General features: G+C 48.8%; 3 protein-coding genes and 1 pseudogene across 3 annotated transcripts; 2 read left to right on the top strand and 2 right to left on the bottom strand.

Annotated features, from left to right (window-relative positions):
- Positions 1-6,589: 6,589 nt before the first annotated feature.
- On the bottom strand, positions 6,590-9,238 carry LOC147711780 (uncharacterized). The gene has a single exon (XM_086919534.1). The coding sequence runs from the start codon at positions 9,236-9,238 to the stop codon at positions 6,590-6,592; it is 2,649 nt and encodes an 882-aa protein (XP_086775660.1).
- Positions 9,239-53,177: 43,939 nt separating this feature from the next.
- Positions 53,178-60,403, top strand: LOC147711779 (zinc finger BED domain-containing protein 5-like). The gene is made up of 4 exons (XM_086919533.1): positions 53,178-53,279; positions 56,321-56,395; positions 56,739-58,160; positions 60,347-60,403. The coding sequence occupies exons 1-4, from the start codon at positions 53,178-53,180 to the stop codon at positions 60,401-60,403; spliced, it is 1,656 nt and encodes a 551-aa protein (XP_086775659.1).
- An 8,972-nt stretch (positions 60,404-69,375) lies between these two features.
- Positions 69,376-115,679, top strand: LOC147711778 (uncharacterized). The gene is made up of 3 exons (XM_086919532.1): positions 69,376-69,502; positions 111,431-111,999; positions 115,578-115,679. The coding sequence occupies exons 1-3, from the start codon at positions 69,376-69,378 to the stop codon at positions 115,677-115,679; spliced, it is 798 nt and encodes a 265-aa protein (XP_086775658.1).
- Positions 115,680-116,702: 1,023 nt separating this feature from the next.
- LOC147711777 (histone H2A.Z pseudogene) lies at positions 116,703-117,122 on the bottom strand (annotated as a pseudogene).
- Positions 117,123-144,179: the final 27,057 nt, after the last annotated feature.

Raw genomic sequence — 144,179 nt, 5'->3', positions numbered from 1 at the left:
CTTACGTCCCTCCTGCGGTGCCCCTGAATCCCTTGCCCATCATAGGTAAACCGCTTGATCGCTTGGGAATGGATCTTATCGGGCCCTTGCCTAAGTCAGGTCGGGGACACCAATACGCCCTAGTGTTGGTTGATTATGCCACTCGTTACCCGGAGGCTTTTCCCCTCCGGGCAGCCACCTCCTCCGTTACAGCCTAAAGATGAATAGAGGTGTTTTCACTCATGGGATTCCCCAGGGAGATCATTACTGATCAAGGCACGCCTTTCGTGTCTCGTTTGACGAGGCAAGTGTGTAAGCAACTGCGGATTAAACATATAAGAACCTCTGTTTACCATCTCCAGACAGATGGTCTGGTCGAGCGATACAGTGGTACCCTAAGGTTCACCTTAAAAAAACTTTTGTCTGGGGATGGTAAAAACTGGGACCAACTATTGCCGCTGGCCCTTTTTGTTCTCCGTAGTCAAACCCAAGCCAGCTTGGGAACCTCACCTTTCGAGCTGCTGTTTGGTCGGAGCCCTAGGACTTTGTTGGAAATCACAAAGGATAGTTGGGAAAAAGAGGGGGTGCAGGAATCCGAGGCTTTATTAGACTATACCCCTCAGTTACAAACAAGGTTCCATTAACTTAGAACCATGGCCCATGACCATCTGGCCATAGCACAGGCAAAACAGAAGGCGTTCTACAATAGAGGAAAGAAGTGGAGGGAGTTAAACATCGGTGACCGGGTCTTGGTACTGTTGCCCACCTCCACCCACAAATTAAAACAAGCATTTGCAATGCAATAGGTCTCGCAGCATTACAGTTTGAGTTACTGGCATTGTAAATGTCAATGCTTTGCATATTTTTTTTTTAATTTGCAATTGGTATATAAACATTGTTTGTGAATGGTTAGTTGTTGCTTATGCTAAGCTAAGTTGGCAGTAATATAGAGTGCTAGTCTTGCTTGTTATAAGCATGCTGATTTAAAGCGCTCTGATACCTGCGGGTAAAGTTTGCGCTATATAAAAGTGAAAACTAATAAATAAATAAACAAGCCGGTACTAAGGGTGAACTAACAAGCCTATTTACAAATCACAAGCCATAATTTATAAAGGACAATGAAACAGGCCAATAACAAATATGGGCAGAGTGGGCGGGGCTTCAAGTACATACTCCAATACAGCATGCCTCGCAGAGCAGCGCATGCGCTGCCCAGGCTGGACCTAAAAAATTGTAGAAAAAGAATGGTGCGGCAGTACCAGTGACTGACAGTGCCCACACTCAGAACAGCAATGGTACTAGGGACTGTCGGGGTGCATGATAACTGGACACTGCCTGCAGCCTTCAGCACCTGGCCATCCCTGCATCCCTCCGCATGCTGGCCAATCCTGCCTGCCTCCTGGGCCAGTATGTCAAGGCCTGAGAGCCTCAGGTAGCAGATCATTCCTGCCAACCTAAACATGCTGGACATCGCTACCTGCCTCCAGTACCTGGTCATTAATCCCTACCTGCCTCCAGTACCCGGTAATTAATCCGTACCTGCGTCCAGTACCTGGCAATCCATCCATCCCTGCCTGTCTCAAGTACCTGTTGTTCATATTGCCTGCCTTCAGTACCGGTCATCAATTCCTGCCTGCCTTTAGTACTTCAGAAAAGGGGGTGGTGATGAACAGAGTGTCTGAATTAAGCAGACCACTCTTACCCAGTCCAAAGATCAGGGCTTGATCCATCACCGTTATTTAGCTCACTGCACCATCCCAGCTCAGAACCTGGCTATATGCAAATCAGTCTGTCCCTGGCCCAGTGCATCATGGGAACAGGGCAGACTAAACTACCAAGCCAATTCTTCACCAGAAAGGAGACAAGCTTCCGGGGACCGGTTTCTGGCATTTCAGCCGTCGTCGGCCCGGCTTGCTTGAATCCTGATGGTGCAGTGAGCAAGGGACTCATGTCTGAGTATACCCTGCCACACCTATAGTGTCCAAAAACGATTCAGAAAAGGGGGTGGTGATGAACAGAGTGTCTGAATTAAGCAGACCACTCTCATTTTGTCCACTATAAGCGTGGAAGGGTATACTCAGATGTGAGTCCCTTGCTCATTGCACCATCAGGATTCAAGCAAGCCGGGCCGACGACGGCTGAAATGCCAGAAACCTGTCCCCGGTAGCTTGTTTCCTTCCCAGTATAAGAATTGGCTTGGTAATTTGGTTTGCCCTGTTCCCATCATGCACTGGGACAGGAACAGACTAATTTGCATGTAGCCAGGTTCTGAGCTGGGATGGTGCAGTGAGCTAAAAAACGGTGATGGATCAAGCCCTGATCTTTGGACTGGGTATGACTGGTCTGCTTAATTCAGACACTCTGTTCATCACCACCCCCTTTTCTGAATCATGCCTTTAGTACTTGTCATCCATTCCTGCCTCCCTTCAGTACCTGTCATCCATTCCTGTCTGCCTCCAGAACCTGTTCATCCATTCCTATCAGCCTCCAGTACCAGGTCACCCATCCCTGTCTGAGTGGCCCATGTTTTGCGTTGGATTCGAGGCTGGTGCTGTCCAATGCCATGGTTGTGGAACTTGATTCTAAAATCAAAATAAACTCAATTGGGAGTCTTATTCGGATTATCGCACTCCAGTGTATCAACAAGATATCACATGTGAAGAAAAATCGTTAAAATAGAGTAAATCAATGGAAGGAGAAAGATACACCATGCCCCGCTGACCTGGCTCCAGCGAAACCGTGGTCACAATGAACGCATCCTGCAATGGTTTTTTGCCCTGCAGCCCTACCAAATAGAAGTTTGTCATCGGTAAGGCTTGGATCAGGGGAATGCGGACTTCCTTTCTCGATTTTCGCTTTCCCCTGATCGGGGAAATCCCGGGGGAGGAATGTGTCACGGGGGCTCTGCCGAGGACGGGCGGGATGAGGACTTTAATGGGTGTTCGTTTCCACCCTGTCCACAGGACCCGTACGGCCCCTTTAATGCGGCTTGGACTTCCCCAGAGGAGGGGACCTCAGTCCTGACGTCATCCTCAGTGAAGCTGTCAGACCCGGAAGAGGCGGATACAGCTGTGCCAGCGGAAGCGCGAAAGCCGGAGGACGAGTTGGCGTTGGGAAGCAGAAGCTGGAGCAGGATACGAGCGAGACGGGAAGGAGAGCGGACGAAACCGGAGACATTGGAGCCAGAATGACCGGAGAGCCAGGAGGCCAAGGTACGAAAGCGTATACTGCGCTTTACATTTCCACGGGGAGGGACAGGGTAGAAGACGTCTGGGGAGGTCACGGGGCTGTATTCTTTTCGTTTGCACACCCTCCTTATTCATGCTATTTTTGTTTTTGGATAAGAAATTGGTGGTAACCCCTGGTGATCCCTCACACCCTCCCCCCCCCCCCTTCTTACAACTCGTGTCTTGTGGCTCCCGAGCCTAAAACTCTATGGTCTCTTTTCTTTCTCGCATTGGAGATAAGATGAAGACCCCTGTTCCTGGACCGCCGAAGCCTCGTCAAGAGCCAAGACCCAGGAATCATCAACTCCCCCGAAGCAAGCCAGATATCGCTCTAACAAACATCGGATGGATGTTACATTACCTTGAGTTCTTTAATAAATAACATAAAGACTACAGTGTTCCGTCAGTCATTCTGTCGCCGCCTCGACCCCACCCCCTACATCCCGGCGACAAGCTCTCACCAAAAACTACACCTCACTCCCAATCTTCTCACTCAGAGCCATAGAGAGAGAGAAGACATCCAGATCCCAGCCATCTCAACCTTGTGATCTGGCACCTGAAATCTTAGAGTTTGGCTACCTTAATCTTCCGTCAGACTGCATGAATATTATCAAAGAGGCTAGACGTCCTACCACAATGTGGGCATACTGTGCGGCAAAGTGGAAGCGATTTGTAATATACTGCAATAACAATCACATAGATCCGCATTTATGGTGGGACGAATCATTCCTCCAAGACTTCCACCTGCTCCAGTGTGGAATCTTAACCTTGTCCAGGCTAATGGGTCCACCCTTTGAGCCATTGCATAGATGTGAAATACAATTTCTCATTTGGAAGGTAGCTTTTTTTCATAGCGATCACATCTCTGAGGAGAGTGGGTGAGCTTCAGGCACTAACCATAGAAGAACCATTCTTACAAATACATCAAAACAAAGTGGTTCTTCGGACCAACCCTGCATTTCTACCAAATGTCACTTCTGCCTTTCATATCAACAAATCTGAGTTGCCTGTGTTCTTCCCGCAACCAGATTGTGTGGCAGAATGTACGTTACACCTTTTAGATGTGAAAATAGCAATTCTTTGCTATATAGAAAGGACGAAACCTTTCCACAAAACAACTATTTGTGACTTTTGCTCCATCACATAAAAGCAATCCTATATCAAAAACCGGCATTGCAAGGTGGATACTCCAGTGCATTTGAATATGCAATGCAAAAGTGAAAAGAAAACTAACAATTCACCCTAGAGCACACTCCACACCAACCTGGGGACTTCTATGGCTTTCTTAGGGAATATACCTATAGATGATATCTGCAAAGCTGCAACATGGTCTGCACCTCACACATTCACAAAACACTATTGAGCAGATGTGTTAGCAAGATCGCAATCTAGTGTGTGGGCCAAGCAGTTTTACGTACACTATTTCAGACAACTGCAACAGCTACAGGTTAGCTATCACTTTGGGAAATAACTGCTTTATAATCTATGCACAGCATGTAATCTACAGCTCGCATGCCTTGAATGGAAAATGCTACTTACCCAGTATGCATCTGTTCTTGGCATGTAGAGTCACATGTGCCCACAGTGTACCTATACCTGTTGCAGTTATATCTTACTTAGATGTATATATACATGACTACTCCATTATCACCCTTTGCGGCAAACAATCTAACAATGGAGTTGATGCCCATGTGCACTATCACCAATAGGAGGAGTCACCTACCTTGTGACCGGAGAAGACTTCTTCAAACAAAAACAAAGATGGCAAGCTATCACAGCATTTGACTCTGCAGCTCTACATGCCAAAAACAGATGCATACTGCATAAGTAGCATTTTTCTTTTGTGTCTTGCATGGAAGAGGACAACATACATAAAGAGATGGCTACCAGGAATATCATTACCCATCATACTCCTCATCCACTCAACACTCTCGCCCCCAATACCAGCAGACGAACCCACCAATTCTCATATCGGACCCCTTCCAAGGGGTAAATCAGGATGTCGGGTGACAGAGGGTGAGTAGAGAGGCCCTTTCGAGCCCCTTAGGGTGTGGCCACACTCAACTGTGGTTAGGAGAATCGTTTCAATAACGCACTGCGAAAGAAGAAACAATAACATGAAATGACGACTTTTCAAGTTGGAGTGGCACGTTTATTTCTAAACACACATATATCAATGAGGCATATTGCTAAAGAACACTCTTTAAGAAAACCTGGCTTCACTCTGCCAGAAACTATGCAAGATATCAATTGTTTATAAAATGCTGCAAAGTGAACAGAAGTGGCTAACTACTAACATATAAGTTTCAGTGTGAAATGGAGGCTTCAAGAAGGCATTAAATCCTGTTCAAGAAAATACTTCGGCTACTCTCCTGAGGAGAAACATTATTGCAGGTTTAAGTACTTTAGTAAGAATAAAATATCAGATGCTAAGATTAAAAAGGCACAGTTGAATATTTAGCTGGATTATACAGAGTACATTTCTATCAGGCCTAGTGCCTTGAAGCACTTATCTAGGGAGAAGAACCCTATAGGATCTTATGCTAAAATGATACCTATAATGCAAGGAATTGGGTATGGATGAAAAAGCACCTGGCTAGCTAAGATTATTAAGAAGATTGAAAAGCTATTTTATTCAGGAAGGCATCGCCTGGTAGAGTAGGTTCTGGCAGTCCCAAATCAGATAGTCAGTCGACCGGAGAACCGCCCAAAAAGTCAGCTTGAAAAGTTCTGCTTTCTAATTGTGATGGTGGATCTTTTATACCTAAAATCACAGAACTAACACTGTCCTGACGTATTTTCTGACGCAGGTGGCTTGACCGCATTGTCCTAGGACAGTGGGGGCGTTCAGGTGTCCTAACGGTTGGTTGGCCATGCTTGACCGCAGAACATAAACAAAGACTTCTTGTCCTGTACATATTTCTAAAAATATATGTGAGAGCGGAACTTACGATAGGTACTGCTATTGCGAGAGGTTGCGGCTTTTACTTTGTGCAAGCAATGTTTCAAAATAATGTTTCAGTGGAAAGTCTCGATGTGTCAACCTTCCAAGATGTGTCAACCTGCACCAGCTGGGTCTTGTGTACGTGTGAGAGGGCGTTGGTCTTAATGCTGTGGAAAATTACTGTACTTCACGTCAGGCCAATTTACCACGTTGTTTTTCAGTGCAACAGAAATGCATGTTTAACATCAGTGTGGGCCTAGTTCATTTTGTTACCCTAAGACATGTCTTTTTGGCCTTTGACTTGGGTCTATAACCCCAGGATTCAGGGAGTTTGTGGGATTTCATTTGCTGATCATGCATAGCAAAATTGAGGGTTTTAAGCATATTTCAGGTTCTCTCTGGTAGGGCCATATGTGACAAGAATTGCTCTTTTTGGTGATCAGATGGTAGAGCGTGATTTTAACCCTTCATCATCTCCCCCGTCTTGTTCATTTATGAACACGCTCCTAACTGAGTATTTCGGTGACCCTTCAGCCAGGGGGGGTATCCAGGGCATGTCGTTAACATAACACTTAAAGCTGCTTTGGAACTGCTCTTTTATCTTTGCTCTAGCTCCATCTGGCCTAGCAATTATGTCGGCATATTCGGCACCTGATTCTTTAAGCAGACGTTCGTATTGGGCTGCTGTAGGGCTTGTGCTCAGGGTGTCCCTACCTGGGGGGAGTGGGGGAGCCGTTGGCACTCCATAGTGGGGGCCAGGTACAGCTATCTCGCTCATCTCTAATTGTACTCCAGTCCCATCCCCGGGAAGTCGATCCATGTCTTCATACTTGGCTATCTGGTAGATCCCTGTGCTAGCATAATTCATCCCTACTGCCTCGGTACTTAATCTTTTAATGCAATGGCTCCCTATCTGAAAGTCGCAACACTGAATTATAAGAATGCCAACAATGGGTATCATTAATTTCAAGATTGCTGTGAGCCATGAAGGCATCCAGTCAAGATTGAACCAGTCTGTTGGAATAATGTCTGCAGGGGCACCTCCTTCGTCGGTCATTTCTTTTCCCAAGTTAGTCAACTCCTCAATGGCTCTTGCTATCGAGCCGTTGTCCTCGTCATCTCCCGGTATGAATGTGCAGCAGGATTTTCCGATTTGATGACACAAACCACCATCTTTGGCCGTCAGCATGTCGAGGAAGTAGCGATGTTCCAGAACCATTAGTCTTAATGGGCGCAGTTCTTCCCTTATTGCATTTAGGCCGTCTCTGGTGCTGTTGATGGCTTTCATGACCTCATAGCGTGTTACTTCCAGCCAACGGGCATTAGCCTGAGTTTGAAACATTGGGAATGCCCCTCCGAAGAAAAGCTGGGCCTCGTTGAAGAGGCGGAATTCTTCTGGGACCTTACCACGGGCTTCTGCTGCTAAATACTCTGCTGCTCGCCGGTGTCTGTGGAGGAATGTCATGTCACCTGTCATTGGATGTGACAGTATGTGGGAAGCATTTGATGCCGGCACAACCAGATGTATTTCATACAAAGTCACCAAAGAACACAGTCCGAGCCACTGAGGAGGTAGTTGGAGATAGAGGTGTTCTCCGCAAGCCCAATAGTAGTCCATAAGGGTGGAGGTGCCGAACTGCATATCGAAATTGAAGATAGTTGTGTTGCAGTCTGTGTTACGCCCAACAGAGACGGACCCATTACCTATGAAACAAAGAGATGGGTTTTTTAGTTTGAATCCTTTTTTATGTTCAGACATTCCTTCCCCACCCCAGGTGTTTCTGCTTCCTGCTTCATTCCAAATTTGTTCACAGTTATCCTCAACATCCCAGTCAATGTCTTCTTCCCATTCTGTTTCACCAGCCCAAGGGGGACCTAAGGAGGCTGCTCTACATACTAGGCAATCCACAGGGATCCATCTGCCCTTCGTGTACACCTGAGAGGATAATTTCAGTACCGTCCTATTGTGGATTGGACATGTGCGGTGGTCATGTGGTAGTGAATCATCGCAAGATGTTACGGGCACTGATACTGTAAACCATCCTTGTTTCAGGATGGCTGGTTCATGAATGTCCATGTTTCTATATCCCCCTTTCCGCATTATTTTTATCGCCTCTGTCAAGGCGGCTACCTCTGTGATAACCTTGTATAAAATGGGTGTATAGTTCCATGTTGTGGTATTCGCAAATACTGTATCTAATTCAACGTTACTGATCTGTGTCTGTCCTTGTATGTGGCAAAGGTATAGATGCAGAAGGCACATAGCCGTTGGAGGTGGGACTTCTTTAGGGAAAATTAGTCTGTCTGCTCCTACTGCATGAGGGACGTAGGAGCACACATAGCAGGATTCATTCGTCATTGTTTTCCCTACTGCTGTCATGTCCCTGTACCACGAGTTCTCTCCTAGGGAGGAGTGGACTGAGTGATCTCTTATTGATTGTTGTAGGTGTAGCATGGGCCCTAGGCCTTCTTGGATTTGTACAAGATGTTGGAATGTTTTGGATGGGTATCCTTTTGGCTTGTGTCTACTCCCTATATGGGTCCCAGGGACGAATGGGGAAGGGATACGGGGTTTTGACTTTGTTAAGTAGGGGGGGATGGCGAAGGCGAATCTACGTGTTCTATGGTGGCGGGAAGGGCGTTGATGGGATGCTCGTTCTGTGGCGTTGGTAGCTATATTCCATGAACTATTCCTTTTCTCTGGGGTAAAGGGTGAGATTTCAAGGTGCTCACTAATGGGTGTGTTGCTAGCAGTGCTATTTTCTGGGAGTTCAGGACCTAGTGTGCTGTGTGTTGCTTTCTGCTGTTTGAGTGTGACCGCTGGTACAGTGGATGGAACAGTGGACAGTGAGGCATCTTGGCTGCTTCTATCATTATAACTTTTTACAGCAAGAAAATAGATACACCAATTAAGAGTTATTAGTGCCACTCCAACAATGATACAGAACATAAATGTGATAAAAGTACATAACTTCGCATCACGGCTGCTGCATTCCTGGATCAGCACGGGGGTGTCATCTTCTTCATCTTCTTCTTCCTCGACAGTGGATGGGAAACCGCTGTCCTCGTTCAGGTGGACCATGGGCATGTCGCTTTCCTCTCTTAGTCCATTGTTTGTTGCTGCGGAGGCGCAGGGTCGATGCGGACGTCCCGTCTGTGGATCCATGCCTTGCGCTCAGCTATCCGGACGGCAGTTGGAGATGAATCAGTCACTGCAAAGGGGCCGTCGAATTTGGGGTCTTTTCACTTCCTGACGTGCCTCCGGACGAAGATCAGAGTTCCAGGACGGATAGGTGGCAGCTCTGGATCGTTGGAGCTCTTCTCCTTCCTGTTGGACACCTGGGCAGAAAGGAACTGCGTAGCGCGGGTTAGTGTGGACACAAATTCGCAAAGCTCAGCTTTAACTATCTCTGACGATGACTCAGTCAGTTTTGGGCCTGGTGGAGGGGATAGTTACATTTATGGATCGTCCGGTGAAAAGTTGGTGGGGCGTGAGGTGGTGATCCGAGCTTGGGGAGTTTCTCAGGGCCAGATGTAGGTAAATTTTATTTACCGACCTCTTAAATACCGAGTCATACCGACTCGGTATTACCGAGTAGGAAAATGAGATGTAGGTAATGAAGGCGGTAACAAATACCGACTCGGAACCAGTCGGTAATCGGAAACGGTATTTACCGTCTCGGAATATACCTACACGGTAAAATCCGAGACGGAAAAACCCAAACCGATCCACCGGTGCCACGGCCCATAGGAATGAATGGCAACTTCCGACCCGGTAAATACCGAGTAGGTAAACACCGACCCGGTATTTACCGTGTCGGAACTATCCGCCGAAGAGTTTGAAACTGACAAACATGTGCGCCTGTGAACCAATCAGGTACTTCAACCACACCCAAATTCCAAGCCACAGGGGAACTAACCAATCAGATCCAACCACCACACCCCAGTACTTGGGACAGGCCACGCCCATGCAGGTGCAGAAACAAACAGTCAGGAGAGCAGGAGGACAGAGTGTGGAGCAGCCTTACCTGAGACAAACATTACACTGCAAGATGGAGAGCCAGGAGGCACAGAGAGAAGCTGCAGAGCGCAAAAGGAAGCAGAAGTTCAGCCAGGAGGAACTGCAGGTGCTGATTTCGGAGGTTGTCAGACATCATGGCAGAATTCTAGGAAAGCAAACTCTGCATGTTGCAGAATCCATCAAACGCAGCACCTGGTTGGACATACAAGGCAAGGTAAATGCCATTGGTGTCACCCACCGTGACCTAGAAGACCTTAAAAAACGGTGGTATGACATCCGCATTATCACCAAAAAAAAGCTTGCTGCCCACCGCAAGGAATGTGATGCTACAGGCGGAGGAAGTAACAGAGCCCCCAGACTCACCGACATCGAGGAGATGGTTGCATCCACCCTTGAGAAGGAATGCATACACGGAATAGGAGACGCAGACAGCTCAGCAAGAGGAGCCAAGAAACCAGGTAAGATGCAAAAACACTATAATTTACCCTTTTACCAATTCCCCTCACAGGACAAATCAGACTCCACAACAGGTTTAACTAATGTCCTGCAATGCATCCTGTGAAATGTAGTCACGTGTAGATACCTCAGAGCAGTCAGCGTGCATTGCAGCAAGGGGAGCAACAGACAAGTAGCATAGGCAAATGAGAGACAGGCTAAAGTGCAATAGAAGTGTATTTTATCACATGACACAGGTGATCAACATAACTGACACAATGTCCATGTCTGTCCACAGGAGAGTCAAAGCGCAGCACAGCTGAGGTCAGAGAGAAGAGGAGGGAAGGAGCCGGACCTAGCACATCTCACGCAGGGCAGGACCAAGAGCAGGCAGCCCCGATACCTGAGGAGGCAACTGCTGAAAATCCACAATCCCCTCTCCTATTCGGTAGTCAGGACACAGGAGCGGCAGAACTATCACCCACCCCCACATCACCATCCCCAGTGCTGGGAAGAGTCAGGAGCCATGATGTGCCCCCTCGCAGAATACTGCAAACATCATCGGAGGAGGAGGAGGAGGAGGGTGGCACACAGGACAGAGGCAATACCGAGCAGCAGCCCACTCCCAGAGTCACGCGGGCCAGTGTCCGAGGGCGACGTCCACGGGAGGAAGAGGATGTGCGGCAAGTCGAAGGTGTCTTCTGCGGACTGGAGGCCACCATGGTGAAGGTGCAGCGCCTGCAGGCGAAAGCAATGATGGGGGTTCAGAGGCACGCACGCACAACAAATGAGAAACTGGATGCAGTAGGCAAGGGCATAGGGGAAATGGCAGAGAGCATGCAATCCATGGCGACAGGAATATCGGATATCACACAGTGCATGACTGTCCTGTGTGACAAATTGGACAGGGACCATTTGGCGAGACGCAAGGCCCGTGTGGATGCGCGCAAGCAAACCACGGCCCTGAACACGTTTGCTACTGCCATAGTGCAGTGCTGCAACAATTTAAGTGAAGGCATGGCCAGGATGACCTCTGCAATGGAGCTGGTGCTCGCGCAACAGACTGGCACTGGAGGCGACACTTGTGCTGCCGAAAGCGAGGGGTCCGCCAGCAGGAGTGGTGCAGGCACTCCTGTGCATGAGTTACGGAGGAGTGGCAGGCGTGGTGGAAGTGTGACAGGCCAGCGTGAGGACATAGATTCACAGCCACAGCAGCCCCGCCCTGTGGCCCGTGCCCACAAACAATGACTTAGCACTCCAACCAAGGCTGTAGTCACGGTGGTGTTAACCGTGACATCACACTCATGGTGTGTTTGTATTAGTGAGCCCAATGTGAGCTAACAATGCTGTGGCGTAGTGATTATTAAACTACTTCAACAAAGTTACATTCATGCCTGTGTCTCTTTACTCACTCAGAAATATTGTTGTGTAACCTCTGCCCGTCTCAGTCTCCCATCTGTAGCTGCTGCTGCCACTGTAGCTTGGGGCTCTGCCACCTCTGGGTCGTCATCAATGTTCTCATGATATGTGAGCTCCACCTCAGTGCCTTGCTTGGTGGCGAGATTATGCAACATTGCACAGGTCGCTATTATTTTGCAGCAGATGATTGGGGTGTACTGCCGTGCACCTCCACTCTTGTGGAGGCAGCGAAACCTGCTCTTTAGGAGCCCAAATGTGCGCTCAACTACGTTTCGTGTGGATCTGTGAGCCACGTTGTATCGCCTTTCACTCCTGGTGGATGGGTTGAGGTAGGGAGTGAGCACGAAGGACCGCAGGGCATATGCACTGTCGCCTAGGGGGAGAAAGATAGACATTAATTGCAAGTACATGAGACGTAGATCTAATGTGAGTGTCAGGGTGTGTCAATGTGATTTACCTAGCAGGTATCCATTTCCAAATTCTCCGGCAAGTAGGCACGTGTATATTCCACTGTTCTGGAAGATGAATGAATCATGGCTACTTCCGGGGAACTTGGCTACGATGTCAGTGATGAGGTTACCTGCATTACATATGACCTGGACGTTGATGGAGTGCGTCGATTTGCGATTCCGGTATATGTGCTCTGTGGCTGCAGGTGGACAGAGTGGGACGTGGGTGCCATCGATGCAGCCGATCACGTGAGGGAAGTGTGCCAGGTGATAAAAGTCAGTCTTGGTTTTGGCTAATTCTGCCGGTGTAACAGGGAATGAAATATAATGCCCCATCCTCTGCATCATGGCGTCAATAAACCGCCTGAAGAAGCGGGACAGGCAGCCCTGGGACACGCCACCCACTGCAGCTATCACACTCTGGTAGCTCCCTGAGGCCAGCAGGTGTAAGCTACATAGCACCTGGACATGAGGTGGGATCGCATGGGCCCTGGGTGTTGGGTGGTCCAGGAGAGGGTGTAGGTCCCTGATCAATAGCTTGATGGTGTCTGGGTGTAGCCTGTACCTCTGCAGTATTTCAGGCTCTGTCAATTGGAACAGTGTTATCCTCTGCCTGTACACTTGTTCCTCCCTTAGCCATTCTCTCTGTCCTGCTGCCTGTAGTCTCTGCCGTCTTGCTATGATGTAAAGAGCCGCCATCATGGGTCCTGAGGTGCATTTTGGGACTTTTTTTATAGCCCTCCCTTGGTTACCACCTGCTTTCAATGCATGGTAAATACCGACTAATTAATACCGTTTTTCGGCAGAATCGGTAATTTTCTGCTTACCTACATCTCCATGGCTAATTTTTACCGTTCCTGATTTACCGAGTCGGAGAATACCAACTCGGTATTTATGTATACGGTATATTCCGACACGGTAATTTTACCGGGTCATTCTTACCGAGTCGGTATGTTTCCGACTCGGTTTTTCACAAGTCGGTAATTCATGGCCTCCTACATCTCATTTCCTCGGTAACGGCCGATTTTACCGATTTTCAGCCGTTACCACCCGGTAAAAGCCTACCTACATCTGGCCCTCAGTGAGTAGAGGGCAAGTGGAAGGCAGCAGAGCCATTTTTTACCGATGGTGGCGCTAATTTTGCTTATTTTGTTTTTGAGCAGGCCATTGAGGCGCTCACAAATGCCATTGCTTTAGGGGTGATAGGCTGATGTTAATTTGTGTCTGATGCCTAGCATTGTGGTCAGGGAGGAAAAGATGGCGTTTGAAAAATGGCTCCCGTTGTCAGTTCTGATGGCCTCGGGAATTCCAAAGCGTGAGATGACGTCACGCAGTAGGAATGTGGCTGCTGCTTTGGCATCGCGGTGGACGCATGGTCCAGCTTCGATCCATTGCGAAAATGGGCATACCACCACAATGAGATATCGGTAATTTTGGCACCTATGGATCATGTCAACATAGTCAAGGTGGAGTTCTTTGAAGGGGCCAGAGGGTTTGGGGATGGTGGAAGCAACTGTTTTGAGCGTTGGGTTTGGTGAGTACTGTTGGCAGATGAGGCAATTATTGACAAAAAGTTGCATTCGTTTGTGGGCATTGGGAATGAACCAATCTGTTTGCAGTGTTGTGGACATGTTATCTCGGGATACATGTGCGGGAAGGTGGAGTTGGTCCAGTGCCACCTGCAGTAAGGCTTGTGGCATGACAGGGTTCCCAGACATGGTCTGCCTGTAAATAAAATCAGCAGGGTCCTGCTGTACTCCCCTCTTCTTCCATAGCTCTTTCTCTTGTTGTGGTGCACTTTCTTGTATTAATCTGAGATGCAGTTGGGCAATGAAATCGTATTGTTGTGTGTTGTCGATCGGGCAGGAGGCATTTGGGTCAAGAGTGTCATTGCTGGTGTCCGTGTCATTGTTGTTGTCCGTGTGCTGTGCTAGAGCTATACTCTTTTCATTTGTTGTTGTCTGTTGTGCTGGTGCCACAGCTTGGGCAAGTAGTATTGGGGCGTTATATGGATCATGTTCAGCGGAATGTAAGGGGGGCCTGGCTGCATCTTTGGCTGCCCAGTCTGCCAGAGCGTTACCTCCGGAGACAAAGTCCTGTCCATTAGTGTGTGCTGCACATTTGACCACCGCTACCTCAGTTGGAAGTGTAAGGGCCTCAATCAAGTCTTCCAGTAATTGTTTGTGGCATACAGGTGTCCCACCTGATTTGAGAAAGCCGCGCCTTTTCCAGCGCTGGATGCTCGAGTGTGTCGTTGTTGTGACGTATGCAGAGTCTGAGTACACTGTGATGCGGTCATCAGCCCCGTGGTGCAAAGCGGCAGTTAGTGCCACCAATTCTGCAGCCTGGGCTGAATAGTGTGGAGGCAATGTAATTTGCTGTACAATGTCTAGGGAATCAGACAAGTCATTCTGTTGGGCCCTGACTACAGCGGCACCTGTGTACCTAATCCCTGTCTCTTGATCAATGGTGGAGGACCCATTAACAAAATATACAGTGCTGTCTGGCAGGGGGTCCTCTTTCGCTGCTCCTGATTCGTCAGGACAGTATGTGGCACAGTCATGGGTGTCGTCATCCGAGGCTGCAATGGGAATGGCAAAGAACGTGGCAGGGTTGACTGTGTGACATTTAGACTTTTAGAGAGGGCAATGACAGTATGACTTCGTAACCTGACACTCTCTGGGTGGTCAGTGTTGTCTTGGCTATCTGAATTATGGCAAAGACAGCATGCTCTGTGTACATGGTCAGTGAAAATCCCATGACAATGGGGGTGCTTTTATCTACAGCAAAGGCTGCCGCAGCAAGAGCTTGCTCGCAGAGGTAATGGCCCTTCATGACTGAATTTAGCATGCCGCTGAAGTAGGCAATGGGCTTGTGACCCATTGGGTATTTCTGAGTAAGGACGGCAGTCATGACCTGACCATTGCAGTGGGTGAACAGGCAGAATTCTTTTGTGGAGTCAGGTGTGCCTAACACTGGTGCGTTTGTTATGTCCTCTTTGAGCTGCTTAAAGGATGCTGTCATTTCAGGTGTCCAGTCTATTTTGTTGCGTTTATCCTTGGCTGCTTTGACTGCCTTCAGCAAGGGGGCAGTGATGGTGGAGAAGTCAAAGACCCATTGACGGACATAATTGATAAGGCCAAGGAATTTCTGCATTTCTTTCACAATTTGGGGCTCTGGGGTGTTTCGTATGGCCTCAACTCTGTCTGGTGTGACTCTTCTCCCTGGCCTAGGTAGTGTACCTCTGTTTGGCAGTACTGAAGCTTGTTCTTGTCTACTTTATACCCTCGGTGAGCTAGGGTGGTGAGCAGAGAGATGGTGTCTGTTCTGCACTGCTGTTCTGTGGTGCTGCAGAGCAAAATGTCATCGACATATTGCAGCAAGGTGCTGTCACATTGGAAATTCGCTAAATCTTCTTTGACAACTCTGTTGAAGACACTGGGAGACTCACAGTACCCCTGAGGTAATCTTCTGTAACTCATTTACACCCCTTTGTAGCAGAAAGCCAATAGGTATTGACTGTCTGGGTAAAGGGGGACGCTGAAAATTGCATTTTTCAGGTCAATCAATCAATCAAGGCATTTATATAGCGCACTACTCACCCGGAGGGTCTCAAGGCGCTAGGGGAGGGGGTCCGCTACTGCTCGAACAGCCAGGTCTTGAGCTGCTTCCTGAAGGCGAGGTGGTCCTGGGTCAGGCGGAGGTGGGTCGGGAGGGAGTTCCAAGTCTTGGCGGCGAGGTAGGAGAAGGACCTTCCCCCTGTGGTGGCTCTTCGGATGCGGGGGACGGCAGCGAGGGCGTGGCCGGTCGATCAAAGCTGGCGTTTGGGAGCGTAGAAGTTGAGGCGGCTGTTGAGGTATCCTGGGCCTTGGTTGTGTAGGGCTTTGTGAGCGTTGGTGAGGAGACGGAAGGTGATTCTCTTGTTGACCGGGAGCCAGTGCAGGTCTCTCAGGTGTCCGGAGATGTGGTTGCGACGGGGGATGTCCAGGATGAGTCGTGCTGAGGCGTTCTGGATCCGCTGGAGCCTCTTCTGGAGTTTGGCGGTGGTTCCGGCGTAGAGGGAGTTGCCATAGTCCTGACGGCTGGTGACGAGGGCCTGGGTGACCGTCTTCCTGGTCTCGGTGGGGATCCACCGGAAGATCTTTCGTAGCATGCGCAGGATGTTGAAGCACGTCGAGGAGACGGCGTTGACTTGTCTGGTCATGGAGAGGGAGGAGTCCAGGATGACGCCCAGGTTGCGTGCGTGGTCTGTTGGTTTGGGTGCGCTGCCTAGGGCGGGGGGCCACCAGGAGTCATCCCAGGCAGAAGGTGAAGATCCCAGGATGAGGACTTCCGTCTTGTCCGAGTTCAGTTTCAGACGGCTGTTCTTCATCCATTCGGCTACCTCGATCACGGAAAAGTATTGTGCATTCGGGGGAACATTGGTGAGGATGACAGAAGGGTCTGGGACGATGGGAAACTCGAGTACCACTATGTTATTAATGGAACGCAGGTCATGAATCAAACGCCATTGGTTGGTCTTGCCCTTACGAATAGGAAAAAGGCATGTGTTGCAAGGCGATACACGGGCGTATATGACCCCCTGGTCCAGCAGAGCCTGTATAGTAGGGGCAATGCCCTCCCCTGCTTCCTTAGATAGTGGGTACTGTTTAATTCTGGGTAGAATTGTGCCTAGTTTCAGTGTTATTTTAAATGGTGTGGCAGAACGAATGAGGCCTACGTCATTGGGACCGGTAGTACACAGGTGTGGCGGGACTTGAGTCAAGTCTGCTTCACGTACTGGGTCATATTTTTGTGGGGCAGTGGGCGTTCTCTTTTCCACTGTCACCGAGAGGGGTACCTCATACTGATAGACTATCTCTGTTATGGGATGGTCATCAGGATCACCAAAGAGCTGTTCGTCTGAAATGCTTCTCACTTGGTGTCCGGGCCTGATGAAAATTACACAGGCCCAGGAGCGCATATTGTCGTCTCCTGCTATGAATGCCCCGTATGTAGGTGTAATGTGAAGAGCGTGAATGCCTAGGATCATTGTCTTGTCCGATACTTGGTAGTGCTGGGACTGTGGGCGGAAGAGGAACTCTTTTGGGAGTTGGACAGTGCGGTTGTGCAGTTCTGGTGTGTTTGCTACAATGATGTGTACCGCAGCGCAGAATGCTTGCTCATCCACAGGGCGGGCCCTTACTTGATCCTTCAAGGAAGAGTCAACAGTTAGTGCCATCATCCTCGCTAGTGGTGGGCCTGGTATAGAACAAACCATTGTTCCGTTCTCATGGAAGTGAATTGTCATGTTCAGTTTTGCCATGAGGTCTCTCCCTAAAAGGTTGACTGGAGAATGTGGTGAATAAAGCAGTGGTTTCTCCAGCACCCGGTCTCCTATTTGCAGGGGTACCGGCTTGGTAAATGGGACCCTGGCTATTGCCCCAGAGAATTCCTGTGTGTCCGCTACTTGATCAGAAATAGGCAGATGTCCGCCTGTAATGCAGGAGTACGTGGCGCCTGTGTCAATGAGGAAGCTATATGTTTTGTTCTTTATCGTGACCAGGACGGTGGGGTCATCTTCACCGCTCATGATGCATGATAAAACTGGGCACACAAGAGTTGTCTGTGGGCTGTCCTAGCAAACGTATCCTCCATTTTGGTATTGTTGGATGGTGCCCTGTGTGAAAGGATTGTTGGGAGTAATCACCACTCCTCCTTGGGGTGTAGTGTTTTGGGCTTGGGACACCATTTGGTACGTGGATACCTGCCGTTTTGGCTGCATGGGAGCTTGCATTTGCAGGGACTGCATGGGGACTTGCATCTGCTGGGGCTGCATACTTTGCTGTGGGGCAGGTTGGGCATAGGCATACAATATCTGGGGCTGTGGTGTATACATCTGTCGTTGTTGTTGTTGGAGTTGTGGCGGTGCTTGCTGGATAGGGCCCATGAGTTGTTGGCCTTGCTCTCGAAGCCTAGTACGACATTCCCTTTGCATGTGGCCTTGTTTGTGGCAATAAAAGCAGGTGCGTGGGGCTCTTTGCTGTCCCATTCCATTTCCCCGTCCCTGCATCCCTGTGCCTCTGTAGGTATTATTCCTGTCATTGTTGTAGTGCTGCTGATCACTCCCGTAAGCAGGCATTGGTGTCATGTATTGGACAGGGGGCTGTTGTTGCACATACCGTACTCTAGGCTGTGGTTGGGCCTGTACATACTGCACTGCTTGTTGTGGTGGTGTCTGCACGTATTGTATGGCTGGCTGTGTTTGCTGTTGTGTCTGTGCCTGCACATATTGCATGGCAGGCTGCTGCATTTGTGGGGCAGACTAGGTATTGGTGGCAAGCGCGTTTTGAGCGGCCTGTGGGAAGGTGGTGACTGCCGTCATTTGGCTGACAGGTGCAGCTACCATGAGATTGTCCACTGTATCCTTTTTCTTATTAAGCTTCTGCTGTACTAATTATGCAGCTGCATTTTCAATAGCTAGCTGCCTACTTTTTTCCTGTTCTATTTTCTTTTTGCAGAAATGTATGATGTGGTCTTGTATTTCAGGCCACGGTCTTTCTTCCATGGCTACTACCCCATCTAAATTTTCCTGCACGTCTTCTGGCAGTCCTCTCTTCACCATGTGGTAAAAGAGCCTGCTGTTCACTCCAGTGGAATTCCAGGAGTCACCTAACTCCTGGTGCCATTTTCTTTCATTCTAGAAATAAAGTTAATAGGGTCCTCATTTTTTTGCATGGTCAGAAACATGAGAGACCCAATGTCCGGAACGTCAGGGTAATTTAACCGCTATTTAGTCCAGACTGCCGCCCTTATTTTATCGAATGGTTCTCCATCGTACGTGGTGTCGTTCATTGTTATTAACCCTCTACTGGTACTTGTGAAAATTTCTTTTGCTTCCCCTCCCATGAGGGAGATAAGCAAACTTTTCATGTCCCCAACCCCTGGTTTGGTCCCTGTAGTATTTTTTTCTAGGGCCACTATCCATTTGCTGGCACCCTCCGTGAGGGGTGGAAGGTTCTTTTTAATGGCTTCGTCTCTGCATAAGACCAGCAGTTATATATAGGAGGGTCCTTTGGTGTTTTGTATAATAGCGGCATCTGGCGGGTAATTCCTACACCTTGATGCTTCGGTCTTGTGGTGTCATATCGTATGGCATATTTCTGCCAAATTTTGAGACTGACTCGCATATAATCATAATCCCAATCCTCATCCCCTACACCCTCCAGGATGCATTCTACTGCTGTGGCCATATGCTGAGGTTCGGAAGACCCTTCTCTTGGCCAGGGGATCATCTGCGGGGCCAGGGATTCTGTCCATCCGGCCAGATCGTCTGCGAAGGGGTTGACAGCATAATCTGAATTCTCGCCTATGATCACTATTTGGTTGGGAGTTAGGCCATTGTCCCACAGGGCACATGGCCTGCTGAGGAACATGCCATTGCCTGTTCTAGCTCGAGTGTTTCGCATGGAGCCGGTGCCAGTGACCTTGTAATTGATGTGAGCGTCGGTGCCAGGGGCATCGTATACAATGTCCTCTGGTCGTCCGTGTGTTCCTAATACTGTGAGTCTTTCTACCTCTGTTGTCCTTTTCTTCCTTTTCCTCCCTGTGTCCCCTGTGTTTGGGAATTCCTGATTATCGTAGAATGGGTTTGTTGATTTTGTCAAATTTGTGGCGTGTGGCTGGCTGGAGGAATGTACCATGGCTGTGGCGGATGGTGGGGTGAACGGATCTGCTACAGGCACAGGATGCCGTGTTGGTATGTCAGGGGGTGTGGGGTGGACCTGTGTTGGCCCAGCAGTCGTGCATGTGTGGTCTGGCGCAGTTGTCTGGCGGCACGGGCAGGGGGACCTATGGTACTGTACTTCTGGTAGTCCTTCATAGTCTCTTATGTCCCGGGAGGGACACGTGGTTGGAAAGGGTGTGGCTGGGAAGCGGGCTGTCTGCTGCTGACTATGGCCTAGTTCCCCAGTCCCTTCCGTATTTTCAAAGGGGTCTGCCTGTGCAGTGAGTTGCCGTGAGGTGTTCTTTGTTTGTTGAGTATTTGGTGTGCTAGGGTGGGTAATCCTGAGAGTCTCAGATAATCTGTCACTGATTTGTTCTAACTTTAATGAGGCACATCGGACTACCTGAGATATGTGGTCGTGCTCGTAGTCGTGTGGCATTTCTCTGATGAACATGTCTGTTCGGGCCTCCCCATTGGGACTACAGTCAAGGCTTTTATTGAGTTCTGTGGCCAGTCTCCATGCGTCATAATGGACCAAATATGGTGCCGGCGGGCCCTGTAGCTCCCTTTCCTTACTCTGTTGGTGAACAGAGGAGAATGTGATCAGTGGTTCGCCTGTGTTTGTGCCGCAAAATGGCATGTGGTCTCTGGGGGTGGCCTCCTGCTCCTGGAGTTGTGGAGCATTGGCATCACGGAGGCTGTTGAGATCAGGGTAGTGCGGGAGTGCATGGCGAAGTGAGTGGTGAGATGACGTGTGTGAGTTATTTGATGGTGCTAGGGACACGTCTGCATTTTCCTCGTCCTCCTCAACAGGTAGAACTGCGATGGAAGTGGGGTTCAGTTGTAGCGAAAACTGCACATTTATTTGTCCTGGCAAGCCTGGCACCGTGGCGTGCAGTGTTGGACTACCACCGGCGACAGGAGTTGCAGGTAGGGGACTGACTGGGGCTGGCATTGTGACGGGATTGGTGGCTAGCAAAGTGTCGGGTATCAGTGGGCCACTGCTGGTGCCGGGTGGTGTAGATGGGGCAGTATCTTCAATGACAGGTTGAGGGTGTTCGGATGTGGCAAAGAGGTCACTTGGGAGTTGTCCGTATCCGACAGTTGGTAAGTTATTAGTTGTACACTGTAGGTCTAGTTCTTTATTTTCAGCGGATGCTATTGCGGTGTACATGCCAGAGGCCTGGTATGGTGGGGGCGCCGAAGGGGCAGTGGGCAGGGTGGCAGTGTGCTCTTTTGGGTTCTCTTTAAAGATGCGCCAGAGATCTAAGGTGGCTTTCCTTTTTTGTAATTTGGTGCCGGAATATTTGGTGTTTAGGAAAGTGGTGGCGTGTTCGAGAATATTTACATCAAAGCTCCCTTCGGACGGCCATGGATAATTCATATTCCTAGTTAATTTGTGAAGCTCCCTACAGTGTTTGAGTATGCGTTGTTCCTGTCCACTAAACATTTTCAGGACATGTTGGAGTGGTGTTGCCATGATGAGATATTTGTGTGGACTGAAGTCAGACTCTGCAATGAGGGATGGTGCGGTCTGTGTGGTCCTAGAGATCTAGTACAAGTTCACCTGCTACTGCCTCAAGGATGCGGTCATATATACTGTTTTGTAATTCAATATTTTGGGAGGGAGTACACCCGGGGAACAGAAGCTGTCCCCCAAAGCAGGCGTCAGCTACTTTAGACTGGAGTGGGTGCCTGGGAAAAACACTTGATAGGACTGTTGGTCCTCCCCTCCCCTCAAGGTCTAGGATAAAGTATATATAAAAGCCAGTAGGTGTTTGATATATAGTAGAACTCAGTATCCTGGGCTTGGGGATAATAACGTCTTGGTGATGCTGTATGTTCTGTGCAGAAGGGTGTGTGTGCCTCACCTATGTATTCTCCCCCTAGATGCTGGTAAAGTTTGGGAATTGATCTTTTATGAGCTCGTCTCCAATTTCACAGACGACAATGTGCATAAGTATTAGCCTCAAGTCCAATTCTTCGGGTCCCCGATATACACCTGTACCTGAGAAGTCAGGAAATTCAAGGTTGTAACGGGCAAGGGCCAAGATAATTTTGCTCTGTATAGGGTTTCGGGGCCAGGACGAAGTGTAGGTGGTGGGTATTTCTAAGCCTGGAGATACTAGGCGGACATGTATGTGAATCCACTGGGGTGTTTTGAGCGACGAGACGCTTATTATTCTTTTGTCAAATAGCGCCCTAAGTGCTTGCATTAGGTTTGGAATGAAATGAGTTGTGTCCTACGTGGGGGTGTGCTATTTGCGCCTATGTTTGGAGGTGTTTGGTGCCGGATCACTGGGGCACGAGAATGCAGGTGCGATGGATAGAGTAATTTGTGTGGGGTGGCTAACGTCAATGTTTAGTACTTGGAGGATTGTGAGAAGAACCGCGCTGGTGAGGGGTGACACGTGAAAAAAACAAGACGGATGTCCGTCCGAAATGCCCACGATGTTATTGTTGATTAGAAATATTGTGATATTGTCGCTAGTATTATGGTTCATTCCCCTACATAAAGTAGGAACAGTGGGGTAGGTTGTGGGAACAGTGGGGTAGGTTGTCGATGTTAGGTAGGGATGCAGGGCCTGAGTGGTCTTGCAGATAATCGGACAACAGTGCTCTTAACAGAGGTGCTGTATCGTCCTCAGATTGCGAGTAAGAAGAATTGGCGTCTGAGACTGAGGGCGCGGGGGAGTCAGGATCTTCACCTTCCAGGGGTGGGATGGACGCCGCTTCAGATGGGGCAACTGACTGTATGGAATCCACTGAGGACTCTTCGTCAGTGATAAAGATGGGTAAGTTTGCGGGATGGTGACGGTATCCTGGTTATTCACGGTGTAGGAAGGGGGGGCAGATAGGGTGGAGGAATTGGAGGCTTCCTCTGCGTATAGCAAGTCAGAGCGGATAGTGTCTGGGGATGGCGGGGTGAGAGATATATCATGGAGGGCGTTATATATGTTGTTCAAAGAAATCGCAGAAATGTGAACTTGGGTGTTTTGGGTGAAGTTGATGCCTAAGAGTGACTAGGTGGCGGTCAGTATGTCGTGACGCTCGACGTCAAGGAGGGCTATGTGGTCAGAGGTGGTATTATGAACAGCCTCAGGAATCCCGTTAACAAACTGGATATTACAATGGATGATGCGTGGTGGAGCGTTGGACATCACTGGTATAAGAGGAGGCAGAGCATGATGGTGTGGGAGGGCAGAAAGAAGGAGGCAAGGAGGTAGAACAAGATATAGTTATCCCCTCCTCTTTTGACAATCAATTGCACGAGCAAATGATGGGCAAAAGAATGTATTTGAATTGGGAAAGTGCGAGGCAACAATTTGTCAGTTTGTTAATGGGAGGCGATGCTATCTAGCAAGGGTGCAATGAAGGTAATGTCAGTGAGTGTGCACCCCAGACACCGGGGGGCTGGGAAGAAGGAGGTGGTACAAGGGGTCGACAATGGTGCAGATGCTATCAAAAAGCACAAGCAATGTTATCAAAAAGCACAAGCAATGAGACTGATGACATGAAGCACGACAGATGAACACAAGACAGGAAACAAAACAGCGAAAAATGCATTTTAAAACCAAATACAAATGGAGCAATAAATAGTGATCAGGTAAAAAGGGTGAATTTTTGAAAAAAAGGAGAGAGAGAGAGAGAGAGAGAAGGGAGGGACGTGATATGTGAAAGAGGAAACAGAACAAATGTAGATTATTTTTGTGAAGGAGCGGATGAGACAGGCCGGGTGTAGACCCCTGAAAAGGGAAGCAAGTCGTGAGGCACGTGTGCCGATGCAGAGTGGAGAGGTTGGGGTGGTGAAGAGAGAGAGAGAGAGAGAGAGAGAGAGAGTAGAGAGGGATGAAGAAGCAGCGAAGGAGTGTAGATAGGGGGTGGGGGGTGCGTGAGGCAGGTGCTCCAGAGCGTCTGTAGAAGAGGGAGGTGTGAAGTGCCGTGGAATGAAATGCAGGACGCTGGCACGGTGTGTTCTACAAATAGAACAAAGCACTTCCTCTTTCTGCGTGCGCAGAGGGCCAACTGTTAAAGGCAATCGGCGCTGCCTTCTGAGAAGGTGAACCGTAAGGGAAACAATAATACCCACTCCTTGCAAAACAATACCTAATCCCTGAAGACATAAATCGGGAGCAGTGAAGGGCGGAAAGGCAGCCCTCATAAATGAATTAACAGGGGCTAGAGGCTCTGAAGAGTAAGATGCAGAGTGAAGACAAATGTGAAATGAAAGTTCACGGCACAATTTTAAATCATGTTAAAACCAGTAAAGGACATCCATATATACCACAGCATAATGAAAAGAGTAAATGACATTGTTATGTAATATAAAACGGAAGCAAAACTAGAATGTAAGACAGAGAAATGCAGTGAGTACTACCCAAAATAAGAGACACACCACTGGTGTTATTGCAAAAGGAAACACTAGAGAAAAAATCACACTGAAGACAGGCACATCAAATTATCTGTCCAGGAATTAAAACCTGGACCCCATGCAAAACCTGAGCTGCTGAGGGAGTATAAATCTAGAATTTGTCGTGGAATAACACCTCGACGCCATGCATGCTTAGGACCCAAAACTAGATTTAGTCGGAAACCAAAACCGACCCCATGCAGTAACAGTAATGCTGAGGGAGCGTAAATATATCACCGTAGGAGTACACCACAAAATGTCTCACTCCCCTCCGGGCTTACAACCGGCAATGGCAGAACACAACAGGAGAAAGCTACAAAGTCACGGTATCTGAGGCCACATTTGAAGCCAAAGGAAGCTCTGAACCACATGCGAGAAACAGGTACTTTAAATTGCAACTGGCATCTGAGAAGAAAGTGACAACGTGTGACCACACAAAGAGAGAGAGATAGAGGGTACTAATCCTGGCCAGACAGACTGTTGACAGCAGGTCAAGAGCCAGCAGAGAGGCCTCAGAGAACCTGCCTCCAATCAGACATCAAGGGCAATGCAAGGAAAAAAATAAAAATCTCCTTGTCTTACCCCGTGGTCGGTAGCGGAGACCGGACCCTGTGGCACAATCTGTAGAGATATTCCAGACCCAACACCAGCAAGATTGTCTTTGCAGGACGGACGTGGTCGCCAGCTGACAGAGGGTGAGTAGAGAGGGCCTTTCGAGCCCCTTAGTGTGTGGCCACACTCAACTGTGGTTAGGAGAATCGTTTCAATAACGCACTGAGAAAGAAGAAACAATAACGTGAAATGACGACTTTTCAAGTTGGAGTGGCACGTTTATTTCTACACACACATATATCAATGAGGCATATTGCTAAAGAACACTCTTTAAGAAAACCTGGCTTCACTCTGCCAGAAACTATGCAAGATATCAATTGTTTATAAAATGCTGCAAAGTGAACAAAAGTGACTATCTACTAACATATAACTTTCAGTGTGAAATGGAGGCTTCAAGAAGGCATTAAATCCTGTTCAAGAAAATACTTTGACTACACACTACTCTCCTGATTATTGCAGGTTTAAGTACTTTAGTAAGAATAAAATATCAGATGCTAAGATTAAAAAGGCACCATTGAATTTTTAGCTGGATTATACAGAGTACATTTCTATCAGGCCTAGTGCCTTGAAGCACCTATCTAGGGAGAAGAACCCTATAGGATCTTATGCTAAAATGATACCTATAATGCAAGGAATTGGGTATGGATGAAAAAGCACCTGGCTAGCTAAGATTATTAAGAAGATTGAAAAGCTATCTTATTCAGGGAGGCATCACCTGGTAGAGTAGGTTCTGGCAGTCCCAAATCAGATAGAAGGCAGAACTTTCCAAGCTGACTTTTTGGGCGGTTCTCCGGTCGACTGACTAATTGTGATGGTGTATTTTTTACACCTAAAATCACAGAACTAACACTGTCCTGACGTATTTTCTGACACAGGTGGCTTGACCGCATTGTCCTAGGACAGTGGGGGCGGTCAGGTGTCCTAACGGTTGGTTGGCCATGCTTGACCGCAGAACATCAACAAAGACTTCTTGTCCTGTACATATTTCAAAAAATATATGTGAGAGCGGAACTTACGATAGGTCCTGCTATTGCGAGAGGTTGCGGCTTTTACTTCGTGCAAGCAATGTTTCAAAATAATGTTTCAGTGGAAAGTCTCGATTTTTTTTTTTTTTTTTGTAAGACGTTTATTAGTAACTTAGAGCAGTACACAATGCGGAGCCTACAACCCTTGGGGCCGGCTGCAACATTTCTATGCATATAAAATAAATAGAATGGGGGACTGAGAGAGTAGGAAAACGACACAATAGTAATTGCACATATCTCGTCAGCCCATAACATCAGGGTAATCAACATTGGTTGCGTTGCACGTTTCTTGTATGCCCACAGTACAATTTTACTCGCTAATTACGTCTTGTTTTATCTTTTTTACATTATAACAAAGGAAGTCAACTCTGTAAACCCAACAGCTCCTATCCAATTGTCTCTGAGAGTTCGCTATTTCGTTAGGGAGTCACACTGGTATCTGCTGGACGGAGAATCAAGGTTGTCATGGACAGACCCTGCGAGTGTGTCGTGTGGATGGAAGTCGTTGGTATGGTAGGTTACTTTAACCGTGCAGTGAGTCATGTCGCCAACCTAGAGCGAGGTTCTTCCGCTGGTGATCAATGCGCTAGTTAAGTCGTAACACACTCAAATAGTATAGCCTTTACCGCACTTTGAGTAGATCTAGGCTTATAGCCGGGTGTGTAGCAATGAGGCTTGCACAATGCATGCCGCGGAGATGTAGTATTGTGCCTGTCGTATGTACCCTCGTTCGTAGGTTGGCATGGTCTCAGGGGATTGTGTGTTGGTGTCCTATGGGAGGTGGCATGTAAGTGTGATCTTTACGTGTGTCCACCTCATGTCTGGTTGATATATCGTGTTAGTATGCTGCATGACGCATAGTCTGGGGTTTCTGGCAGGGTGTGCTTCTGAGCCCCTAGGCTGTTACATTTTATTCCTTATCTCGTAGAGCAGTTTTTTAACCTGACACAGCCATGTCGTAAACCAGCTCCGATCAGGAAGCAAAGTACCTGAGTGGCAATCAACTATTAAGTATCAATGCGGGCATGTCAGGTGTCTGCAGGTGTGTCCCAGGTGGAACGAACATGGGGGTAGTGCCTGCGGATACTTTGGAAGGAGACTCAAAAATAGGTGAGGGGATATTGTGTAAAAAAACAGGGGGGGGGGGGGGGAATGAGTGTGTCCGGGGGAGTGTGGTCGTGGGAAGCCTTGGGAGAACATTATGTTGTGTCGTGCTCTGTTGGGTCGTCGCGTGGGAGGGTGCCGAGACCTGTGGTCAGCATATGGGAAGATTGTTTCGGTCTACATGCAATGTGGCAGGGAGGGTCAAGCTCCTGCCGTTATGGAAGCACCGTGCCGCCAGTGCCTAGGTCAGGCGGGCATCGTGGGGGGGCATTGTTGTCTGGGGTCTTAGTGTCACCACGCCTACGCTACACGTGTCTCCCCTTATGTAGTAGTGTATTAAGTGAGCTTCCTGGTTGCGCCGTCCCACTGGAGAGAGCCCAATGTGTCATCCCAGAGTTGTGCAATTGGGAATTTTCTTAAGCCTGCGATTTCCTCCCGGTGTAGTGCTACGCTTTCCGCCCTGGCCCAGTTGGTAAAGGAAGTGTACCAGTGCTTAGGGTGTGGTGGTTCCTGCTTTTTCCAGTGCTTAGTGAGCAGTCGCTTGGCGGTGATTAGGCCTAAGTCCCAGAACCTGGCTTGTATTTTATTCAATTTGTTTCTTTTGTATAACCCTAGAATGCAAGCCTCCCATGTGTGTGGCACAGGGTCAGAGCTGATTTGCATAAAGCCATTATCTGACCCAGGGTGGTGTGGAGTGCAAAAAACGATGGATTTAGGCCCAGATCCTTGTACTGGGGTGAATGTAAGACATTGATCTACATTCTGTCCATCAAATTGTTTTTTGTAATTTTCTCCCTGAGTGTACTGGGGTAGCTCAGACGTGGGTCCCAGAGCCTCCACACCACTGGAGTCAAGCTAGCCGGGCTGATGAGAGGTGTTACCTCGAAACCGGTCCGGTCCTCGGATGCTTGATTCCGGTCTGGGAAAGATATGGCTGTTGTAGTTCGGACTGGACTGTTCCCATGGGGCACAGGGTCAGAGCTGATTTGCATAAAGCCATTATCTGACCCAGGGTGGTGTGGAGTGCAAAAAACAATGGATTTAGGCCCAGATCCTTGTACTGGGGTGAATGTAAGACATTGATCTACATTCTGTCTATCAAATTGTTTTTTGTAATTTTCTCCCTGAGTGTACTGGGGTAGCTCAGACGTGGGTCCCAGAGCCTCCACACCACTGGAGTCAAGCTAGCCGGGCTGATGAGAGGTGTTACCTCGAAACCGGTCTGGTCCTCGGATGCTTGATTCCGGTCTGGGAAAGATATGGCTGTTGTAGTTCAGACTGGACTGTTCCCATGGGGCACAGGGTCAGAGCTGATTTGCATAAAGCCATTATCTGACCCTGGGTGGTGTGGAGTGCAAAAAACGATGGATTTAGGCCCAGATCCTTGTACTGGGGTGAATGTAAGACATTGATCTACATTCTGTCCATCAAATTGTTTTTTGTAATTTTCTCCCTGAGTGTACTGGGGTAGCTCAGACGTGGGTCCCAGAGCCTCCACACCACTGGAGTCAAGCTAGCCGGGCTGATGAGAGGTGTTACCTCGAAACCGGTCCGGTCCTCGGATGCTTGATTCCGGTCTGGGAAAGATATGGCTGTTGTAGTTCGGACTGGACTGTGCCCATGGGGCACAGGGTCAGAGCTGATTTGCATAAAGCCATTATCTGACCCAGGGTGGTGTGGAGTGCAAAAAACGATGGATTTAGGCCCAGATCCTTGTACTGGGGTGAATGTAAGACATTGATCTACATTCTGTCCATCAAATTGTTTTTTGTAATTTTCTCCCTGAGTGTACTGGGGTAGCTCAGACGTGGGTCCCAGAGCCTCCACACCACTGGAGTCAAGCTAGCCGGGCTGATGAGAGGTGTTACCTCGAAACCGGTCCGGTCCTCGGATGCTTGATTCCGGTCTGGGAAAGAAATGGCTGTTGTAGTTCGGACTGGACTGTTCCCATGGGGCACAGGGTCAGAGCTGATTTGCATAAAGCCATTATCTGACCCAGGGTGGTGTGGAGTGCAAAAAACGATGGATTTAGGCCCAGATCCTTGTACTGGGGTGAATGTAAGACATTGATCTACATTCTGTCCATCAAATTGTTTTTTGTAATTTTCTCCCTGAGTGTACTGGGGTAGCTCAGACGTGGGTCCCAGAGCCTCCACACCACTGGAGTCAAGCTAGCCGGGCTGATGAGAGGTGTTACCTCGAAACCGGTCCGGTCCTCGGATGCTTGATTCCGGTCTGGGAAAGATATGGCTGTTGTAGTTCGGACTGGACTGTGCCCATGGGGCACAGGGTCAGAGCTGATTTGCATAAAGCCATTATCTGACCCAGGGTGGTGTGGAGTGCAAAAAACGATGGATTTAGGCCCAGATCCTTGTACTGGGGTGAATGTAAGACATTGATCTACATTCTGTCCATCAAATTGTTTTTTGTAATTTTCTCCCCATGTGTGTGGCAGGCCTGAACCAGGGCTGCGCGTCAAGAGAGTTGTCACCTCTTTCCAATATGTGGCAAGTGAGGGGCAGCGCCAGAGCATGTGCAAAATGTCCGCATCAAATAGTCCGCATCGGGGACAGGCAGTAGTGTTGACCTTGAAGTACCTATTGATCTTGTCTGGTGATAAATATGCCTGATGCAGTATGTAAAATTGTATGGTCTTGAATCGGGAGTTGTGTGGGATGTTCACTGGGCTGGCCAGGATCCTGGTCCACTCCTTGTCCGTCCAGTCCCTCCCTCGGAGGGCCGCCCATTTATCTCTCAGCGGCTGCGTGGGCCTTAGTGTGTGCATGAGGAGGGCCTGTGCCAGCCAGTGGATTATATGGGAACCGTTGCCCATTACATGCAGGTATTGCACTAGGTGGTGTGGTGGCAATTCCTCCTGCATGTCGCCCCAGGCCTCTGTGTACGCGTGCAGTATGGACGCATGGAGAAGGAACTGCCCGGCCGGCAGTCCCGTATCCTCTACCAGTTCTGCAAATGGGATTATAGTTCCGTCCGCGTAGAGGTCGCCCATGGTGTCCACCCCAGCCGTGGTCCAGTTCTCCAGGATGCGCAAGGTCACCATTCCGCTCCGTCGGGGGGTGCCCAACAGGGGAAGCACGGGGACGTAAGGTTTTGTGGCTTGGGTCAGTTTTAGGCTGCGAAGGAAGCATTTGCGGGCCACTGTCACATGCAATGGTAACGGGCGAGGTCTCTTAGTCAGGGGGTGGAACAGTGCACATATTTGCGTGTGGGTCCATATGTAGTCGTCAGTAGCTGTGTCGTCTAAGTGTGTGCCGTTCAGCCAGTACGTCACCATTGCAGCTGTGCCGCCAGGTAATCTAGCTCTAGGTTGGGGACTGCCAACCCTCCCTCTGCAGTTGGGGAATAGAGTTTCGTCAGTGCTACCCGTCGGCATCCCGTGTTCCAAATCAGGTTCCGTAGCAATGATTCTAGGTCACGGAATACTTTGGCAGGGACATATAGCGGGATGTTAGCGAAGTGATAGAGCAATCTCGGTAACACTATCATTTTGGAGAGCGCGATCCTACTGGGCACGTTCAGGGGTAGCGTCTTCCAGAAGGTCGCCTGAGCACACAGTGAGGAAATAGCATGCATCAGATTACCCTCCAGTATGATCTGTGTATCTCTATATATGTGCATCCCCAGATATTTAACCGTGGTGGGATACCAAGTAAGCCTGACACCTCCGAGGCGTACGTCCCATTCCTGCGTGTCCGAGCTGAACGAGTACACCCCGGATTTGGCCCAGTTGACTCTTAGTCCCGATACTTCTTCGAATCTCTGGAACATGGCCGACAACATGTCCGGTACTGCAGTAAGGTCCCGCACATATAGAAGCAGGTCGTCCGCATAGAGCGAGACCATGTGCATGCCATCAGCCAGTGGGATCCTCCACTCCCCTCGCCCGCAACAGCGCCGCCTGGGGCTCCATGGCCAGCGAGAAGAGAAGGGGCGACAGGGGGCAGCCCTGTCAGGTTTCTCTGCGCACCCGCACCGTCTCAGAGAGCAATCCGCCCGTCCGCACTCTCACACTGGGCCTTTGATAGAGTAGCCCAACCATATCAACATATGCATCTCCCAGGTCGAATTTTTCCAGTACCACTCTTAGGTAGGGCCATTCCACGGAGTCAAAGGCTTTCTCGAGGTCCAGAACCAGACATCCCGATCTCGGCCAATGCAGTGTGGCGGCATCCTGTATTCGAAAGAGGCAGCGGATGTTACGAGAGGTGCTTCGAGCGGGCATGAAGCCATTTTGGTCACTATGGACCAGAGTTGGGACCACTGCGGCCAAACGTCGGGCTAAGAGAGAGGTGAAGATTTTATAATCAGTGTTCAACATGGCTAATGGCCTGTAAGAGCCCATGCACGTTTCCTCCCTACCGGGTTTTAGGAGCGAGACCAGGGTGGCCTCATTGAGCGTGGCTGGGAGTGCCGAGTCTTCTATGGCAGCGTTGTACACCTTAAACAGTTCTGGGACGAGAGTTTCCGAACATGCTTTGAAGAATTCGGCGGGGAGGCCATCTGGGCCGGGCGATTTTCCGTTAGAGAGAGCAAAGATAGCTTCGCGCATCTCCTCCGGCGTGAGCGGCGCCTCTAAGTCCCCTTGTCGTGCATTCATAAGGGATGGCAGCTGAATATTCGTGAGATAATCCGCTATGGTTTCTGACGTGACCCCCAGCTGCGACCTATACAAGGCTTGGTAGTGTTGTACAAAGGCTTGGTGTATTTTGCTCTGCACATAAACTACCTCTCCCTCAGGTGTTCGTATGGCAGACACCGGTGCCGTCCGGGTCTCCTGCTTGACTAGCCAGGCCAATAATTTCCCGGGCTTGTCACTGTATTGATGTACTCGCGCCGAGTGAGCTGCGTAATTAAGGTGGCGTAAACGCTCCTGCAGTGTCGCGTGCTCCTCCCGGGCCCCACACAGCTGGTCATCCGCTCCTGTCTCTGCTTCCTGCTCTCGTCGGAGCAAGTCTGTCTCTACCCAGCGCAAGTCAGCCTCCAGCCGTCGCTGCATGTTCCCCTGTGTGCCCAGGCAATGTCCCCTAACCACAACCTTGAAAGCGTCCCATTCTATCTGTGGAGAGGACGCCGTATCTGAGTTATGTGTGAAGTATTGGGCTACGCAGGCTTGTAGGGAGTCTCTAAAGGGGGCATCCAGTAACAGGGCGGGCTGTAGACGCCATGTGGGGATGGGCGGGTGTGGGTGGTCCCAGGCTATATCCAGCGTGTGCGGATTGTGGTCTGAGTGCGTACGGCCAAGGTATTGAGTGTCTGTGACGTGTGTTAGTAGTTCTGATGTTACCATGTACCTGTCTAGGCGTATATGTAATGCGTGCGCTCCTGAATAATAGGAGTATACTTTGGTGTTGGGGTTATGGGCGCGCCATGCGTCTTGTAAGTCCCACTGTGCCGCCCACTGGGTGAGTGCCTTCACTGCTCCTAAGGACGCTGCATCAGGCCTAGGTGGGGCCGAACGGTCAAGTGTAACATCCAGTACGGTATTATAGTCACCCCCTAGGATCCAGGGAACCCCATGCCAAGGCGCTAGTTTCTCCGAAAGGTGTGCTAGGAAGCCCCCCTGATCTGTGTTGGGAGAGTAAACAGATGCCAAAACAACGGCCTGCCCGTCAATGCGGCCGTTCACCAGCACATACCTGCCCTCCGGGTCAGAGAGTGTGTGTGTCGCAGTGAAGGGGATGCCCGGTTTTACCCACAGTAGCGTCCCGCGGGCATAGGAGGAGTATTCGGTAGCATACAGTTGCCCCCTCCATCTGCGGCGCAGTGCGGCCACTTCCGCCTTATTCAAGTGCGTTTCCTGTAGGAGTGCAATTTGTATGTGGTGTCTTTTCAGGTATGTGAAAATTTATTTGATAACGGCGCGCTGGCGTGTGCATGCCCCTAATGTTCCAGGTGCAGATTTTTATCGCAGACATCCTATCGATTCCGGCGGCCTCCGTCCCCGCCCACATGCACTAGTCGGCCCCAGGTCCTCTGCAACTCCCCAGCGAATACGTCCATGACCATTCCCATTAACACTCTCAGCATATCCCAGGGATACATAAAAAGGGGGGAAAACAGTTAACAAAAAAATCCAACCGTGGGTGAACCATATTTGAATGCCAAAAGGGCAGTAGCGAAACGTGCCACCGTCCATACTCTCTATTGAGAGGGACAACTGTTCAAGTCTAGGGGGTACCGTGTGCTAGTCACAGTTCCGGCTGTCAACTTATTTAAGCAAAGGATGGAATCTTTGGCCCTCCCCGGGCCATATGGTATAAGCGTCCTACAGCCACGGTCATTGCGTGGGGGCTTGGTGTTGCTCTCTGATTCGGGGTCTCAGTCCGACCAGCCATGTAGCAGGGACGGTAAGGCAGACCGCAGCACCTAAGTCTCTGGCAAAGTTAGTCCCCAGTGTAATAGGGCCAGCGGGCAGAGGGGAGGAAGGGGGGAGGACTGCAGTGTGGCCCCGCCATTACAGTATCTGTTCAGCGTCTGTGTGTGATGGGGGTAGTACTCACTGTGACAATGTTCCTCCGTCCATCTTCGGGGCAAGGGGAGACGCCCAGGGCGTCGCCCGGTTCCTGCGACTCCGCAGCGTCCATCCGGTCCTCAATGCCGACCCCGCTGCTATGTTAGAGATCGCCATGAATGCTTGTGCATTTTCAGTGAGGCAGGTCAGCTGTCTGTGGTGTGATGTCGGGCAGGTTCACAGAGAGCTGGGAGTCCGGTAGTCCATAAATAGCTTCATCATCACTTGGGACCATCCGCGGGCTGGCGTCCTGCATGATGTCCGATGTCGGTGAGCTGCTCAGCTGTGAGAACCTCCGGAGTGCATCCCGTTGTTCCCGTAGAATTTGATCAGCTGGCGGGGAGCGGTGTGTCGATTCTGCTGGACAGCGGGCCTGCTGGTCTCTGTTTCTGCGACGGCGTCTCGGTCCGCGTGTTCGCGGTCTCGCCTCATAGCTCTGTGCCTGCCTGGGTGCTGTGTCTGTGCCGCTGTCAAGCCAATCGCTTACTTCCCCAGGATCATTAAAGAAATAAGTCTTGGCCTGCGCCACCACTCTTAGCTTCGCAGGGAAGAGGAGGGAATATTTGAGGCCTGCTGTGCGGAGCCTCAGTTTCACCTCCAAGAAAGAGTGCCGCTGGCGTTGCACTTGGATGGTGTAGTCTGGGAAGAACATCACAGTGGCATTGTCTATACGAATCTCCCCAAGTCTTCTAGCTTCCCTCAGGACTGTGTCCCTGTCTCAGTAGTTTAGTATCCTGAGGAGTAGCGGCCGTGGGTTAGAGCCTGTGGCGAGTGGTCTCATGGGTACGCGGTGCGCCCGTTCCACCACAAAGTGGGGCGAGAGTGTGTCTTCTGGTAGCAGGTCCCTCAGCCAGTCTTCCACACGTTGGGCAGGGTTGTTGCCCTCCCATTTTTCCGGGATCCCCACAAGCCTGATGTTGTTGCGTCGTGCCCGCCCTTCCGCATCCTCGGCGCGGTCTTCCAGGAACTCTACCCTGTTCAGGAGGTCCTGCATCTGTTTATCCGTTTGGGTAACTCTGGGTTCGAGGTCCGTCATAGTACCCTCTAGAGCCTTGGTTCGATCAGCCAGTTTCTTGTGGTCATCTCTCAGGTGGGTGAGATCAATGGCGACGCTGTCGATTTTGGATTCCAGCGAGGTTTTGGTTGATTGGAGCGATTGTTCCAGGCGCTCCATGGCAGCGAGCACGTTGTCTAGTCTTGTGGTCACCTGGTCGGCCGCCATCTTTTTGAGCGATTTATCAGACTTCCCTTTCGGCGGGGCACCTCCAGTTCCAGTGCGTGTCCTCACCCCTCCGGACATGTGCAAGGCTACCCGGTTATCAACTCAGTCGGGGTCGTAGGAGGAGAGGAGGCCTCTGGTTCACACACGCCGGCAGCGGCGTCCTTCTAAATAGGCAGGTGTGCCAGCATGAGGCAGCCGGCGCCAGTGTACAGTTCTGCAATTGGTATGTGTTTCCGGCAGGTAGCAGGTTGCACGGCAGCAGATAGTCCTATGTGTGCCAAGTGCCTCCGGTATATTCTCATCAAGGTGCCTCGGGGGGGAAGGGGGGCGGCCAGGCTCCCGTCCGTGTCAGTAATGGCGCCTTGGCGGCGTCGTTGTTGCTCCTGGCGGTACGTGTCCCGCTAGGTCTGATGCCCCCTTCCAGCGCCCCGCGTGGTCTCAGCGGCCTCAGTCTCTCAGTGAACGCTCACAGCAGTGGACGTCGCCGGCCGTCTCTGCCGGCGTGGTGGGCCTCCCTCTCCCGTAATGGCGCTTGTGTGGGCCTCCGGTGCCTTCCCAATGCGGGCAGTCGCGCCCGTCCCAGGTTTGTCACAGGGCCTCCAACATGTCGGTACTTGTTGCAGCCACTGCGGGCCCTCGCCGCGTGTTCGTTGCCGCTCGGCGGATCCCAGTGGCGCCCCTCTCCCTCGGTGTGGCCGTCCTACCCGCGCGTTCCTGGCGGTGTGCCGAGGGTGCCTCTCCGACTCCGGTCCCGGCAGGTATTGGTTGAGCTGCAGCCCCCCTGGCCGGATCTCCTACCTCCGTGCCGGGTGTCTGCTGCCAGTCCGGTCCGTGGTCCTCACTGCTGGTGTTCGCCCTTCCGTTGTTTCTCGGCGACACCGCCGGCACCGTCCCAGGGCAGCTGGCGGGTCTCCCGGCTCTGTGTGCAGCAAGCGCAGAGGCCGGGTTTGGCAGTCAGTAGGCCGCGCGTTTGGGCCCGTGCAGCAGTTCGGACCACGGCCTCGCGTAGTTGTCTCCGCCGGCCAGTCGTCTGGGAGCCCGGCCGGGGACTCTTGGGAAAGGCCGGTGCTGGTCGGTGCGGACTTTCCAAACAAAAGTTGGTCAGCGGGATGCTGGCAGCTGGGCAATGCTCCGCCTGCAATTTCGGGCGGCGTTCCAAAGAAATGACGGAGAATCAGCCCAGGGAAGGGGAGCTCGGCGCGGAGCTCTACTCTGGAGCGACTGCCGCCGTCGCGTGCCTAGCCACGCCACCTTCAGTGGAAAGTCTCGATGTGCCAACCTCCCAAGATGTCTCAACCTGCACCAGCTGGGTCTTGTGTACGTGTGAGAGGGCGTTGGTCTTAATGCTGTGGAAAATTACTGTACTTCACGTCAGGCCAATTTACCACATTGTTTTTCAGTGCAACAGAAATGCAGTTTAACATCAGTGTGGGCCTAGTGCATTTTGTTACCCTTAGACATGTCTTTTTGGCCTTTGCCTTGGGTCTATAACCCCAGGATTCAGGGAGTCTGTGGGATTTAATTTGCTGATCATGCATAGCAAAATTGAGGGTTTTAAGCATATTTCAGGTTCTCTCTGGTAGGGCCGTATGTGACATTTTTGCTATCAAGACAGATAAGAGGTGCTCTTTTTGGTGATCAGATGGTAGAGTGTGATTTTAACCCTTCATTTTTTTTTTTTTTTTTTAAATATATTTTTATTGCAGGAATCAGTCAAAATTACATATTAGATCAGAGACGTATCTGTAAAGGAAAACAGAAGCAATAGACCCCCCGTGGGGGAGCACCTCTCGTACACAGCCATTCAGCCCACAACCCGAAGGTCGGGCGGCGCATGCAATGAGTCCACACATGAGGGTCTGGTAGTCTGCTGGTGTCTATCTGAATAAATGAGCGGTCTTCGTCTGCTTTTCTAAATCATCCCAAAAACACCCCCTATTTCCCACCCAACCCAACTCCCCCCAGAGGACCGGGGACTAGTCACGCAGTGTGAAAAACCAAAATGATAATGAAAGTGTCCTACGCTCCCCTCTACCTCTATCCACCACCCCCCTCCCCTAGCCCCGCCATCAGTGTGCTGTGTGTGTGATAAGAGCTTGTGGGAGGAAACCTTTTCCTGCTGTATAGAAGATCAGTGCGATGTATGTCTAATGGGATTCAGGTTGTGCCACATCATCACTCTCAGAATCTCTGAAAGAGCTGTAATCGCGCAAGGCCTGCACTAATGTCTTCCATTCCTGTGCAGCTTCTAGCGCCTTCTCATTCTGCTGCCGCCTCACCAGTTGGTACCGCAGGGTGCTCTCCCCCATAGCCCATTTCAGGAGTTCATTGTGCCATTTACTGCCTGTTGGACCAACTCGTGCCTTCCAGTGCCTGGTTATCTCTCTCTTTGCCAGAATGAGCCCTAGGTCAATGAACTTACTGGAGATCTTGTGTTTAGGAGTATGAGGGAACCAGTGTAGGACCCCCACCGCCGCGTCGAAGATCAGGGACCTCCCAGTGACTCCATTAAGGGTGTCACCTATCAGCAGCCAGTATGAGGATAACGCTGGGCAGGACCACAGCATATGTATAAGATCCGCCGCAGGCGTTCGGCATCTGGGGCAAGCTGCTGTATCTGAGGCGAAATATTGTTGAATTTTCGCCGGAGTCAGGTAGGCCCGGTGGAGTATGTAAAAATGAACCAACTGAAGCCGGGCGTGGCGCGTTCCTTTCCAGGCACGACGCATTAGTTGTGCCCACGTGGTTTCCGGTATGACTTTCCCAATGTCGGCCTCCCACCGAGTCCGGAGTGTATCGAGCGGGGGCAGCCCTTCGTTGATCAATCTAGAATATAAATACGTTACCGCTTTGACCATCCCCGACGACATCATGGCATATTGGCACACCGGTGATGTTGGTGGCTCCTCCACACCCTTCTGCCAGTGCGTCTGGATCTCTCAAGTGACTGCTGTGTGGAGCAGGAAGTCGCCTCGGGGAATGTCAAAGCAGTCCAGAATCTCCTGGAAGGGCAGCAACATTCCATCCTCATAGAGGTCTCCTACTAGTTGTAGCCCTGCGTCTTCCCAGTGCCTTAAACGCGACCAGTCTCCCCCGTGGGGCAAGGCAGTGATCATTCCCAGCGGAATCTCCGGAGCATACGGGTGTTTCAGCTCCCCTCGGCCATGGGCAGGATTCCAGCATAAACGTATGGTGCGTTCTTCGAGCGTGAGGTCTTTCAGAGCTAACCGTTGACGCAATGCAATGTAGGATATAATATGTCTGGGCATACCTCTACTCCTCCTCTCTTCCGGGCCTCGGAACTCCCTCGCTACCTCCTGGGTAAAGGTTTGTAATTGAGCCGCTAAATAGTACTTTTCGAAATCTGGCACCGCTAGGCCCCCCTCCGGTTTCGGCCTCATCAGAGTCTTGAGCGCCACCCTTCGGCGGCCCGATCCCCAGAGTAACACCACCAACATGGAGTTCAGGAGCCGGAAGGTGGCCGGCGGGATCCAGATCGGAAGCGTCCGAAAGTAATATAACAGCCGAGGGAGTGCCACCATTTTCAGCAGTGCTATGCGTCCAGCCACCGATAGCGGCAAGGTGGCCCAAAAGTCCATACTGCCCCGTAGTGCGCGAATACATCGGGCTATATTGCCGTCTAGGAGATCGGCAGGGTCATGGTATACATATACTCCTAGATATTTGAGGCAGCTAGGTTCCCATCTGATCTCTCTGGCGGTGTCAGGTCTGGACTCCCCATTTCGAACCGGAAACAAGCAAGTTTTGGTCCAATTTACTTTGAGGCCCGAGATCTCTCCGAATGTCGTGAGGGCCGTATCGGCCCCAGACAGGGCACTGCCCGAATCCTTGAGGAAGAGCAGCAGATCATCGGCATAAAGGGAGAACTACGATAAGGTCTGTAGCCCACCGAAGTAGGCCCCAGTCCGAATCGACAATGCCAGCGGTTCTACCAAGAGCGCAAAGAGCATGGGGGATAACGAGCATCCCTGTCTCGTGCCTCGTTCCACTGGGTATTGCTGGGAGACCAGCGGGCCCATTCTCACTCTGGCCGCTGCCGAGGCATATAGTACCATGGTCCATCGAGTAAACCCCTCTCCCAGACCGAAATGCACTAACACCCTACGTAAATACTCCCATTCCAGGCTGTCGAAGGCCTTTTCCAGGTGGATCGAAAGGATTAAGGGGCACGGGGCCTCTGCGTGGGATTCCTCTAGTAAACGGAATAAACGACGGATATTCATAGTCGTATTGCGTTAAGGGATGAATCCCGCTTGATCCTCATGTACTAAGGAGCTCATGTGACCCAACAGTCTTGACGCTAATATGCTGCTCAGAATTTTATAATCAACCGTTAGCATCGATAGCGGTTGATAAGACGCCGGGTCATCGGCCTCCCTGCCAGGTTTGAGGAGGGGGACCACTAAGGCTTCGCACATCGAGCCGGGGAGGCGTCCTAGGCGTTTCGCTTCCCTATATACCACCAACAGTCGGGGAGCCAGGAGGTCCACGTAGGTGGAGTAAAATTCCACCGGGAGCCCGTCGAGGCCCGGAGTCTTGTTTCTCGCCATCCCCTTTATGGCGCTACGGATTTCTCCGAGCTCTATGTCTTTACCCAAGTCCTTCGCTATTTCAGGTTCCAGTGCGGGGATCTGCAAGTTCTGTAAGTAGTCATCAATCTGGGCAGTGTCCTGAGTTAGTCTACTACGATATAGCCTTTCATAATACCGCAGATAACAGTCGAGTATCTCTGGCTAGGTGTGTACCTCGGTTCCCTCCGCGGTGCGCATTGTCACCGTTGGGGTGGTTCGTCTCATGGGATTGGCTAGCCAGGCTAGGAGTGCGCCCAATTTATCCCCCTCTGTAAGTGACCTGGTGACATAGGCCTTATAGTCGAAACTACGCAATCGTTCGACTTCTACAGCTACCGCTTCCCTCGCTGCGGAAGTTCGTTCCTGAAGTTCCGGATGGCCGGGGCGGAGAAGCTCCATCTCGCGGAGTTTCCGGTCAGCGTTGGCCAGGTCATCAAGGATGACCCTTCGCATTCCCACCTTCTTAGTTATGCAGTAGCCTCTAACCACCACCTTAAAAGCATCCCACTCTGAGGCCCTCGACCCAGCTGTGCCCTCGTTCGTCACAAAATATTCAGTGATTTTGTCCTCTAGGTCCGTCTTGAACACTAGATCCTCTAATATCTCGGGGCGCAGCTTCCAAGTGGGTACGCTAGGGACACCCGGAAACCATCGAAAATCCGCTAACAGGGGGTTGTGGTCAGAGATGGTCCTGGTCAAGTATTCAGACGGCACGGTCGCGGACACTAGTTCCGCCGATCCCAACAGCCCATCTAGTCTCACATGCAGTTCATGCATACCAGAGAAGTATGAGTAGTCCTTGGTACATGGGTGCTGTGCTCACCAAATGTCCGTCAGCCCCCATTGCGTCTGCCACTCCCTCCTGCCTTTAGCCACCCGTCGGACTGGGGAGTCCGGGAGGGGGGGGTGTGATCGATCGATATCAACGTCCACCACCGAGTTAAAGTCTCCACCCATCAGGAGGGACCCCGACAGGAAATGGGCCAAGGAGCCCGATAGCGCGGTCAGGAAAGCGAGTTGGTCCACGTTAGGCGCATAAATGCAACAAATGTTCCCTACCCCCCAATGTGCCAGAAATCGCCACGTATCGTCCCTCTGGATCCACCACGGATGTGGTAACCTGCAGGGGTACCCCAGCTCGCACCTAGATCAACACCCCTCTCGCGTAAGCTGAGTATGTGGTGTAGTATACCTGCCCTCTCCACCTACGCTGTAGCGCCAACCCTTCTGCTTTAGTAAGGTCTGTTTCTTGTAGCAGCGCAATCTGCACCCCTCTGCGCACTAGGTAAGCGTGGATCTTGTGCCGTCTGGACATGGTGTGAAGGCCTCGCACATTCCAAGTGATACATTTCAGATTAGTGACATCAGCCATTGTCCCATAGTGTCTCATCTAGGTTCCTCCAGCAATGGTCAGTTATAGATAGCTTTACAGTCAATTCAACACCAATGGCGGTCTCCCCCCCCAATAACAACCGAACTTCCCCCTGCCGCAAACTCTCTTCCACCCTCCCCAGAACAGGTCCCAAATAGTACCATCTAGTTCCCATCCAAACCGTACCCTCAGAAAACCCCCCCTTTCCCAACTAACCCTACGGTAGCCACCACAGGTGTGCCTTAAGGGCCAAGTGGGGGTCGAGCGCCGATAAGGGGTCACCGAGTCTCAGGCTGCCGAGACCTGACCGAGCTCCAGATCATGAATATCGGGCATAAAAACTCACCCCAACCTATCCGGTGATCCATGGCCCAGCAGCGTCTTCCAGAGACCCTCCACCCTAGGCCATACTCCCCCTCCCAAATGGAATCAGCTCACCCGAGTTCATCCCTGCCCATCTAGTAGGCCTTCTGCCGAGTCCGGAGTAATCACGGGTAAGTTCACACTGTCAATCTCCGAGTCCTCCGTGTCCGATTGGCCCCCATCTCCGCCAGGTTCCGAGTCTTCCGTGATGGGTCCGCCCTGGGAGCCAGATAAGTTGGAAACCATCTCCAACACTCCTCGCCGCTCGGCTGCAGTCTCCACCTTCGAGGGTCTGCCCGGTTTACCGCGGCGGCTCCGAAGTCTTTTGGATCTCCGTTGTTGTCCAGCCTCCGACGTCGTTTGAAAGGAGGAACCGAAGCCATCTTTACCAGCCCTGTACAGTTCAAGCCAATTGCAGACGTCCTCCGGATTTTCAAAGAATTTGGTCGTGTCATCAAGGATGATGCGGAGTTTCGCTGGAAAGAGCAGGGAGTACTGAATGCCCTCTCTCCGCAACTCTCGTTTGACCGCTAGGAAAGAGGTCCGCTTACGCTGGGTCTCATAAGTGTAGTCAGGGAAAATGTTCACTTGACTGTTATCCACCTGGTACGGGCCCTTGTGTCTGGCGACATTGAGGAGAAGATCTCTGTCCCGGAAATGTAATAATCGCGCCACCACCGGGCGCGGGGAACGGCCTTGTTGTGGAGGCCTGGCCGGTACCCTGTGTGCCCGCTCCAGGATGTAAAAGGAGGAGAGCCCTTCAGGTGCCACTTCAGTCCGGAGCCAATTCTCCAAATAGGCCACCATGTCACCATTTTCAATCTTCTCCGGTAGGCCCACCACACGGATGTTATTCCTACTGTTGCGCCCTTCAGCGTCCTCCGCTCGTCTCTCCAAATCACCGATCCGGGTTAGGGCATCTTTTATCGTAGCGGCCAGGGTCTTTTGCGCTGGTTCCAAGACCCCCACGAGCTCTCCACTTCCTTGACCCTGTCCGAGAGCTTACCATGGTCCTCTCTGAGAAGGCCCAAACTCGTTGCGACTTGAGCAATGTCCTGTTGTAAGGCCGATCGTTTATCTGCGATCTCCTCTTGGATCCTATCAAATTGTCGCTGTAGGTGAGGGCCTCCGGATCTCTCCGGGTCGTGTCGGTCGTCTTTATCCGGAGCCTCCGTGTCCGAGATGGCTGGAGTACCACCGTTAGGTCCCCTTGGTTTCCCCATGGCGGCCGTGTTTTGTAGTAGGGGGCTCGACAAACGGTCAGCCAGGAGGGGGTCTCAGCTGATTGCCTTCCGGTGTACGGCCGTGGTGATATAGGCCTTCTACCGGTCCCAGCGTAGTGGTGCGAAGTTCCCCCACTAGTCAGCCCTCCTGTGGTGAGCCGCATCCGCGTCTCCGGGAGCAACAGAGGGGGGAAGAAGGAGCGATCACCGCCAGGCAACGTAGTCCCGCCGGACCAAGTTAGGCCTCGGTCTTCCGCCACCGATGTAGCCGAACCTCCGGCAGGTCATCCGAGTGTTGTATCGCCGCTTGCGATGTTCCTCAGGACCCGAGTGGGTCCGGACTCAATGGCGTCGAGCACCCTCGCCGTTAGTTTCAGGATCTAGACGGAGTAAGTTCGCCCGTTTCGGGCGGCTCAGCGCCTCCAGCCACGCCCTCCGGCAGCGAGGGCCTTCGCAACGCCGACAGATTGATCAGCGATCGTCCGGGAGGGTCTTCGGTGTCTGTAATCTCCCGGGCCGTCGGATGGACCGCTGCTTCTCCGAGGGAAGAGATGGAAAGAAGGCGAGCGCGAAGCCGGCGGTCTCTTCCTGGCTGAGATTCTCTCCAGTTCTATCAAGCTGGGATGGGCGCCATCTTGAGCTCCGCTCCGCTTCCTCCGCAACTTCGGTTTTCGTCAAGACCAGTCGGTTTCCGGGGTTCTTCAGGTGCCCCGCCAAGTCGGCCTCACTGCGCTCTTCAGTTTGAGGGGATCAGGGCGCTTAAGACCCTCGGGATTCAGGATAAATGTGGGCTCAGTCTCTGAGCCGAGCTCTCAGGCGACCACCGCCATCGGCGTCCAAACCACGCCCTCATTTTAACCCTTCATCACGGTGAAAGGACACTGGCTGATGTCAGTGATGTACCTTGGACTCTAGCTACTGCCTTCATTCTTGCCTCGGCGGCAGTGTTGCCAAATTCCTCCACTTATGGCAGGAAATTGCCAACGATCAGTGGGTCTTAAAACTTGTCCAATTCAGCCACACATTAGAATTCCTACAAAGACCACTCCCCAACTCCGCTCCAACCAACCTTTCACTAGCATCTACAACTTCTCAAATTGGAGGTAAAAGCCATGCTAAAAAAAGGGAGCTATAGAGAGATCCTATAGCCCACAGAAGAAAAGGTTTCTATTCCATAATCTTCTTAATCTGTAAGAAGTCAAAGCAGTGGCGACCCATTCTAGACCTCAGAAACCTCAGCGTCTTCAGGAAACAATCATTCTACATGGTAACACTGCAGGAAGTGCTACAACTCTTGAACCAGGTGGACTTTAACAACCCAAGAACTCAAAGATGCGTATTTTCACATACCCATCCAAAACATGACATTTCTAAGGTTCATGGAAGCCACTACCAGTCAAACGTGCTCCCTTTTAGCCTCAAATCTGCCCCTTACATCTTCAGAGTGCCTGACACTTAAAGCAGCTTTCTCAGACAATACCACTTTCTAGTCTTTCCTTCTCCAGATGACTGGCGGGTCACACTGCACGTGCTTCCACAATAACCTGCATGGATCTCTTCATACAGCTAGATCTCACTTTGAACCTAGAGAAATGAAATCCTCATCCATCAAACCATAAAACCTTTAGGGGCTACACCGGACACAACGCCCTCCAATGCGTATCCTACATAAGAGAGACAACTACAACTCATGAAGCTAGCACAGTCCTTCCAAAGAAAAAAAAGTTCCTTTCTAGGGATTATGTTCTCTTGCATAACAGTTTAATTTGATCTCATCCAGGTCACTACCAGCAATGGTCAGCGCCTTATCCTGGGGGGGTGAAGGAGCAACATGTTTCAGTTGAACTCTTTTCGCGCTCTAACTTCCCCTCCAGGCATCACTACTGCTTCTTCCCTGGAGGGATGAGTAGCTTACTTTCAAGATCTCCAAGTCAGTGGAAAATGGAAAGCAGCGCAACTTCACTTAAGCATCAATTTACTAGAATTGAAAACAGTGCATCTCTCCTTACAGGATTTTCTCCCCTGAATTCACAATTCTGTAGGTCTCGTCCGCATGGACAATACAACAGGGATGCACTACATCAACAAGCTGTGTGGCACAAGATCCCACCCATCCCAGGAAGCACAAAAAATATGGGAGTGGTCCAGCCATCACAAGGTGTGTCTGCGAGCAGAACATGTTCCCAGGAAGCAGAATGCTATAGCTGACACAGAGCCAGCTGACTGCATCATGCCACTAGTGGGAGCTGCACCGAAGGTCCCTGGACATCTTTATTCAGTGGGCAAGACAAATGTGGACTTCTTTGCTACCACCCAATCTGCAAATGCTGTTTTACACAAGCTGGCATCGGCAGGGAATGCATTTTCAATAGCATGATCTGACATCTTTGCCCATGCTTCCCCTCCGATTCCTGTGCTTCCCAAGAGTCCTAAGGAAAATGAAAGCAGAACCCTGCAAGCTAAATCGCCTCGATCCATCATGGCTGCACTAGCTCTGGTTTATGTAGTTGCTTCTCCTATCTCAGGGAACGTCAGTCAATTGAAGACTTTTCCTCCTCTTTCAATGGATCCGGGCCAAGTGCTCCATCCAAGTCTCATCATTTATCAGTATGGCTCTTGAGTTTCATGAATTCTAGCACATGAACACACCATCGAAATGTAGATAAATTTGAGCTAGGTCTTGTGCTGATAGTAATAATAAAACCTCAAATGGAAAGGTTTTTGCACCTGGTGTCATCGGGCTGATGTGCATCCTTTCTCCTCCTCTCCGGGAGAAATTCTCCCATATCTTCACCTCGCTAAGTCCGGTCTAGCTCATGCTCTGTCAAAGTCCACTAGGTAGCCATTTCCAGTTTCAGGCGAGCTCCCACATCTCAGTCTTCCAGGACCATTAAACAATTTCTCAAGGGCTTATTCCCAGCATTTCCTCCCACAAGGTCTCCTCTTCCACTTATGCAACTGAACACTGTATTGCCTCGGCTTATGAAAGATCTCTTCGAGCCCATCCACAAAGCAGAAAGAGCACTTTACTCTCAAGTCCAAGAGTCTTCTATCTGTGGGGCACGACCCCTAGGGTGGGCTTGGAGTTGTACAAAGGGGGTCGCGCATTCCTGGTCGGACTCCTGCTGGATCCAGAATCCAAAACGTTTGCTCTTTGTTTTGCATTCCGAATAGTGCATCTCAATATGCTCTCTGATTTGGGGACATCGTAAAGGAATATGTCATCCACAACTGTCCTCCATTCAGAAAGACTGCAGGATGCACACATGGAAATGTCGGGAACTGGGGCCATAAATATGCACCTGTGGAATGAACAAGGGTGCATCAATATTTTATTTCTCGCTGCCTTGCACCATGTCTCCTTTCTTGGACTTCCTCGTTGTTGTTGCTGCTGCTGTGTAGTTCCAACCGGTGCCATTTCTGTGCCTCTTCCTCTGGCTGCTCCTGGAATCCGATCGCCTTGCTGGTCACCAAGGCAACTGAAGCTTTGAAGAACAGGTAAGTGAGCTCTCTTCCGCCCCTCCCCTTTCCTCCCATCCACCAAGCCCTGCTTTTCACGACTCAGACACACACACTCCTTACCCTTTTTCTTTCAAACTATGCTATTTCCGAAACGTTGCTACATTACAAAAAAAATGTATGTTTATTTTCACTTTCACACTGACCGCATAAGCCTTTTCTCTCTCTTAATCTGCGTAGTCCCTTGATTTCTTCGTAATCTATATTTAACAGCATCATTCCGCTGCTACTAGGTGACATCAAACTACAGCAAAGGACTGAAATTATGTATGGGTTTTGAATACATGTGTGGGCCTATTTTCCATCAATCCATAAATCATGCATTAGAAATGGATTATGAGATCGCAGTGATCTGGGTCTGAAGGCTCAATGAACTTTTGTACATGCTCCAGGAGTTTTTCTTTGACCACATGGTCACAGGTTTGAATTCTGGCGAGTCCCCTCTGTCTTCCATCCTTACGAGGTCAATAAAATCATTACTATATGAAAGAAACACGTTAGTGTTAGATTCCTTACCTTAGAATATCCCCAGGCGTCAGTCTGGATCCGGATGGTTTTTGTCAGCAGTACTCCTGCGCGCCGGTAGGCGTCGTCTTGTGGCTCCGCGTCCGTCGTCGGCGTCGTTATCGCCGTAACGATGTCGCTGGAGTACTTAGACGCCACCCTCGCGCGCTGACGTCAGTTCTTCTTTTTTCCGCACCAGCAAGTGCAGATCTGGGAAGAGCATACCCGTAGTCATTTTTTGACTAAGTTTTTGAACATTTTTGTCTATCTTTTTCGAGTCGACTCCTGGTGCCAGTAGGTATGCCCGGTTTCAAGCCGTGTGACTCCTGTCACCGACTGATGTCGGTTACCGACACCCACACCCAGTGTCTGTACTGTTTGGGGGCCGACCACGATGACAAGTCGTGCCCTGACTGCCGGGCCTTGACGTCGAAGGCAAGGCGGGAGCGTTCCCGTAAGCTACTCGAGCTCCGGCAGTCAGCTCCGTGCTGCTCGAGGGACCGGTCGCGGAGACGCAGTCATCGATCGTCTCGATCCAAGTCCTCATGCTCGGATAAGTCGAGGCATGGCAAAAAGAAGTCAAAAAAGCATCGCTCTTCGCCTTCCCATCGCCGGTCGCGCGGCTCAGGTGGTGTTGCCCACGCGGCTCAGGTGGTGTTGCCCACGCGGCTCAGGTGGCATTGCCCACGCAGCTCAGGTGGCATTGCCCACGTGGCTTCGGCGGAGCCCACGCAGTCTCATCCGGTCCCACACCCTCTGGTCCCTGGACTCAAATCGACTCGGGAGCAGATCAGAGACGTCCTCGTGGCCATGAGGACTCTCTTTCCGCCGTTGAGAACCGCCGGCGCGCCTTTGGGCCCGCGGGTCCGACTGGGGGTTCTAGCCCTGTGTTGCCAGCGGATTTGGCGCCGCCGGCGACTTTGGTCCCGGCCTGGATCTCGGTCGACGCCAGTTGACCTTACGACTCCTCTGCTGGCGCCGACCCCCGTAGTGTTACCTCCGGTGTCGTCCTCGGACGACGCCGTCCCCCTTTTCAGCCCCGGCCCGGGCTCGTCGTCGGAGCGGCGCTGCTCGGCGCCGTCTCAGACGCAGACTGGTGAGCTTTTCACCTATGCCCTGGCTCCATCATTTTTGCCTGTTTACCAGGACACGGATGAAGGGGAGGACTGAGGACCCTCTGACAAGCGTTGCCAGTTAAGTCAGGACTGGGCAGATGAGCTAGGGAAGGCCAGTGGTCTAGACACTTCGCCTGACACTGGTTTTATCTCTCCTCCTTCTGTGGCTACGGAGGAGGGAGCAACTTATGCTGTGGTGCTGCACAGGGCGGCCACTGCCTTGGGCCTTGAGCTCACTGCAGCGGCTGTGAGGACCAACCTCCTCACCGAGGTGCTTCAACCGCCAGTAAGCTCTTTGGAGCCTCTGCTGCAGTTTAATGAGACCCTCACTGATGTTCTGATGGGCACTTGGTCCAAGCCCACCACAGAACCTCCTGTGGATCGGAATGTGGCCCGGCACCACCGCCCAGCTCTGGGCGACCCTTGCTTTTTGTCCGTACATCCCACCCCTGAGAGCCTGGTTATCCAGGCCTCCACGTCCCAAACCGCTTTCCCTACGGCACACCCGGACCGGGAATCCAAAAGGCTGGAACAGTTTGGCAAGAAACTGTTTTCCTCTGTCAACCTAGGACTGCGGTCCATTAATACTGCATGCCTTTTGGGCCGTTACACCCACTCTCTGTGGGATACGGTGGCGGACGTGCTGCCCCAGTGTCAGGGGGAGGCCAAGACACGGCTCGCCCAAGCTCTTGCTGAGGGGCGGGATGCAGCACGATACTCCATTCGATGTGGACTTGACACCACGGACTCGCGGGGCAGAGCGATTGCAACGACTGTGGCGATTCGTCGTCATGCCTGGCTGAGGACTACCAACTTTTCAGGGGATGTCCAGAGCACTCTCAAGGCGACAAGGCAGATAAAGCGCTCCAGCGCGCTAAGGACTCCAGGGCTACGGCCAAGTCGTTGGGTCTATCTGCCCAGCGCCAGCAAACTTCTGATTTTCGCTCCTTTCTTGGCCACGGAAGGGGCACCCCCGCACGTTCGTCCAGCCGCAGGCCGCAGAACCAACCCCAACGTGGACGTGCATTCTGCCGTGGCGGAGCAGGGGGTCAGCGAGCCAGTCAGTCCACATCCTCTCCTGCAGCACCTGCCTCAAAGCCTTATGTAACCGGTGGGGTAGGGAAAGGCAGGAGACGAGTCAAGTCAAAGTCAAAAGTCAAAAGATCTTTATTCGGATTGTAAAACATCCATAAAAGTACATATAAAACACAGCAGAAGTAAAAACACAGATATAAAAAGTAAAAGATAGATACAAATAGCAGCCCACGTAGTTACAAATTTATAGCAATATACAGCTTTATTATGTGCAAAGAGGCAATCATTAGAGCAAAATGTACAATGTGCAAAATGTGCATAGTGCAAATGTCTCAGTCAATGAGCAGAGAGGCACAGGACCGGACAACTGCTTTGAGAAAGCAGCTCACTCTAAAAATAGCCTCATCCGTCTTTAGCATCAGCAAGTCTTTAAAAGCTAATTTCAAATCCAGCAAAGCATTTTTTCTACAGTACGGCATTAAAAAGTGCAAGGTGTGCATTCTGTAAAACCCACAAAAGAAAGTAAAATGGAGCAAACTTTGTTTACCGCCTAGGTTACAGGGACAGCTTAGATTTTCCACATGTTTATTAAAGCCTAACGGGAAGCAGAGTAGATTTATAATGCTTCCATCCCTGAACCGGAACAACAAGCTCCTGTTCTACCTGCCTATTTTTATGCGGAGATAGCCCTGAGGCAGGGCATAGGGTTTGTCGCGTGGCTCCACAAGGGAGATATACCTGGATGTGGACGGCTTTGCCAAGTCGCACCTTAACCTCTCTTTACGATAAAAATCATACAAAGCCTTTTTTATTAAGTTCTTATGCGTGCAATCAATCAATTGATGGGAGGTAAAAAGATATCCCTGCCCCACGCTCAATAAGCTATTTTCCACAGCCTTAAACCAGGGTATCAAGTTAGCCCTCTCACAATTTAGGCAGTCCATAATGATGTCACGCGACAAAAAGGCAGCAGGATTACACCAAATTTTTATCCAGAAAATGGCAGGTCTGGATCTTATAAAATCCTCTATATAATGGAGGTTTAATTCCCTGTGGCAGACGTAAGTTGGTGCAGTAATAACCCCCCCAAAACCTTCCGACAAAATCTATTTTCTTCAATCTGTAGTTGGGTACAGTTCGAGTAATCCCACACCTCAGCACCATAGGTTCCTACAGGTAAACATTGTGTTCTATAAATTTGTAACAATGATGTAATCACATCTGCCTGGATGGGTTGGCGGAGGGAGGTTAGAGAGTTTATAGCTTTACTCAGTGTGTTCCTTCCCTGAGCGACGTGGGGCTGCCAAGATCCAGTATTGGAGAACAGCAAACCAAGGTAGGGGAAAGTACAAATGCTTTTTAAAATATTATCCCCTGACAGGATCTGGCTTATTTTGTAGCTTTTAGGGCCGCATGACATTATGAATGACTTCTTAAAATTGGTACATAGGCCCAGATCTGCCATATATTTGACGAAACCAGAAATTAAAATTCGCAAAGCATTGGGTGTGCGGCCCATAAGGACCGCATTGTCCGCATAAAGGAGTGCAGGGACAGGTTTGCCATTAACTTGCGGGACATCATTAGTTAAATTGCTCAAAGAATCACTCAATTAATTTATATACAAAATAAAAAGCAGGGGGGCCAGGACGCAACCCTGTCTGACCCCCCTGCTGATTAAAATATAATTGGAGACTTCACCGTCATTGTTAATGCGAACACGGGCTTTCAAATCGCTATGGAGATGTGCCAAAAAATAAACTAAGGATTCATCTAAACCATAATTCAACAGGACTGACCATAAACGGGAACGATTTACAAAAGCAGAACTTAAATCCATAAACCCAAAATATAAAGGGGATTTTTGGGCGATTGTATATTTGGCCATAAGCAGGTTTAGATTTAAGCATTGCTCCACCGTGCCCACTTTGCTTCTAAAACCTAACTGGCATGGGTGTAAGATGGTATTTTCTTCCGCCCAGGTTCTAATTCTGTTAAAAAGGACCCTGCCTAGAACTTTTAACGTGTTGTCGATTAGAGATATGGGGCGGTAGCAACCAGGGTCAAGTCAGTCGCCTTTTTTAAATATTGGTACAATAGTGCTGCTAGACCATGTTTCAGGGACAGAGGTATAAGATAAATTGTTAAAAACATTACATAACAAGGGTGCCCAAAAGTCGGGTTCAGATTTCATTTGGTCGATGGATAAGCCATCAGGTCCGGGGGCTTTATTCCCAGCACATTCGGTGATGGCGTCCTCCACCTCCAACAGCGAGATAGTCAAGGGCCTTACTGATGGAACAATTTCTGTTGGGTTGCCAGACGCAGAAGCATCATAGATCTTAGAGAAATGGTCAACCCACGCATCCCCTGTTATATTACAGTTAATAGGGGAAATGTTGGAGCCCAATGATCTAAGGTTTTTAACCGCCCTCCAAAACCCGGCTACATCTCTTAAGGCAGCTGTGCGAACAAGAGAGCCCCAGTGGTCTTTTATTAACTCTTCAGATCTAATTTTTAGGGTGTGTTTATATCTAGATCTCAGAGTCCTTACCAGGGACAGATCGTGCGGTTCAGCAATAAGAGCAGCCCTAAGTTCCCGATTGGCTTTGGAGCATGAGGTGTCAAACCACCTAGGATTACTGTTGTTATGGGCTGGGACAGGTTTAGAAATTTCCATTTTTATAGCCTTACAAAGCTCACAAAATGAATTAACGATATCGGGCCCGCGGCTGTCAGTTGAAAGGCAAACCGGGATGTTTTTTAATGACTCTAGCTAGGAGATCTGTAAGAGAGCTGGCTATGGTGGAAAAGTATGGGATAAAGCGTCTGTAATAGCCTATGAACCCTAAAAAGGATCTAACGTCTTTCTTTTGCTTAGGGGTAGGTATCGCCTTGACTGCCTCTATTTTGCTTATTTGTGGTTTGATGTGTCCTCTCTGCACAGTTTATCCTAGATAGTGTACAGTGTCTGTGGCTAATAGTGATTTATTTGGGTTGATTTTGAGCCCTGCTTCTTGGATAGCTTTAAACACCAGAAACAGATGTTTTAGATGGACTTCTCACGTAGGACTAAACACCACGATGTAGTCGATGTACGCAGCCGCATAGTCTCTATGGGGTTGTAGGAGCAGATCCATGAGCCTTTGGAAAGTTGCGGGGGCTCTGTGCAACCCAAAGGGAAGCACACAAAAGTGATAAAGCCCCGAGGGAGTCGAAAAGGCCGTCTTTTCTTTTGCTTGTGGTGAAAGGGGAATCTGCCAATACCCTTTCGTGAGGTCAAGGGTCGTCATGTAGGTGGCCTTTCCCAACATTTCTAGCATCTCATCAACCCGTGGCATTGGGTAGGAGTCGAATTTTGTCACATTGTTCACTTGTCGAAAGTCAATGCAGAAGCGTAGGCTTCCATCTGGTTTTGATACCAGTACTATGGGTGAGTACCAATTGCTTGTTGAGGGCTCTATAATGTGAGCCCGTAGCATGGCGGACACTTCTCTTTCCACAGCCTCTCTTCTGGCCTCAGGGATGCGGTATGGTTTCTGTTTGATGATGGTATTGTTGAAGACTACAATATCATGGTGTACTAGTGTCGTCAAACCAGGGTCAGAGGAAAAAAGACCAGGAAAGTGAGCGAGGGTATCTTTTAACTGGGCTCGCTGTGCGGATGTGATGATGGCGCTTATCGGGGCTTCCTCTATTTGTGGCGATGTAGTGGCTGCTGTAGGGATGTTTAAGGGTTTCTGAGTGTTTACCAGAAGAGCAGAGTGTGAGAAGTTGGCCTGGTATATGATGTTCACTATTCTAGTGAGCACCTTGCACCAGTCCAAACAACCCTTATGGTGATGGTTGTAAAGTCAACCTTATAGACCAGCTATCCTAGTGGTAGCATGGACAAAGCAGTCTTAGGCTAAACTCAAGAGGGCATGTGAAGCCAGCTGTTTTACCATATGTAACCCCTTTAATACCAAATGAAAGGACACCACACAGGATATATATAAAATATATATGTTATTTATTTCTAGACAAACCCTCTGAACTCTATATGAGGTCAGAGGCACAAGCACAATACAAGACATTTAATTAAACGACAATAAGTAGCACAAAATATAGTAGGGCCCTAGGGGCACGCTAAACCATATACTAAAAAAGTGGTATAAGGACCACTACACGGAAAGTGAATAGGCCTAGGGCAGCGGTCTTCAATCTGTGGGGCGTGCCCCCCAGGGGGGGGGCGCCACCATCCCAGGGGGGGCGTGCGCTCCTGCCGAAAAGCTTTCCTTTGTTGGGGGGTTGTTTTTTTTATTGCTTTCGTCAGTCCCACGTCGCAAGGAGTCTGATTGGCCTGCTGCTCCCGCTTGTCCCAATCAGCATGCAGAACGTCACCGGCGGCGTTCCACCAATGGGAGTGGAAGCAGCTGCAATTGCAGGAAGTGCAGCAAAATTTGCTGCCTTAAAGCCCCTGCATTCAAAGGTAGCTGCCTTTCCTTCCTGCTTTCGTTTTTGGACGGTTTCCGCCTCGTCTCGCTGGGAAGCTTTGCTTTGCTGAATTCTGCCCCTCGTCGCCTGGAAGGACTCAGTGCCCCTCATCGCCTCCTCGCTGGGAAGTCTTGCGGAAATCTGCCCCTCGTTGCCTGGAAGGACCTAGTGCCCCTCATCGCCTCCTCGCTGGGAAGGCTTGCTGAATTCTGCCCCTCGTCGCCTGGAAGGACTCAGTGCCCCTCATCGCCTCCTCGCTGGGAAGGCTTGCTGAATCGGCCCCTTATCGCCTCTCCTCTGCGTGTGCCTCTCGTCGGAACTCCCGTCGGATTTCTCTGTGCGCCCCCATCATCACTGGAATCTGCCCTCATCGCTGGACTGCTGGTAAGAGGACTTTGTAGAAGTCAGGGTCAGGGGCAGGGGGGGGTGTTCCGGCCGTTTTTGTGTGTTTTGCTACATAGCGCAGACTTTCTCGAAGTCAGAGGGGGGGGGGGTGTACTGATGTTTGCCCGCAATTATGTACGCATTTGTAATTGTATTGTGGTTCGGCACGGGAGCCTGTTGAGTATGGTACACGAGCGAGGCTATGAAGTTGACAGTAGCCGGGCATTTGTCACCTGGGATATTCTGCCAAACAGCGCTGGGAAGGAGTTTCAATCTTATTCTTCAGTGTATGTTTTTTACTTTCTCGAAGTCAGAGGGGGGGCGGGGGGGGGGGGGGGGGGTTGGGGGGGTGTTGTACTGAATGCCTGCTTGGCCGGTTCCTCCACACCGGGCTTGAACTGGCAATGGCTATTCATCCTTTCTGCCCACATGAAAAAGCCAGGCTCTGACCTGGTGAGTGATGATGGGCAATTAATATAGTAAAAGGATATCTTGTTTCCTTACCTGCCTTGGGTGTCTCAGTGAAACAGGTCGGGGTTACTTACTTTAGCGCTGTTCAGAGGTAACTTGGACTGGCAAATCGGGCACACAACTTCGGATGGCCTCAACTGAGCCAGAAACCAATGACTATTATGTGATCCGGAAGAATTCCGGGCCCCTGATAACATCAGGGACCTGACGGGGGGAGCATTTTCTGTTAATCCACTGGTCTGTTGTGGAAAAGTAGGCAAAAATGCCTCTGAACGATAGTGCGTGTCATTTTGGATCAGATCTAGTTGAAGAAGTTTTTGCAAGGTTGGTTTCTCACGTTTATTACACAAAATCAATTCTTTGTAATTCTGCACGTTCGATCTAACAAAATGCTCTGCTTATGTAAGTATTGAATTTGCAGAGGGCAGCAAAGTATTTCACTGTGTGGAAGATGCAAGAAATGCTGGATAATGAGAAGAGACGTGGTGAATATTTACTTGAGTTTTTCCCCAAACCTGTAGCTCTGTTTCTTCATAGGACGTTTTGTAAATGTCAAGTCATGCACTCCTGTCACAGTCCGCGTGGGCACCGGACCTACCCTTCAGCTCAGCAATACTCCAGAAATGAATACAAATATTTCTGAGCACGGTTGCAGATTATTATTTGTGCTTCAATTAAAGGCAACTCTGCAGTGTTAACTTAAACAAACTCTCCTATTGGAGCACTCTCAAATTACCGTTTCGGTCCTTGGTTTGTACAGGGTTAATGAATTGGGCCGCCATCATAAATTTTGACTTGCAATATGATTATTTCTGTCCTGGCTACTTTTATGTATAAATCACAGCAGTAAACTATTAGGCACATTTTCAATTACCTAGCTTGCTAACAAAATGCAAGAGGTAGCAAACAGTACATTACAGGAGGAAAAAGTGACGTGTTCAAGTAACAAAAGCGTCCAAGCTACAATATTATTGTATGTCTCATATTTTTCTGCTATCACATATCAAACACTTGTTTTCCTCTCTTTTCTGCATGGACATTTGCAGGATCTGCAGTTACACTGATCCCAACAGTGCCAGCGCCACCCTTGCACTAAATCTTTTAGTTGAACGTCTTGTCTGCTAGGCCCACTGGTGTTCCATTGGTTATTTGTATGCACATAACTTTCTACGTGTGCATTTTCAGCATTTCGAGTGTGACCACAGCGCCAGCATGTTTTCAAGCACTTTTACCCATGTATCTGTCGCAACATTGGAAGATTTTGCACTCGTTTTCTTTCTTTGAGCACTCTGCCCTAACATTGAGTTTGCACCTGTCTTTTCCCCACCAGCCAATTAGTATTCATGCAGCCGCACAGGGTCTTTGGGTTGACTCAATTAAAACTTTGATTTATTCCTCTCTTTTTTGTTTTGCACAGCTGGTTTAAATACCTTTTACTCATGTTTCACTGCTGTTCACACTGGGTTCCGCACATGGAAATCCCAAAAGATTTGGGGACATTTGTTTGACGTTTACAATGTGGAATGAGTTGTTAGGGTACACTTCAGTCAGAGTTTTTCCATCAGGGGTCACCATCCCAGAGCGATGCCTTCAGTGGTACCTTTAGGGCAGCAGGCCCAGGGTCTGCACAAAGAAGCTAAATTACACCATTCCAAACCTGTTTGTAATTATTTGGGGAATATTCCGTCTGTAATATTGCGCCCATATCGAACAGTCAAAAAACCACAATTAAGACCTGAAGTTGAGATTCAAAGGCAGTGCAAGGGTCTCACAGTGCCTATCACTGGGTCCTAAAGTTGTTCCAAAATGCATGCTCATCCAATCCTGCGCTTCTCTGTAGAGTGCACATTACATTACTCACATGTGCCAGTTGTGATTCTGTGCAAAGGTCCAAGGAGGAACTGCACAGGTGTTGAAATATTAACATGGCACAAGTAAAATAAAATGTGTGCTTACAGGAGAGTGGGTGTATTGTGTATGGGGGATATTGAAGTGAAGGAGCCTCAAGGAAGTACATGCAATCAATTTAACAAATTAAAAAAATTGAAAGCTAATGTGGTCCTGCCAGAAATCAAATTTTTAACTGGCAGATCATGGCCATCTTACCAGCCATCACGACGTCAACTAATAACTTGAGAACATGCAAGTAATATTTCTTCAACATTTTCTCTTCATTGCAAGGGAAAACGATATTTGGTCGCTAGGCTGAGGACTCCCATTCAAGCAGAAGAAACATCTGAGGAAGTGAATAAGAAGGTACGCATTTGTTTTTGAGTGATGGGTGAAGAGGCAGTGCTGAAGTTTGCCCTCACTAACCTTTGAACAAGTAACTTGCAGAGCCTCATCGGTGGTATACAGCATATACATACTGCAGCAATTTTGGGAGCACCTACGTAAAGCCTGGATGAACTGGAATTACTTTTTTGCCACTTGCCACAGAATTATGCTTTTATCCAAATTTATTTTATTTAAAACAAGATTTTTTTTAAAGATTTTTTTTTTGCAACTACAAAGTTAAAGATCTCATGTACGTCATGCAGCTGTAAAATTGCAGCCATTTACTATTCATTAACATGCAGCTTCAAATTTTGTATCTTAGGTTGAGCAAGCATTTGATATGGATCGTTTTCTGCTCCAAAAAGATAGTAGAGTGCTCAAGCTGAAGGCTGAAACAGAAAGCGACGGAGAGAGAAAAGCTGCAAAAACAAAGAAATATGATTCCTCCTATTTGGATATTGGTTTCACCTGCATTGTTGTTAGTGGAGAAAGTAGACCGCAGTGTGTGATTTGTGGCGTGATCTTAGCTAACGACAGCTTGAAGCCAACCAAACTAAGGCGGCACTTTGAAACGAAACATGGGTCACTAGCAGGAAAAGGCAGAGATTTTTTTGCCAGGAAGTTGACAGAGATAACCCAGCAGAAAGAAGCTGTAAAACAAGTGGCAAATACTCCTGCAACTGCATTAAAAGCATCATACCAAGTAGCATACCACATTGCTAAAAACAAAAGGCCCTTTGTAGATGGAGAAAAGGTGATTCTCCCAGCATTGCTCGACGTAGCTAAGACAATGCTTGGTGAAAAAGCAGCAGAGAAGTTCAAAAGTATACCAATCTCAGATACAACAGTTTGCCGCCGCATCGCTGACATGTCAGAAAATATCCAGGGACAGCTCATAGCCAGGTTGAAATCAAGTTTGTTTGCCTTACAGCTGGATGAAGCAACTGATGTGTCAAAGGATGCCCATTTAATTGCATATGTTCGTTACTGTTATGAAACACTTGTATTAGAAGATTTTTTAGTTTGCAAGCCAATCAAGGGGCGGGCAACAGGATCCGATTTGTTTGCCTTGATTAATGACTTCCTGAATATCCATGGCTTAAAATGGGATAACTGTGTTGGAATCTGCACAGATGGTGCTCCTTCAATGTGTGGTGCTAGGGCTGGCCTAAAAGCTAACGTATTGAAAGTGGCTCCACATATTCTTTGGACCCACTGTATGATACACCGGGAAGCCCTTGCTGTTCGAAACATGGACAGCGAACTAGAGGATGTGCTGAATTCTGCCGTAAAAATAGTAAATTTTATAAAGACCCATCCTGCAAGAGCTCGCCTATTTGCAATTTTATGTGCAGAAATGGGAGCTGAGCATGATGGCTTGCTGTTTCATACAGAAGTGCGGTGGCTATCCCGGGGCAAAGTGCTGTCTCGCATCTTTGAATTAAGGAATGACGTACGGCAGTTTCTTCTGTGTTTGGACCCCTGCAAAGCAGAACAACTATGCAATCCCCGTTGGCTTGTACTTCTAGCATACCTTGCTGACAATCTTGAGAAATTAAATTCCTTGAATCTGTCTCTGCAAGGAGCTGACATGACTTCCTTTAACATGAATAAAAGAATAACTGCATTCAAGAAGAAGCTTGAATTATGGAGAAGACTAGTTGAAGATGGCCTGTTTGAGCAGTTTCCATTTTTAGGAGATGCTCTTGCGGAGACTGAATATGAACTTCTAAGTGTTGCTGAGGTAATAAAAAAACATCTGACTTCTCTCAGGGACAGTTTGCAAAAGTATTTTCCGGAGGACAACGATCACTTAAATGACTGGGTCTTTCAACCATTTCTGGCAGAGGTGACAAGCCATCTCCCAATCCGTATGCAGGAAGAACTGATTGATCTCCAAAGTGACCGCACTCTGCAGATGCATTTCAGCAAAGTCTCACTGGGAGAGTTTTGGCTGAAAATTTCTGCAGAATATTCAGCTTCGCAAGAAACTGCCATCAAAACTCTCTTGCCTTTCAGCTCGTCCTATTTATGTGAGATTGGGTTCTCAGCACTTGCGGTACTAAATACCAAGTACCGTTCAAGACTGGATGTGGAACACAACCTGAGGATGGCAGTGGCAAAAATTCATCCGCAGATTGACCGTCTCTGTGGTGAAAAACAGGCACACCCATCACATTAATGTTCGTGGTGTTATTATAAATCTGTCATTTGTAAAACAAAGCATCCTAGTAAAAACAATTTACGCACATTTTATCTTGGAAAATTTTGTTTCGAACTGTGTAATAAGCCTCTGTGATTTAACCACACCCACTCACAAACCTACAGTTAACTAAACTCTTATTGCGTTGAACATTATTTACCGGATATGGGCCGGGACACGCGGGTGGCGATCAATTATGTAGTGTACCAGATTCCAGAAATTTCTGTCAGGTGGTGGGGGGGCCCGACATTTAAAAAAATTAAGCAGGGGGGGCTCAACCTACAAAAGTTTGAAGACCTCTGGCCTAGGGTCTAGGGAATCGCTGGGGCGACGCTGAGCTACCAAGAGTTAGGAAGCAGGAGGCCCACGGGATGCGTGTGCAGTGTCTAAACACACAGGCGAGTTACCATAGAGAATGAATGGGAACGTAAAATATGGAAACTAGTTCTTTTAGGGCACTTCTGACTGGACTCGGTGAAAGTTACTTGAAACCTAGACAGTTGGAAAGTCAATACCCATAGGAGCACCGGAGTACTCGTGTTACCTCACCCACAGGAAGCGGGTGCATAGGTGTCAAAGTGTGTCGGGTTTTGTCACTGAATCCTATGGAGCCTTGAAGAAAGATGCTGCAGGCGACGAGGAGAGAAGTTTGGATCCAAGGGTGGATCGAGGATGAAGAGGACCTGAAAGCAGAGGGGACCGAGTCTGGATCACTAGGCAGTGACCAGAAAGGAACCAGGCGATGTCGTGAAGCAATCAAGTGATGTCGTGAAGCTTGTCTCTGCAGCCACGTGGACCGGGAGGCGTTGATGACAACCAGGAGTCAGGCACCGACTGTCCCACAAAGGCTCTCGCTGTCGGCAGTGTGATTGCTGGATGGTGCCTGCTTGTGCAGGTTGGTCACTCCTTGACCACAAGGGAGATTCTTCAGTCGTCTTCTTGCAAAGCAGATCGTCGAAGGTCCAGAGTTTCATTTCAGAGTTTCAGTCAGGATAAATCTAAAGTCTTGGGACTCAGCTCCTACCTATATACCAAATCTAGGGGCTGGATTACCTGCTAGGTCCCTCCTATGGGTGGGACCAGGGAAGGGGGTGGTTACACCCCTCTCCCTTTGTCCAGTTTCACACCAGAGCTGGGGCTGGAGTGCTCCAGCACCGGATTGAACTGGACTATGCATGGGACACCTTGTGTGCCCCAGGCAGTGTCTCATTTCTTTCAGCCCTCCCTGCCCAAATACACAAAAGCCTGTCTGGGGTGGTGCTAGCACCTCCCAAGACAGGAAATCTATTGTCCAAGCCTCCCTCGCTGGAAGGACTCCCAGCAGCAGGAGGCCAGACTTGTGTCTGTGGCAGCAGCATCCATTTTGTGATGCTGAGGCTCTGGTTAACTTGTAATGTAATGTAAGGATTTATTTGTACCGCGCAACTATCGCTCCAAAGAGCATCTTGGCGCCCACTTGTGTAGCTGATAAGATAGATATCTTACACTAGGGATCTGGCAATAGTGTCTGGAAAAGTGAAGATCCAGGTTTTTAGTTGTTTCCTGAATTCAGTTTCTTTGTCCAGTGCTCTTATACGGGGAGGAAGGGTGTTCCATGCTTTTGCACCTAATATCGCAAAGGACTTGCCTCCACGAGTCTTAAGCCTGAATGGTTGAACTGCCAGAAGATTGGCATTGGACGAGCGGAGAATTCGAGTTGGATGATATCTGGTGAATTTTTTCCGCAGATACAGTGGTCCACGTTGATGAAATGCTCTGAAGGTGATGAGCAATATTTTGAATAGAATTCTTTTAATGATAGGTAGCCAGTGTAGAGTTTTAAGGGCTTCTGTCGCTGATGATCTTCTGGGCCACTTTAATATGAGTTTAGCCGCCGAATTCTGGACCATTTGGAGCCTGTGGGTGACCTCCTTATTGGTGCCTGCATATAGTCCGTTACAGTAATCTAGATGAGATGTAACCAGTGCGACCACCACTGTTTTCCTGGCTTCCAAGGGGAGGAGATCGAAGAACTTTCTCAGACTCTTTATAACACCAAAGCACGTACCTGCCACTTTCAGTGCTTGCTGTTTAAAGGACAGATTACTATCAAAAGTCACTCCCAGGTTGCGGGCCGTGGTGGCAGTATTAGGTGGAATTTCTGCTTTCTCAGGCCACCACAGTCTGGGTATGAATTCGTTGTTTGAGCCAGGAATAGTAGGAACAACATGTCTTCTCCCTCTAGAAGGGTGGAATGCTACCCCCGTCGTCAGAACTGGCGAGGGGGTAGTATTCCAAAACGTATGACACCTTACTTGACATGTTTTGATAAAGCCAAACCAGAGCTAGCATTTAACCGCGAGGTTCATAAGGCACTTAAGAGTATATGGTATGGCAATATCCTAGAACAGCTATGAGGACATGGTTCCGAAAGCTGCAGACAGGCTCAGCTCATGCTAGAGCACCATCTCACATAAAACCAAGCACTCTGCCTCCAGGATTGTCAAGGCATGCCATAGGAGTGACTTATAGGTGTATATGTGTCTAGATATAAGGTTAGATATAGGGATACTATATCCTAGCAAGGAGTGATTACACCACCTTGCCCCAGCTGAGTGATCAGCCAGTTGTGTCAATTTGGGTGGCCAGCCATGGGTGGCATAATACATGCTGCAGCCCCTGGTAGGCCTGGGATGCACCTATGCCCTGGGTACCCATAGTACACTGTACAGGGGCTCATAAGGTGACCCAGTATCCAATTGTAGTTGTACCTAGGGTACATGGAGTCCATTTTAAAGTGAGAGCAGATAGCCTGGGGCCCTGATTAGCAGGATCCCAGGCCAACTAAGTCGAAAACCAGCTAAACACTAGGCAAAAAAATCTGGGGTAATCATAGTCAGGTATCCACCTTCCTACACAGAGTGTCCCTCTCCCCTATTCTCAGGGGGCTCCACCCATTTCTTTAGGTGGTTGATGTGGTAGATTTGTTTCCCCCCTGGATGTAGGGGTTGGAGTATACTATAAGTGACAGGGAAGACCTTTTTTTCGACAACATAGGGTCCTTGCCATTTGGACAACAACTTGTTGTCGGTGGTGGGAAGAAGTAGGAGTACATTATCTCCAGGTTGGAACGTTCTCACTTGACAACCACGATCATAATATCGTTTTTGTGAGGCTTGAGCAGTCTCCAGATGTTCGTGGACCATACCCCATATATGGGTGATGTCGGCGTTTAAATCTGCTGCGTATTGTTGGAGGGGTTTCCCCTCCTCTTCTTCCTCTTCCCACTGCTCGGCGGCCATATCAAGTAGAGTTCGGGCTTTTCTACCGAAGAGGACCTCCAACGGGAATAACCCGTGGACTTTTGTTCATGCGTTCTTATGACAAACATTATAGGAGGCAGTTGTTGGTCCCAGTCCCGTCCTGTGTCAGAGATGACCTTGCGGAGCATACTCTTGATGGTTTTATTGTACCGCTCCACGAGGCCATCAATCTGGGAGTGGTATACAGAGGTCCGAATTCATCTGATACCCAAGATCCCGCACATCTGGGCCATTAGGCGGGACATGAATGGGGTCCCCTGGTCCCTGAGAATCTCTTCGGGGAACCCCACCCGGGTGAATAAAGTGACTATGGCTCTGGCTATCACCAGGGTTGTCATTGATTTCAGGGGGAAAGCTTCTGGATATCGACTAGCATAATCCACAACCACTAACAAATAGTTGTGGCCTCGGGCTAAGGGAGTGAGTGGTCCCACTAAGTCCATGCCTACGCGCTTGAACGGTATGTCTATTATGGGTAGTGGGTATAACGGGCGCTCTTTATCCCAGCAGGATTTGACAGTTGACACCGCACACATGCAGCTCAATATCTTGCCACGTCTTTATAGACAACAGGCCAGTAGAACCTACCTAACAAATATGCGAGAGTCTGTTCTTTCCCATAATGCCCCCCCCTGTATGGTTATGGGCCAGCTGTAACACATGGTCCCGGAAAGACAGGGGAACAAGGAGCTGGGTGGTGACAGTATCTCCCCTTTTTGTGGTTCTGTACAATAAACCCTGTTTCTCATAAAAGTAAGGTCCTACGTTGTTAGGCTCCTGTTCTTGCACCTGTTCCCAGGCGTGACGAAGAGTGTTGTCATCCCTCTGGGCTACCTGAAAGCTGTTTGGGGCAGTTTCCACCATGTCTGTAAGGGTCACAGGAAAAACATGACATTGTCGTGTTGCTTGAATGTACAGGGTTCTGGCTTTTCGTCTCTCGCTCTTACTTTTCCGGTCTTTCCCCACTACCCCCTCCACCTCACTTTTATTAAAAGGGGCATCTCCCCACCAGCTGGCAGTTATTTTTCGGCTCATCTATATATTGGTCAAACTGGGAATGATCCGTTCCGATGATGACTGCTTCCGGTAAAGAGGGTATCACACCTACTTTGCACAACTGGGGATTTTTAGAGACGTCCAGTAGTACTTCCGCTACAGGGTATCCTACGGTGTCACCATGGACACAGGTGACATGCACCGTCTCGTTGTCTCGTAGTTGTTGGGGATTAACCAAAGATTTATCGATGACTAATACATGACAACCTGTGTCCAATAGTGCCCGTTGTTTTTTTCCATTCAGTAAAACCTCCCTTTTATACTGGTGATGACCCCGGGCTGTCAGATATATACGTCCCTTGGAATATCCTATGTCCATTGGCTCGACTGGTGGGGTTCTATGAGGGCACTGTCAGGCAATATGGCCCAATTCTGAGCAGTGATAGCACTGGGGCCCTTGTAGGTTAGGACCAGAGATGGGGGATAAGGGCCTAAAGGGAATGCGTGGGAGAAAGGGGGCTCGGGGTTCAGGTCTGCTTGGAGGTCTGGGGTTGGCCAGTCTTGGGAGGGAGGTAGGTGTGCGGGTAACCCCTGCTCGGGACTCGGGGGCCCTATGATATGCACAGGCTAAGTCTACTGCTATGGTGGGGTTGAGATGGGGATGCTGTTTGACCAAGGAGCGGGTAGTGGGTGGTAAGGTGTCCAGAAACTGTTCTAGGTATACTTTGGCGGTTAGTTCCTCAAGTGTGGACTCGTGAGGGGTTAGCCAACGCATGCCCAGATCCTGTATCCGGTAATACAGGGCTCGGGGATTGTCCCCTGGGTTCCATTTTTCCTTTCGGAACTTGGCCCTATAATATTCCTGATCGCATCCGAGTCTTTCAACTATGGCTTACTTTATTTCATCGTACGGTGTTCGGCCTGCGGGGTTTGCGGCCTTTTAGGCAGCCTGCAGTTCACCGGATAACAGGGGAGCAATATGTTGACTCCATCTTTCTCTGGGCCATGCTGCCGAAGTGGCTACTCGTTCAAAGTTTGTAAAAAAATAGTCCGGATCATCCCCTTCTTGGAACTTCTGTAAGACAGAGCTCGGTACATTAGGGTGAATCCGGGTGTTGGCTATGACGTCCATGAGATGTAGAATGGCGGTATCCTGTATCTGCTGATTTTATGTAAGGAGAGTGGCTTGTTCTTTCAGGGCACGCTGCAAGGCCTCCCTCTCTGTTTTCGCCGTCTGCATCTGTTGTTCAAATATTATCTGGAGATGTCTGTGGTCTTCTGCCAATGGAGAGATGACATTCTCCACTGGTATAGGCACGGGCTGTGACATGTCGCCACCGATAGAAATCCCACTTCTGACACCAAAATTGTAGGGATGTGGGGCCCCGCGGATGTACAGATGATAGAACCACAGGTTGTTCTCAGATAGTTTCATTTATATGTGTTGGTCAGAGGTAGACAAGGAAGTAACAGGGCTTATGAGGTGAACAGGCTGCTCCCTAGTTCTCTGCTCCCTGCTGGGCGGGTTACGTGGCTGGTGTCCCTTCTCGGTCTCCGTGTGGCTCCCGGGTCTCTGGGCCTCAGAAGAGAAAGAAGAAGGCACAAGGACTAGGTTCAGTATATGCCTGGCTGCCGGGTTGAGTGCTACCGTCACCGATCAGTGTGAGGAGGGTTGGTGAGGGACTTACTTTAGCAAAACAACACACCCCCTTTCGTGCCCTACCTCCCGCCTCCCCACACACCCCAACAAAACGCCCCTTGTAACGGCACTTGCCTTGAGCCACGGCCCGTTCCATGGGCCGCGGCATTGGGACCCGGGGCGTCTCCTCCTTCCTCCTCTGGCCCACCGGGTTTGAACACAGTATACACCACACTCTCTTGGGTCTTGCGCTTCTCCGTCTCACCCGCTACTCCTCTTCCGTCCTCTGGTCGGCTCTCCACTCGCTCCTCCGCTGGTCCTCCGCTCTCCACTGCTCGGCTCTCCACTCGCTCCTCCGCTGGTCCTCCGCTCTCCACTGCTCGGCTCTCCACTCGCTCCTCTGTTGGTCCTACGCTCTCCACTGCTCAGCTCTCCACTTGCTCCTCCGCTGGTCCTCCGCTCTCCACTCGATCCTCCTCCGTGACTCGTCTCTCCTTTCCTCTCCCAAGGTGCTCGTCTCTCCTGCCTCCAACGCTGCACACCGTCCGTTCCTCCTTCCGTCCTCTTATTCCCCTCACATCTGCCGTCATGCTTGTCTCCGCCCCATCCAGTTGTCCAGAGACTAGAGCGCTGGCCTGTTCCTGGTCTTCCGGTGGTGGCAAGGCGGAAGTACACCACTGTTCTACCCCATGAAATCCGTCCGGCTCCTGATCCTCCTGACAGGGCCATAGTAATTCGCAATAGCAACATCATGTGAGTTCAATTTCCCCCAGAGTAAGCAATACCTCCCATTAGGGTCCGCCTCCATCCCTCCTAGCACAAACCTGACTCCCCGTTTAATAAGAATAGCCACCCCCCTGGAGTAGCCCGAATATGATGCAAAGCAGCTATGGGAAGTCCATCATGTTGCAAATTGGGGTGTGCTTCCTTGCTGAAAGTGGGTCTCTTGTAATAGAGCCACGTGGACATGGTGGAGCTCTAGATATCCCAGCACTTGCCTCCGTTTCCTTGGATCATTCAATCCTCTCACATTCCAGGAAATGATGTGGAGATCATTCCTATTACCGGTGTCTTCAGTCATGGCATCTATCTATTCCATTCTGACTTCTGCTTTGGTCTCGCTTGTCTTGTTCAAACATACAGTGTTACTGTTCCCCCCCAAAACTCCCTCCCCCACCCACTCCGGCTCCCCCAACTTGCCGAGTATATCCACCTTCTCCCACCCGACTCCATAATCATCCAGTTCAAGTCTAACCTCTGGGTAATCACTAGTACACTCCAAATCCCCACCCACACCGGCCTCCCCAACATGCCAGGTAAGGCCACCCTCCCCCTCCTAGCCTGATTTCCAAAGAACTGCATTCTTACCCCCTAATATTAAACAATATGCGTGAGAAGGGGAATGCCCTCGAGTGGGGACAACTAGGGGCTCCTGCCGTGCCCACTCAACCTCCCTATTTCACCCGTCCGCTAAACCACTTAACTAAGCGGGCTGAATTAACAGGACGGAAGCAAGTTTCCGGATGGTAAAAGTGTCATAACAACCAGTAAACATCAATGATACATCACCCACTCGGTACAGTTCTCAGGAGTCTCTTTGCCTTGACTCTGTGGCGGGCCGTGCGTCGCAGGGACACAGAATCAGCCCAGATCCGACAGTGGTGACTGGGACTGGGAACGCGGACGTGAAGATCCTTCCTGGGGTGTCGCTCTGCGGTCACGCTTGAGGTACTCCTCCACCTGCTGAGGAGAATTGAAGAAGTGGTGTTTTCCCCGGTGATGGATCTTCAATCTTGCAGGGTAAAGCACGGCATATGTAATTTCTTGTGCTTGCAGCTTCTTCTTCACGGCTGCGAACTTTCGGCAGGCTTCCTGCACGGCCTGGGTGAAGTCACGATAGAAGGCCAAGGCGGTGTTTTCATATCGCACTTCTCCCTTCTCGCGAGCCAGGCGTAGGACCGTGTCCCTATCGCGATAGTTGATAAAAAAAGCGCACTATCACCGGGCGCGGTGGGGCTCCCGGGGGTGGGCGCTCTGCCAGTGATCTATGGGCCCGCTCAATGGTCATGTTCGCAGAGAAAGAGTCTTTTCCATATAGCTCCACCAGCAGCCTTTCCATGAAATCCTCCATCCTCCCGGTGTTTGTCGACTCCGCCAGGCCCAGTATCCGCATGTTGTTTCTCCGAGAGCGTGCCTCTAACTTCTCATTTTTGTCCGCTATGACCTTCAGCAGCTTATCCATCTGGTCGCCGCCCCGTCCTACAATCCCGACACTCTTTGTTCCGCCTCCTTGAGCCGCTCTTCATGCTGGTCAATGTTGACAACCACCGCCTCAAGTCTACTATTCATAGCGTCCATCTTGAAGTCTATGGAAGTAAGACTCTGTTGCATCCCCACCAGCAGCGCCTTCCAGTCTTCATCTCTTGACTCCGGTGGATCTGGGTCTGTACGCTCTTTAGAGCTTGAGCTGGGCCTCTTCCGCGCGTCGAAGTACAGCTTCGCTTGTTTGGCCTCTGATCTCCCCATGCCGTCTGGCCGCGTATCACGGGCGCACTGCGTGCAGGGCTGACATATGTGACCCACTCTACGAGTTGCGCTTATTTTTATTTATTTATTTTTATTTTATTTAGAAAGTTTTATATAGCGCGGACAAGATCCTTGCGGATATCAGAGCGCTTTACAAGAGAAGTACCTGGGGGAGCATAGACAGACAGGTGGAACAATAGGTCACATAGTATGAGACAGCATTCGATGTCCAGTGCCCTCCTCCGCCGTGTAGCGGGGGACCTCTTCCAGCCCTCCGAAGTCGTCGAGCTGTCGGGACTAGGCTCCTGGAATTTCAGCTGCCCCTGTGATGTGCAATTAATAACAGTACTGAAAGGTTGAGTGAGAGAGTTCGGGCGGGGAGGTGTGGTTGAGTGAGGTGTTGCAAGGGCGACAAGGGGGGCATATGCTGCGTCTAAGAGTGGGGATTGGCGCTAGGCTTGTGACGTGTTAAGCTTATGCACCGCTCTCCCCGCCACAGCTCATGGCCTCTTCCTACGCATCCAGCCAGTAACACAGCACGAGATGGGTCAGCCAGCAAGTGTGTGCCATCACAAAATGGATGCCGGGGAGCCCAGGGGGGTTTTCAGCAGCAAGTGTATGCCCCAAAGCGTTCAAAATCCAGCAAATGGGGGCGATAAGGGACTTGTGGCCATCAAGTTGACAAGGGAAGCGCCCTCCGTGCTACTGATGACTCGCCGGGGGCCAGTAGCGAATGCCCCCACGAGCACCGCACAAAATGGTGCTCCTTCGCGTGTACCCTATCTTGGCCTCAGGGCCGTAATGTCCATAAGAGCGACCCCATTGCCCCTAGGCTCTCCCGCTCCTCACTGCGCTGGATTTCGGGCCGCGGGCCTCTCCCCCCGACTCCCTTCGCCGCGTGCAGGCCTCCGACCACACTCCCGCCGGTCCACCAGAGCCGTCGCCCGGCAGACGCCCCCGGTCACTGCAAGGCCTCTCCTATGCTCACCAAGTGTTCGAGTGGCTCTGCCGCGTCCCGCAGTCACCACCAGCCACTAAGGAACGTGGTTGGCAGTGCGGCGGGGCCTACACAGCCTCGGCCTGGCCCAGCCGCCCCAGCGGCCGAGTTTCTCCAGGCCGCACTCGTCCCGCGCCGCATTCGGGCACCGCCGCCCGTCACACAACTCCACTGCGGTCTCTCACCAGCAAAGACGGGCCTGCTGTCCGGTGGCACTATTTCTCTGCAGTTATGGTCACAAGGATGAGGATTATGTATAGATTACCGCCGGGATCGGCGGGAGCCTCACCAAAACGCGGCCAATACGGTCAAGCGTCACCTAGCACCCCTCCCAAAATGTTATCCCTATTCCACGTCTGTTAAGGAAAGGAATTCCTTTTATTTGGTCTGAAGAAGCAGAAGTAGCGTTCCAGTCCTTGAAGAGAAGCTTTACTTCAGCTCCGATTCTCCTTCAGGCGGACCGAACCGAGCCCTTCTATTTTGAGACCGATGCCTCCGATCAAGTGATTGGAAAAGTCCTATCCCAGAGGCACAAAGAAGACGGCCAATAACATCCAGTTGCCTATCACTCCCGAAAACTTCTTCCAGCGGAAGTTAACTATACGATCACCAAAAAAGAGTTACTAGCTATACAACCATCCCATGGCTGGACATAAGGGAATCAATAAAACAGAAGAACTGATATAGAGACAATTTTGGTGGCCAAAGATGTCCAAGGACATTAAAGAATATGTGCTAGGTTGTGGAATCTGTGCTCAGGGAAAATCAACAAGGCAATCTCCACAGGGTTTGCTACAGCCCCTGCCTACTCCCCTGCATCCCAGGTACACAGTGACATTACACTTGATTGTAGACTTACCTTCCTGTCAAGGTTATGGCACCATTTTGGTAATGGTGGACTCATTTACCAAAATGGTTCACTTTTTCCCTCTAAAAAAACTCCCTAGTGCCAAATAACTAGCTACTTAGTTCAGTTTACACCTGGTGTGGTTACACGGAATTCCTAAGGTTTTCATTTCTGATCGTGGTACTCAGTTTCTGTCTCATTTCTGGAAGGTTTTCACTAAAGGGTTAAATATAGAGACTAGATGTTCTACTAGTTGCCACCCAGAGACAGATGGGCAGACAGAAAGAGCTAATCAGGAATTAGAACAGTACTTGAGATTGTTCTTGCTAGATCAGGAACAGGACAGGGTGTACCTCTTTTGGGCTGCAGAATTTGCGCCCAATAATTCCCAAAACAGCTCAGCTGGCCATACAACATTCTATTTGAATTATGGGCGGCACCTAAATCTAATGCTTAGTACTAGTGAAATTCCAGTTCCAGCAGTTAAAGAATTTATTCAACATCTGAGTGAGACCCATGACTTTGCAAGAGAAAAATTAGGAAAGGCAAAAGAACAGTATAAACGTCATGCAAACAGTAAGAGAAGACAAGAAGAAGATTATCCTATAGGAAGTGATGTTTGGCTTAATGCTAAAAATTTGAAACTCAAAGGAAATAGAAAATTTCAGCCCCATTTCATTGGCCCATTCGAAGTGAAAGAAAAGATAAATTCAGTGGCTTATAGGTTAAGTCTACCCTCTCAACTGCGAATACATCCAGTGTTCCATGTTTCCTTATTAAAGAGATGCTCTACACATCTCAGACTTCGAACATTGCCCAAACCTATTTAAACGGAAAATGGGGAGGAGTTTGAAGTAAAAAGAACCTTAGACTCTAAATGGACAAAAGGAAAATTGTACTACCTAGTTGTTGGAAAGGTTATGGTCCAGAGGAGAGATCTTGGGAACCACTTTTTAATGTGAATGCTCCATGGCTAATAAAATCTTTCCATGATCAAAATCACCTTAAGCCGAGACTTGGGTAAACCCCCTTGCAGAGGGGTACTGTCAGGAAGCAAGAGCAAGAAGACTGCGTTACTTGTCAAACGGCAGGAGCTACCTCGACTGCCAAGAGAGGAAGGAGTTCAATCCCCACTGACTACCAAAGAAAGTGACAAAATCTATCTTGGACCGCGTTAGTGCAAATGTGGTTTTAAAAGATGGCGGCTGATTTGGGGTCAACTTCTAGTTTATATGGGGAGGGCGCGAGGAGCTGTGTGAAGCTCGAGCACACTCTCAGCTCTGCGCACTTCACCGAGGATTTTATCACACATAGATGTGCTTCAAGTTTTGGTTGTCAAGAGTGTTCTAGTCAGAGTAGTTTAGTATTATTCTTATTTCCTGACAGTAGAATAGTGTTACGTGCTACGCGTAGGTTCCTGGTAGTCCGTGGAAGAGTTTTGAATTTTTCAAAGCATACGTTCTGTGGGGCAACCTGAAAGTAAGAAAAACATCCTCAGCAATGTAATACAGAATTCTCCAGAGTTGCAGTTCACGCAAGTACCTTAGAAGGAATCAAAAGCTTTGGTGTAAATTGTATATATTTGTAAAAGAAAAGAGGAAAACTTACCTGCTCATTGAGTCTTCAGCTAGTTAGAGATTACCATTTAAAATACCTGTAAGAAAAGAAAAGTACTGTGAGTATGCAAACCTAATGTCTAAGCAGAGTCTAAAATATGGAATAGTCATTAAAATCATCTTCCTTATTTTTCACTAGGTTTAAAAAGCAGTCTTTTCAATTGAAAATACCTACCAACAAGGTTGTATATCAATATTAAAAGAAAGAATAGAAGAGAGGTAAGAGTCTAGTCTATAAGGGAATGTAAAGAGCTGTAAGAAGAGTATAGATATTAGTGAGAGAAGGTAGTTAGGGATTAGGTTTTTGTAATTGTTTGTTTGATTTTACAGTGTACACTACCACAACTGAGAAGGAAGTCCTAGAGCAGCAGTTGCACCTAGAAGGCGAGACTGTCTCTTCTCTGTCCCATTCCCCCTTAGAGGTTCCTTCATGTCCTCATTAAGACTATCTTGGGGGTTTGTAGTGGTCTTTGGAGAGGCGTTGGGAAAAGGGGTTGTTCTGCTCCTGTGAAGAATCTGGGATAACTTCAAGTAAGGCTCTGACAGGTCTCTGTGCTTCCGCGTGGAAAAAATGAAAAGTACTGGCGTCCGCGCGCCTGGGTGGTGCCCATATAGGCACTGCGACGTCATAACCAACGCTACCGACGCCATCACGGGGACTCGAATGGAGCCACCCGACGCCGCGTGCAAGGGGTATCGCTCAGCAAAAGGTTTCGGATCCAGGCTGGGGAATTTAAAGGTAAGGAATCTGCAGCTAGATAGCCTCTATCAGATAATGCATTACCAAAGGTAAGTAACTTATTCTTTAGCAAAAATTTTGTAGAGGGTCTAAAGCACAGTATCCTGATCCTATGGCTATTAATACTCAACAGGTTTTACTGCAGTTTCCTCTAGGAGCTTGGTCCTGTCTCTATATAGTCTGCATAGTACCTAATTGTCCACCATTATTTACTCCTTGTCTTATTGCACTATCAGCCCGCTGTTTGCTTCACATGCATCCACCTTTCATTGAATAATTACTATTATTTCAGCTACTTGAGGTTTTGTTAGTTCCAGTTGTTTGTACACTCTGACAATAGATATAATTTGATTAAAAAGCCTTTGGATTACGATGAAACTATGGTCCAAATTGTCAATCCATACTAATATAATAAAGAGAGAGCCCAAACCTTTGAGGCGGGTAATCTCAGGAACCACAGCACCAATCACAACACCCAATAAAGCGTTGGAAAGGGCAGTTGCAGCAGAAGGACATAGGCTATTCATCGGCCTGGTCGCCCCCACGCTCCTCGTGTCTCCTGCTCCTGCCTTACCTGCCTCCTGCTGCTGTGCCTGCCTGCCTGCTTGCCTACGCCGTCAGCCTCGACAACAAGCGCCCCAGCCGCCGCAGGGCCGCCCGCCAAGCCCGCACTCGTTTTTCCCGCCGCTGCCTGCCTGCGGCCCCGCCCCCGCCAGCCGATTGGCTCCCACGCTCCCGCCTCCCAGCTGACACGCCCTCCCGGCTCCCTTCTTATGACGCCCCCCAGAGCGACCGCGCAGCGGACGCGCGCAGCGGGAGCGCCGACTGAGCGCCGAAGGTGCGCCAAAGGTAAGCCCGTCTGCGCCAGTCCGCGCCTGGACCGCGCCCAGTGCCAGGACCCCTGGCCCCGCCAACAACCAGCCCACCCGCCGGACCTACGACGCCACCGAACTCTACGCACTCATCGCCGGTAGAATCCCGGGCTGCCATCGAGCCACCCCGAGACGCACCCACGGACCCTTCTGCTGCCACTCCTGCAAGTTCACCTGCATTCGGACCTGCACCACACCAGCACCGACCAAGCCGAACTCCAGCAGCAACCACCTCAAGTGCATCCTGCTCAACACCCACTCCGTCCACAGACACGCCGTTGAGCTCTGGAACCTGCTCGACACCACAGCCCCAGATGTCGCCTTCCTCACGGAAACCTGGATGAACGCCTCCTCAGCGCCCGACATCGCCATTGCCATCCCGGACGGCTACAAGATCATCCGGAGGGACCACGTCAACCAGACAGGAGGAGGCATCGCCATCATCCACCGGAACTCCATCCGCATCACGACCAACACCGACGACAACCTCACACCCCCCGAACACCTGCACTTCCAGATCCACATCAACCCCAAGACCACCCTCAGAGGCACCCTCATCTACAGACCCCCAGGACCACGCACACAATTCTGCGAAGACATCGCCGACTTCATCAGCCCGCACGCCCTCCCCTCCGCTGACTACATCCTCCTCGGGGACCTCAACTTCCACCTGGAGAACAACAACGACCGCAACACCACCACCCTGCTGGACAACCTTGCCAACCTCGGTCTCAAGCAGCTGGTGACTACCCCCACCCACTACGCCGGACACACACTCGACCCCGTCTTCTCCTCCAGCAAGGACATCGCCTTCAGCCACGCCACCGGACTCCACTGGACGGACCACAGCTGCGTCCACTTCAGCTTCAGAAGGACCACGATTCACCATCACCAGCAACAGAAGCTGGAACAAGATCACAGCCGACCAGCTCGCGACTTCCCTGAGCATGAACCCTCCCACCAGCGCAACAAACCCAAGCCAGGCGGCCACCAACCTCGCGAAGTGGATCAGCAACTGCACAGACGACCTCGCCCCTCTGAAGACCCCGCCTAGCAGACCCGGCAGCAAGAAAGCCCCATGGTTCACCAACGAACTCAAGAGCTCCAAGAAGAACTGCCGAGCCCTCGAGAAAGCCTGGTGCAGAGACCCAACACCGAACAACATGACTGCCCTCAAGCTCGCCACCCGAAAACACCACCAACTGATCCACGCCACCAAGAAAACTGCATTCAAGGAACGACTGGACAACAACGCCCACAACAGCAAGGAACTCTTCAACATCGTTAAAGAGCTCTCCAATCCCAACGCCGGAAACAACAACATCACCCCTTCGCAAGACCTCTGCAACTCCCTCGCCTCCTACTTCCACAACAAGATCGCGGACATACACAACAGCTTCAGCTCTCAACCGACGCATGCCACGACTGAACCACCGCCCCCCACCACCACCCTCCGCGCCTGGACCCCGATCAGCACCGAAGACACCATCCGCACGATGAACTCCATCCACTCCGGATCTCTGACCGACCCCTGCCCTCACCACGTCTTCAACAAGGCCGACGCTGTCATCGCACCCCACCTGCGGGACATCATCAACACCTCCTTCGACACCGCTACCTTCCCGGAGAGCTGAAAGCACGCCGAACTCAGCGCTCTACTAAAGAAGCCATCATCCGACCCCACCGACCTCAAGAACTACCGCCCCATCTCGCTGCTCCCGTTTCCTGCAAAAGTCATCGAGAAGACCGTCAACAAGCAGCTGGCCGCCTTCCTCGAGACGAACGGATCCCTTGACCTCTCGCAGTCTGGCTTCCGGGCCAACCACAGCACCGAGACCGCCCTGATCGCAGCTACCGATGACATCCGAGCCCTGCTCGACAACGGAGAAACAGCGGCCCTCATCCTCCTAGACCTCTCCGCAGCCTTTGACACGGTCTGCCACCGCACCCTAGTGCAGTGCCTCAGCAACGTCGGAATCCAGGAGAAGGCACTAGAATGGATCACCTCGTTCCTCGCCGGAAGGACACAGAGAGTCCGCCTCCCCCCGTTCAGATCAGAAGCCACCGAAGTCATCTGCGGCGTTCCTCAAGGCTCCTCGCTCAGCCCAACCCTCTTCAACGTCTACATGAGCCCCCTCGCAGCCATCGCACGCCAACACAACCTCAACATCATCTCCTACGCCGACGACACCCAGCTGATCCTCTCCCTCACCAACGACCCCACCACCGCCAGAGCCAACCTACATGAAGGGATGACAGACGTAGCCAAGTGGATGATGAGCAGCCGCCTGAAACTGAACTCGGACAAGACGGAAGTCCTCATCCTGGGATCTTCACCCTCCGCCTGGGACAACTCCTGGTGGCCCCCCGCCCTGGGCAGCGCACCCAAACCAACAGACCACGCACGCAACCTGGGCTTCATCCTGGACTCCTCCCTCTCCATGACCAGACAAGTCAACGCCGTCTCCTCGTCATGCTTCAACATCCTGCGCATGCTACGTAAGATCTTCCGGTGGATCCCCACCGAGACCAGGAAGACGGTCACCCAGGCCCTCGTCACCAGCCGTCTGGACTACGGCAACTCCCTCTACGCCGGAACCACCACCAAACTCCAGAAGAGACTCCAGCGGATCCAAAACGCCTCAACACGACTCATCCTGGACCTCCCCCATCGCAGCCACATCTCCGGACACCTGAGAGATCTGCACTGGCTCCCGGTCAACAAGAGAATCACCTTCCGTCTCCTCACCCACGCACACAAGGCCCTACATAACCAAGGCCCAGGATACCTCAACAGCCGCCTCAACTTCTACGCTCCTACACGCCAACTTTGATCAACCGGCCACGCCCTCGCCGCCGTCCCCCGCATCCGAAGAGCCACCACAGGAGGAAGGTCCTTCTCCTACCTGGCCGCCAAGACTTGGAACTCCCTCCCGACCCACCTCCGCCTGACCCAGGACCACCTTGCCTTCAGGAAGCAGCTCAAGACCTCGCTGTTCGAGCAGTAGCGGACCCCCCCTCCCCTAGCGCCTTGAGACCCTCCGGGTGAGTAGTGCGCTATATAAATGCTGTGATTGATTGATTGATTGATTGATTCAGACACCCACCATATACATTTAAAAGGTAAAAGAACCGTGCCAGCAAAGTAGTCGCTTGTGGGCGTGTCTGCGTTGTGCTGTGGGCGTGTGCTGAGGGCGTGACAAATGCTGGGGGCGTGTGGTACATTCCGCCCTTCATGCCATTTCTCATATCGTGTGCTAATCCCACCCTGCTCCCTTTAAATACCCCTGCACCCCATAATCATAACCGACCCTTACTCCTTAAAATACCCCAACACCCTTAAACACTAAACCATCTTAACCCTATAAATATACCCTGTACCCCAAAACCCAAACCTATCCCTTAACCCTAAAAATACCCCTGTACCCCAAAACCCAAACCTAGCCCTGAACCCTATAAATACCCCTGTACCTCAAAACCCAAACCTACCCCTGAACCCTAAAAATACCCCTGTACCCCAGAACCCAAACCTAGCCCTGAACCCTAAAAATACCACTGTACCCCAAAACCCAAACCTACCCCTGAACCCTAAAATACCCCTGAACCCCAAAACCCAAACCTAGCCCTGAACCCTTAAAATACCCCTGTACCCCAAAACCCAAACCTACCCCTGAACCCTAAAAATACCCCTGTACCCCAAATCCCAAACCTAGCCCTGAACCCTAAATTAACCCTGTACCCCAAAACCCAAACCTACCCCTGAACCCTAAAATACCCCTGTACCCCAAATCCCAAACCTAGCCCTGAACCCTAAATTAACCCTGTACCCCAAAACCCAAACCTACCCCTGAACCCTAAAATACCCCTGTACCCCAAAACCCACACCTATCCCTGAACCCTAAACATACCCCTGTACCCCAAAACCCAAACCTACCCTTGAACCCTAAATATACCCCTATACCCCAAAACCCAAACCTAGCCCTTTACCCTAAAAATACCCCTGTACCCCATAACCCAAAACTATATCTGAACCCTTAAAATACCCAAACACCCCAAAACATATACCTCAGTACCCCAAAACACATACCCCTATACCCATAATTGCCTTATCCAAACATTTAAAAAAATGTTTTTACCATTCATGCATTTACAACGAATTACGTTGTAAATGTATGCGTGGTAAAAGCATATAAAATGTAATGCCATGCGTTATAATGGCATTGCGGAGTCGTGGTACTTTCGTAATGAAAGTATGCGGAGTGATGGTATGCTGAAAGAAAGTTGCAGAATAATGGTTGTTTACCCTTCCCCGGTAAGTACATTGGTGGCATGGCGGCCCACATCTCCAGCAACATACTCATATTTTTTCACCACCCATTTGAAAAATGCACAGGTCTCTCTCATTGATGGCCAGCGCCGACATACACTTTTAGACACACCTTCTGCCACAAGTTCTAGAATTGCGAACTTTAGAGCTGGGGAGCTACGTTCGAATCTCGGCATCAGCTCAACATCCTGTGATTCCAGGCAAATCACTTTGTCTCCCCGTGCCTACCACAAATGAATGTGTTCTTCTGTAATTTAAATTGTGCTCCTGCCATGTTGTCGAATTTGCGCTATATAATATTGCAAGGAAAAATAAAGTAGGAAAACTCGAGTTCACACACTACTGAACGCGCACTCTTAAGTGCATCAGCAGTGCACTGTGAATCGGAGCGTTTCACAGGCCTGTCACAGATAAGAAATGCTATCTAAAGGAAATCCTACAAAACAATATACCACGGGCCGGCAGCAATTCATACCCTGACAACGTCGGGACGGGCTGCTAGTTACATATAAATGAGTTCCAGAAAACCATTTGGTGGTTGGGGTTATTAATGCCCACATAAGCTTCCTGATACATTCTTCAAGTTCTTGAACAGCCCACTCCCAGTCCTGAGAATACACGATGAACATCAAACAGATTACCAATTTTGCCTATTATGGTTAAAGTCTGAGCAAGAAAATAGCACTAGCTCAGTATCCTTTACCATCTTGGTCTTCTAAATTGAATTTTAAAATGTTTCACTGCCTCGGATGGTGCAAACTTTGTTCCCTCTCTTTGGGCCAGATGTAGGTCGCCCAATACCGGTCGATAACAGCAGAAATTACCGAATTTTGGCCGTTACCGACCGGTATTGGGCTTTCCAGATGTAGGTGGCATTTTTTAAGGATTCGGGGCCAGATGTAGGTCGGTCGGTAACGGCCGAAAATCGGTATTTTCGGCCGTTACCGACCGGTATTTCAGAAATGGTATGTAGGGGCATTATTTTACAGAATCAGTAAATTTACCGATTCTGTAAAATACCGAATCGGTATTTTTACCGATTCGGTAAATCTCAGATGTAGGTGGGACTCTTCTGAGTCCCAAAGGCCCTACAAATTCGGTATTTTAACACCCAATCCAATTAGGTGTTAAAATACCGAATTCAGGTGTGCATGCACACCTAGCCATGTGACAGACAGACATGCCCTTAGGGCATGTCTGTGTGCCACATGGCGCACAAGCCTATTTTTGGGGTGCCAGAGGGTGTCAAAGTGACACCCCCTGCACCCTTGCAAAAGTCGGTATTTACCGATTCGGTAATTACCGAATCGGTATTTCCCATTCATTCCTATGGGCTTCACAGCCCATAGGAATCAATAGGGAATACCGATTTGGTAATTACCGAATCGGTAAATACCGAATTCTAACGATTCGGTATTTCCACATCTGGGAATACCTACATCTCCCCCCTTCATATTTACCGACTCTGAAATACCGAATCGGTAAAATTCGGTATTTCAGAGTCGGTAAATATGATTTACCTACATCTGGCCCTCAGTATTTTACCGAATCGCTAATTTAAGGATTCGGTAAAATACTGAATTCTTAACATACCGATTCGGTAAAATACCGAATCCAGGATGTAGGAAGCACTAGTTAGTGCATTTCTCAGTTAAGGATTCGTTATTTACCACCAACTAGAAGTTGGTGGTAAATAATGAAAACCCTTGAAAAAGCATTTTTTTTGCTTTTCCAACAGTGCCATGTTGCAGACATACATGCCCTTAGGGCATGTATGTCTGCAACATGTGCACCCATACACAATTGAGGGGTGCAACAGGGTGTCAAAGTGACACCCTGACACCCTTCAATGTTTCTTCCAATTACCGAATCGGTATTTACCGATTCGTTAATTGACTTTCATTCCTATGGGCCTCCAGGCCTATAGGAATGAATGGCAATTACCGATTCGGTAAATACCCATTCGGTTATTACCGAAACTTACCGATTCAGTAATTTTTTCGGAAAAATTACCTACATTCCATTTGCCTGTTCTTAAATACCGAATCTGTATGATTCGGTATTTAAGAATCGGTAATCTGGGATTACCTACATCTGGCCCTTTGTGCTTAACCTGGACTCCCTCAGATAACCTAAAGAGGCTTCCAATCCACTCTTTTGATTTCTTGTAATGGGGGTCTCCTCTGTAAAACACATATATTTCTGCTCCTAATATGTCCCATGCTTCCATTAATACTTATCTCCCTGTCTAGCATTGGATGCTAGCACCAGTAACACGTGGGGGACCCTTCATGGGTAATATAGGAAGTTGGCTCTGTAGATAATATATTAAAAAGAGATATAGGGCCAGATGTAGGTAAGTAACATTTACCGATTCTTAATTACCGAATTTTACCGATTCGGTAATTAAGAATCGGTAAATGTGAGGGGTGGGTATGTAGGGAATCCAGATGTTCCCTTTTACCGAATCGGTAAAAGTCGGTATTTACCGATTCGGTAAATACCGAATCGGTAAAGCCTATTGATTCCTATGGGCTTCAAAGCCCATAGGAATCAATAGGCTTTACCGATTCGGTATTTACCGAATCGGTAAATACCGAATTTCACAAGGGTGCAGGGGGTGTCACTTTGACACCCCCTGGCACCCCCTAAACAGGATTGGGTGCCATGTGGCAGGCATACAAGCCCTAGGGGCAGGTCTGCCTGCCACACGGCATAGGTGTGCATGCACACATGTGCATGCACACCGGAATCAGTATTTTACCATGAAGTTGGATTTCATGGTAAAATACCGATTCGTTAAGGCCTTTGGGACTCAGAAGAGTCCCACCTACATATGGAATTTACAGAATCGGTAAAATGACCGATTCGGTATTTTACCGAATCGGTAATTTTACCGATTCTGTAAATGTAGATTTACCTACATGTGGCCTTGGATTTAGGCCCCTACATACTGATTGGCCATTTACCGGTCGGTAACGGCCGAAATCGGCCGTTACCAGTCAGTAAATGACCTGAAACGGCCACCTACATCGGGCCCATAGTGTGCACAGAGTCCAGTAAGCCTCCAAAGGTATAGCAGAGGACAAAGTAGATAATACCTTACTCTCAATTTATTGGTAGCTGGGCTGAGAAGTTAGGCGTATCAGGGGGTAGTGTGAGTGTATTTGTTGTACATACTCATACAAGGCAGGAACACACACTCAATGACTAACTCGGGGCCAATGTTTGTAAAAATATTACTTTAATTACCTTTGTTTTAGGAACCAAGTGGAACTCAGTTGCAGGTACAGGTAAGTATACTTTTCAGAAATACAATACTTTCAATTACAGTTGACAAAGATTAGTATCCACATTCAAAATACTTTTCATGTGCATGAAATAATTTTCAAGGTCAAAGAGAAACTTTGTAGTATTCTCAGAATTAACACTTAATGCAATACAGGGAGACACCAATGCAATCCTATGGGAGGAAAGACAGATAAGTAGTTTTGAGGTAAGCACTCAACTTACAAGTTCAGTCTTTGGAGGGTTTGACCAACACTGGGCACGAGTCGGACAAAGGTAGGTACTGCAACACCGGCAGCACTGGGGCGGCCAGGTGCAGAGGTCACTGGGCTCAATGTTAGCCTATGGGAGCTGGTGGTACCCCTAAGAGGCACTGGTTGCAGTTAGGTACCAGCAGTTAAGGGCCACAAGCCCTCAGAGTTGAGGTCAGCACTTTAGGGGCCAACAAGTAGCACCAAGATTGCACCACCAGTGGCACAGGGTTGGCCGGGTGCAGGGTGCAAAGGAGGCGTCGGGTACCCTAAAGGAATCAATTGAGATCCTCTGTCGGAGACAAAGGCTGTGGGCTCTGTCCAGAAGACTAGCTGAAGGAATTCGATGAATGGAGAGGTGGATTAGATTTTGGGGGGATGCCGGAGCACCATCGGTTGGGCACTTCAAAGCCTGGGGGCTGCGGGTGCAGGGGTGTCATTAGGCGTCTGGTTTCTCTCACCGGATCCGGTCGGGAGCACCCTTCAAGATGAAGCTGCAGGCATCGTGGGCAAGTTCGGGAGAGGTCGTCCAATGCTGGATTCCAGGTCAGGATTGCCGGGGAGATGTCACTGTATCAGTCGGCAAGCTGGACTCGGGCTGTGGGCAACAGATGCAGAGTGGTGCAGGGGTCGTGGATCCACCTGGATCTGGTGGCTTTGGGTTTATTTCTTGCTGGACAAATCCGGTGTCCACGGGAGAAAAGAGTCTTTGTTGAAGGCAACTCAGGTCTCCAGGGTTCTTGGAGGTGGCTGGCTGCGGACACGTCGGTTTCTGCAAGCAGGGTCCTTGAAGCAGGAGACAGGCTGGTATAGCTGGGGCCAAGTCAGTTGTCATCTTCCTCCTTCGCTGCATCATCGCTCTTCGGTCCTTCATCTTAGAGCATTGAATCTGAGGAACAAGGCTCCGGGGAGCCCTAAATACTACATTTAAGGCTGTTACTGAGGTTGCTGGCAGTAGCCAATGGCTACTGTCCCCTAGGGGGACTACGCAATTTGGGTGTCCCCTTCCTTAGGGGAGAGGGGCACGTCCTATTCCTATTTGGCCTAATTCTGCAAACCAAGATGGGGAATTCTCAAGAAAGGAGTTTACCTCAGATCCTGGACACCCTAGGGGTGTGACAGGCCAAGGTGAACACTCCTACTCTGCTTACTAATTTTCCCGCCTGTCCTACTGCCAAAAAGTGGGTCTGGGACAGGTGGGGCGGGTATCTCCACTAGTTGGAGCTGCCCAAATCAGCATAACACAAGGTGAGAGCCTTTGAGGCTGACCACCAAGTGTTGCTGTTCCTGCAGGGGGAGGTGAGAAACACCTCCACCCAGAGCAGGCTTTGTTCCTGACCTCCAAGAGCACAAAGGCTCTCACCCCATGACCTCAGAAAACTGTCTGGTGGTGGCTAGCTGGCAGGGACCGGTCAGCCAATACTCTAGAGGTTGGTCATTTTTCAGGGGGGCATCTCTAAGATGCCCTCTGAGTGCATTTTATAATAAATCCATCACTGACATCAGTGTGGGTTTATTATGCTGAAAAGTTTGATACCAAACTTCTCATCCATCAGTAAAGCAATCATGGAGCTGTGGAGTTTGTGTTGACAAACCCTCAGCCCATGTACTCAAAATGGCTTCACCTCACTTACAGTGTCCCAGAATGGATAAGCCACTGTAGGGGGATATTGCTCATGCAGCTATGCCCTTACCTGTGGTATTGTGGTATAGTCCACCCTGCCTTAGGGCTGTAAGGCCTGCCAGAAGGTTGACTTACCTATGCCACATGCAAAAAGAACAATTGATGGATAGAATGCAGAACAGTGTCGTACATTCACCCCAGCACAGAGATTTGGGCCTAAATCCATCTTTTTTTTGCTCACCACGCCATTCCAGTTTAGACCCAGCCATATGCAAATCAGTCTTGACCCTGCACCCAATGGGAACAGTCCAGCCCGAACTGCCAGGCCAGGTCCTCCCTGGACTGGAAACAAGCATTCTAGGACCAGTTTTGGGCTTTCAGCCCTCATCAGCCAGGATAGCTTGACTCCAGTGGCATGGAGAGCTTGGGACCCACGCCTGGGCATGCCCGTCCCACTCTGGGTGACAAATGCAAAACCAATAATTGATGGACAGAATACAGGACAATGTCATACATTCACCCCAGTACAGAGATCTGGGCCTAAATCCATAATTTCTTTGCTCACCATGCCTTCCAGTTTGGACCCAGCCATATGCAAATCAGTCTGGGGTGGAGTAGTGGGCAAAAGAACAATGGAATTAACCCAGATCTCTTGACTGGGGGAGAATGTTTGAATCATTGAACATTCTGTCCATCATTTGTTGCAGTTACACTTTTCGCCCTAAGTGGGACGGGTATGCCCAGACGTGGGTCCCTTGCTCACTGTGCCACTGGATTAGAGGCTAGCCTGGCTGATGAAGGGTGACATACCCCGAAACTAGTCCCAGGATGCTTGTTTCCAGTCCAGGGAGGACCAGGCTTGGCAGTTCGGTCTGGACTGTTCACATGAGGCACAGGGTCAAGACCGATTTGCATATGGCTGGGTCCAAACTGGGGTGGCGTAGTGGGCAAAAGAACAATGGATTTAACCCAGATCTCTTGACTGGGGGAGAATGTTGGAATCATTCAGCATTCTGTCCATCATTTGTTGCAGTTACACTTTTCACCCTAAGTGGGACGAGTATGCCCAGACTTGGGCCTCTTGCTCACTGTGCCACTGGATTCAAGCTAGCCTGGGTGATGAAGGGTGACATACCCCGAAAACGGTCCCAGGATGCTTGTTTCCAGTCCAGGGAGGACCTGGCTCGGCAGTTCAGTCTGGACTGTTCCCATGAGGCACAGGGTTAAGACTGATTTGCATATGGCTGGGTCCAAACTGTGGTGGGCTAGTGCGCAAAAGAACAATGGTTTTAACCCAGATCTCTTTACTGGGGGAGAATGTTTGAATCATTCAGCATTCCGTCCATCATTTGTTGCAGTTAGACTTACTTATGCCACAGGCTGTGATGTGTAGGCATGGCACCCAGGAAGGTATGCCATGTTGATTCTTAGTTTAGTAACACCAAGCACATAGCCTGCAATGGCAGTGTGTATGTGCTAGGTGTGGAGTCCTTTAGGGTGGCACAATACATGCTGCAGCCCTAAGGGACCCTCTGTGGTCACAAGGCTCCCGGTACCACTGGTACCTATTACAAGGGACTTATATGTGGACCCGAGCTGTGCCAATTGTGAGAGCAATGGTACCGTTTTGGGAAAGAATACAGGCCCTGGAAAACTGATTGGCAGGGACCCAAGGCACACTCAGTCAAAGTGCATCAGAATTCTGGCGTAATGTGGGGGGGGGGTTACTGTAACAAAAACCCACTTTCATACAGGTAGACTTAGTACACCTAGGGAGAATCCAATCCTCCTACCTCTCGTAGCAGAAAACCTTGTGCCATTGTTTCCAGGTTTAAATTATTGGGAGGTTGATCCTGAATACTGACTGAGATCGGACTTCCACGGATGTCTATAACTGTAGACACTGTTTTTTATTTTTTATTTTTATTTTACAAATGCTTTTATTGAGAGTTAGTGCATGGTCATACAGCATGAACACATTTCAAAAATACAATGCGTTGGCACCCCTCTGTGTAAAGAAGAACAATGAACATCACAGTTAATAATTCCTCTTAGGTACATTCTTGTGATCAGAATATAGTATACATGTACATGACTTTTACCGCTTAAACTACATAGATTTGGAATGTGGGTGTTTGAGATTCCTTAACAGCACCCCTTACCGCAGTGCTTATTCAGAAGCTATTTCGCTCTGTGCCATAAAGTATTCTCTCAAAAGAGCCCAGATATCTGTAGGTCTGGAGGATGTAGGTAGTTCTTCGGCATACAACTCAAGTTGTTCGCGACAATACACCATGTCCTTCATCCACATATCAGTCTTTGGGCCCATTCTGCTGTCCCACGTGAACTGGACCCGTCTCTTTGCCAACAGCAAAGCCACTCTGACAAACCTATCCACCACAGCTTTCAATTGGGGAACATGTCCTCGTAAGCATTCCACTGGTGCGCAACATATTACCTGCCCGTCATGGCATGCAGCATCGAGATGACCTTTTCCCAATATTTAAACACCGACCCACACTGCCATGCTAGATGTAAAAAGTCAGCACCACCTTGCCCACATCTCTTGCAGTTGCTCGATTCTCTGAACCCTATCTTATTTCACTTTTCGGGAGTAAAATATACTTGATGCAGAAACTTCAAATGGATAATTCTCAAGTTACTATTCGATGTCAATTGACCAGTTAGCTTACATATCTGTTCACACTCTTTGACAGTAATCAGGGAAGGCAAAATGGCGTTCCACCGTTCCAGGCTCCTGTTCTGCCCCGGGACCATTTCCCCCTGTATCGCCTTATACAACTTAGTTATCAGCTTCTTCCTAGTCAGTGTGGCTATCACTAATTGTAGAGCCTGCAGCGTTTCCGGTTCATCAGGGAAAAAGAGGTAATGGTCTTTTGCAGCACGTTTCAATCTAAAACATGTGTATTGAAACAGTAATGTAGAATTGTGTATGTTATTTAAATCATCCCCTGTGAGATACTTCCCTTCCGGATATAGGTCGCCCATGTTTATGATCCCCGCCTCTTTTAGAGCTGTAATAGGCCCATTTTCTTGAGCAACAGACAATGCTGCGTGTCCAGCAAGGGGTAGCGCGGAGTGTACAGAGGGAGTTTGCGTGCCCGCCGACCGATCCCCTGCCAGGCTGCTATAGTAGTATCTATTGTGTTAATCTCAGTCTTAGGCATCTGTCTATTAGTGTATGTGATGACACTTCTCAAGGGCACAGGATAAGCGTCCCCTTCTTCTACTGTCACATGTGGGATAAAGTCATGAGGCTTGAACCAAAAGTATGCATATTGAGCCTGTGCGCTGAGGTAGTACACATAGAAATCTGGGGCGTTAAACCCCCCTCTATCATATGTCTGTGTTAAAGGTTTGCCAGCTAATTCTCGGTTGTTTATTTCCCCACACTAATCTCAACAGCTGAGTTTGGACACTTTAAAAAAAATGTTTCGTCAACTGAATTGGGATATTGCAGAACGGGTATAAAAACTTAGGAAGAATAGCCATTTTTGTTACCGCAATGCGATTCGCTAGAGACAGTGGCAGAGTGACCCAACGATCTACCTGCTGCACCGGTGTGGTATATGCCCGCCCGTAATTCTCCCTGATCACAACTTCAGGATCCAGGTGTATCCAAACCCCTAAATATTTGACTGGTTCTGTGGACTATACCAGCGGATATATTTTACCTGGGGCGCCGCTGTAATTAACGTTAGGGGAATGATGACTGATTTCTCCCAGTTTATCTGAAGTCCTGAGAATAGGCCAAATCTGATATATTCCCTTATGATTGGGGATAAGTATCGCTGCGGCTCACGAACAAAGAGGACCATGCCGTCCGCATACAATGAGATTCCAACTGGCCGATTGTTCAAATTAAGGGCGGCAGCCCTATGGCATTGCCGGATTTTGCACGCTAGAGGTTCTAACACAATGGCAAAAAGTTGGGGGGGGACAAAGGAAAACCTTGCCTATTGCCCCCCTCTATGGGAAAGGACTCCAATGTAAACCCACCGACTCGGACCCTCGCTGAAGAGTCTGTATACAGAACCTGAATCCAGCATATTAAAACTGGAGGGAACCCCATTCTATGTAATATACATAACATGTACCTCCATTCTATAGAATCGAACACTTTTGCAGCGTATAATAGAACTGCAGCAGCTGACAAGTCAGGACTGAGCACCTGGAACATAGCAAAAATAGTGCGTAAATTGTGGGACGTGGATCGTTCTGGGATAAACCCGGATTGATCCGGCAGCACGAGAAGCGGCATAAGTGGCTGTATTTTAGTGGCTAATATCTTTGCTAAGATTTCTGAATCCAAATTTATCAATGATAAGGGACGATAAGAGTCAGATTGGGCAGGAGGTTTCTCTTTCTTTAAAAAAGTGATGATTCACTGTTTAATGCTTTGAATCAATAAAATTGTTTAAAAAAAAAAAGTGATGATTAAGGCCTGACGCAATGACGGGGGGAAAGCCCCTGACTCATGAGCCTTTGCATACATCTCTAGCAAATGCGACACGAGCAGATCTACATAAGCTTTATAAAATTCTGCTGTGAGGCCATCTGGGCCAGGAGCTTTGTTGTTAGGCAGAGATAGGATAGCTTCCTTAACATCATCTTCATCTATAGGCTGACTTAGATACTTTCTATGTACGTCTAAAATCCATGCACAGGCTGTGTCCTCCAGATAGTCATTTATAGCAGCCTCCTCCATCCCACCCCGTGTGGTGTACATAGCAGCATAAAAACGCCAGAACTGCTCTACTATAGCATGCAGGGTATAGTGCTCCGTACCCTCTGCATCAATGATGTGATCAACTGGGGGACTATATACCCTTTCACGCAATCTTGCAGCCAAAGTCTTGCCCGGCCTCAAGCCCACGCGATAACCCTTGACCATGTGACTCTTGGATAAATATTTCCTTCTGTGTCGGCTAGATTCTTATATTCTTCTACTTGCTTGTGAATTTGGGCTAGTGTATCCATGGACGGTGCCTTCTGGTACTGAGTCTCGAGCTCCTCCCGTTTTTTTTCCATTTTAGTCAGCTGGCCTCTAATGTCTCTGAGGATTCCCGCTGATGTACTTATACACACCCTCCTTATCTTCACCTTAAAGGCTTCCCATAGGGTGGCCTGACTGTCGACTGATCCTACATTGAGGTCAAAATACTGTATGATAGCAGCTCTAACAGTCTCATTATAAACTGGATCCAACAATGCATCTGCTCTAAACCTCCAAGTGAATGGCCGGTGTGGATTAACTGGAATACCAATGTCAAGAACAACAGGGTTATGGTCAGATAGCGTCCTCTGGAGTGTATGAACGCCCTCCACCCACCCATTGGCCTCATCATTTAGCAACCAGTAGTCCAGCCTAGACCAACTGTAGAAAGCCAGAGTTATGTGTGTACCCTCCAAGACTCCCTTGTTTCTCAAATGCCATACATCCAGCAACTGCTTGAATATGGAAACATTCCTCGTGAGTAAAGTTATTCCAACTGAAATTCAACTTTGTATTCCATAGTACTCCATAATCTTTTCACCGTTCTCAAACTTAACATATACTTCAAAAGTGGATCGCTCCAGAGACAGCCAGGTGGTACTTGAATGTTTTTATTTTGCATTTTCAAATGTCTAATGTTGCTGAGGCTTTTACACAGACATGTGCTTCCAACATTATAGCGAACAAGCCAGTTTTATAACCCAATGCATTTCGAACTTTTAGTTCTTCTTCAGGGGTACTGGAAAAAATAGATAAAGGGCCATATCAGCAAATCTTACAAAGTAACAAATTCAATTCATAGAAAACATACGATAAATTCATCATCGTTACATCCAAATGTGAAAAAATCCTCTCTTGACTCCCAGTAACCGTTTACCAAGGATGGAAATAAGTCACAAAGTGTTCACAGCAGTCCCTTCAATTAAAAGCTCACCCTTGGTTGTGCTCATTGCTGAATTCAAAGACTTAATCCGAATAATGTACTCTCCCCACACCCCTAGCTGATTTCCAAATCATGCCACTGAATGAAGATATGAAATGTACCTGGTAGTGTACAAAAAGCCAGCGGCTTGCAGCGAGTCTTTTTCCTTATGTGCCCTGAGCCTAGCCGGAGCTACCATCGACCTCAGATTCCCCTCCAAACTTGTTCTTAAATCCTCAACCCACGTGTTTTCCCGGTCTGCCCCTTAATTGCCATCACGTGATCTAGGTCGGTCACCGTGTGTGCTATTAACAAGAAAAACTACCTTTCCCACCATGCACCAACGATTTTCAGCAAAACCGCATACTCAAGGAAATCAGATGAATACGAAGAAACTTAATCACAATATGTGAGAGCATGAGTATAAATAATCGCTAGCTGCTAAACAGTGTACTTGCGGACATACATAAGATGCAACATAAATTCAAAGTGAATTACATTAGATTCAATGTCTTTTTAAATTGTAAAATAAACGTGAAATAAACGTGGTCCATATATGATGTTATCATCTGCGTGGTGTTTGGACGTTTAGCTGCCTCTATAGTGAAAAGTCCTTCCGAAGATTGTTTTTTCCATTTGTATCAAACAATTGGGGTGCACGCCGCTTGTGGGACAAGACTCTTTGCTAAACTTAATTGGAAGAATAGCGTGTGCACACCTTCCCTTTATGAACATTTTTTTCATTACACCTTTCTAGGCTTTAAGTATTTGCGTGCAGAACAGAACTGTGTTTGTCCCAACACAGTAGTCTAAAGATAGAGAAGAAGGGGGTTCGCGGTTTGCGCCCCCATCTGTTGCACTGCTTGAATAAGGAAACATTTCTCATGAGTAAAGTTATTCCAACTGAAATTCAACTTTGTATTCCATAATACTCCATAATCTTTTCACCGTTCTCAAACTTAACATATACTTCAAAAGTGGATCACTCCGGAGACAGCCAGGTGGTACTTGAATGTTTTTATTTTGCATTTTCAAATGTCTAATGTTGCCGAGGCTTTTACACAGACATGTGCTTCCAACATTCTAGCGAACAAGCCAGTTTTATAACCCAATGCATTTCGAACTTTTAGTTCTTCTTCAGGGGTACTGGAAAAAATAGATAAAGGGCCACATCAGCAAATCTTACAAAGTAACAAATTCAATTCATAGAAAACATACGATAAATTCATCATCGTTACATCCGAATGTGAAAAAATCCTCTCTTGACTCCCAGTAATCGTTTACCAAGGATGGAAATAAGTCACACAGTGTTCACAGCAGTCCCTTCAATTAAAAGCTCACCCTTGGTTGTGCTCATTGCTGAATTCAAAGACTTAATCCGAATAATGTACTCTCCCCACACCCCTAGCTGATTTCCAAATCATGCCACTGAATGAAGATATGAAATGTACCTGGTAGTGTACAAAAAGCCAGCGGCTTGTAGCTAGTCTTTTTCCTTATGTGCCATGAGCCTAGCCGGAGCTACCATCGACCTCAGATTCCCCTCCAAACTTGTTCTTAAATCCTCAACCCACGTGTTTTCCCGGTCTGCCCCTTAATTGCCATCACGTGATCTAGGTCAGTCACCCTGTGTGCTATTAACAAGAAAAACTACCTTTCCCACCATGCACCAACGATTTTCAGCAGAACCGCATACTCAAGGAAATCAGATGAATACGAGGAAACTTAATCACAATATGTGAGATCATGAGTATAAATAATCGCTAACTGCTAAACAGTGTATTTGCGGACATACATAAGATGCAACATAAATTCAAAGTGAATTACATGATATTCAATGTCTTTTTAAATTGTAAAATAAACGTGAAATAAACGTGGTCCATATACGATGTTATCATCTGCGTGGTATTTGGACGTTTAGCTGCCTCCATAGTGAAAAGTCCTTCCGAAGATTGTTTTTTCCATTTGTATCAAACAATTGGGGTGCAAGCCGCTTGTGGGACAAGACTTTTTGCTAAACTTAATTGGAAGAATAGCGTGTGCACACCTTCCCTTTATGAACATTTTTTTCGTTACACCTTTCTAGGCTTTAAGTAGTTGCGTGCAGAACAGAACTGTGTTTGTCCCAACACAGTAGTCTAAAGATAGAGAAGAAGGGGGTTCACGGTTTGCGTCCCCATCTGTTGCACTGCTTGAATAAGGAAACATTCCTCGTGAGTAAAGTTATTCCAACTGAAATTCAACTTTGTATTCCATAGTACTCCATAATCTTTTCACCGTTCTCAGACTTAACATATACTTCAAAAGTGGATCACTCCGGAGACAGCCAGGTGGTACTTGAATGTTTTTATTTTGCATTTTCAAATGTCTAATGTTGCCGAGGTTTTTACACAGACATGTGATTCCAACATTCTAGCGAACAAGCCAGTTTTATAATCCAATGCATTTCGAACTTTTAGTTCTTCTTCAGGGGTACTAGAAAAAATAGATAAAGGGCCTTATCAGCAAATCTTACAAAGTAACAAATTCAATTCATAGAAAACATACGATAAATTCATCATCGTTACATCCGAATGTGAAAAAATCCTCTCTTGACTCCCAGTAACCGTTTACCAAGGATGGAAATAAGTCACACCGTGTTCACAGCAGTCCCTTCAATTAAAAGCTCACCCTTGGTTGTGCTCATTGCTGAATTCAAAGACTTAATCCGAATAATGTACTCTCCCCACACCCCTAGCTGATTTCCAAATCATTCCACTGAATGAAGATATGAAATGTACCTGGTAGTGTACAAATAGCCAGCGGCTTGTAGCAAGTCTTTTTCCTTATGTGCCCTGAGCCTAGCCGGAGCTACCATCGACCTCAGATTCCCCTCCAAACTAGTTCTTAAATCCTCAACCCACGTGTTTTCCCGGTCTGCCCCTTAATTGCCATCACGTGATCTAGGTCGGTCACCGTGTCTGCTATTAACAAGAAAAACTACCTTTTCCACCATGCACCAACGATTTTCAGCAAAACCGCATACTCGAGGAAATCAGATGAATACGAGGAAACTTAATCACAATATGTGAGATCATGAGTATAAATAATCGCTAGCTGCTAAACAGTGTACTTGCGGACATACATAAGATGCAACATAAATTCAAAGTGAATTACATTAGATTCAATGTCTTTTTAAATTGTAAAATAAACGTGAAATAAACGTGGTCCATATATGATGTTATCATCTGCGTGGTATTTGGACGTTTAGCTGCCTCTATAGTGAAAAGTCCTTCCGAAGATTGTTTTTTCCATTTGTATCAAACAATTGGGGTGCAAGCCGCTTGTGGGACAAGACTTTTTGCTAAACTTAATTGGAAGAATAGCGTGTGCACACCTTCCCTTTATGAACATTTTTTTCGTTACACCTTTCTAGGCTTTAAGTAGTTGCGTGCAGAACAGAACTGTGTTTGTCCCAACACAGTAGTCTAAAGATAGAGAAGAAGGGGGTTCACGGTTTGCGTCCCCATCTGTTGCACTGCTTGAATAAGGAAACATTCCTCGTGAGTAAAGTTATTCCAACTGAAATTCAACTTTGTATTCCATAGTACTCCATAATCTTTTCACCGTTCTCAGACTTAACATATACTTCAAAAGTGGATCACTCCGGAGACAGCCAGGTGGTACTTGAATGTTTTTATTTTGCATTTTCAAATGTCTAATGTTGCCGAGGCTTTTACACAGACATGTGCTTCCAACATTCTAGCGAACAAGCCAGTTTTATAACCCAATGCATTTCGAACTTTTAGTTCTTCTTCAGGGGTACTGGAAAAAATAGATAAAGGGCCACATCAGCAAATCTTACAAAGTAACAAATTCAATTCATAGAAAACATACGATGAATTCATCATCGTTACATTCGAATGTGAAAAAATCCTCTCTTGACTCCCAGTAACCGTTTACCAAGGATGGAAATAAGTCACACAGTGTTCACAGCAGTCCCTTCAATTAAAAGCTCACCCTTGGTTGTGCTCATTGCTGAATTCAAAGACTTAATCCGAATAATGTACTCTCCCCACACCCCTAGCTGATTTCCAAATCATGCCACTGAATGAAGATATGAAATGTACCTGGTAGTGTACAAAAAGCCAGCGGCTTGTAGCGAGTCTTTTTCCTTATGTGCCATGAGCCTAGCCGGAGCTACCATCGACCTCAGATTCCCCTCCAAACTTGTTCTTAAATCCTCGACCCACGTGTTTTCCCGGTCTGCCCCTTAATTGCCATCACGTGATCTAGGTCAGTCACCCTGTGTGCTATTAACAAGAAAAACTACCTTTCCCACCATGCACCAACGATTTTCAGCAGAACCGCATACTCAAGGAAATCAGATGAATACGAGGAAACTTAATCACAATATGTGAGATCATGAGTATAAATAATCGCTAACTGCTAAACAGTGTATTTGCGGACATACATAAGATGCAACATAAATTCAAAGTGAATTACATGATATTCAATGTCTTTTTAAATTGTAAAATAAACGTGAAATAAACGTGGTCCATATACGATGTTATCATCTGCGTGGTATTTGGACGTTTAGCTGCCTCCATAGTGAAAAGTCCTTCCAAAGATTGTTTTTTCCATTTGTATCAAACAATTGGGGTGCACGCCACTTGTGGGACAAGTATTTTTGCTAAACTTAATTGGAAGAATAGCGTGTGCACACCTTCCCTTTATGAACATTTTTTTCGTTACACCTTTCTAGGCTTTAAGTAGTTGCGTGCAGAACAGAACTGTGTTTGTCCCAACACAGTAGTCTAAAGATAGAGAAGAAGGGGGTTCACGGTTTGCGTCCCCATCTGTTGCACTGCTTGAATAAGGAAACATTCCTCGTGAGTAAAGTTATTCCAACTGAAATTCAACTTTGTATTCCATAGTACTCCATAATCTTTTCACCGTTCTCAGACTTAACATATACTTCAAAAGTGGATCACTCCGGAGACAGCCAGGTGGTACTTGAATGTTTTTATTTTGCATTTTCAAATGTCTAATGTTGCCGAGGCTTTTACACAGACATGTGATTCCAACATTCTAGCGAACAAGCCAGTTTTATAATCCAATGCATTTCGAACTTTTAGTTCATCTTCAGGGGTACTAGAAAAAATAGATAAAGGGCCTTATCAGCAAATCTTACAAAGTAACAAATTCAATTCATAGAAAACATACGATGAATTCATCATCGTTACATCCGAATGTGAAAAAATCCTCTCTTGACTCCCAGTAACCGTTTACCAAGGATGGAAATAAGTCACACCGTGTTCACAGCAGTCCCTTCAATTAAAAGCTCACCCTTGGTTGTGCTCATTGCTGAATTCAAAGACTTAATCCGAATAATGTACTCTCCCCACACCCCTAGCTGATTTCCAAATCATTCCACTGAATGAAGATATGAAATGTACCTGGTAGTGTACAAATAGCCAGCGGCTTGTAGCGAGTCTTTTTCCTTATGTGCCCTGAGCGTAGCCGGAGCTACCATCGACCTCAGATTCCCCTCCAAACTAGTTCTTAAATCCTCAACCCACGTGTTTTCCCGGTCTGCCCCTTAATTGCCATCACGTGATCTAGGTCGGTCACCGTGTGTGCTATTAACAAGAAAAACTACCTTTCCCACCATGCACCAACGATTTTCAGCAAAACCGCATACTCAAGGAAATCAGATGAATACGAAAAAACTTAATCACAATATGCGAGATCATGAGTATAAATAATCGCTAACTGCTAAACAGTGTATTTGCGGACATACATAAGATGCAACATGAATTCAAAGTGAATTACATGAGATTCAATGTCTTTTTAAATTGTAAAATAAACGTGAAATAAACGTGGTGCATATACGATGTTATCATCTGCGTGGTATTTGGACGTTTAGCTGCCTCCATAGTGAAAAGTCCTTCCAAAGATTGTTTTTTCCATTTGTATCAAACAATTGAGGTGCACTTCGCTTGTGGGACAAGACTGTTTGCTAAACTTAATTGGAAAAATAGCGTGTGCACACCTTCCCTTTATGAACATTTTTTTCGTTACACCTTGCTAGGCTTTAAGTATTTGCGTGCAGAACAGAACTGTGTTTGTCCCAACACAGTAGTCTAAAGATAGAGAAGAAGGGGGTTCGCAGTTTGCGTCCCCATTTGTTGCACTGCTTGAATAAGGAAACATTCATCATGAGTAAAGTTATTCCAACTGAAATTCAACTTTGTATTCCATAGTACTCCATAATCTTTTCACCGTTCTCAGACTTAACATATACTTCAAAAGTGGATCACTCCGGAGACAGCCAGGTGGTACTTGAATGTTTTTATTTTGCATTTTCAAATGTCTAATGTTGCCGAGGCTTTTACACAGACATGTGATTCCAACATTCTAGCGAACAAGCCAGTTTTATAATCCAATGCATTTCGAACTTTTAGTTCTTCTTCAGGGGTACTAGAAAAAATAGATAAAGGGCCTTATCAGCAAATCTTACAAAGTAACAAATTCAATTCATAGAAAACATACGATAAATTCATCATCGTTACATCCGAATGTAAAAAAATCCTCTCTTGACTCCCAGTAACCGTTTACCAAGGATGGAAATAAGTCACACCGTGTTCACAGCAGTCCCTTCAATTAAAAGCTCACCCTTGGTCGTGCTCATTGCTGAATTCAAAGACTTAATCCGAATAATGTACTCTCCCCACACCCCTAGCTGATTTCCAAATCATGCCACTGAATGAAGATATGAAATGTACCTGGTATTGTACAAATAGCCAGCGGCTTGTAGCGAGTCTTTTTCCTTATGTGCCCTGAGCCTAGCCGGAGCTACCATCGACCTCAGATTCCCCTCCAAACTTGTTCTTAAATCCTCAACCCACGTGTTTTCCCGGTCTGCCCCTTAATTGCCATCACGTGATCTAGGTCGGTCACCGTGTGTGCTATTAACAAGAAAAACTACCTTTCCCACCATGCACCAATGATTTTCAGCAAACCGCATACTCAAGGAAATCAGATGAATACGAGGAAACTTAATCACAATATGTGAGATCATGAGTATAAATAATCGCTAACTGCTAAACAGTGTATTTGCGGACATACATAAGATGCAACATGAATTCAAAGTGAATTACATGAGATTCAATGTCTTTTTAAATTGTAAAATAAATGTGAAATTAACGTGGTCCATATACGATGTTATCATCTGTGTGGTATTTGGACGTTTAGCTGCCTCCATAGTGAAAAGTCTTTCCGAAGATTGTTTTTTCCATTTGTATCAAACAATTGAGTGCACGCCGCTTGTGGGACAAGACTGTTTGCTAAACTTAATTGGAAAAATAGCGTGTGCACACTTTCCCTTTATGAACTTTTTTTTCGTTACACCTTTCTAGGCTTTAAGTATTTGCGTGCAGAACAGAACTGTGTTTGTCCCAACACAGTAGTCTAAAGATAGAGAAGAAGGGGGCTCGCAGTTTGCGTCCCCATCTGTTGCACTGCTTGAATAAGAAAACATTGCTCGTGAGTAAAGTTATTCCAACTGAAATTCAACTTTGTATTCCATAATACTCCATAATCTTTTCACCGTTCTCAAACTTAACATATACTTCAAAAGTGGATCACTCCGGAGACAGCCAGGTGGTACTTGAATGTTTTTATTTTGCATTTTCGAATGTCTAATGTTACCGAGGCTTTTACACAGACATGTGATTCCAACATTCTAACAAACAAGCCAGTTTTATAATCCAATGCATTTCAAACTTTTAGTTCTTCTTCAGGGGTACTGGAAAAAATAGATAAAGGGCCACATCAGCAAATCTTACAAAGTAACAAATTCAATTCATAGAAAACATACGACAAATTGATCATCGCTACATCCGAATGTGAAAAAATCCTCTCTTGACTCCCAGTAACCGTTTACCAAGGATGGAAATAAGTCACACAGTGTTCACAGCAGTCCCTTCAATTAACAGCTCACCCTTGGTTGTGCTCATTGCTGAGTTTCAAAGACTTAATCCGAATAATGTACTCTCCCCACACCCCTAGCTGATTTCCAAATCATGCCACTGAATGAATATATGAAATGTACCTGGTAGTGTACAAAAAGCCAGCGGCTTGTAGCGAGTCTTTTTCCTTATGTGCCATGAGCCTAGCCGGAGCTACCATCGACCTCAGATTCCCCTCCAAACTTGTTCTTAAATCCTCAACCCACATGTTTTCCCGGTCTGCCCTTTAATTGCCATCACGTGATCTAGGTCGGTCACCGTGTGTGCTATTAACAAGAAAAACTACCTTTCCCACCATGCACCAACGATTTTCAGCAAAACCGCATACTCAAGGAAATCAGATGAATACGAGGAAACCTAATCACAATATGTGAGATCATGAGTATAAATAATCGCTAACTGCTAAACAGTGTACTTGCGGACATACATAAGATGCAACATAAATTCAAAGTGAATTACATGAGATTCAATGTCTTTTTAAATTGTAAAATAAACGTGAAATAAACGTGGTCCATATACGATGTTATCATCTGCGTGGTATTTGGACGTTTAGCTGCCTCTATAGTGAAAAGTCCTTCCGAAGATTGTTTTTTCCATTTGTATCAAACAATTGGGGTGTACGCCGCTTGTGGGACAAGACTGTTTGCTAAACTTAATTGGAAGAATAGCGTGTGCACACCTTCCCTTTATGAACATTTTTTTCATTACACCTTTCTAGGCTTTAAGTATTTGCGTGCAGAACAGAACTGTGTTTGTCCCAACACAGTAGTCTAAAGATAGAGAAGAAGGGGGTTCACGGTTTGCATCCCCATCTGTTGCACTGCTTGAATAAGGAAACATTCCTCATGAGTAAAGTTATTCCAACTGAAACTCAACTTTGTATTCCATAGTACTCCATAATCTTTTCACCGTTCTCAGACTTAACATATACTTCAAAAGTGGATCACTCCGGAGACAGCCAGGTGGTACTTGAATGTTTTTATTTTGCATTTTCAAATGTCTAATGTTGCCGAGGCTTTTACACAGACATGTGATTCCAACATTCTAGCGAACAAGCCAGTTTTATAATCCAATGCATTTCGAACTTTTAGTTCTTCTTCAGGGGTACTAGAAAAAATAGATAAAGGGCCTCATCAGCAAATCTTACAAAGTAACAAATTCAATTCATAGAAAACATACGATAAATTCATCATCGTTACATCCGAATGTGAAAAAATCCTCTCTTGACTCCCAGTAACCGTTTACCAAGGATGGAAATAAGTCACACCGTGTTCACAGCAGTCCCTTCAATTAAAAGCTCACCCTTGGTTGTGCTCATTGCTGAATTCAAAGACTTAATCCGAATAATGTACTCTCCCCACACCCCTAGCATATTTCCAAATCATTCCACTGAATGAAGATATGAAATGCACCTGGTAGTGTACAAATAGCCAGCGGCTTGTAGCGAGTCTTTTTCCTTATGTGCCCTGAGCGTAGCCGGAGCTACCATCGACCTCAGATTCCCCTCCAAACTAGTTCTTAAATCCTCAACCCACGTGTTTTCCCGGTCTGCCCCTTAATTGCCATCATGTGATCTAGGTCGGTCACCGTGTGTGCTATTAACAAGAAAAACTACCTTTCCCACCATGCACCAATGATTTTCAGCAAAACCACATACTCAAGGAAATCAGATGAATACGAGGAAACTTAATCACAATATGTGAGATCATGAGTATAAATAATCGCTAACTGCTAAACAGTGTATTTGCGGACATACAGAAGATGCAACATGAATTCAAAGTGAATTACATGAGATTCAATGTCTTTTTAAATTGTAAAATAAACGTGGTCCATATACGATGTTATCATCTGCGTGGTATTTGGACGTTTAGCTGCCTCCATAGTGAAAAGTCCTTCCGAAGATTGTTTTTTCCATTTGTATCAAACAATTGGGGTGCACGCCGCTTGTGGGACAAGACTGTTTGCTAAACTTAATTGGAAGAATAGCGTGTGCACACCTTCCCTTTATGAACATTTTTTTCGTTACACCTTTCTAGGCTTTAAGTATTTGCGTGCAGAACAGAACTGGTTTTGTCCCAACACAGTAGTCTAAAGATAGAGAAGAAGGGGGTTCGCGGTTTGCGTCCCCATCTGTTGCACTGCTTGCATAAGGAAACATTCCTCGTGAGTAAAGTTATTCCAACTGAAATTCAACTTTGTATTCCATAGTACTCCATAATCTTTTCACCGTTCTCAGACTTAACATATACTTCAAAAGTGGATCACTCCGGAGACAGCCAGGTGGTACTTGAATGTTTTTATTTTGCATTTTCAAATGTCTAATGTTGCCGAGGCTTTTACACAGACATGTGATTCCAACATTCTAGCGAACAAGCCAGTTTTATAATCCAATGCATTTCGAACTTTTAGTTCTTCTTCAGGGGTACTAGAAAAAATAGATAAAGGGCCTTATCAGCAAATCTTACAAAGTAACAAATTCAATTCATAGAAAACATACGATAAATTCATCATCGTTACATCCGAATGTAAAAAAATCCTCTCTTGACTCCCAGTAACCATTTACCAAGGATGGAAATAAGTCACACCGTGTTCACAGCAGTCCCTTCAATTAAAAGCTCACCCTTGGTCGTGCTCATTGCTGAATTCAAAGACTTAATCCGAATAATGTACTCTCCCCACACCCCTAGCTGATTTCCAAATCATGCCACTGAATGAAGATATGAAATGTACCTGGTATTGTACAAATAGCCAGCGGCTTGTAGCGAGTCTTTTTCCTTATGTGCCCTGAGCCTAGCCGGAGCTACCATCGACCTCAGATTCCCCTCCAAACTTGTTCTTAAATCCTCAACCCACGTGTTTTCCCGGTCTGCCCCTTAATTGCCATCACGTGATCTAGGTCGGTCACCGTGTGTGCTATTAACAAGAAAAACTACCTTTCCCACCATGCACCAATGATGTTCAGCAAAACCGCATACTCAAGGAAATCAGATGAATACGAGGAAACTTAATCACAATATGTGAGATCATGAGTATAAATAATCGCTAACTGCTAAACAGTGTATTTGCGGACATACATAAGATGCAACATGAATTCAAAGTGAATTACATGAGATTCAATGTCTTTTTAAATTGTAAAATAAATGTGAAATTAACGTGGTCCATATACGATGTTATCATCTGTGTGGTATTTGGACGTTTAGCTGCCTCCATAGTGAAAAGTCCTTCCGAAGATTGTTTTTTCCATTTGTATCAAACAATTGAGTGCACGCCGCTTGTGGGACAAGACTGTTTGCTAAACTTAATTGGAAAAATAGCGTGTGCACACTTTCCCTTTATGAACATTTTTTTCGTTACACCTTTCTAGGCTTTAAGTATTTGCGTGCAGAACAGAACTGTGTTTGTCCCAACACAGTAGTCTAAAGATAGAGAAGAAGGGGGCTCGCAGTTTGCGTCCCCATCTGTAGCACTGCTTGAATAAGAAAACATTGCTCGTGAGTAAAGTTATTCCAACTGAAATTCAACTTTGTATTCCATAGTACTCCATAATCTTTTCACCGTTCTCAAACTTAACATATACTTCAAAAGTGGATCACTCCGGAGACAGCCAGGTGGTACTTGAATGTTTTTATTTTGCATTTTCGAATGTCTAATATTACCGAGGCTTTTACACAGACATGTGATTCCAACATTCTAACGAACAAGCCAGTTTTATAATCCAATGCATTTCAAACTTTTAGTTCTTCTTCAGGGTTACTGGAAAAAATAGATAAAGGGCCACATCAGCAAATCTTACAAAGTAACAAATTCAATTCATAGAAAACATACGACAAATTGATCATCGCTACATCCGAATGTGAAAAAATCCTCTCTTGACTCCCAGTAACCGTTTACCAAGGATGGAAATAAGTCACACAGTGTTCACAGCAGTCCCTTCAATTAACAGCTCACCCTTGGTTGTGCTCATTGCTGAGTTTCAAAGACTTAATCCGAATAATGTACTCTCCCCACACCCCTAGCTGATTTCCAAATCATGCCACTGAATGAATATATGAAATGTACCTGGTAGTGTACAAAAAGCCAGCGGCTTGTAGCGAGTCTTTTTCCTTATGTGCCATGAGCCTAGCCGGAGCTACCATCGACCTCAGATTCCCCTCCAAACTTGTTCTTAAATCCTCAACCCACATGTTTTCCCGGTCTGCCCTTTAATTGCCATCACGTGATCTAGGTCGGTCACCGTGTGTGCTATTAACAAGAAAAACTACCTTTCCCACCATGCACCAACGATTTTCAGCAAAACCGCATACTCAAGGAAATCAGATGAATACGAGGAAACCTAATCACAATATGTGAGATCATGAGTATAAATAATCGCTAACTGCTAAACAGTGTACTTGCGGACATACATAAGATGCAACATAAATTCAAAGTGAATTACATGAGATTCAATGTCTTTTTAAATTGTAAAATAAACGTGAAATAAACGTGGTCCATATACGATGTTATCATCTGCGTGGTATTTGGACGTTTAGCTGCCTCTATAGTGAAAAGTCCTTCCGAAGATTGTTTTTTCCATTTGTATCAAACAATTGGGGTGTACGCCGCTTGTGGGACAAGACTGTTTGCTAAACTTAATTGGAAGAATAGCGTGTGCACACCTTCCCTTTATGAACATTTTTTTCATTACACCTTTCTAGGCTTTAAGTATTTGCGTGCAGAACAGAACTGTGTTTTTCCCAACACAGTAGTCTAAAGATAAAGAAGAAGGGGGTTCGCGGTTTGCGTCCCCATCTGTTGCACTGCTTGAATAAGGAAACATTCCTCATGAGTAAACTTATTCCAACTGAAATTCAACTTTGTATTCCATAGTACTCCATAATCTTTTCACCGTTCTCAAACTTAACATATACTTCAAAAGTGGATCACTCCGGAGACAGCCAGGTGGTACTTGAATGTTTTTATTTTGCATTTTCAAATGTCTAATGTTGCCGAGGCTTTTACACAGACATGTGCTTCCAACATTCTAGTGAACAAGCCAGTTTTATAACCCAATGCCTCTCGAACTTTTAGTTCTTCTTCAGGGGTACTGGAAAAAATAGATAACGGGCCACATCAGCAAATCTTACAAAGTAACAAATTCAATTCATAGAAAACATACGATAAATTCATCATCGTTACATCCGAATGTGAAAAAATCCTCTCTTGACTCCCAGTAACCGTTTACCAAGGATGGAAATAAGTCACACAGTGTTCACAGCAGTCCCTTCAATTAAAAGCTCACCCTTGGTTGTGCTCATTGCTGAGTTTCAAAGACTTAATCCGAATAATGTACTCTCCCCACACCCCTAGCTGATTTCCAAATCATGCCACTGAATGAATATATGAAATGTACCTGGTAGTGTACAAAAAGCCAGCGGCTTGTAGCGAGTCTTTTTCCTTATGTGCCATGAGCCTAGCCGGAGCTACCATCGACCTCAGATGCCCCTCCAAACTTGTTCTTAAATCCTCAACCCACATGTTTTCCCGGTCTGCCCTTTAATTGCCATCACGTGATCTAGGTCGGTCACCGTGTGTGCTATTAACAAGAAAAACTACCTTTCCCACCATGCACCAACGATTTTCAGCAAAACCGCATACTCAAGGAAATCAGATGAATACGAGGAAACTTAATCACAATATGTGAGATCATGAGTATAAATAATCGCTAACTGCTAAACAGTGTACTTGCGGACATACATAAGATGCAACATGAATTCAAAGTGAATTACATGAGATTCAATGTCTTTTTAAATTGTAAAATAAACGTGGTCCATATACGATGTTATCATCTGCGTGGTATTTGGACGTTTAGCTGCCTCTATAGTGAAAAGTCCTTCCGAAGATTGTTTTTTCCATTTGTATCAAACAATTGGGGTGCACGCCGCTTGTGGGACAAGACTGTTTGCTAAACTTAATTGGAAGAATAGCGTGTGCACACCTTCCCTTTATGAACACGTTTTTTTATTACACCTTTCTAGGCTTTAAGTATTTGCGTGCAGAACAGAACTGTGTTTGTCCCAACACAGTAGTCTAAAGATAAAGAAGAAGGGGGTTCGCGGTTTGCGTCCCCATCTGTTGCACTGCTTGAATAAGGAAACATTCCTCATGAGTAAACTTATTCCAACTGAAATTCAACTTTGTATTCCATAGTACTCCATAATCTTTTCACCGTTCTCAAACTTAACATATACTTCAAAAGTGGATCACTCCGGAGACAGCCAGGTGGTACTTGAATGTTTTTATTTTGCATTTTCAAATGTCTAATGTTGCCGAGGCTTTTACACAGACATGTGCTTCCAACATTCTAGCGAACAAGCCAGTTTTATAACCCAATGCCTTTCGAACTTTTAGTTCTTCTTCAGGGGTACTGGAAAAAATAGATAAAGGGCCACATCAGCAAATCTTACAAAGTAACAAATTCAATTCGTAGAAAACATACGATAAATTCATCATCGTTACATCCGAATGTGAAAAAATCCTCTCTTGACTCCCAGTAACCGTTTACCAAGGATGGAAATAAGTCACACAGTGTTCACAGCAGTCCCTTCAATTAAAAGCTCACCCTTGGTTGTGCTCAGTGCTGAATTCAAAGACGTAATCCGAATAATGTACTCTCCCCACACCCCTAGCTGATTTCCAAATCATGCCACTGAATGAAGATATGAAATGTACCTGGTAGTGTACAGAAAGCCAGCGGCTTGTAGCGAGTCTTTTTCGTTATGTGCCATGAGCCTAGCCGGAGCTACCATCGACCTCAGATTCCCCTCCAAACTTGTTCTTAAATCCTCAACCCACGTGTTTTCCCGGTCTGCCCCTTAATTACCATCACGTGATCTAGGTCGGTCACCCTGTGTGCTATTAACAAGAAAAACTACCTTTCCCACCATGCACCAACGATTTTCAGCAAAACCGCATACTCAAGGAAATCAGATGAATACGAGAAAACTTAATCACAATATGTGAGATCATGAGTATAAATAATCGCTAACTGCTAAACAGTGTATTTGCGGACTTACATAAGATGCAACATAAATTCAAAGTGAATTACATGAGATTCAATGTCTTTTTAAATTGTAAAATAAACGTGAAATAAACGTGGTCCATATATGATGTTATCATCTGCGTGGTATTTGGACGTTTATCTGCCTCCATAGTGAAAAGTCCTTCCGAAGATTGTTTTTTAGGGCTCGGTAATATCCGGTCTGCCGAAGGCAGACCGGAAGTCCGAGATTAAATGTTGTTTAGTAGGTCTTCAGAACCCGCCTCCCTGCCCTGTCTCTCCACCATTGGCTGGCTTCCTAAACGGAGGCCAGCCAGTGGAGGAGAGAGCCGTCCCTCCAAAGAAGCCCCGTCTTTTTCGGATTCGGGGGCGTGATTTTTTGCGTTCTTTAGCCCTGTGACGTCGTCCGTCACTCAGGGCACAAAACCACGCCCCCGAATCTGAAAAACATTCAAGTACCACCTGGCTGTCTCCGGAGTGATCCACTTTTGAAGTATATGTTAAGTTTGAGAACGGTGAAAAGATTATGGAGTACTATGGAATACAAACTTGAATTTCAGTTGGAATAACTTTACTCACGAGGAATGTTTCCTTATTCAAGCAGTGCAACAGATGGGGACGCAAACCGCGAACCCCCTTCTTCTCTATCTTTAGACTACTGTGTTGGGACAAACACAGTTCTGTTCTGCACGCAAATACTTAAAGCCTAGAAAGGTGTAACGGAAAAAATGTTCATAAAGGGAAGGTGTGCACACGCTATTCTTCCAATTAAGTTATACATCCAGCAACCCCATTTAAAGCATGACATCCCTTATACACTGTGCAACTTTGAGCGTGCGCGTGCCTGCCAGGTTAGATTTGTCTACTTGCGGGTTGAGATGAGTGTTATGATCCCCTCCCCATATGATTGCAGCCTCCCGCCAGGTGCGCAACACATTGAACATTTGCAAAAAAGGTGTTGTGTCATCCGCCACAGGGCCATACATATTTATCACTGTCACCATCGATCTCCCCTGCACCATAGCCCAGCGACCCTCATTATCTACAGAGGTGCGCACAGCCGTGAATGGCACCCCTTTTTTTCACAATATTAAGGACACCCCTTGCATAGCTGGATAATGACGACGCTAAGGGGAAAGCAGCCCATCGGCATGCCACCTTGCCTTCTGCGTGTTGGCTCAAGTTGGTCTCTTGTGGGAGAGCAATCTTTACAGCATGTCGATCCAATTGCGCAAGCACTTGCCTAACTTTCTTGGGTGTATTCAACCCCCGAACATTCCAAGTTATACATTTATACATTTCCCCCATCCTTTTAGCGGTCAGCAAAGCAGCTGTAACAACATAGCATTCTATTCCGCATGTATATCTCGCCACACAGACCAGAAATCGCACTATAGTCTTGATCACAGCACCTCCATTGCTTAAAAGTGAACCTTTCCCTCCCACCCCCCACCCACTTCAGCATCCCCAATTTACCAAAGAATTGACCCTCATGTAACTCCCATCCCAACATTTACAATAGTTAACAACATAACAGGTGGGGAATACCCATTGGGGGTCGCAGCGGCTCAATCCACTCCCAGATCTAGTAGGGAGGGGGCCGCCAAGATAGTATCTTGCCCTACTATCGCAACCCAATCACCAGTTGTTAGGTCGGAGACATGGTGTAAAACAGAAGACACAGCACTCTTGTCAGCATCACAAATATGAAGGCACCCGGCTCGTTATAAAACTGCCCTGACTCTCCCGTCTCCGAACCTCCCCCATCCAGCAACGGAACACACCCAGGCCTGGTCATATTAATCACAGAAGTAACAATAAATGCCCCTACAAACACGGCCTACGTGCAAGCATCTATTCTAAACCTGTAACATGAAGGACCTCCAGAGCAACATTAAACTACAGCGCAGCACGTATAAATGTAAGCATGTAAATGCACTTTAACAAGACCCAGATCCCCTTACTGTTCAATCATCAATGTCTGATGTGTGGGCTGGGGTACTCCGCTGGGCCTTAATGATCTAACATGTTCCATTGTCTGCTTAGGGGTTGTGAAATTCTTGCCTTGCTCTGCTTCTCCTATACGCAGCCGCACCGGTTACAGCATAGCATACGGGATCTGTTCTTTCATCAACACCTTTTTCACCACGTGAAACTCCTTGTGGGCCCCCTGTACTGTTGCTGTAAAGTCCGGGCAGAAAGATAAGACATTGCCCTGATAGTTTATTGTACCCTTTTGTCGTGTTACATGCAGAACAGTATCTCGGTCTATGAAGTTGAACAATCTGGCAATTATAGGTCTCGGTGTAGCGCCGGGCAGAGGTCGTGCCGCTAAGGATCTGTGAGTTTGCTCCACAGCAAACAGAGTCGACAGAGTGCCTGCCCCGCATATTTCCCGCAGCATCGTTTCCATATAGTCCCCATCCGCCCCACATTGGTGAATTCTGGAAGGCCTAAAACGCGTATATTGTTGCGTCTAGACCTCGCTTCCATGTCCTCATTTTTTGCTTGAATGACAGCAAGCAATTTTGTGATCTCAGGCGTCTTCACAGCGACATGTTGTAATCCGTCTTCAGCGTCTGTAATCCGCTGTTTCACCTCACCAATACGTGCCGCCTGCTTGTCTAGTTTTGCGGAAATATTATCCATCCTCCCATTGAGGGCCTCGATTTTGCCATCGAGTGCCTTGAGACTAGCCTGAATTGCAGCCAATGATTTCTCAAGTGTGGAAGGGGCCTGGCCCGGTGAATCCATCTCCGAGTCAGATGCAGCGTTATGTACCGATTTGCCGCTCTTTCTCAGTTTAAATGTGAGCCGAGGTTGGTTCTTGTCCAGCTTGCCCATGTTGTACCCCAGATCGGGGGGGGGGGCGCTATGCAGCAAGAGCACAACACCACGCGTTTCAGAAAGGCGTGTACACTCCCACCCTGGTAGCAGATCAGCTTTTGGCAATGGAGGATAATCAGGGCTCGCAGCTGTATCTTTGTATGTCACACTGAGTCGTATCTCCCAGGCAGCCAGTATCAGTGCACACCATAAGGGGCCTGGATGACCTTGGGGCCCAAATGGCAACACCTCTCAGCTTTAGGGCACCTGTGCCCTTAAACCACTAGCAAAACTATTTGGCCCAGATAGTAATGCTGCATAAAACTGCACAATGTCACCACATCCACGAGAATGCCAGCAGTCCCCAGCGCCGATATGCTCACAATCAAGATGGTGGGGAAGCAAATGTCCACCCAATTGTAGAGGTGTATTGGCACTTACAGCATTTTTAATAACCCACTCCTGGGCTCAATTATATTGCAGCAGAAGGCCAGTTCCGAGGCCCGCCCGCCCTCGCACACAATGTAGTCCTCAGAAGTCCCCAGCAGCGCTCCCGCCTCACCGCGCACTGCCCTGCGTGTGCTTCCTTACTCGCGCTTTGTCTCCGCACACTAGGGCCTCAAGGGGTGCCGGCAAGAGGTGGGGGCTCCGGCAGTCCTGGATAATACCGCAAGTCGATTCCTCCAAGCAAACGCACCTCCGAGCCTCAGCCACTATGCCGGGCCCCGGGGGAAGCAGAGTTGCAGACTAGTCTTCCCCCGGGGTCTTTCGCGCAGGGATAGGCCAGGTAGGGGAAGGGGAGGAGTTAGGGGGTGGGTATTTAGGCGCAGGGGAGGAAGGGAACTTCCTCTTCCTGCGCCTGGCACCATCGGGAGGGAGCTCAAAAGGAAGGTTAGTTAGGGCTGTGTTATTTCACCAGTTTAGTGCAGTGCAGGTTCTGGGTTAGGCGATCGGCGTCGGAGGCTGTTTCACGGCAGCCGGTTTAGTTTTTTTCTTCCGCCGATAGCGTGGCATTTAGCGATATGTCTGGGGTGTCGCCTGATGGGGTCCGGGAGGCCTTGCTGCTGTTGGCGAGGGCCGGGCGGGAGGACCTGCTGCAGCCGGGGGTTTTAGGCCAGGCGCGGGTGGGGGCCACTAGGGGCACACGCGCTGCCTAGGCCGGGGTTAAGGCCGCAGTGGCGGCCTGCCAGGAGGATGAGCCTGACGCTGCAGGCCATGTTAGCGACCGGGGGGGGGCGGAGCGCCCAAGGACCCGGGGAGGGGCGGGAAACGCAGGAGCCTGCCCCCGCGGGCCTTCCCTCCGCTCGAGTTTTTGCCTGGGGCCTCGGGGGCGGCCGTGAGGGCCGCGCCCCCCGCGCTCCCGCCCCAAGGGCCTTTGCTGGTGCCGGCCGGCGCTACGCAGGGGGAGGGGCAGGCAGACAGCATTTCTGGGCCTGCCCTGGAGCAGGTGGTAGCATCGGGTGGGGAGGGGGCCCCTGGGCTTGCCGGGCAGCCGGCTCTCAATGCTCCTGGGGAGGGTTTGACTGAGGACACCTTGAGGGAAGCAAGGGGGCTGGAGGAGGAGGCCCCCATCGACCTGTCTACCAGCTCCTGGTTCCCATGGGAGGGCCTGGCTGGGTTCCTAGTTTCCCACAGGTGGGTTTCTTCCCCCCGGGGGCTGAATTTTTTGGCTACTGCCCACCCCCCACCCCCCCCTCAGATCTGGGGCGCCACTTCCTGGGAAGACAGGGCCCGGGGAGAGAGGATCTTGGAGCAGATTCAGGAGGTCAGGTGGGCCGAGGAGACAAGAGCCAGGGTTTGAGCAGTGTGGGGCCATGTGGTTGAGGGCCCTCCCACCCCGACCTCTGAGGAGGAAAGGGAAGCAGAGAGGGAGGAAGAGTTTAGGAGGGTCAGGGCTAAGAAGGCAGTGCAGGACCACCCCCCCAGGGGGGGTATGGCAGGTGTAGGGACGGCCAGGACGGCTTTGAGGCCCGATGGTGCTGGGGCCCGCTCAGGTTGGAGCGACCTGAGGGGTGGGAGGGGATCCAAGCCGGCAGCTGTCGGCAGAGCCCGGGGGTGCCTGGCGGGGCGCAAGACGGCTCCAAGACGCAGGACGGAAGCAGTAGGTCAGTCCGCGGTGGCTGTCCCTCCACCGAGGGCTCGGGCTCCTGCAGCACGTGGCGAATCTGGTGTGCGTGGGCGGGGAGGTGTGCAGAAAGGTGTGAAGCGTGCGGTGAAGGAGGTGGACAATTTGGGTGTGGCTCTGGAACCGGTGCTTGAGTTGGATTATGGTGCCGAGAGTGATGAGCTGGAGGACGGGGAGGTGCGGGATGACTTTGAAGGCTTAGGCGGCGCTGCGGACAACGGCGACCTTGGTGTATTACAGGACAAGGCGGCGACGAAGACCAAGGCCGGGTCGGCGGCGGTCCAGGTGACGGAGTCCAGAGGACGGCCCCGGGAGCGGACCTCGGCACTCACAGGTGAGGGAGCCTGGTGGGCAGCTTGGGAGGACGTTCCACGGGGGGGGAAGGACGGAAGAGGACTTGCAGGTCGGGAGGTGTGGGGGATGGTTCAGTGCGGGAGGCGGAGAAGCCATCGGGCGGTCCACCCGAGGATGGTAAGAAGGTGGATGGTAAGTCGGTGACTTTGGGGGTGCAGACGGAAAAAGGGGATGGTAAGGAGGAGAAGGGAGTGAAGGTCCCTAAGAAGCTCCCATATATGAGGCTGGCGATGCCTTTGGGGTCGCATCTCTTGGAGAAACTCAAGGATCGGATCTGGAAACATGAGTTTGTGGATGTCTTTAAGTTGCTTCATAGGGAGGTGCAGGCTAAGGAGGGGTCTAAGGAGGAGGAGTGGGCGCTGACGAGGCGCCCTAGGGTACCGGTGACAATGGAGAATTGGACGTCAGCGTCCTTGATCTATGCCAGTGTTTATTGCCAGAAGTATTTGGACAGGGCGATTGCGCTTTTTAAGTACATGGACATCATTCGCAAGGCCCAGATGCAGTTCTGGGGTTTTGCTTGGTTAAGCTATGATGAGGAGTTTCGAGCTAGGGTTAGCGTGAATCCCGAGAAGAGTTGGGGGGAAGTGGATCAGGAACTTTGGATGCAGTGGATGGCGTCTTCGCACTCCACGGCGTCCACTCACACGGCCAGTGGCCTACCGGTGGTGTATCGGTCTTTTCCGCCGCGTCCCGCCCAAGGCGGGGCGGGGGGTGGAACAGTGCCCAGCACCATTGTCTCAGTGCTCAGGGAACTCTACTAAACTTGTCTCAGGGTAACAGTCCAAGCTGGGGGGTTATTCCACGGGGGCCTATTGGAGCTACAATAGGGGGTATTGTTCCAGGTATCCCTGTAAATTCAAACACGAGTGCTCGAAGTGCGGCGGGAAACATGCCCTTACGCAGTGCCTCACGCTCACCACACCCTCGGAGCAATGGAGGAACGCCAGAGGGCGGGGCCAACCTGGACCGAAGGGCGCCTACACCGGTTAGGGTGGTGGCTCTCGTGCTACCCGGATCAGGAGGCTGCGGCGCGGCTCTTCTGGGGTTTCACGGAGGGCTTTCGGGTAGGCTACCAGGGTCCCAGGGAGCGCCGTTGGGCCGAGAATTTGAAATCTGCCAAAGAATTGCCGAGTGTAGTGTCTGCTAAGTTGAGGAAAGAGGTGGAGGAAGGAAGGGTGGCTGGCCCGTTTACTGACTGGCCGTTGCAAGACCTGATCATATCCCCGTTGGGGGTGGTGCCGGAGAAGGAGGAAGGGGAGTTCAGGATGATTCACCATCTGTCGTGGCCGGAGGGCCAGTCAGTGAACGACTTTATTGCAGTGGCGGATTCGAGAGTGCTGTACGCATCGGTGGACGATGCGATCCGCCTGGTGAGGGTTTGTGGGACGGGTGCGGAATTGGCGAAGTGTGATTTCAAGTCTGCTTTCCGTCTCCTGCCTATTCACCCTGCAGATTTTTCACTCTTGGGCATGCAGTTTGGGGGGGCCATCTACGTGGACAAAGTTTTGCCCATGGGGTGCGCCATCTCCTGCACTCTGTTCGAGCTTTTCAGCACTTTTCTGCAGTGGGTCATGGTACGAGTCAGTGGGTGTCGTGAAGTCACCCACTACTTGGACGATTTCCTCTTCCTGGGGAGGTCGGATACCGGGGATTGCGGCAGGGCCCTGTCGCGGTTCCAGGAGATGGCCTTTCAGTTTGGGGTGCCTCTGGCGCCCGAGAAGACGGCTGGTCCCAGCTGTTGCCTCACCTTCCTAGGGATCGAACTGGACTCGGTGCAGTGGTTGGCGCGCCTTCCTGCGGCCAAAGTGACGGAGATTCTGGCATGTCTGGAGTGGGCTGTGGGGGAACGGCGGATTCCTTTGAGGGCAGTGCAGAAGCTCCTGGGTTTCCTTAACTTTGCGTGTAGGGTAGTGCAGGCAGGGCGGACGTTCTGCAGGCAGCTCGGCATGGCCATGTCGGGGGCAGTGCTTCCACATCACAGGGTCAGGATTTCCATGGGGGTGAGGACGGACTTGAGGACATGGATTACCTTCTTGCAGGACTTCAACGGTGTGTCTTTGGACTTTGACCAGGAGAGGGCAGTCTGGCAATGCCAAATTAACTCTGATGCGGCTGGGTCAGCAGGGTCTGGTGTTTTCTGGGACGGCAGGTGGTGTGCGGAGAGCTGGCCTGCCTCCTGGATCAAACAGGGCAGGAGCATTGCCTTCTTGGAATTCTTCCCTTTGCTGGTGGCACTGGTGGTGTGGGGGGAGGAATTTCGAAACAGGTCGGTGCTCTTCCACGTCGACAATATGACGGTGGTGGAGCTGGTGAATCATCAGAGGGCAAGGGACCTGAGAGTGCTGCGGCTGTTGCGGAGGTTCATGTTGGCGTGTCTGCAGTTGATTGTGGTGTTTCGGGCTAAGCATGTCCCTGGGGCGAATAATGACATTGCGGATGCTTTGTCTCGTTCGCAGTGGCAGCGGTTTCGACACCTGGCACCGGGAGCGGATACGTGCAAGACCGAGCTGCCGGCCGGCATCTGGGCCTTGGGGGAGTGAGGATGATTGGTCTGGTGGAGGGTTCGCTGGCTGAGACCACGAGGAGGACTTATTGTTTAGCATGGTCTGAATTTAGTGCTTTCATGGGCTGGACGGTGAACGGTGTTGTGGGTGGGGAGTCGACTGTGGAACAGGGGCTGAGAGGTTACGTGTTGGATTGCATGGATCGGGGTTTGTCTGCGGCTACGATATCTGGAAAGTTGGCAGGGATATCTTTCTACTGTGTTTTGTTTCTGGGTTTTGACCCAACCAAGGATGTGATTCTGGCCAGGATGTTGCGGGGTTGGGGCAGGGAACGAGGGGTTGGGGGGGGGGGGTAGGCTGAGAGAGGCGGTGACGTTTGATTTGTTGGTCCGGCTGGTTGGGGTGTTGCCCGAATGCTGTTATGACCTGGTTGAGGTGGGTCTTTTTCGCTTGTGTATGGTGTGGATGTTTTTCGGGGCATTCCGGGTGTCTGAGCTTTTGGGTACGAGAAGTGGGGCTGGGAGATTGTTTGAGGAGGTTCGGGTGGATGGGGGGCGCTTGGGTGTTTGGCTGCGGTGCTCCAAGACTGATCAATTAGGCAGGGGCAAGTGGGTGCGGTTGAACGAGACGGGCGGGGCGGTTTGCCCAGTGTTGGAATGGCGAACTTTCCTGGGGACGGGGGTGTGCGTTGGGGGGAGATTTTTTGTCATGCATCTGCCGCGGGAGTGACGGCGGGCCAGTTGTTAGCCGTGTTGCGTAAGGCCTTGAGGCGTTTGGGCATGGATGAAGCTGGTTTTGGGACCCACTCTTTCCGGATTGGGGCTGCGACCGCAGCGGCCAGGTTGGGTTGGTCCTGGGATAGGATTAGGAGGATTGGGCGATGGAAGTCGCGCTGTTGTGAGAGGTATGTGAGGAAGTAGGTTGGTCCCAGGCAGGGTGTTGTTTGTTTCAGACTGTTTTTCTTGTTCTAACATCTTTTTCTTTGTAGGTTGCGTGGGTGGACCGGGCGGTAAGACGGTGACTTGGATTGTTGGGCACTCCTTTGTGCATTGGGCATCCAAATATGCGGAGCAGCAGGTTTACGGCCGTAACCTGGGACTGAAAGGACACTTGCACGAGGTACAATGGTGGGGCAAAAGTGGCATGCGATGGGGGGCACTACTGCCCTGGCTCGCGAAGTTGATCCCACAGAGGGGATGCCCTGATTTGTTGATCATTCATCTGGGGGAGAATGACCTGGTGCAACTGTCCGGATTGGCACTGTTACAACTCATGCAACGGGATCTGGAGGTTTTGAAATCGAGGCTTGCAGGGACCTGCATTGCCTGGACTGAGTTGGTCCCCAGGAAAGTGTGGAGAGGGGCTATGAAGCATGGGGCCATCGAGAAGGCACGAAGGAAGCTCAATAGGGCGATGAGACTCTACTGCGGCGACAAAGACATTAAGGTTATTGCACATGGCGGGATACGACTGGAGGAGCCTTTAGTTTTCAGGGACGACGGGGTGCACTTGTCCCAGCTGGGCAATGCATACTACATGATGGAGATGAGAGATGTGGTGAGCAAGTTGTGGAATGAGGCTATCTGGTGTCGCAGGGAGTGAGTGAGGAGTGTGTGTTGCGGAATGGCGGTCCTGAAGGGGGGTGGGGCAGTGAACCGCCCTACAGGGGGTTCACTGGTTGGCAGGATTTGAAGGGACAGGGGGGTCAAGAGCGGGCACACCCATCCCTTGGGGGGGGATTTCGTAGGGCGGATAGAAGCGTGAATGGCAGGACGCAAGGAGTGGGGCTGGATGACGAGTGATTGAGGGGCAAGAATAAAGCATGGTTGGAGCTTCTAGGGCTTGGTGATGAAGCGGAATGAGTGAAACGAATGAGGGAAGAGTGTGAGTGGGGGTTTGTTGTTATTATTATGTTGATGTTACTGTTATGTACAGATTCGCAGTTCCGGTCTAATAAAATGGCCTTTTACGCTGACACTGCGTGGTCTGTTTATTGCGCGATGCAGCCCACACGTCAGGCAGGAGCCGGCCACTCGCGTTCCAGGGCGGTCCGGCCGTATCATTCAGGCCCTTTGCGCTTTCGCTGCAGCGGCTGGTGCGGGCTTCTCTTGTCGCAATTTCTGCACTGCGCTGGTTCCGCGCTCAGTACACCTCGCTCTAACTCCCTTCCGGCAGCAGTCATCTCAGCATATAGTCCCCACATGGCCAAGGCACTCGGAGGATGGCTCCAGCCCGCTCACACAGTCGCCATCTCAGCGAGGCCCAGAGCTCGCCACTATGTTCGCGAGCACCTGCTGCCACACACTGCCAGCACTGGCGTAACAAAAACTGAGGGGGCCTCCCTGCACAGTATGTCAAGGGGCCCCCTCCGGGCTCAATCAGGAGCTCTCCGGCCAGAGTGCAGTGTCGAGGGGGCCTCTTGGAGCTTGAGGTTTCCCCCCCCGCACCGCAGTGGCTGCGGGGGCCTGTGTTATGCCCCTGACTGCCAGCACGCCCAAACTGCCAGCAGTAAGTCTCCACGCGATGGACCAATGGATTGCACAGTAGAGGCAGGATAATTAAAGGATGATTATCGGCGACCGGCAGAGCAACACTACAGTGCGGCCATCTTGCTGATCGCCAGGCCACGCCCCCAACTGTAGACACTAATCAGCTGAGAGAATTAATTATCCACTGTTCCATGTGATATTTGTTTTGATTCAGATGTTATTGTCCCTCTCTTTTTCTTATTTGAAATCAATCTAGAGAACAATTTAAATGGCTCCCTTCCACGATTATCCTTTCTCTTTCGTTATCCAGCGGTGGCCCTTGTGAGCACATTTGTGAAGCACTTAATTCCTGATCAAAAAATAAAATAATCTTAGATCTAACAGCATCTGTGTGCCTCTCTCCTGTGTCTCTCAGTAGTGAGTTTATCTTTAACCACCACCCCTTTAGCTGGAGTCGAAGCCATTTTGAGGGCATAAACAAACTGACTTGCCAGAGGACCCTGTTCGTGTAGTCTACACCTTTGTTTGCTCAGCTCATTCTTCATTGGGAAAACTGTTCATTTCAAGAGGGATAAGGTCCTATACAACAAAAAAACGAATAGCCGTCCCATTGTTAAGGAAATCCAGCTTAGATATCCACAGTTTGCCTACGTTTAGGCCTATCGCAGACTTGCCAGTACTGGGTGGAATTTTCCTAACTGTGTGAACCTACCCAAGTGGCAGACTTAATTCAGAAACTCTTGCAATAGCGCCTTTGTGCCAGTAAATGGGACCACAGGCTCTATCCCACCTCTGGCCATGAGGACACAGATTTGTATATTGGCACCACTCCAGTTCCACCTTTTTCACACCCTGCTACACTGCTCCTGCCCCCCTCCCGTCCCATCCTACACTGCGAAGGTCTGGACGACCCAATCTTTTCAGACTCACAGCTTGCCCACATAGGTCACTTCTATGCTGAAAACCACGCCATGGCTACCATGCATGCAGTTGAGTGGGATGCCTTTATGTTTAACCATTTTTATTAATTTAATAAGTTGGCAAAAAGGTATAACAAAGACAACCACATACAACCACTGGCCGGTGGTGCGACATTTGAATGCTTGTACCATGATGGTGGGTCTGAGAAAAGAAATGTAACACAGAATAACATTGAAGAAGGGGGAAAGGGAAGTGGTGGATAAAGGAAGGAGTGGAGGGCGGATCGCATAAGGAAGCCTTGTCCGTTTAATATATCTGAGCTTCTTACAGGTATCTATTGACTAGGTGCACAGGAGTGTGTTAGGGCTGTCAGGCGCAGAATCCGCAGGTATTGGGGGCATGTCAACCCGCATAATTCATCTGTCAAATATGTTATACATGGTTGCCACATCTTGTCATACCATGGTAGCTGTTGAGTGACCACAGCTTTCAGCTTTTCCATCCCTAAGACTTCCCATACGTTATGCAGTCTTGATGCGTGGGTACCTTGTCGGTCCCCCATCTGGCTAGAAGGAGCAGCCCTGAAGGTTAGGGTGATAGCTTTGCCCCTGAGTAATTTCAGTGGGTAAGTAAGTGGGCTGGAGAGGCCCAATAGCGTATAACTGGGGAATCTGGGGATGTCCGTGTCGAATATTGTGTTAATGGCGTCCAGAACCTCTGTCCAGAACTCCTCTATTTTGGGGCAATGCCAAAGAAGATGCACAGGTGTGCGCTGCTGACGGCATTGTCGCCAACATAGCCCACTCTTTCTAGGATCCCACTTTTGCCACCCTTGCCGGTGTGAAGTACCAATACTGGGCTATTTTGAGTCGTGTTTCCTTGCTCGTGGTGTTGGGGGCGGGTGTTCAGGCTCGGTGTAAGATATCACTCCATTCCTTGTCAGAGAAGGGCAGTTTGCATTATTTTTCCCATCTAGCCCTAGCGGGTGACGGCAATGGACTCACAGGCTGTATCAAGAACATATATATGTCTGAGAGCAGCTTCTTGTCGGAGCTCCTCGTGATAAGCCATTTTTAGGTTTTGACTAGCCAATGCTTACGAAGTAAGCATTCGCTAGAAAAAACTTAATGATGTGTGTGTGTGAGGACTGGACCGTCCCCACTCGCTCATTGGCTAGCTCCATAAATGGAGGCTAGCCATTGGGAGACGGGCCTGTCCGTCAATGCCGGACCAGATTCGGGGGCGTTCCCGAGAATTTTTGGCTTTTGGCGACGTCACGCTACGTCAGCCAAAAGCCCTCGGGAACGCCCCCGAATCTGGTCCGGCATTGAGCCGGCACCCGCCTTCCTGCTTGCGTGAGTGCTTTGTTTTTTTTGCGGTGTGTGTCTGTTCCCGCTCCCCCACCCCCCCACTCCCCCCCCTCCGCTGTCAGTGTGTCCGTGTGTGTCTGTTCGCGCCCCCCCTCCCTCCGCTGTCAGTGTGTGGCCGTTCCCGCCCCCCTCCCGCTCTCCGTGCCTTTCCGCCCCCCCTCCGTTGCATTGTAAATGCTTGTTCACACTTGAAAATCGGTTTCGAAAGCGCGCACACACGCTTCCCGAAATGTTTAAAGAAAGCTTTGTCTTCTAGTGATAATATAGAGGTAGTGCTTGTTTGAAATGTTTTTATTTAATGTAATTGTTGAAATAAGCTTTGTGTATGACTTTTCTTTTCTGTATTTATCTTAAGCGTGCTCACACTGACTTATCCATACGAAAGAAAGCTTTTCAAATGCTTCGAAAACTCGTCATGAAAGGCTTCCCTTTCCTGCTCTTCTCGACTATTCTTTGAAGTGTGGCTTTTACCTTCAGGCCGTCGAGCCCCCGTACACCGCCCTTTCTTATCACCCCTTGAGGTCGGGAGGTCGGGCGGGGGTCTCACATCTTCTTCCAAGGCTTGGTGCCAGCCGCGGTTCTTCAGATGGAAGCACATATATTAGACGGAGCACACCCCTGGTGCTCAAAACGCTGCAGGCTGCACTGCATGCTTTTCAAGCCACACCGCATGGCGCAGAGAACACACATTGATTCAATGTATTCATTTAGTGATGCACTGCTGTATACCGAAAATCAGCTCCAGTGGGTGCCTGGGCGTCCTGGATTTTTGCCAGTTCATGATAGGACGTTGCCAGTTTAATAATGCATTTTCATATGTAGCACTATATGATCCGCTTATGCCGTTTCTAGGCGCTGTAATTAACAGGTGATCCTATTGCCCAATTAATGGTACTCCGGGTACCGACCGCGGGAGGACAGACTGCTCAGTGGCCTTTATCAGCGTGCGGACTTGACACTGCAAATCAATGCACATCTCAGCAGCAATGATCTTGTTTAATTCCAAACTGTCAGCGGAGCAGCAAGTGGTCACACACAGTCCTACGCAAAGCAGGGCCCGGGAGCCGTATGCGTCCCTCCTGACCTTTACTTGTGACCCCCAGCAGAACCACTGCACTGGGCTGCTGCTCACCTGATCAAGCAGTAACATTCAGGAAGATGTGCAATGAACAGGCCAGCATTTATTTACACTAACTGGAGTAAAAGGGAAGAAGCAAATAAGGTTTCCTACACCTTTTAACTTTAGGAACCTATACCTTTAAAGAAACATTTTGCAACAAAAACTGTAAAAATATGATAAAGGCTCTTCAAAATTCAAAATTGTGTATTTCACCACGCAGATGTGTTTCACATTAATACATCAAATTATATCACTGAATTCAGCAATATTTTTTAAAATGACAGCTTTAAAACGGGAAGGTAGAAAAATTCATGCCTCTGCCCACCTGACAAAAATACCACTAATGAACTAAAAGGCAAGTCATTGACGTGTAGATATATCACTGAAGTTAACTGCATTTGTGTGTTGCTGCTCTTTCTTCCCAATGAGACACTTGTGGATGTGTGGAATTACACCACCACCAGCGATAGTTGCTTTAATGAGGGAGTCCAATTCTTCGTCACCTCTGATAGCAAGCTGCAGATGGCGTGGGGTGATTCTTTTTACTTTCAAGTCTTTTGATGCATTACCAGCAAGCTCAAGAACCTTGGGGGTTAAGTACTCGAGGATGGCGGCGCTGTACACGGCCGCTGTAGCCCCCACGCGTCTGTGGCTGGTGGTCCTGGACTCAAGATGTCTGTGGATACGGCCCACCGGGAACTGAAGGCCGGCCCTCTGTGAGCGGGAAACAGCCTTTGTCTTGGTCTTCCCGGAGTCTTTTCCTGCTTTATCGCCAGCCATTTCAAAACACTCTTAAAGGCTACAGGTAACTCCTAGGCTTTGATGCTTTGATTTTGGAATTACATTGGCTTGCATGAGACAAGTGTATTTTCTGTCTGATCGCATGCATGACAATCGGAAGGCATTTTACTTTGTCTGTGCGAGATTAGAAGAACTATTGAATGTGGTCTGCCCCCGCTGCCCCCCCCCGACAAACCCTGTGATCTTTAGAAGACCACAGCAGCTGTTGACCATGGCTATGCCTGAAAGTGAGCCCTGGCTTTTCAAACTAGAACACGGTGTCTGCTGGGACTGTTAGACCATACTTACAATGTTAAAAGGAAAACTACAAGTTCCAGAATGCAATGCACGGTTGGTTGACGTGCAAACACTAGTTAGACGTGTCACAGGTGACACGGACTGCGCGTTAGCTGTGCCTTATGTGCAAAACGAGGAGTGCTTAGAAACATTGAACACGGGTTGGCAGCGCTGCGTTAAAATAAAACTGCTCGTACTTTTGGTGGAGGCGGAACAGGAGCTGTACGTTTTGTTAGGAAGGCCGGATGTAAACCTCCGCCTTTTAATGAGGCGCCCCCTGCCACGGACCAGGTTGTGAGATCAGGGGCCCCGGCCCCCCAGGGGGCCAGTTGATAAACCCTGCACCGTTTCTGATGTGATCATCCTGCCCCCTGCCCACATCTCTCTTGATCCCATTGTGCTGCCCACTGTCCCTACCACAAGCAAGGTCTGGGAACCACTTCCCAACTGTCCCCTGCTCATTAGCATGCCAATTAGGAGGACACAATGACCGCAGGAAAGATAATTAAAGGCGGCCCCGGATTACGGCCCGCTCAGGACTGTATTCAGAACAATCGCAGGACTGCTTTTCAGCCTAATTCCTAATTCATTTAAAATGTCGAGTTCAGGAAGTCTATCTGCCTGCCCCGGTACCCCGAGTTCAAATCCCGGGTGCGCGGCTTGCTGTCCCATGTATGTGCATCAGTGGTGAAGTTGCTCAGTTGGTTTTGCACCTTGCCACATATCAGAGTGTGTGCAGATAATAATTTAAGCGCCACCGGAGCCACCTCTTGCTTTTATCCTCCGAGTTGTTGCCACGGGCCCTTACTTTCTGCCGGTGCCCTCGCGTATCTCTGTGGTCATGGAAACCTGGAGGGATTAGCAATAGTCTGATTATTTTTTTGCAAATGCCTGTCCTCTCCCAGCCTGTCCTCTCCCAGCCTGTCCACTTCCAGCCTGCCCTTTCCCAGCCTGTCCTCTCCCAGCCTTTCCACTTCCAGCCTGCCCTCTCCCAACCTGCCCTCTCCCAACCTGCCCTCTCCCAACCTGCCCTCTCCCAACCTGCCCTCTCCCAGCCTGTCCCCTCCCTGCCCTCTCCCAGCCTGTCCCCTCCCTGCCCTCTCCTAGCCTGTCCTCTCCCTGCCTGTTGTCGTGTCCAGGCAGCAGCGTGCACTGCGTCCCTGAAGTAACAGCCCTAAAGCAAGCAAGAACTACGCCCCCCTCCCACCAATCCCTGTTAGGTAGTGGAAACTGTCCAAACTGGGGTGCAGACAGCCCCTCTCACCTTTCGGCCTGGTTCCACTGCACCAGCCGCACTACTTCCCTACTGACCGTTCTCCACTTCACCCCCGTCTAAATTACAATTCATGCTTGTGACCCTTTTGCCTGCTTGTGCTTGTTTTCATGACCCTGTTGCCTGCTTGTGCCTCCGTGTGCCCCTGTTGCCTGCTTGTGCCTCCGCGTGCCCCTGTTGCCTGCTTGTGCCTCAGTTTTCGTGTGCCCCTGTTGCCTGCTTGTGCCTGTTTTCGTTCCCCTGTTGCCTGCTTGTGCCTCCGCGTGCCCCTGTCGCCTGCTTGTGCCTCAGTTTTCGTGTGCCCCTGTTGCCTGCTTGTGCCTCAGTTTTCGTGCCCCTGTTGCCTGCTTGTGCCTCCGTGTGCCCCTGTTGCCTGCTTGTGCCTCCGTGTGCCCCTGTTGCCTGCTTGTTCCTCCGTGTGCCCCTGTTGCCTGCTTGTGCCTCCGTGTGCCCCTGTTGCCTGCTTGTGCCTCCGTGTGCCCCTGTTGCCTGCTTGTGCCTCAGGTGCCCCTGTTGCCTGCTTGTACCTCCGTGTGCCCCTGTTGCCTGCTTGTGCCTCTGTGTGCCCCTGTTGCCTGCTTGTGCCTCTGTGTGCCCCTGTTGCCTGCTTGTGCCTCCGTTTTCGTGCCCCTGTTGCCTGCTTGTGCCTCCGTGTGCCCCTGTTGCCTGCTTGTGCCTCCGTTTTCGAGCCCCTGTTGCCTGCTTGTGCCTCCATGTGCCCCTGTTGCCTGCTTGTGCTGTGTGGGTGTGTGTGGAGGGCTCTGTGTGTGTGGGAAGCTTTGTGTGGCTGTGTGTGTGGGAAGCTTTGTGTGGCTGTGTGTGTGGGAAGCTGTGTGTGGCTGTGTGTGTGGGAAGCCTTGTGTGGCTGTGTGTGTGGGGGGCTCTGTGTGGCTGTGTGTGTGGGGGGCTCTGTGTGGGTGTGTGTGTGGGGGGGCTCTGTGTGTGTTTGTGTGTGTCATTTGAGAGAGATAAAGCTAGTGGCATTGTAAATGACAATGCCATTTATTTATGTTAAAAAAAACATAAATAAAAATAATGTCAAGAGCAATGCCAATAGCTCTAACTTTAACAAAGGCAAAACCATTGCATTGTAAATGCTTGTTCAAAGGGTTGTAGGGGTCTACCCGCATTGGGTTGGGTCTGTCGACAGCTGCTGGCTAGATGTCGACTTGTGTGGCGCAGAGTGGTCGCAGAGCCTACTACCCACACCTTTATACACACCCTGTACGCCATGGGTGGCGGACACCATCTGATTTCCTGGCTGTATAAAGCTACCATGAAGAAAGCATATAAAACTCTCTTTGGTATCCGTGCGCCAAACATAGGCAGAGGACTTTGCACGCCCCTGCACAATTCCGAGTGGAACACAGCCCTAGAATCGCAACAAACTATCTCTCGTAATGTGCAGTTTTAAATACATACATGATACTAAACAGGGCCTACCTCACACCGTCCAGATTGCAGGGCAAATTTCCTGAGGCACATGCCCTAGTTGTTGCTCTATCTGAGCCGACTTCCAATACATGCTATAGTCCTGCTGCACCAACCTAACCCACTACCGGCAAACTGTACACGACACCCCCAGCCACCAGCCACTGAGCCTACCACTGTAAGAACATGGGAAGTGTCCGCTTGCGAATTTGGAAATGTGGGACAAATCGCGCCGTGCAAGCACAGCTCCCAAATCTGGCCCTGCTGCTGGCCAAAAGGACCCACACGTTGCATTGGAAAACTACTCAACCGCCAATCATCTCACAGTGGCACAAAGCATTTCTCTGCTGGGGAGAAACAAAGAGCGTTGCCCTACAAAGCGAGTTAGTCCGGCGACTCCATAAGCGTCCACCTCCCCCTGGTGAAACTCAGAAACAGACCCCCAGGGGGGAGGCATAGTACCTCAAGCAGAAACCACAGGCGCTGCCGCTGCCCGCAGCCAACTCCCACCTATACGTGTTTAACCAGCGGTCATTCCCCCACCTCTCACTAGTGCTGTTGTTTAGTTGCTCCTCCCCTTTACCCCCCTCAAAAATGTCTCCTCCACCCCCTGTACTGCTCAGAGGTTGGCTTCCTTCATTACCTAGCCCTAGGGCCTCACACCACACCGGACACAACCACGATATACATAGACAATGTGTTGGCACTGCAGAGCTTCCATCAACGAGTCCTTCGAGAGTTGGAAAACCCACTCTCCCAAAAAGAGGGAGCTAGTGATTCCGATGCTCCTCTCCTCTCCTCTATCCTGTGCTGGGCTGGTGATGCTTCCTCGGCATCCTCATTCACTCTTTAGGGTCGTGTCTGTCACATTTCTCGTTGCACCTCACAGCTTACAGGCTATGTCCCAATCCACTCAGCACAAGCAATCCCGGCAGCCCCATTTTACATATGGGGTTGCTGCACAGCTGCCATGCAAGTCTTCGTTTCTTACCGCACTGCGGTCTTTACCTAGGCAGCCCCTCCTGGCCTACAGGGTTGCTCCAACAGTGTGGTGCAGGCATTAGCTCTTCGCTGTATGGCAGTATTTTCCATGGCGGCCCCTCCTGGCATATGGGGTCGCCACTATGGTGCCGTGCAGACTTCTGCCTTTGCAGTACAGCAATCTTTTACATGGCTATTTTCACAGTGGCCCTCTCCTGGCATATTGGGGTTGCTGACTCAGTTCTGCCCCAATTGTTGCAGCAGCTGTTCTTCTCACACCTCGCACAGGGAGTCCACTCAACAGGGCTCCCACTGTAGCTAGCTCCCTCCAACGTTCTCCTCTTCCTTACAGGGCACACTGGCAAGCAAGCAAGCGCTGGTGCTTCAGGCTCCAAAGTAGGTGGTCTTGGTTTCCCTGGGTGATGTCCCTTTACCCAGCAGGGAGACTATCATGCCTTGGCCCCCAGTCCTGGTCACATCCAGAAGTCTAGCAGAGCTCCCCTCCTTGCAGTCTGTCTGACTGCTTAGCAGATGACAATTTTTCAGGTCTCAAACTCCCCTTCTTACAGTCCATTTCCAGACACCAAATGTAATTTATGGTCTGGATCAATGAAGTTTTATGTTGGGGTTCTGCTTATTTTGAAGTATATACTTCTCCTCTCGCCATTCCTCTTGAAAATCCACCTGTCACAGCAGGAGAGACTCCGAACCTGCTAGTCACACAACACAGGCCATGGCAGTGACGAGTTCACCCCTGGATATCCTCCACAGAGATATGTGCATCAAAAAGTTAATCTCGGTCACCCAGCTCCACTCTTTATGATTCCCTTATCAGACCCATCTCTTGCCTGACACGTGTCCAGGCCCCTTCTTTGTGATCTTGTACTGAATCAAAGAGTCCCCTTTGAAGTGTACAGGGGAAGTCTAGCTCTCCCCTTCCCAGTGTGCCCCATCCAGCTCACAGGATTACTGCAATACATTGGGGGGGGGGTCAGGGGGTTGTAGGATTGGCAGGGGAATGGATTCCTCTTTCTTCTCATTTCTTCAACAGGCAGGCCTGACTCTCCTACAATCGCACCCAAGGTCCTCCATGTAATATAACATTACAAAAACACTTGCACTCAATGCATGTATACAGCCCGCACATGAACAGCAGTTACCTTCATGTATTGTGCCATCACGTGCACATATACATACAGCACACATATTATCTATGTGTGCACTGTACAGCATTGTCACCTTTCTGTATTGTGCCACTTGCAGGCACACATACACCAGCACTCACATCCATTCACGTGCTGCACAATACTACACCCTTCTTTTACTGCACTCCTTGCAGGTACATATATACCCAGTACATGCACCACCATATATGCACTGCACAGCACTATAAACAAACTGCACGACACTATCCCTGTATTTTACCCCTTCTCAGGCATGCATACTTCCAGCGCAATCACCACTCATGCGCAGCACTTCACATCCAACTGATGTTGGCCAAAGGCCAATTAAGCACACCGAAGCAGAGCTTTGAAAAGTGAATGAGCCGTCACTCCTACTGATCACTGCATAGTATGCTGCCACCACCACACTCGTGCTGCAAAGCCTTTCACCACTATGAGGGTAGCGCTTAGAGAGTCCCTCCAGTTCAACAGGACCGCAATCCTTCCAATAGGCCTATGTAATGGTGCACATACATGATCCGTGTTTGCCTATGATGGCAAAAATCAGCATTAGGGATCCAGACATCAATACAGTTGGACACTTAGGGCAGGGTGCACGTCCATTACCATGACTTTTCCTTCCCAACACTTGGTTTGCGTTTATGAAATTGTGAGGTTTCTTACTGCACAGATAAGAGTTTTATTGCTAGTGTGTTGGTTTCTGGTTTCAGATTGTGACAGTGATTTCCCCCAGAATAAGGACACTTCATTTTTCAAAATGTAGTGGGCAACAGTAGAAGGATTACAAGAAGTTTGTGTTTTTTAAAACATTCACTATTGTGCAGTACACAGGGAAGATTGAACGCCTGCATGAATTTCCATAAATAAACAATGTTATCATTCTGAAAGAAAGATGATTAATTTGTATACAATGAGTGAATAATTAAGATGATAGGGAACAATGCCTTGGTGGTACACACAAAGTGATACAACCAATATTTGTTGTGTGCTGTATGAATGTCACTTTTGCCATTGTGTTAGCTGTTCTTTGAGTATTTTTCCTAGAATCAGGTGGAGCAGTCACCCAATTTTTGAATTTACAAGTCATCGTCAGCGGGTCCAGGCAGGTGGTATAGATATCCATCAACTTTCCATACAAAAGGCAGGCAGTGCTCAACGTGCATCGGGACGCCTCGGTCGAGGTAGCTGTGTGCTGTGCAAATGATTTTGATTGATTACATCATTTATAGTCAATATTGTGCTGTAATATTCAGGCAGCAGCTAAGTCCTTAATATAGCCATTGTGTGTTATCTGCCATGGATTGAGTTCAGATTTTCTCAACCACTTTTCCCAATGTTGGTCCAGGAATGGATGTCATATCAAGTAGCAGAGGCTCACAAAATACTGCAAACGTTTAGTTATCAGAGGCAAACATAGTGTGTTCAAGGCAGTCTGATCCATGTAACTGGTATGTAGATAAGTTGAAATTGGTTTACTTAATGTGTCAAATTCTACCAACTGCAGAGTACAAGAATATGACATCCATGTCCAATTCGGTAGTCCAAGAGAAAACAAATACAGTTAAACCCTTTATTTAGCCAATTATTGAGTGTAGTGGTGCATTGCGTACCGAATGGGCAGGGTCAACAAGTAGCACAATTGTGATACGAGTGAAATCTGAGCCTAACTACAACGTCCCTGCAGCCTTTGTTTTTTTAGTGGAAATGTTTAATATATATAAATTTATATATATTTATATATATATGTATATATACATATATATATATATATATATATATATATATATATACATACACATATATACACACACACATATATACACACACACATATATACACACATATATATGTTGTGAATTCCTTTATTTCTCATGATGTTGTAGGTTTGCCCTACTTGTTTCCCTCATGGTTGCTCCTGATTATTTGTAAAGCACTCTGATGCCCCTTGAGTCATGTTCGCGCTATATAAAACTATAAATGAGATAAATATATATATTTACTGAAAAAAAACAAAGGTTACAGGAATGTAATAGTTAGGAAATAGAATTTAAAAAACCTTAGAAATTCACTGAAAAAAACAAAGGTTACAAGGAAGTTATAGTTAGTCTCAGATATTACTCGTACAAATATGTGAAAATTGGCAGTTATAGTTACCTGAGTTAACTATAACTTATGCCACTGCAATGCACTGCTTATGACCTGACATATTACATCACTCATGACATGGTCAGGTACATCACTGATGACATTATCAAGTGAGTGAGATTTTAATTGTTTATGGGTGTTAACCATATATAGTAACCTACTACAAAAGTTAAATTAGTATACTAGGTGCACCAGTACTGAGAGATACTACTTCAAACATATATTCTATTTGAGTCACTGTGTGACTGTATCCTTGTGTGTATGAGTGTGTAAGTGGCTGTATGGGTGAATAAGTGGATGTGTGAGTAGCTGTGTTGGTGAGTGAGATGCTGTGTGAATGGTTGTATGAGATAGTGATTCAGTGTGTAAGTGGCTGTATGGTTGAGTGAGTGGCTGTTTGAGTGTATGTTTGCATGAGTGAGTTGATGTGTGAGTAGCTGTATTGTAGACTAAGGGCATAAGTACAAGCCCCTATCGCCACAAGGACGTTCCTGCGGCAATATGTGCTTCGCCTTGTTTACAAGGCAGCATTAAGCTACTTAACGTGGCTTAATACTGCCTTGTAAATAAGGCACCCTTTCACACTGTACTTAGCGTGAAAGGGGAGGGCAATGGGTTTTGGCGTGGGCGTTCCACCGTAACACCCATTGATTTTGGCGCTGTCCCCTAGGAGGCATCACCAGAATTAAGACCAGGGAAAACCTAGTCTTAAACAGGCAAATCGAGGAGAAATGTTTTATTTCTCCTCATTTTAGGTTTTGCCTGGCGAAAGCTGCGCTCTGCGCAGCTTTTTCGCGCAGGCGAAAAACTAATGAGTATAGTAGGGGAGACAGGAACGGCCCCCGTCTTCCATTGGCTAGCTCCATAAATGGCTAGCCATTGGAAGACGGGCCTGTCCGTCAATGCCGGACCAGATTCAGGGGCATTCCCGAGAATTTTTGGCTTTTGGCTACGTCACGCTACGTCAGCCAAAAGCCGGGAACGCCCCCGAATCTGGTCCGCCATTGACGGCACGGGCGAGATGTCCAGGTGAGTGCTCTGTTTGTCATGTACCGCCCTCCCGCACACATCAGTACAATACCACGCACGCCTTCAAAACAGCCTCATCCGAGGCACTGAGCGGGATCTAGACTGCTTAGCGGTGTATTCTTCTAAATAAAACACACCTGGAAAAGGAATCGACCCTACTCTGAAGTAGCCAGTGCCTCGTTGCTTGTTCATTTGTGAGATAATACCCAGTAACTGGCATGTCGACACTCTCGCTGGGGAGGCGGGACCTGCCACGGCCAATGCCACTGAGCGGCACATTAGCCGGGAAAGCTCCGTGTGACGTCACAATACAGGGGTTCTGTCGGCAGCCAGCCAGAGGCAAGCTGGACTGTGGATAAACTCCAGCGCTGGCCGGGGAGCCTCAGTCACAGCTGCAGCATTAGCGCCGACACTTGATGCTCATCACAGCGCTGCTGCCGTATAGCGCTCCGAGGCAGCGCAGCACTACATAGGATCGGCACATCAGCTGAAGCACATACAGCTTGTTGTAGTTCCTCTGAGTGACGAGAATGTACAATAGTGGTTTAATTTTGAGGTACTCTGTTGATTTATATTTGTTTTTTCCTGGGGAATTTATTCCGTGAATCCGTTGTCTTGACACAATGGGTATGCTAAGACTAATGTTGCTGGGTGACAATCGTAACACTGACCCGTAATACGTACACTATTCTAAGAGATACCCCTATTTTCCGTTGATTTAATTAGTGCCTAAATTCAAGGTTGATTGTTTAATTAAATTCAGCGAGTGCCAGGATGTAAAGCAATTAGTCACAAACATGTTCATTCCTGGACTTGTATTTGAACAACTGTGGCCCATCGGTCGCTGTGGTGCTTGCAAAGTTAGTTCAATGGTGCCCATATGCAGCAACAGAAGCCCAGTGCTTTTATGTTTAATAAACCTGGCTGTACTCTCTGCTAACAAATTGGCCACTAAGGCTGATCACACCCAAGTAGCACTGAGAAGAAGTCTCGATTTTACGAAAAGATTCACTCACTTCCTGCAGCCGCTCCGTTGGGGTGAGTGCAAGTGGTTGTCTACGTTTCTGTTCAGCTGTCTGGTTGTGCTCGAATTCGGCGCAGCTTCAGTGCATCACATTCTCCCTCCTGGCTGGCCAATTGGGATAATTTCGCCCAGTGGCATAGCTTCCTTTACTGGCAGGAAAGTGAGCGCTCTCTTTGCTCACTTTCGCCACTTTGGGTGCCCATGATCTACTCCCGACCAGGTTGCATACCGCCTCCCTCGCTTATACTGCAATTTATGTTGTTTCAGCCAGTACGAGGTGTGGAATATGCATTACTTTCTTCACTTTATTAAATCACCAGCCTTTAAAGAACATAATAAAGAAAAAACAACACAGACTACATATCCCATGAACATAGGGGGGTAAGCAGGTCTTTAAGTGGGCCAGGTCTCACCGGTTCTGAGCACCAGCACCCTGTGCCCTCAGCTCTTTACCCCTGTGCCCTCAGCTCTTTACCCCTCTGCCCTCAGCTCCCACCCCTGTGCCCTCAGCTCCCACCCCTCTGCACTCAGCTCTCAACCCTGTGCCCTCAGCTCTCAACCCTGTGCCCTCAGCTCTCAGCCCTCAGCTCTCACCCCTCTGCCCTCAGCTCTCACCCCTCTGCCCTCAGCTCTCACCCCTCTGCCCTCAGCTCTCACCCCTCTGCCCTCAACTCACACCCCTCTGCCCTCAGCTCTCACTCTCTGCCCTCAGCTCACAGCCCTCTGCCCTCAGCTCACACCCCTCTGCCCTCACCCGTGCCCTCAGCTCTGACACCTGTGCCCTGTGACCCTCACCGGTGACCATGGCTAGCAAAAAAAAATGTTGTTATTTACAATGCCAATAGCTCTAACTTTTTCAAAGGCGAGACCCCACCCCCGCTCTTCTTCGTTGTTGGTGTCTGTTACCCCCCACCCCTGCTCTTCCTGGTTGTTCTGGTGTCCGTCCCCCCACCCCCGCTCTTCCTAGTTGTGCTCGTGTCCGTCCCCACCCACGCTCTTCCTGGTTGTGCTGCTGTCCATCAACCCCCACCCCGCTCTTCCTAGTTGTGCTGGTGTCCGTCCCCCCCACCCCGCTCTTCCTGGTTGTGCTGCTGTCCGTCCCCCCCACCCCCGCTCTTCCTGGTTGTGCTGGTGTCCGTCCCCCCCTTCGCCCTTCCTGGTTGTGCTGGTGTCCGCCCACCCCCGCTCTTCCTGGTTGTGCTGGTGTCCGTCCCCCACCCGCTGTTCTTCGTTGTGCAGGTGTCCGTGTGAATGACTCTGTGGGTGGCTCTGTGTGTGTGTGGCTCTGTGTGTGTGTTTGTGCTCTGTGTGTGTGTTTGTGCTCTGTGTGTGTGTGCAAATGCAATAGGTCTCGCATTTGTGAGAGATTAAGCTATTAGCATTGTAAATGACAATGCCATTTATTTATCTGTTTTCAAAACCAACACATAAATACAAAATGTGTCATTTACAATGCCAATAGCTCTAACTTTTACAAAGGCGAAACCGTCGCATTGTATACAGAAAAAATTAGTTATATTTAGAGGGGTCGGAGTGGGACGCAGTGGGTGGATGGATGCATGATGGATGGATGTATGCATGATGCATGAATGCATGGATGTATGGGTGGATGCATGGATGGGTTGTTGGTTGGATGGGTTGGTGGATTGCATAAATTGTTGAGTGCTTGGCTGTATATATGCATCTATCCATCCACCCATCCACCTATCCATGCATCTATCCATACACCCATCCATACACCCATCCATGCATGCACCCATCCATGCATGCACCCATCCATGCATCCACCAACTCATCCATGCAAGCATTTCAACAAGAGCCCGCAGCTCTCCTTCGTCTCTCCTCGCCCCCCTTCCCTGAGCCCGCAGCTCTCCTACATCTCTCCTCGCCCCCCTTCCCTGAGCCCGCAGCTCTCCTTCGTCTCTCCTCGCCCCCCCTTCCCTGTGCCCTGCCCTGCTATTGTAAATGACAATGCCATTCATTTATGTTAAAAAAAACATAAATAAAAATAATGTCAAGAGCAATGCCAATAGCTCTAACTTTAACAAAGGCAAAACCATTGCATTGTAAATGCTTGTTACTGTTTCCATGTGTGCTGCATTGTGCAGCACGCGTAGAAACAGCAAAAATCCATTGATTGGTTTTGTGCAGGAAGGTGATTATTCCTGCACATAAACAAACTATAAAAAAATACATTTTATAACTTCTATGTGTGCTGCATTAAGCTGCACACATAGAAGTGACAAAACACCATTTACTGACTTTTTATGTGCAGGAAGGGACACCTTCCTGCACATAAACAATCTTTCCCTCGGAGGAGCTTAGCGCGCATCCAAGATGGTCGCGTGAGCACAGGGCTCCCCGGACCCTCGCCACCCTTTGCAATCTATCCTGAAGTTATCCTGATTTCTCGGACGGATTCTTTGAGATGAACCTCGGCTGAGTTCATAACTCTTTTCAGAACTTAAATCGGACTTGGGCAACTGAAACTGCGTCGATCTGAACTTCTTGGGCCCACCGGGAGGTGAGCCGGGGACTGTGCGACTCATGGATCCGGGACGGAGTCGAACAACAACGGCAGTGGGGTCTCCTCAGTAGCCCCATCACCACTTTCGGTTTTGTTTCTGGATCCCGACACGGTTTGCTTGTGAGACCGTATCCCTCGGCTTGGGGCCATTCCAGCCTCCATCTAATGCAACCACTGCCTTAACTCCGCAGTTGTTTGGATTACTCTTGTGCTTTTGTTTTGGCAATACGAGCCGGCTTTTGTGGTCTATTGGTGCCCGGCCTGACGGCGTCCATTTTCACCAGGTCTCGCGGGCCCCTCTGGGGCGCATCTTCCAACATGGCTGGTAAGGGTGACGCTGAGAAGCGAAAGACAAAGACACCTCTTCGTGGGGGACTGGTCCAGACAAATGTCATCGATCGCTACACTCAGCCCAAAGGATCCCCCGGACTCTCCAGTCGTACCCTTTATCCGCTCCTGTTGATCTGTCCCTGCATGACATCATGGGCGCCATCTCCAATATGAAGGAGACCATCGGTCAGCAATATGAGGCACTGGCTCGTAAAATCAACACGGTCGCCATCGATGTCACCTTGATCAGGGCTGACCTGTCTAAGACCAATGAGAAAGTGAAGTCATTGGATCTGAAGACTTCCAGCCTCACGACCGATGTGTCGGAACTTCAGACAGAGGTTGGTAACTTGAAATCTGCCAATGACTTGATGTCCCATTGGCTGGAGGATTTTGAGAACAGGGCGCGACGCAACAACATTTGCGTCATAGGTGTGGCAGAAAATCCCGAGCCTCACTCTGTAGATCTCCTGGTCGCGGATCATGTCCTGAACCATCTTTCTCCCTCTGGACTCAGCAAGTTTTTTGCAGTGGAGCGTGCACATCGTGTGCCAGGTGGAAATCCCAAGCCGGGCGCTCCTCCGCGGCCTATCATTGCGAAACTCTTCCACTTCAGATATCGAGATGCTATCCTGCAGGCTTCGAGAGTACATGGCCCGGTAAACTTTGAGAACTCCTCTGTCAACTTCTTTCCGGACTTTACTCAGCATGTCCAGAGACAAAGGATGGCTTTCCAGGGGGTAAAACGACGTCTTCGGGACCTTGGTTTGAAGTACGCGATGCTTTTCCTTACTAGGCTTCGAGTGGAGTATGAGGAGCGGACTTTCTTTTTTGATCGGCCGGACAATGTAAGTGACTGGCTGGACACCCTACCTGGCCGAGGTGATCGGACGGAACACCCTGGCGGTGCCGAAGGTGGTGAGCCTACGCAGAAGTGACTTTTCGGTCCCTGACCTCCGAACATTAGACATTCCTCAGCTGGGTTCTATTTATTTTCCTAATATGTTTCATTGCAGTCCACGTCTGGGTGGCGGGTGGCGACGGGCCTCTTTCCTCCTCCGGGGTCTTTTTGTAGAGTGGGGTTCTTAGGGCGACAGGCACACTGCATGTTGGGGTGGCTTTTTGGTCTACTGCAGGGGTGCAGGGAGGGGGGAGTTGTAACGGGTGTTGGTTGGGGGGTGGGATGGGGTGTTCGGGTGTGTGTTTTTTTCTCTCAAGGCGACAAATTGGTCTTTTCCTTGCTTCAGGTGTCCGGCTCTTGGTGGGGTGACCTATGCATTACTTGTGGGGATGGGGGTAGTGGGTTGAGGTTGGTATCATGGAACGTCAATGGATTGGGGGATCGTATCAAACGGGCTGTTGTGTTGCAATATTTGCATCGTTTGTCTCCTGATGTGGTACTCTTGCAGGAAACGCATTTGGTGGGAAACGTGTGTCATGCTTTAAACAGGTGGGGTTACCGACTGGTTGCTCACTCGGGGTTTACCACTGGTTCCAGAGGGGTTGGTATTTTGATCCGGTCTTCTCTCCCCATTGAGATAGATACTGTTATCCTTGATGACAGAGGGTGCTACGCCGCTATCACCGGTAGGTGGGAGGGTAAAACTCTTTCCTTGGTCACTGTATACATTCCCCCGGGACTCCAGACCTCTACTTTCTCTGATGTCGGCCGGATGATGCTGGGCCTCCCTGACAGTCTCCTCCTTATAGGTGGGGATTTTAATTCTGTGCTTTCAGGCAGTACGGATCGCCACCCGCCCAGGACACTTCCCACTTCCCAATCTTGGCTCGGGGGTTCATAGACACTTTTGGCCTGGTGGACTGCTGGAGGTTAATGCACCCAACGCAATGTCAGTACACTTTTCGCTCCGGGGCTCATGGGAGTCTATTCAGGCTCGATTATGTCCTTATGCCTGAGGTCCAGTCTTCCTACATCAGGGAGATCAGACATTTGGCCCGAGGCATTTCTGATCATTCTCCTTTGTGGCTTAGTTTTGACACAGGGATGCACGCCGCGGGGCGAATCGCCCCTATCAATCCATGGTATTTGCGCAACCCCAAGACCCGTAGTAGCCTGATAAAGTCCCTAGATTCTTACTTCCTGGAAAATGAGGGGTCTGTCTCGTCCTCTGTGTCCCTGTGGGAGGCATTCAAAACTGTCATTCGTGGTCAGGCCCTATCCTTAATAGCTGAGACCAAGAAGGCCTGGAATATGGAGGTTGAGAGTCTGGAGGCAGAAATACTTGAGTTGGAGGCCGACCTGGAATTAGGTGTCACCCGGGAGAAACTCCACGCCCTTAGTTTGAAGCAGTTTGATTATAAATCCCATGTTATGGATGCCGCCAAGACAATGTTCAGGGAACAGCAGGGTAGATTGTACGATGTTGGTGATAAGGCGGGCAAATTGATCGCATGGCTTGATAGAAAGGAAAGAGCGAATTGTGTGGTTCCCGTGATACAGACTTCGGATGGTGTGTGCGTGACTGACCCTGGCGAGATAGTGGAATGCTTTGCCGATTATTTTCGTGTGGTTTAATCCCCGGTGTCCGACAGAGATGAAGATGACTCTCGTTTGCTGCTGAGGGACATTGCTTTGCCTTGTCTGTCTGAGGAGGACCGAGAGCGCACGGAGGCCTCGTTGTCGGTAGATGAGATTGCTACCGCAATCTGTTCCCTCCGTTCTGGTAAGGCCATGGGCCCTAATGGCCTCCCCGTCGAACTATATAAACTGCGCCCGGACAAAGTTGCGCCCTACCTTCGGGCAATGTTCAGGGAGTCACGTGAGCTTGGCGCCCTCCCTTATGATCAGCGTTTGGCTACCATAGTTGTGATTCCTAAGGAGGGCAAGCCTCGTGATCGCTGTGCGTCGTATCGGCCTATTTCCCTACTGAATGCCGAGCCTAAGATCCTTGCCAAGGTCCTTGCCAATCGTTTAATCACTGTAATTTGTGACCTGATCCACCCGGATCAATCCGGTTTCATTCCGCACCGAAACACTGCTCTTAACTTGCTGCGCCTACACGGTGTTCTCGCTAGGGCGGAGTCTCTATCGGAGCCGGACATCTTGGCTTCCTTGGACGCCACGATGGCCTTTGATACGATCGAATGGCCATATCTTTGGGCCACTCTGTCGAAGTTTGGTTTCGGTGCGGACTTTATTAGTTGGGTTAAACTTCTGTATTCGGATCCGTTAGATCAGGTCGTCGTCAATGGCAGAGTGTCCCGGTCCTTTGCTCTCGGGAGGGGTATGCGGCAGGGATGCCCGCTGTCCCCCTTGCTTTTTGCTCTTGCTCTCGAACCGCTCGCAGCCTGGCTCCATTGGGAGCCATCGATAAAGGGCATCCAGTGGTCCCCCGATTTCGAGGATCGTGTTTCGTTATACGCCGACTATATCCTTTTATACCTTACCTCCGCTCGTAAATCCCTTAACGTCCTGTTCGATGTTCTCACTTCTTTTGGCAAGAACTCCGGCCTGATTATCAATTGGTCCAAATCGTGTGTGTATGTCATCTCCGGCGGCCTTCCCCTTACCGAGTAGGTTTCCCATTCAAGTCTCGCAATCAGGCTTCAAGTACTTGGGAATCTATATATCGTTGGACCCGGTTGCCCGCTATGGGCACAATCTCCTCCATCCTCTCCGACGATTGAAGGTGGACGTGGCTCGGTGGCGTAAACTGCCGTTGTCGCCGCTTGGTCCAGCGGCACTCTTTAAAATGATGTCTCTGCCTCACTTTCTCTTTGCGCTTCAAAATTCTTTTGACGCTATTCCGGCGGCGTACTTTCGGGAAGTGAAAGGTTTGCAGAGGAGGCTCGTTTGGGACAGTCGTGCTCGCATCGCTCTTGCAAAGCTCACTCTCCCCTGGTATGACGGGGGCATCACGCTCCCGGACATCAGGAGGTATTACTGGGCCTCTCAGTTGTCCGCCATCAACCATGCCACGTATGAACCCGGTCCGGGTCCTGCATTCGAGATGGACAAACATCAGTTGCCCGGTGGAAACTTCAATAGAGCACTCTACTCTCGCACCGTGAGGAGAAACCTCACGGGACCCACTAAGATTGCGGTGCGTGTGTGGAAAGATGCAAATGCGGCTATGGGATGGAATGATCGATTGACGTAAGCGACCCTATTGTATGCATCAGAACAATTGGGAAGCCTCTGGACAACGAAAGGTTTGAGAACTGGGACATGATTGGTATCAGCAGAGTGGGTGATCTTTGGGTGAAAGGCGCGGTGAAGACCTTTGCGATGCTTCAAAGTGAGTACGAGTTGGGGGATCGAGAGTTCTTCAGGTTTGTGCAGGTTCGCCACGCTTTGCTGTCCGTCATCACAGCGGGGGATTCAGTTCCTGAATCATCCCCACTCGAGGACCGTATACTTGATGGTCATCTGCCCGATAGTACAATCTCCTTGATCTATCAGAAACTAATCAACAATCGGGCAGACCTTCTTGTGCGTCTCAGAGAGGTCTGGTCCGGAGACGGGTTGGAGTTGGACGACGAGGACTGGCAGGCCGCCTTATCCTCCCCAAAAGAAGTCGCCATTCCGGCCCGTCTCCGTCTCGTCCAGCTCAAGATTCTCCATCGTGTATATGTTACGGGTCCTCGTTTGGTTGCGATGGGTTTTTCCTTGGATGGGTTGTGTAGGCGTGGATGTGGTATAAGTGCTACCTTTTTCCACATCCTCTGGCAGTGCCGGGAGGTGGCGGCGTATTGGCAGCGGGTGCATGCGGTCATGGAGTGTGTTACCGGGGTTGCTCTGCTGCCTGAAGCTCGTAGATGTCTGTTGAAAGTGTGGGAGCCGAATGATTACAACATTGCCCAGGCCCGGTGGGCGGCACTGGGGAACATGATTGCAAAAAGAGATGTTGCGCAGTTGTGGGGTTCCCCACGGCCTCCCACCATGTCGGCATGGAAGGAGAATATGGACTGGTGCATGTTTAGAGAGAAGACGGTGTATCTGGCTAGGGGCAAGCCTAGGGCGTGGAGTAAAATCTGGGGTCAGTGGAACGCCTACCGAGGGAACATTTGCACCCCCCCCCCCTGAAAACACTTTGGACATTCCACCTTCCCCCTGATCCGGAGGCTCCTGGAACGATTTATTCCTTTTCTCCTATTGTCTGACTTCCCCACTGCCTCCCCCCCCGATTATCTTTCATGCCCTCCTGATTCGTTATTTGGTACTGTGGGTCCCCCCCATCGGAGCTTGACAAGGTCTATTACGTCTTTCGCCTTGAGTCCTTTTTTCTTTGTTTTCTTTCTTGTTTTATTTATAAAAAATTAAAAATTTCTATATCCTGCCTACATCCTGTGTTGCCGACAAGGTATCCTGTCTTAAGTTGGACCACGAAAGAACGGTCGCTGCTTTGTGAATTACATAAATGCCTCACATGTTCTAGCCGCCGGCCCTTGTGGTTGTAGGCCCTTACCTGTAATGCTATTTTTGCACAATAAAGTTTTTCAAAAAAAAAGAAAAAAAAACAACCAAAAAATCTTTTCCTCAACGCGTGATAGGTTGCTAAATTTAGCACCAGCCCAAGGGGAAACGCAGGGCTGCACCATATTCTTGTAAATATGGTGCAGCCCTGTATTTCAGAAGTGATAGAGCGTGGCGTTAAGCCAAGAAGGCTAAAGCCACGCTCTGCCACTGCATTGTAAATATGCCCCTAAGTGTTTATGTGAATGGCTGTGTGGGTGTGTGAGCGGATGTGAGTGCTTGTATGGATGTGTGAATGGGTATGTAAGTGGTTGTATGGGTGTGTGAGTGCTTGTATTGGTGAGTGAGTGGCTGTGTTGAAAGGCTGTATGGACGAGTGAGTGACAGTGTGAGTGACTGCGAAGGTAAATAAGTGGGTGTGTGAGTAGCTGTAAGGGTAAGTGTGTGGCTATGTAAGTGGCTATACGGGTGAGTGACTGGTAGTATGATTGGTTGTGTGGGTGAGTGGATGGTTGTGTGAGTGAGTGAATGGTTGTGTGAGTGGCTGTATGAGTGAGTGAGTGAATGGGTGTGTGAGTGCCGCTATGGAAAAGTGAGTTGGTATATAAGTACTAGTATGAGTCTGTGAATGGGTATGTGAGTGGTTGTGTGTGTGTGTGTCTCAGTGGGGATATGAGAGGTTCTATGGGGTATACAGATATCTAAGAATGCAAGGCCTTGCAGTGGACTGGTGGATCCTGCTGAAATTTAATTGGCTGCCAACACTTCAACCAGGAAGTGTTGGCACCCTTCTTAGGCCTCGGCTTGGAGCCGAGTCCCACAAAAAAGTAAAAAATAAAGGGTCAGGGTAGGAATACCCTGACCCACCAAATATAGGGGGGGGGTCCTACAGGGACAATATCGGGGATTAAAAATATATTTTTAGATCTGCGCTTCTTTTGACGGAAGCCCCCGGGTGGGCCAAATCCCAGGGGCATATGAAAAATAAAGGAGGGCCATGCATGGTGCCCCCCTCCTAGGGTTTATTCAATCCCCAGGATTTTTTATTTAAATTATGCGGGGTTCCACAGGGCACCGCCGTACCGCGGGGACTCCACCCCCCGGGGCTTCTTTAATTATTAAATTGGGGTCCTCTCGGATCCCCCCCTGCAGCCTGGTGACCATGACCACCCCAGGACAAATTCTAAAAAAGGAGGGGGGGGTCACGCAGCCCACCTTCCTGGAGCCAAAGCTGGCCCTGGGGACTGCCACCCACCAAGGCCGGGTCTGCAATGTCCCAGGGTGTCCAACCCCGGGACATAGCTGTTTGCTATGACTTAGCAGGGGCATTACTGCTCCTGCCAAGCATAGCAAACTGTGCTCTGCTTCAAGAAAGTGAAGCACAACTGCTTTTACCCACAGAGAGCTGCATGTTATCAGCTAACTATGTGTAAAAGGAATGCCAGCTCGCACAGGAAGCAGGGCCTGCGGGGCCTTGAGGCTCCCTGCGGTCCCCAACACTACAAAGTCGGTGCCATGGGTGGGACTAGGGCCCCCACTCTGGAGGCTGGGGGGCGGGGTCTGCTGGGCCAAAATCGGCATGGGAGGGAGTACACGCCCCATTATTCTTGTTTTTTTTTTTTTTAAATGCAAAGACCATGGGATGGGGACCCTGGGGCCAAGATCGGCCTGGAAGTGGGACCGCTCAGCCCCCTCCCTTTAATGCGAGAAAACATGTATATATTTTAAAAGGCCGAGCCCCGGGGGATGTGGTCCCAGGGGCAGTGGTGGCTGGTGACTTTTGAAAAAGGTGGGGCGTAAAAGTTTTGCGTGAGTTACCTGCGGCGAGAGAGACTGACCGCCAAAAGAGGGGTTCCGGGAATTTCTCCCCGAGAACATTTTTAAAATGGTGCATTTTCAAGCAAATTTGAGAAAGCAAGTTGGTTAATAAAGCAATAAATATATTTCATATGATAATGAAATAGGTAGCTGCTTATCCAGTATATCCACAGAACTTCATAACAGACTTTGCGATACCAACTCTGAATAATCTAGTGAAGTGTTATTAGTCATTTACAGAGTTCTGGCGTATCTTACATCTGATGCTGTGATGGCAGCAGTGCCTTGTTACACAATCAAGACTTACTAAGTGTCAGTGGTGGTTGGTGAAATCTGAGAGTGGTGAGCTGAGAGGGGGCACAACACTTTTATGGAAGTCCGTGGTGATTTTCTGTGCATTTTTTTAGGGGGTTATATTAGTTCTCAGGCTGATTGACAGAACGGAGTTACACATGTAGGCAAAGTTATTTTTCTTTTAACAGCAGAGTGCACTGTTTACAATATATATTTTGTGAATGGGGGTAGATCAACGCTGGCTCCTTTATAGGCTTAGCAAAAAAGCGCCACATGCAGGCAAGTCTGCACCTGCAGCGTTTAAAGAGGAGACTCCCTTGGCCTTTCCATAAATAAAGTCAAAATCCGTGGGAGTCTGAGACTTTTGACACAGCACGCTACCATCTCTCTCAAGATAAGGGCCAGCACTTACCCCATTTTAAAGCATATGTAAAGCGAAAATAAAGGCAAAAGAGAGTTGATCAGGCCCCATAACCCCAGAATCTTGAAAAACTGGAGTTTACATTACCCTTTGGTTTATGGTGAGGAAAGATTCCCTGCTCTTCGCAAAGGCAAACAAAGCACACTTTTTTACTGTTCGCTTAATTGAAAAGATTAAAATAAATTCAGTCACACTTCATCCAAGGGAAAGGCCAGACATTCATTATAATCTATATAGTTTCTGCAGAGTGTCTGAGTCCCGGCCAGCAATGCGTGCCCTACTGCCTAGTAGCAAGAACAAGCTCGTGCATGAGGAGCTTGTCACGTGATTCTATTCTCGTGAACTGTTGGAAATCCTCTAGTTGTGAGCTTTGGAGAGCCCTTGGCCAGAAGTAGTGGTTCGGCGGCATTAGACTCGCAGTAAGATTCCTTGCGGAATCGAATAGCTCGACCTAAAAACAAAAGGCACTTTTCATATCAGGGTGTAAGATGGTACTGGAGTGCTTTGCATGAGCACCAGTTACGTTACACAAAGACACATGCATTTATTTTTAGGCACGAGGAGATTTCATTTAGATTGCGATTTGCCCAGGATCACAGGAGGTTGAGCAGACGCCGAGACTCAAGCCTGGTTCCCCTGCTTATAATTTACAATAGTCACAAACACAATTTATTATTAGGAGCACCCTTAAAAATAAACAGCACTAGCCTACAGCCGCATATTCGAACACTGTTGACAGCGGCATTGGCATACCATAGAAAAACACTTAAACATAGAAAATCAACAAAACGTAGTTTACCTTTTGTTTAACTCTGTGGCCCGCCGCTTCTGTGATAGAAGAGGTTTAGCATCACCGTGCGCTCTTTATGCTGTAGCCCTAACATTGCAATCCCAATGTAAATGAATGCCAAAACACACAGCATCTTTACTAAAGTAGTAATCTCAGGCTGCTGATACTGGGACGAACGGACAGACCCCCTCATCGTCACCTCTTCAATAACTGTTTGGATGTTTATATTGGCCTTATATTTTACAAGTTATAAATGCATATATAAAATATAACCAATTGCATTGCCAGGTTAATATTTAACATGCTGGTTAATTTCATACAATTACAGAGAGTGGTCAGTGTCAAGATACAGCATATGCTAATCAGTCGTCACAGCATGTCTAAAGATAAAATCGTGTTTCACACAGACACACACACATATATATCAATGAATATTGTTATCAGACCTATCAACAAGAATTCACATTTACTTTCATTTAGCCTAAGCAAGCTATCAGTAAACCGGGTCTGAATGTGTTGGAAAATTAAAGGCGCAGACAGCGAAGATTCTAGGCATGGCAAAAAATGTCAAAATGACATACATGAAGAACGATAGCTTGACATGAGAACCTTGCATTTCTGATTTTTAGTTTAGAACACTGCTGCATCCAATGATCAACACAGTGTTTTAAATTAAACCTGCAAGAACAGCGTGTTTGGAGGGAATTCATGGGTATTAACAGAGGGGACCTGCATTGGCCCCGTTACTCAACTCCAGCTCCTCTCAATGTGCTGCGGTCCTGTGTGTGCCCCCTTCCCCAGCCTCCCACTGATGCTGGTCATGACTGGGTCTCTTCCTTGAAAGCAATGTATCTTTGTGCTTCACGTTGTGGGTGCAGTAATGACTAGAAAAGGAATAGGGCATTGGTTTCATTTTGGGGTCACCACCAGGGTTCAAGTTGTGACCTACAGGAAATTCCCTGCTTCACTCATACAGCGCCTCTGTCGACGCACGAAGGCTCGGTGCGCTACAAACAGGCCCCGAAAGGAGACACTGCCAGAGGCGCCGGATGCAGGACTGGGATGTCAGACCTCCCGGACGCGCATTTATATCACACACCACTGGAAAAGTCGCGTCTCCTCTGTACTGTACCCCCGCCCCCGGACTGGCCGAACCTCATCTGCACCCTCCAGGCCAGGCCTCACCTACTCTGCACCCCCAGTAACAAGCCTCATCTCCTCTGTACTCCAGTCCCCACCCCCACCAGCAGCCGGTCTTACCTCCTCTGCGCTCACACTGGACAGGCCTCTCTGGGGTTGCACAAGAGTCTGTCTTCTGAGTGGCATACATCTCTAATATGAAGTTTCCCACCCGGACCCGCCACTTACCACCTCAGCAGCTTCTGCTGTCCCGACTCCCGCTCCCGTCGTCCTGCGTTATTCATATTCTGCCTCGTCAACTTTGTCAAGGAAAGGCAGCTGCTGGCAAGTGGGAGGCAGGCAACCCCTCTCAGCCAATCCTGGCGCTGTCAGCAGCGCCAGGATTGGCTTAGGGCATGGTTACTCTCTGTCCGCCGCCTGCCCATTAGGAGACCGAGGGGCTCCTAATGGGCATGCGCAAACCAGTGGAAACACAAGTGCGCATGACGGGGCACGGCTGAAAAATCGCTGAACTTGCCCACTCATGCGCACTTGTGTTGTGTGCTGCCTGCCTGCTGCCCCATGCCTGACAACAATCATGTCCGTCAACATGACGTCGGACCGCCCACCCCCGGCGGTCCAACGTCATGCTGACTGACATCGATCATGGTGATGATTGTCAGTGTTCTGTTCTCCCTCGACGTCTCTGAGTCTGATGATGAACTTAAGTAAACTGAGAATACTTAAATTCACAGACGCCGAGGGAGCTGCTGGCACGGGCGGGCCCGGCGGGGGGGGCAACGCCCCAACGCCCACAATGGACGGACCGCCACTGCCCAGGGGACAAAATCAGCCCTGGGAGGTAGTCCGAGCAGCCCATCTCCCCATTGAAAAAAGGCATGGCCCTGGGGTATGGGGCCCAAGGGGCCGAAAACTGCCCAGGGAATGGTGCCATGCAGCCCCCCTCCTCTGTCTATTAAAAAACATATATTTTACCACCACTCCGCAAATGCGCCTCCTGGTGCACTACTAGTTGGGGGATGAATTCCCCTTTCCGCCAGAGGGCCTTGGGACCAACTACCCCTCCTGTTACCTCCAGTAAGTCCCACACAGTGGGATTGCTGAGGTTGTTGGAAGCCATACCACCTTTCTCCACCACTCTGCAAACATGGCTCCTGGTGTACTAGTAGTTTGGGGGATGAAGTCCAGTTGGCTATTGAGGGTCCTTTGGGGCCAACTACCCCTCCTGTTACCTCCAGTAAGTCCCACAGAGCAGGATTGCTGAGAGGACTTTGGAGGCCAAGCCCTCTTTCTCCACCACTCTGCAAACCCTCCTCCTGGTGCACTGCTGGTAGGGGGATGAAGTCCTCTTGGTGGCGCCGCGGCCAGGGTGACTGACTCCGGAATCTGGGGATCACGGTTCGATCCCCAGGGCCGGCGGCAGATTAGCCCAGCACCATGTGACTCTGGGCAATAGCTTGCTTAATCTTCCCGACGGCCCCCAGCGCCTAGAGACCCTTACGGGTGATTGTGCGCTTTACAAATGTGGATTATTATTATTATTGGCTCCAAAGGGTCCTTGGGGGCGAACTAGCCCTTCTATTACTTGCAGTAAGTCCCACACAGTATGATTGCTGAGAGGACTTTGGAGGCCTCAGCCCCGTTCTCCACAACTCGGCAAACGTGCCTCTTGGTGCACTGCTGGTTGGAGGATGAAATCTCCTTGGCTCTAGAGTGTCCTTGGGGCCCAACAAGCCCTCCTCTTACCTGCATTAAGTCCCACACAGTGGAATTGCGAAAAGTGTTTGGAGGCACACCCCCTTTCTCCACCACTCTGTAAATGAGACTACTAGTTAAAAAACCATAGAAATTCACTTAAAAAAACAAAGGTTACAGGGACGTTATATTTAGGAAATTGAATTTAAAAAAACCTTAGAAATTCACTGAAAAAAAGAAAGGTTACAGGGACATTATAGTTATGCTCAGATTTCACTCGTACAAAACCAGTGAAATTCAGTAGTTATAGTTAGCTGAGCTAACTATAACTCACGCCCCCGCAATGCACTGTTTATGACCTAACATATTACATCACTCATGACATGGTCAGTGAGCTCTCTAATGACATTGCAAATGACATCACTGATGACATAATCTACAGAATCACTCACCCACACCCTGTAGAACCTTTCATACACCGACTACCACAAAACCATTCTCAGATCCATACCAGTACTTGAACACTTAAACACCCAATCACTGATTCATAGATCTACACACACATCTACTCACTCACCCATACTTCTACTCATACACCCACTCACTCACTAATACAGCCACTGACATATCCACTCATACATCCATACAACCACTCACACACTAAGTCAGTTGCCCATAGAGCTACTCCCACACCTAGTAACTCACCCATACAGTGAATCACACAGCCACTTACTCACCCATACAGATACACACACACACACACACACTCTTACTGATACAGATATTAACATGTACTCACTCACCTATACAGTTACTAAGACAAACACACACTCACCCATACAGCCACTCTCACATTCACTAACTCACCCATACAGGCACTGATATACCCCATCACTCACCTATACTTTCATATACCCAGTTTTCAAATACCCACTCACTCATACACAACTGATAGATCCACTTACTCAACCACCCAGCCACATTCACACACTTTCACATACCCAGTTACTCACCGATATACCACTGACACATCTGCTCACTCGACCACACACACATACACACACACTCACTCACTCAGCCCCTCACACATGCCCTCACTAACCCATACAGACACTAACTCACCCGCTCACTGATCCATACAGGCAGTCACACACCCCCTCACCCACCCCCTCACCCACCCCCACAGCCACTCAGACAACCATACAGGTACTCAGATAACCAATCACTCACACATACAGCCAGTCACATACCAACTCACACAGCCACTTAGACACCAACTGACAGATTGATACAGACATTCACACAACCTAGTCACTCACCCATACATTCACTGAGACACCTAATCACTCTCTTATACAGTCAGTCACGCACCCTCTGAATCATTAATATAGGCACTCATACACCCAGCGATTCACCAATACACCGTGGTATATATATTTTACACTCATAAACTTTTTTAAAACACTCACAGTCACTGAATGAAGTCATCAGTGATGCCATTTGAGATGTCTTGAGTGATGTCATCAGTGATGCCACTGACCATGTCATGATATGTGAGGGCATAAGCAGTGCATTGCGGTGGCACAAGTTATAGTTAGCTCAGCTAACTATAACTGCTGAATTTCACTGGTTTTGTACGAGTGAAACCTGAGCCTAACTATAACGTCCCTGCAACCTTTGATATATATTTTTTTTGCTTACTTCCACAAGTAGAGCTTTCTGCCAAAAGGATGACAAATGCAGACCCGTTACTGGTGCAAAATGTACTTTCTTTCGTGGACGCCCTGCGCCACCGCCATGACGCATTTCAAGCAACACAGTGCCCTAGATCACATGGCGCGCATGTGGAGTGCTTTCATATATTTAAAGTGACAGTTACAAGCTCGTGATAGTTGAAAAAAATGCAGTGGCATAATAGACATAGAAGAAATTTGTATTAAATAGCTTAAAAAGACATTGAAATGTCCTAAATGCATGTATAAACACAGATAAATATATTGTTATCATCATAAATATACGCATTAAAAAGCACAAGGTGGTAAAATATTAAAAAAAATTACTAAATATTTTAAAACTAAATTTAGGTAAAGCAACATTTTTAAAGTTAAAAAAGATGCTAAAAACGGGCTAAACACGCATTCACTTAAAAAAAATTCATGAACATGAATTAAAAAGAATTGTTCAATCCTGAAACCATGCAGTAAATTCATTGGTTAGCCCTGATACCTATATACAGACCATGTATGAATACTAACTCAGGTCTGGAAAATGCCATTGTGCAAAAGGGGATACACTTGCAGTGAAGAAATATATATAATCAAGGAGCAATGAGAAGCATGACTCTAAGATTGCCTCCATTCAGGCTAGAAAGGAAGAATGTATGCTTGCATCTTTCAATACTTCAGTCATGGTGCTTCCTCCACGATTTGTGAGGTAGTGGGTGCCCATAGAGATACAGTCACTTGATCAAGATGTGAACATCAAGATCTGAAATGCTAACCTTGGGTAGTGGTGTTTGCTCTCCCGTGGGAATGATGTGGATCCAACCCCCCCCCCTTTTTGTCCGCCTCCACCTGCATGGCAAACAATGTGGTGGAACAAGCACATAGCTGTACCACAGAGGCATATAGGTTGACCGAAAGAACAGAATTTGAGATATGTCTGTCACTTTCTATTTTGTCCTCTTGTGCTGCTTCTGCCTTCACTTTATCCGTACTACAGAACACAGATGTTTACACCATTTGGGGGTTGGAATGATGGCGCAAGAACATGCCACCAAATGAGCCGCACTATAGGGTTTCATAGACTTAGCCGTAGCAGCATAAACAATAATAACACTTCGACAATGACTGCAGTAGCGACCTGGTTCTTTAAAGAATGGGGTTTGAGTGAGGTCTAAACTATGTACAATGGCGGTATTACAGCATTCTAAGACAGGAGCAAAGATTTTTCATTATATTGGCTCCTATTCTGTCCCTATTCCCTTACTAGGAATAAAACAAGTACCTGTCATTGTTCAGTGTCCCTATTCGTATGTGAATGCTTGTCCCAATACAAGATAAGCTCCGTGCAGTGGCAGTATAAGAGCCATGCTTAGTTACACACATATAGTCTAATCATGCTTTTCTGTTTCCATACAATATTGTTCATGCATGTTTTGTTGCAAGTTTGCAGTTATGTGGAGTCGGACATTTGATGCCACAACTTGCTTTGTCAGTACAGATACTGTCATGTAGTGAAG

The sequence above is a fragment of the Lissotriton vulgaris genome, chromosome 5 (assembly GCF_964263255.1).
Source record: "Lissotriton vulgaris chromosome 5, aLisVul1.2, whole genome shotgun sequence".
Lineage (NCBI taxonomy): Eukaryota > Metazoa > Chordata > Amphibia > Caudata > Salamandridae > Lissotriton > Lissotriton vulgaris.
This window is presented reverse-complemented; position numbering and strand designations above follow the sequence as displayed.

Bases quoted from the DNA above. Each gene is read 5' to 3' on its own strand.
- LOC147711780 (XM_086919534.1), bottom strand. From the start codon at position 9,238: ATGCCCATGGTCCACCTGAACGAGGACAGCGGTTTCCCATCCACTGTC.
- LOC147711779 (XM_086919533.1), top strand. From the start codon at position 53,178: ATGCAGAACGTCACCGGCGGCGTTCCACCAATGGGAGTGGAAGCAGCT. The intron at 53,280-56,320 runs GTAGCTGCCTTT...CTTCATTGCAAG, and splicing joins TAAAGCCCCTGCATTCAAAG to GGAAAACGATATTTGGTCGC. The intron at 56,396-56,738 runs GTACGCATTTGT...TTTGTATCTTAG, and splicing joins CTGAGGAAGTGAATAAGAAG to GTTGAGCAAGCATTTGATAT.
- LOC147711778 (XM_086919532.1), top strand. From the start codon at position 69,376: ATGCTTAGTACTAGTGAAATTCCAGTTCCAGCAGTTAAAGAATTTATT. The intron at 69,503-111,430 runs GTAAGAGAAGAC...TTTTCTTTGTAG, and splicing joins GTATAAACGTCATGCAAACA to GTTGCGTGGGTGGACCGGGC. The intron at 112,000-115,577 runs GTGAGCAAGTTG...ATTTATCTTAAG, and splicing joins TGATGGAGATGAGAGATGTG to CGTGCTCACACTGACTTATC.